This window comes from Mesoplodon bidens (genome assembly GCF_964165515.1).
Source record: "Mesoplodon bidens genome assembly, chromosome: 19".
NCBI classification, from domain to species: Eukaryota; Metazoa; Chordata; class Mammalia; order Artiodactyla; family Ziphiidae; genus Mesoplodon; species Mesoplodon bidens.
Window position 1 is genome coordinate 43,910,111 of NC_138179.1, and position 132,298 is coordinate 44,042,408.

At 57.8% G+C, this 132,298-nt stretch overlaps 14 protein-coding genes and 1 long non-coding RNA gene across 39 annotated transcripts; 4 read left to right on the top strand and 11 right to left on the bottom strand.

Moving 5' to 3' along the window:
* Positions 1-335: 335 nt before the first annotated feature.
* Positions 336-9,466, top strand: GCGR (glucagon receptor). Of its 4 annotated transcripts, none has more exons than XM_081219904.1 (14): positions 336-547; positions 5,050-5,219; positions 5,315-5,417; positions 6,165-6,272; positions 6,354-6,475; positions 6,561-6,667; positions 6,741-6,897; positions 6,985-7,144; positions 7,217-7,277; positions 7,496-7,631; positions 7,957-8,045; positions 8,195-8,333; positions 8,412-8,453; positions 8,816-9,466. In XM_081219904.1, exons 2-14 carry the CDS (start codon positions 5,160-5,162, stop codon positions 9,035-9,037), a joined length of 1,506 nt encoding a protein of 501 aa, XP_081076030.1. In that variant the 5' UTR covers positions 336-547; positions 5,050-5,159; the 3' UTR covers positions 9,038-9,466. The 4 variants fall into 4 exon arrangements, with proteins under 4 accessions (XP_081076030.1, XP_081076031.1, XP_081076028.1 ...); XM_081219902.1 differs by lacking the exon at positions 336-547 and adding an exon at positions 573-943; XM_081219903.1 differs by lacking the exon at positions 336-547 and adding an exon at positions 575-943 and having other exon boundaries at positions 7,562-7,631.
* A 5,022-nt stretch (positions 9,467-14,488) lies between these two features.
* Positions 14,489-22,569, bottom strand: MCRIP1 (MAPK regulated corepressor interacting protein 1). 5 transcript variants are annotated; one of them, XM_081219954.1, is made up of 5 exons: positions 22,517-22,569; positions 16,516-16,571; positions 16,318-16,436; positions 15,568-15,669; positions 14,489-15,371 (listed from the first exon to the last, which is right to left on the bottom strand). In XM_081219954.1, exons 2-5 carry the CDS (start codon positions 16,521-16,523, stop codon positions 15,307-15,309), a joined length of 294 nt encoding a protein of 97 aa, XP_081076080.1. In that variant the 5' UTR covers positions 16,524-16,571; positions 22,517-22,569; the 3' UTR covers positions 14,489-15,306. The 5 variants fall into 5 exon arrangements, with proteins under 5 accessions (XP_081076080.1, XP_081076083.1, XP_081076081.1 ...); XM_081219957.1 differs by lacking the exon at positions 22,517-22,569 and adding an exon at positions 22,205-22,349; XM_081219955.1 differs by lacking the exon at positions 22,517-22,569 and adding an exon at positions 22,119-22,349.
* Positions 22,570-22,983: 414 nt separating this feature from the next.
* PPP1R27 (protein phosphatase 1 regulatory subunit 27) lies at positions 22,984-24,019 on the bottom strand (the record flags this gene model as incomplete). The annotated part of the gene is made up of 3 exons (XM_081219951.1): positions 22,984-23,314; positions 23,600-23,750; positions 23,830-24,019. 3 exons carry the CDS (start codon positions 24,017-24,019, stop codon positions 23,191-23,193), a joined length of 465 nt encoding a protein of 154 aa, XP_081076077.1. The 3' UTR covers positions 22,984-23,190.
* Positions 24,020-29,062: 5,043 nt separating this feature from the next.
* Positions 29,063-39,627, bottom strand: P4HB (prolyl 4-hydroxylase subunit beta). Its single transcript, XM_081219895.1, has 11 exons — positions 39,415-39,627; positions 38,133-38,339; positions 36,113-36,246; positions 35,841-35,978; positions 32,149-32,253; positions 31,827-31,952; positions 31,446-31,646; positions 31,156-31,276; positions 30,890-31,071; positions 30,705-30,791; positions 29,063-29,956 (listed from the first exon to the last, which is right to left on the bottom strand). The coding sequence occupies exons 1-11, from the start codon at positions 39,563-39,565 to the stop codon at positions 29,876-29,878; spliced, it is 1,533 nt and encodes a 510-aa protein (XP_081076021.1). The 5' UTR covers positions 39,566-39,627; the 3' UTR covers positions 29,063-29,875.
* Positions 39,628-46,144: 6,517 nt separating this feature from the next.
* Positions 46,145-49,079, bottom strand: ARHGDIA (Rho GDP dissociation inhibitor alpha). Of its 2 annotated transcripts, none has more exons than XM_081219944.1 (6): positions 48,974-49,079; positions 47,227-47,443; positions 47,039-47,122; positions 46,698-46,774; positions 46,548-46,611; positions 46,145-46,420 (listed from the first exon to the last, which is right to left on the bottom strand). In XM_081219944.1, exons 2-6 carry the CDS (start codon positions 47,414-47,416, stop codon positions 46,221-46,223), a joined length of 615 nt encoding a protein of 204 aa, XP_081076070.1. In that variant the 5' UTR covers positions 47,417-47,443; positions 48,974-49,079; the 3' UTR covers positions 46,145-46,220. The 2 variants fall into 2 exon arrangements, with proteins under 2 accessions (XP_081076070.1, XP_081076071.1); XM_081219945.1 differs by lacking the exon at positions 48,974-49,079 and adding an exon at positions 48,293-48,651.
* A 16,006-nt stretch (positions 49,080-65,085) lies between these two features.
* Positions 65,086-69,035, bottom strand: ALYREF (Aly/REF export factor). Its single transcript, XM_081219952.1, has 6 exons — positions 68,647-69,035; positions 68,057-68,188; positions 66,421-66,568; positions 65,788-65,851; positions 65,514-65,691; positions 65,086-65,420 (listed from the first exon to the last, which is right to left on the bottom strand). Exons 1-6 carry the CDS (start codon positions 68,881-68,883, stop codon positions 65,406-65,408), a joined length of 774 nt encoding a protein of 257 aa, XP_081076078.1. The 5' UTR covers positions 68,884-69,035; the 3' UTR covers positions 65,086-65,405.
* On the top strand, positions 69,023-74,117 carry ANAPC11 (anaphase promoting complex subunit 11). Of its 3 annotated transcripts, none has more exons than XM_081219961.1 (3): positions 69,023-69,140; positions 69,662-69,782; positions 73,770-74,117. In XM_081219961.1, exons 2-3 carry the CDS (start codon positions 69,674-69,676, stop codon positions 73,913-73,915), a joined length of 255 nt encoding a protein of 84 aa, XP_081076087.1. In that variant the 5' UTR covers positions 69,023-69,140; positions 69,662-69,673; the 3' UTR covers positions 73,916-74,117. The 3 variants fall into 3 exon arrangements, with proteins under 3 accessions (XP_081076087.1, XP_081076085.1, XP_081076086.1); XM_081219959.1 differs by having other exon boundaries at positions 69,024-69,164; XM_081219960.1 differs by having other exon boundaries at positions 69,038-69,174.
* Positions 74,118-76,374: 2,257 nt separating this feature from the next.
* Positions 76,375-76,927, top strand: NPB (neuropeptide B). The gene is made up of 2 exons (XM_081219953.1): positions 76,375-76,624; positions 76,706-76,927. The coding sequence occupies exons 1-2, from the start codon at positions 76,382-76,384 to the stop codon at positions 76,832-76,834; spliced, it is 372 nt and encodes a 123-aa protein (XP_081076079.1). The 5' UTR covers positions 76,375-76,381; the 3' UTR covers positions 76,835-76,927.
* A 2,214-nt stretch (positions 76,928-79,141) lies between these two features.
* PCYT2 (phosphate cytidylyltransferase 2, ethanolamine) lies at positions 79,142-86,492 on the bottom strand. Of its 6 annotated transcripts, none has more exons than XM_081219916.1 (14): positions 86,340-86,492; positions 84,401-84,489; positions 83,657-83,818; positions 83,333-83,399; positions 82,580-82,664; positions 82,366-82,410; positions 82,076-82,129; positions 81,504-81,642; positions 81,221-81,249; positions 80,840-80,917; positions 80,597-80,662; positions 80,366-80,431; positions 80,002-80,090; positions 79,142-79,916 (listed from the first exon to the last, which is right to left on the bottom strand). In XM_081219916.1, the coding sequence occupies exons 1-14, from the start codon at positions 86,426-86,428 to the stop codon at positions 79,805-79,807; spliced, it is 1,170 nt and encodes a 389-aa protein (XP_081076042.1). In that variant the 5' UTR covers positions 86,429-86,492; the 3' UTR covers positions 79,142-79,804. The 6 variants fall into 6 exon arrangements, with proteins under 6 accessions (XP_081076042.1, XP_081076040.1, XP_081076043.1 ...); XM_081219914.1 differs by having other exon boundaries at positions 81,167-81,249; XM_081219917.1 differs by lacking the exon at positions 83,657-83,818 and having other exon boundaries at positions 81,167-81,249.
* A 297-nt stretch (positions 86,493-86,789) lies between these two features.
* On the bottom strand, positions 86,790-93,327 carry SIRT7 (sirtuin 7). Of its 2 annotated transcripts, none has more exons than XM_081219920.1 (10): positions 93,201-93,327; positions 92,993-93,130; positions 92,807-92,911; positions 91,054-91,124; positions 90,892-90,964; positions 89,410-89,508; positions 89,099-89,335; positions 88,877-88,957; positions 88,593-88,699; positions 86,790-87,476 (listed from the first exon to the last, which is right to left on the bottom strand). In XM_081219920.1, the coding sequence occupies exons 1-10, from the start codon at positions 93,291-93,293 to the stop codon at positions 87,278-87,280; spliced, it is 1,203 nt and encodes a 400-aa protein (XP_081076046.1). In that variant the 5' UTR covers positions 93,294-93,327; the 3' UTR covers positions 86,790-87,277. The 2 variants fall into 2 exon arrangements, with proteins under 2 accessions (XP_081076046.1, XP_081076047.1); XM_081219921.1 differs by lacking the exon at positions 86,790-87,476 and adding an exon at positions 87,494-88,145.
* Positions 93,328-93,417: 90 nt separating this feature from the next.
* On the bottom strand, positions 93,418-102,675 carry MAFG (MAF bZIP transcription factor G). Of its 4 annotated transcripts, none has more exons than XM_081219938.1 (3): positions 102,422-102,675; positions 98,354-98,416; positions 93,418-98,256 (listed from the first exon to the last, which is right to left on the bottom strand). In XM_081219938.1, exons 1-3 carry the CDS (start codon positions 102,665-102,667, stop codon positions 97,804-97,806), a joined length of 762 nt encoding a protein of 253 aa, XP_081076064.1. In that variant the 5' UTR covers positions 102,668-102,675; the 3' UTR covers positions 93,418-97,803. The 4 variants fall into 4 exon arrangements, with proteins under 4 accessions (XP_081076064.1, XP_081076065.1, XP_081076066.1 ...); XM_081219939.1 differs by having other exon boundaries at positions 102,418-102,539; XM_081219940.1 differs by lacking the exon at positions 102,422-102,675 and adding an exon at positions 99,188-99,356.
* On the top strand, positions 101,772-105,710 carry LOC308607744. 2 transcript variants are annotated; one of them, XR_014014037.1, is made up of 3 exons: positions 101,772-102,214; positions 103,050-103,518; positions 104,962-105,710. It is a non-coding gene; the product is annotated as an uncharacterized lncRNA (long non-coding RNA). The 2 variants fall into 2 exon arrangements; XR_014014038.1 differs by lacking the exon at positions 101,772-102,214 and having other exon boundaries at positions 102,702-103,241; positions 103,316-103,518.
* Positions 105,711-106,181: 471 nt separating this feature from the next.
* On the bottom strand, positions 106,182-110,685 carry PYCR1 (pyrroline-5-carboxylate reductase 1). 5 transcript variants are annotated; one of them, XM_081219924.1, is made up of 8 exons: positions 110,367-110,469; positions 110,111-110,235; positions 109,773-109,843; positions 108,867-109,046; positions 108,408-108,626; positions 108,138-108,230; positions 107,820-107,983; positions 106,182-106,994 (listed from the first exon to the last, which is right to left on the bottom strand). In XM_081219924.1, the coding sequence occupies exons 1-8, from the start codon at positions 110,450-110,452 to the stop codon at positions 106,829-106,831; spliced, it is 1,104 nt and encodes a 367-aa protein (XP_081076050.1). In that variant the 5' UTR covers positions 110,453-110,469; the 3' UTR covers positions 106,182-106,828. The 5 variants fall into 5 exon arrangements, with proteins under 5 accessions (XP_081076050.1, XP_081076051.1, XP_081076052.1 ...); XM_081219925.1 differs by lacking the exon at positions 110,367-110,469 and adding an exon at positions 110,622-110,685 and having other exon boundaries at positions 106,183-106,994; positions 108,408-108,629; XM_081219926.1 differs by lacking the exon at positions 110,367-110,469 and adding an exon at positions 110,551-110,619 and having other exon boundaries at positions 106,183-106,994; positions 108,408-108,629.
* A 3,233-nt stretch (positions 110,686-113,918) lies between these two features.
* MYADML2 (myeloid associated differentiation marker like 2) lies at positions 113,919-114,842 on the bottom strand (the record flags this gene model as incomplete). Its single annotated transcript, XM_081219937.1, has 1 exon — positions 113,919-114,842. The coding sequence occupies one exon, from the start codon at positions 114,840-114,842 to the stop codon at positions 113,919-113,921; it is 924 nt and encodes a 307-aa protein (XP_081076063.1).
* Positions 114,843-122,578: 7,736 nt separating this feature from the next.
* On the bottom strand, positions 122,579-129,471 carry NOTUM (notum, palmitoleoyl-protein carboxylesterase). Its single transcript, XM_081219928.1, has 11 exons — positions 128,935-129,471; positions 127,757-127,809; positions 127,580-127,675; positions 126,992-127,052; positions 126,684-126,742; positions 126,184-126,286; positions 125,312-125,503; positions 125,097-125,197; positions 124,407-124,554; positions 123,393-123,440; positions 122,579-123,162 (listed from the first exon to the last, which is right to left on the bottom strand). The coding sequence occupies exons 1-11, from the start codon at positions 129,264-129,266 to the stop codon at positions 122,856-122,858; spliced, it is 1,500 nt and encodes a 499-aa protein (XP_081076054.1). The 5' UTR covers positions 129,267-129,471; the 3' UTR covers positions 122,579-122,855.
* Between the last annotated feature and the right edge of the window lie 2,827 nt (positions 129,472-132,298).

The window sequence follows — 132,298 nt, forward strand, 5'->3', positions numbered from 1 at the left end:
AGCCATGGGAGAACTTTCCAGAAGGAGGGCATGACCATCAATGTCCCCAGATACTGAAAGGCCAGGAAAGATGAGGCCCCAAAGTGTGCATGGGGTTTGGTGACCCTGCGGTCACTGGGGGCTGACTGCTGGGGTGTGTGGGGCGGGGGGGCGCCCGGAGGGAGGGGTTGTGCTGTTGGATGAACGGTGCTGGAGGGTGCTTAAGGGAGATGGCACGGGACCCTTGGGCTTAAAGAGGCACCCCAGGGGCCGCCCTTCCCCGCCTTGGCCCCCCACTCCAGTCCAGCCTGCTCTGGGCGCGGTGGGAGAGTCGCCTAGGAGCCACGGTGCGGGGTAAGTGGGGGGTCAGTCCTTCCGACAATCAGTACCCGGGAAAGAAGCTGTGAGGGCCCGGGAACGCGGAGGAGACGAGAGGAAGGGGCGTGGAGTCACAGCTCCCACCCCTGGCCGCGCGCCCGCCACACACCGCACCTGTCCATCCACCGCTGCTGTCCCCGCGGGGAGCTGCCGTCTGCCGGCCCGGGTCGCCCGGGCGGGGGTCTGCCGAGTGAGCTCTGGGTTGGGAGTTCTCCGGGGCGGGGTCCGCGGGGAGGGCCCCGTGGGGTAGGAGTCCGCAAGGCAGGAGTCGGGCACGGGTGCGCGGGGAGGGGTCTGCGGGCAGGGGCTCCCGGGTCCGCAGTCGTTCCCCGAGGCGCGGCAGGAGGGCGGAGGCGCGGGCGGGGACCCTCGGGCCGCTCCCGCCCCCGCCCCCGCCCCCTCCTCCACTCTCTCCGCCGCCGCGGAGCGTAGCCGCCGGAAAGTTTGCTAGCGGCTGGCGCGGGGCGCGGGCGCGGTGCCGGCGCCGACCCTGATCTGGCAGCGCCGTGGAGACGAGCGGCGGCCGGCCCCTGACCCGTGCGCGCGGAGGACTGCGGGGATCGCGAAGCGGCCGGAGCGGCGCGCGGTGAGCACCTGGGCCAGGCTCGAGGACACGTTCCCGGCCGGGGGCCGAAGGCGGGAGCGCGGGACTGGCCGGCGTGGACCCCTATCTTAGGTGGGCGGTCTCGGACCCCGGGTGTCGCCGTCCTCATCCCCGTCGGACACCCCGTTCCCAACCCCAGGATGCGCCCTTCCAGCTCGGACGGTCAACCTGGTTCCGCACTATCGAGAAGGTTGGGGGTCTCAGCGCTTCCCCCGTCCTCTCCTCCCTGGGGAGCGCGTCTCGGGGAAAAGGGTGGGGTGTCTGTGAGCGCCAGGCGCGCTGTCCTGCTGCCCCTCTCCGCTCCCGACTCCTCCCTCCAGCACCCCCGCTTCCCCGCCCCCCCCCGCCCCGCGCATACACAGAACCTCGGAGACACCCCCAGAGGCGCGGGGGGCAACCCTGCTTCCCTCCAGCGGGCCCCTGCTTCCCAAAGCTCCCCAGCTGTATCTTGGTTACCCGGGTTTCCCCGGAGGGGCCGAGGGGCGTCATCCGCGGAGCCTACACTTGTCACTTTGATCCGCAGGGAGGGCAGGTCACTGCCCTGCCTGCTCCTTCCTCTCCGGCGGCCCCCACTCACACTTCTGGGCCGCAGGATTTCTGCCCCCACCAGAAACGGACTGACTCCTGAGGTCTGGGCGCCCGCATCCTCCGAGGACCTGTCCGGGCTGTTTTCGGCCCTTCTGTGCTGGGGGATGAGGGTTGGTGGGGGAGTAGCACCCTGGCCCACATCCAGGCCCGCCCTGCCCCCACAGAGTGGGAGGAGGATGCAGGAATGAGGCTTTGTCAACAACCTGTGGCCCCTGATCCCGCCCTGGGGCCATGACCTTCCGCTACTTGCTCTGGTTTCACAAACACCCCCACCCCCATACCCATCAGAGGCTGGCAGGCCTCAACCACACCTATTCAGATCCTGGGAGGAGATGGGGTGACCAGCGTCCCACTCTCCTCCATGGAGATCCACCCATCCTGGGGGCCCCTCCCCCAGCTGCAGGTCTGGGAGTCCTGGGGCATCCCCAGGGGAAACTGGGGAAACAGCTGAGCTCTGAGCACCCAGGAGTGGTGCGTTCTGCCAGGCGGGGAGACAGAACACCAGCCAGCCAGCCCGTGGTGGAGAGAGGGGGTTGGGAAAGAGAGGAGGGGGTGAGCTGGAGCCGGGGGAAAGCTGGCCCTCCTTCCCACTCCGCCAGAGTCTCTGACCCTGAGCTATCTGTGCTGGGCAGGTGCAGTCCAGGGCCAGAGAGGGAGCGAAGCCTCCAGGTCCACGAAGGGAGAAGGCTTGGTCCCTGGCTGGTAGTCCCCCGCCTCCACCAGCTCCTGTGCCGTGCCAGGAGGGTAATAAGGTGGAAAACAGCAGCCCTGATGCCAAGGCCAATGGGAGGCTTGGAGCGGCACCTCCGCGTCCCAGTCTCAGTCCTCATTCATTCAACAAATATTTATCCCTGGCGCTGGCAGGCTGCCTCTGGGGTTGCAGTGTCCCCCATGGAAGGGAGGGGGCCTGCACGTTATAATCTGTCCTTCCCTTCAAGTGGCAAATCTCATTGTCCTCCACGGCGTTGAGGAGGCAGGGACTTTTCAAGTAGGGAAACCGAGGCTCTGAGAAGTTGAATTATTTACCCTTGTTCCCAGGACCAGAACTGGGCCTTGCAATGTCACCCTCTCCTGTGGCGGCAGCCTCACACCTGGGTGCTCAGGGCAGGGACCTCAGAATCTCAGCCTTGCACAGCTGAAAGTCGCTACACAGCCCCACACTCTGCCCAGTCCTCATTCAGAGAAGTGTCTAGATATCTTGCCCGTACTCCCCTGACAGGCATGGGAGCCTCATCCACTTTTGCCCCTTCTTGTGTTTCTATCAGAGACTTAGTGAGAGGTATCATCCTCTGCCTCTTGTATTGGTTGGGGGGGGTGCTGAGGCCCTGATCCCTAGGGACGTGGGACCACCGGTGCTCTGAGCTGGGGTACCAGCTTGTGATCTGTAGGCGCTGAACTGTGTGGGGTAAATCTTCAAGGATTCCCAACCCCACAGACCAGACCAGGGATGGGAGGAGGGGTTATGGAAAGGCCTCCCCACTCCTCTGCTCTGGCTGCCATTGGAGGGGCAGTGAAGGAGGGACCCCAGGGTAGCCCATCCCTCTCTCCCCTCTACCCCGGGGGCTCAGCTTCTCTCTGTGGTTCCCAGACTAACTGACCCCTAGCTGGAAGGCAGGCTGCTTGGGTGTGGCCCCGCCTACCTTGGGTTCTCCTAACAGCCCTAGGAGGTCAGCAAGGTGAACTCCCACTTTTCAGATGGGAAAGTTGAGGCACAGCCTGGCCACCACACCCCAGCTGGACTCTGAGGGGCTGACATTTTGCCTTGGAGCTCCTCACTGGACTGTCCCCGCAGCTTCATCCTCCCTTCACCACCAGCTGCAGGGCCTCTGGGCAGGGGGCAGTATCCTTCCTCCCCGTGTTCCCCGCCTGCATCTCCACTGTCTACTCCACCCCAGCCATCCCTTGTCACTCTCCCCTTGCCCTGCCCCCAGAGCCTCTAGCCATTCAGGCTGCCCCTGTCTCCCTGAGCCTTCCCAGCCACCTCCCGTCCTCCAGCAGCTGGTCACAGTGCTCCTCAGCCACCTGGCTCCATGGCTTCGGTGGGCAAGGGCAGGGCAGAAGACCGGGCTGTTTGATAAGAATCAGGAGATAAGGCCCCTCGGGCTGGGGACACCTGACCTGCCCCTTGTCCTCCACCCACCTGGGGGCTACTCCCCTGAGAAGGCCCGCCGCTCTGGCTCCCCCACCTGGACCAGGGCCTGGGGACCAGCGACTACTGGGCCCTGCCTCACCAGGCCTGACCTGCACTGTGGCCCAAGGGCCAGGGTGAGGAGCCCCACAGCAGGCTATGGTCCAGGTGCCCACCCCACGTGGTGGCATCTCAGGGTCCCGTTAGGGGTGAGGGGTGAATCACAGAGGAGCCCACGGGAGTTGGCCCCATGAGGGCCCATCTGGACTCTGATGGGAGGAGGCTGAGATCCAGGGCTGTCCAGGAGGCCTCCACCTTCAGTCACAGCCTGCATCCCTCCTCCCACCTTCTCCCTGGCTTCTCCCAGGCACTGCCTTCCAGCCAGCCAGTTTCGTCCATCTGTCCATCCATCGGTCCATCACATGCTCACTCTGTGGCAGAATGCCATCCACAGCCCTAAGGGGGCTGCATGAGTCGTTCCTAGGGGCCCCACCCCTAGGCCCCAAGGGAAGCCCCTCCCTACTGCCCTTGTGGAATTCAGTGGATCAGAAGCCGGACTCTGGAAGCAGTGACACGATGACTTACGGGGCTGCTGATGCCCCAAACGCAGGCTCCGGACAGGACCAGGTTCCCCCTGCAGGCACCACGAGGGCAGGGGTCCTGTGTCTGAGCCCCCGGCAGCTGGCAGTGCTAATCTCAAAGGAATGCGCTGCAGCTGCCTGCATGCTATGGCCCATGGGACCCAGGAAGCCCGGCTGGAGTCTTGGGCGGGGCCCAAGGGAGCACCTAAACACCCCAGTCCTGGGCAAGGGGGCATGGATGTGACAGGAACCACCCTAAGCATATGCTTGGCACTCCTGACCCCTGCCAAGTCTGGGAGCTGGCCCAGGGCCACCTTGATAACCATGCCCCTGGGGACCAAGTGATGGATGGTCCTGGTACCCTGCCCCAGCCTGCCATGCTACTTTCCCAGGAGCTAAGAATAGGTGGGAAAAATAGCGAGAGCCGAAGGGAGGAGTTGGGCAGCTAGGGAGGCTGCCCCCTCCTCTGACATCTTTGGTACCAGGCAGGACTGGGGCCGCTTAACCAACATGTAGGAGAGGGGCTCTGGGACTGTTAGAGCCGCCACACAGACAGCCACGGGCTGTGAGATGGAGCAGCTCCCAGGACCCTGGGCAGAACCCCCAGGCGCAGGGCCAGACCCCCAACCTGCCACTGGCAGAGTGACCATTTCTGGCATTCCCTCCCTCCCAGCTCCCACTTCATCAGTAGGATCCGGAGACTCAAAGGGATGGTTTTAGGGGAGCAGGACACCCTGCTGATCACAACGGAGACCAGCGGGGCCTCTTCACTCCTGGGTGTCCCTGCACAGACCCTGCTGCTCTGATACTCAGCAGCCCCCAGAGGAGTGTGCACCTACGAGGACCTCTTTGCCCCAGCTGTGCAACCCCAGCCAGATGTGGGGGGCAGCTGCCCAGAGGCATGCCCCCCATCCTGCCACGCTGCCCCCACCTCCTCCTGCTTCTACTGCTGGCCTGCCAGGTGAGCGCTGCTGCCAGTCCCCCCGTCCCACCAGCCTGCCTGCCCCTCACGCCGACGCCAGTCTGTCCCCTCTGTCCGTCCATCTGTACCCCCAGCCGCAGGCCCCCTCCGCTCAGGTGATGGACTTCCTGTTTGAGAAGTGGAAGCTCTATGGCGACCAGTGTCTCCACAACCTGAGCCTGCTGCCCCCCCCAACTGGTGAGCCCCGCCTTCGGCCCGAGTCCAGTCCCCCCAACCCCCACCCACCATTTACAGGTGAGGAAATTGAGCCATAGAGAAGCTGGTGACTAGCCCAGGGCCACAGACCAGGACATATAAGAAATGGTAGAACTGCCCAGAACTGGGGTGTTTCGTGACCCTCCCCTGCTGCTGGGCACCCCTCAGGCCCAGGGCCTGGACACCGTCTTTCCTCCCATGGAGCAAAGCCTCGTGGCCCAGGAGGCAGACAGTGTGTAGGGGAGGTGGACCGAGAGGGGCAGGCAGAGGGCACCAGGGCTGGTGAGGGGGAAGGAGATGGGCCATTATTTGGAGTGCTCAGGCAGACTGGGGTACAGCTTTCTGGACAAGTTCTGAAGATTACTCAGGTGCAAAGAGAGATTGGGGCGGGAGGAGCTGCCTGGGAGGCCGAGCCATTGTTTGGGGGAGGGAGGGGGCCGGTGCTGGGCCCAGAAGGATGCCAACAGAATTGGGGTTCAGCCTCCAGAGATGGAAGTGCTACTAGAAGGGCACTAGGAAGAGGGAAGACCCTGGGTGGAGATGCGGAGTATCTGAGGGGAGGTGGCTGGGCAGAGCTGGAGCTCAGGACCAGGCTGGACAGAGGCGTCCAGGGCAGGCAGGATGGTCAGGGAGACCTGGGAGGCTGCCTCCTGGGACACAGAGAGCGTGCAACAGGGGGCTGTGCGGGCCGGGCCCTGCTGAGGAGCAACCCTGTCCCCGCCTCTGCAGAGCTGGTCTGTAATAGAACCTTTGACAAATATTCCTGCTGGCCGGACACCCCTCCCAACACTACAGCCAACATCTCCTGCCCCTGGTACCTGCCCTGGCACCACAAAGGTAACCACAGCAGGGATGTGGGGGGTTGGCAGAGGGGGCTCAGCCCAGGGGCGGGGCGCTGACCAGAGCCTGCCCCCGCAGTGCAGCACCGCCTCGTCTTCAAGAGGTGTGGGCCTGATGGGCAGTGGGTACGTGGGCCACGGGGGCAGCCATGGCGAAATGCATCCCAGTGCCAGATGGACGACAAGGAGCTTGAGGTCCAGGTCAGCCCATGGCAGGTGCAGTGGGGGCTTGTGGGGAGGGGCAAGATGGCCCTCTCCAGCCCTGACTGGCCACTGCGATTTGCAGAAGGAGGTGGCCAAGATGTACAGCAGCTTCCAGGTGATGTACACCGTGGGCTACTCCCTGTCCCTGGGGGCCCTGCTCCTGGCCCTGGCCATCCTGCTGGGCCTCAGGTATGCCCACCACCCTGCTCATGGGGGGCCCCAGCGGGCAGGGTGGGCGGAGACTGACTCGCTGTGCCCACAGCAAGCTGCACTGCACCCGAAACTACATCCACGTGAACCTGTTCGCGTCCTTCGTGCTCAAGGCCAGCTCTGTGCTGGTCATCGACACGCTGCTCAAGACCCGCTACAGCCAGAGGATTGGGGACGACTTCAGCGTGAGCGTCTGGCTGAGTGACGGGGTGAGCTCCCAGATCCGGCCTCTTGGCCTCCGGGCCCTGGGCGGCAGGCAGCTGGGAGGCCCGCACTCATGCTGCCCCCGCGGCCAGGCAGTGGCCGGCTGCCGTGTGGCCGCGGTGTTCATGCAGTACGGCGTCGTGGCCAACTACTGCTGGCTGCTGGTGGAGGGCGTGTACTTGCACAGCCTGCTGGGCTTCGCCACCATCCCTGAAAGGAGCTGCTTCCCCCTCTACCTGGGCATCGGCTGGGGTGAGTGGGCCGGTGCGCGGGGGGCCGGCGGGCTGGCCGGGGCCACGGGACCACAGCTGTTCTCCCCCACAGGTGCCCCCATGCTGTTCGTCACCCCCTGGGTGGTGGTCAAGTGTCTGTTTGAGAACATCCAGTGAGTATCTGACTGGCGGGTGGGCCAGCAGGGGGGTTCGCCTCTCCTGGCTGGGAGGTGCTGGGCTGGCCCCGTGGGGAATGGCCATGTGGCTCAGAGTGAGGGAGTGCCTCACGGGTCTCTGGCCAGAGGCAGTGGGGGGCACTAAGCAAACCTGGTTCCCCGGGGGTGGAGGTCATTGGTAATTATCTCCCTTCTTTTCCTGAGGCACTAATTAGATCCCAAGGAATCAGGGGGCGGGGGGCTGCGAGGCTGCCAGGACACGAGCAGGCCCCACCCTGCAGGTGCTGGACCAGCAATGACAACATGGGCTTCTGGTGGATCCTGCGCTTCCCTGTCTTCCTGGCCATCCTGGTGAGGAAATGAGGCACCTGCCGGCACCGCAGGGAGGGCCGGGAGGCTGCTGAACTTGGCGCCCCAGCCCCTTCCTTCCTCATCGGCCTGCAGCAGCCCGAGGAGACAGACAGCATCCTGCCTGGGTGGACAGGGAGGGAGGCCTGGCACACTCACCCAGGACACTGGCTGGCGCCCTGGGCCTTGGGCCAGGCTGTCCATCCTTGACTGGGTGCCCACAGCCCCAGGGCCCCAGGAGCCAGGGTCTGTCTGGCTGCCAGGCCCACCTCCAGGAGGGACAGGTGGGGGCCAAGAGCTGCCCTGAGCTGTGTCCCCCCCCCCACAGATCAACTTCTTCATCTTCATCCGCATCCTTCACCTCCTGGTGGCCAAGCTGCGAGCCCACCAGATGCGCTATACTGACTACAAATTCCGGTGGGTGTGGGCATTGGGAGTGGGAGGGCACCAGGCGGCTTGAGGACCTGCACACCCCCGGGGGGGCCAGAGGGAGTGTAGGTGGGGTTGGAGGCACCAGAGCCCCGGGGTGGGGGGCTGGGCTGGTGGCTCAGTCTCTGCCCCCGCAGGCTGGCCAAGTCCACGCTGACCCTCATCCCCCTGTTGGGGGTCCATGAGGTGGTGTTTGCCTTTGTGACCGACGAGCATGCCCAGGGCACCCTGCGCTCCGCCAAGCTCTTCTTCGACCTCTTCCTCAGCTCCTTCCAGGTGCCTGCCCGCCCCTTAACCAACCACCCAACCCCCAGGCCAGCCTGGGTGCAGCCCTGACCTCCCCCATGTCTCCAGGGCCTGCTGGTGGCTGTTCTCTACTGCTTCCTCAACAAGGAGGTAGGTGGGAGGGTGGGTCTGGAACCAGCGCTGGGGTTGGGGTCAGGGGGAGTATAGACACCCTGGCCCCACCCCTCAGGGGTGTGAGCCCTTCGTGTCCACCTGCACTTACTGGGCTCAGTTTCCAGGACACTGGGTATCAGGCCTGCTGAGATGGGTCAGCCTCATCCCGTCCTCAGGGAGTGCACCTGAGGGTGAGGGGGTCCCCAGGTGTTCCCAGACCCCAGCGTTCTGTGGTGACAGAGCCTGCCTGGCTCCACACCCAGGGCGCCACGTAGCCCTTCAAGGCCAGGGGGTTGGGGATCCTGAAAGGGTGGCACGGGCAGGCCCTGGGACTGGCCCGACCCACCTGCCCACCCCAGGTGCAGTCGGAGTTGCTGCGGCGCTGGCACCGCTGGCGCGAGGGCAAAGCACTACAGGAGGAGCGCCATGTCGGCAGCCACACGGCCAGGCCCACTGGTGGCCCCCCCAGTGAGAAGCTGCTGCTGTCAAGGGGCAGCGGCAGCAACAGGACTAGCCAGGACCCCTCTGCGGAGACCCACTTGGCTGGCGGCCTCCCTGGATTGGCTGAGAACCCCTTTTGAAGCCCCCTGCAACTCCAGCTGTGGCCGGACTCAGGTGCCCGGAGAAGGCATCACTGGACAATCCATAACTGATGCCCAACAGAGGCAAGAGCGTGGGAGCCAGACAGCGCCTCGCTGTCCACATGTCCCCCAGTGTGGTGATCTGAGGGGCACCTGCTCTGTGCCAAGGGGTGGGGGAGGGGGTGTGGCGGGGAAGCTGTTCTGTGAATGCATGCCCATGTGTCCCCCTGTGTGTTAGTGTGTCTGAGTTAGAGAAAACGTGTCCTCCGACAATAAAGAGCTCTGTGCTCACCCTGGGTGGAGAGCTGGGCTGGAGGAGAGGGGCCGGCTGGGCCCAGGGCCTCCCCGTGAGAAAGGAGCAGCCGTGGACGGCCCGTGCTGGCTTGCTCCTTCTAGACTTCTTGTTGCCCCATCATACAGGTGAATTGGAGCTGGAACCCCTGAGGGTATGTGTGAGTCATGGCTGGTGGTGGCCGTCCCCAGCCCTTGCACCGGAGTGGGGGGGTGGCTCACCCCCACCCCGGGCCAGAGTGGACGGGCTCCACTCAGTCTCAGCCCCTCAACCCCCGGAGTGACACCATTCGCCCGCAGAGGGCTATGAAAGGCGTCAATGGTCGAGGGAAGCCACCGACATCACAGTCCTTCTACCAACCCCACATGAACACCCCTGGCTCCCTGCTAGAGCTGAAGCTGGGGCTGGACTCAGGCCCAGCAAGGGCATCACTGGATAATCCAGAACTGGATGTCCTCTACTGGCCTCTGCTTCATCCCAACTCTAGCCACCCCAGCAATCCGCAGCCCAGGTAGCCGACTGGAGCGGGGAGAGATGGACCCCCAAGATGGAGACAGTCAAAGCGCAGGCGCAGTTTTCCAAAGACTGCGGCACAGCCCAACACAGCCACTTCACAGAGAATCACTGCAGTCCTTGCTGCTCCAAGCGCATGCGGAAGGGCAGCTGTGTGCGAGGGTGCTGCCCATTGCCTGGTGGGTGGGCACCCTGCTTGGCAGTCAGCGAGGGCTGGCACTCACGCAGGAAGAGCCAGGTGGTGCGCCCTGAGTCCAAGCTGCCCCCCGGGGCGCGGTGCATCTGATGCACAGGGTGGAGGCAAGTGCAGGAGCAGTGCGAGGACTGTAGTCACCCCTCAAGAGCGCCCCTTGTGTCCGGCGCCATGATGCCTGGTGGGGGCCGTGCGTGGAGCGAGGGAGGAGCAGGGGCACTGTCAAAAGAGGAAGGGGCCACAGAAGCCAAGAGCACAAGCCAAATGGGCCAGCCAGGCGGCTCTGCCCCTAGGAGCTGGTGGGGGGTGACTGCCGGGACCTGGGGGAGGGGGTATCCACAGCCCCTGCCCGGCCACGTGGGCTGGAGCTGCTTAGGCAGAGCTGAGCTAATTGCAGCAAATGAAAGGACAGGAGGCCTCTCAGGAAAGGTAAATAGAATTACTCACCTGCCAGGCACTGGGGCCCTCCTGAGGGGGCCCTCACCTCGTGCCACCGGATATGGCAGGGAGGGAGGGGCAGGAGGTGAGTTAAGGTAGATCGGGCTCTCCTGCGGCCCAGGTTGGGTGCGATGTCACTATGATCGGTGGGGGCTGCAGGGCAGGGAGGCAGTGTGACTGGCTGCACCTTTGAGGACCTGAGACCCCTGCCCTTGAGGCTTCAGGTCACTTCTCATCCCGGGCCCCCCAGGCTCCCTAGGCCCTAATGCTCCTTTGAGCCCCTGCCCACAGGGGCAGCCCTGCCAGCCCTCCATGCCCAGAAGCCTAGCACAGGGAGGGCACAAGTTCTCCTTCACGCCAGCTGAGCTCAGGGTTGGTGACTGCCCTGCGGGCGTGCCGCTCACCTAGGGGCCTCCTGCCAGCCCTCCCCGCCCTGACTCCCCCTGCCCTTGTCCTCCTTCACCCTGTCCCTGTCCCCAAGGGAACTGGAGCAGGCTGGTGGAGTCAGGAGTGGAGGTGGAGGCCTGGAAGGGGCTGGGCTCATCCAGCCAATAAACAGTGGCTCTGAGCAGGCCGTCCTGCAGGTGGGATGGTGGGGGAACCTGACTCTAACGCAGGGCCCAGCACCCACACAGCACCACCCTCCGTTCGGGAAGACGGACACTCCAGGCTCTCTGCCCCTTCCCCGTCTCTACTCCCCTTCCCACCTCCACCCCAGTCCAAATCTCAGGCACTTCCCCTAAAAGAATGCATGGGAACCACCCAGCACGTACGTGTGTGTGTGTGTGTGTGTGTGTCTCCCCACATGCATGCTACTAAAATGAGTGTGGAGACCAAGAAAGAGGAAAACGTGGACTACAATAAACACTGATCAAACCCAGGAGAGTTGAGGGGCATCCCCAGGATGGCAGCTGTGTGCCAGGCAGAGTGGGTCACTAGGGGGAGGGAGCCTCAAGCAGGGCAAAAGTACAGGAGAGACACCCTCAAGTGGATCAAAGTGACTGAACACACTGAGAGGAGATTTAGATGACCTGGTGGAGAGTTCAGGACTTAGTGTTAGTACATAGACAACTGAGCAAATGAAAAAAGAAGGCAATTAATAACTTCAAGGAAAACAAAAAGTTGGGCAGAAAATCACAATTTACCACAAGGCTCATCTCTAAATACATAGACATCATAATGTAAATACTCAACACTGATGTAACCAAAGTTATGAGAGAAAGATCTAGGGAGGATAGTGGATGGTGAGAGCACGTGTGTAGTGGGAGTGGGGGACAGAATGAAATGGGAAAACCAGGAAGTAACAGTCCATGTATGCTATTTAGAAAGAGAAATACAAACCAAAGAATCAGCAGAAAAGTTGAAAATGGTTGCCTCTAGGTGAGAGGGTGGGCGGAGAAGTCTGAGGGCTGCAACTAGCCGAACTCTGCCTGTCTCGGCCTCCTCCTGGACACTGCGGCAGCCTTCGGCCCCAGGTCCTCCCCCACCTGCCCTTTCTCTGACCTTGCTCTCTACTGCTCAGTCCCTGGTCCTGCTTCCTCCTCCTCTCCCTGAGTGCAGTGCCCAGGGATCAGGTCCCACCCTCCTCCCTTCTTTATCAACCTTAAAAAAAACACCAATATTCAAATTACTCCCAAACTGTATCTCCAACCTCTGAGGCCCTCCCAAATCCACTCTAGACTCAGCTTCCCTCTTGGCACCTCCACTCAGACATCCAATGGCAACTTAAATTCCACAGTCCATAGCGAACTCCTTACCTGCCCCCTCACCCAGCTTCTTCCTCCCACGATTCACTTGAGGTAGCCCTCCTGACAGGTCTCCCCGCTTCTACCCTGAACCCTGCAGCCTGTTCTCAACACAGCAACCAGAGCGATACCTTTATGCCCAAAGTTTCCTCCAGTGAATCCCACCAAGCATCCATATCCCACCTCAGTTTACAGAAATGCAGGGGACAAAGGAGTCTGTTAACACTACAAAGATGCAACCAGTGAAAACCAGAGTTTGGGAAACTCCAACATCAAGTATCCAGCAGGTCTTCAATCATAAATGGAGGGGAAATGTGGGAGGAGGTACTGTGACTAAGAAAGACTTAAGGGATGCATCAAGCAGATTCAGCCGACGCACTTGGCCTTTCTATTCTGAGTCTATAACCCATGTGGAATATATTATTTTACACACTAGGGGACTATGGACTGGGTGTTATTCATGCTCAATATACATGAACGTGCTCAGGGTACATGTTCAGGAAGTACTTACTAAATTCAGATTTTGATAACAGTAAAAGCTTAAAAATCAGATTAAGGCCAGTCTCCTACAAGAGGTCACCATTTCCTCATATGTAAGATCAGGGTAATAAACTCTACCCCCCGCCCCCCGAGTTGTCAGCACTGAATGAAAGCAGACAGTGATACGAGCGCCACCAAGGGTAGAACATGAGGGAGGACTGGGCACTCCTGTTCCACCAGGATGCTCCCCTCGTCTCCTCTACCCTCACTGTCTGAGGGGGACAGAGGTGTCTCCAGCCACTCATGGTCAGCCAGGCAGCCCACTGTGCTGGCAAGGGTTCCATCTCCAGTGCCCCCATCCGAGTTCCTCACCCCCCACCTCAGCACAGCCTGTTAGCCACATTCCCACCTCCAAGGTGTTCTCGGCAAAGACTCCAGGTCCAGGGCCTCCATTTCAGAAAATCTAAGTTGGCGGGGAAAGTGGGAATGAAAAGGCCTTGCGGGGTGTCCCATGGGCCCACCCACACAGGGGCAAGGTACCACTGCTAGCGGGAGGGTGGCTGTGGGCAGGGGAGACCCAGATGCTGGGGCCCAGTGTGGCCCCAATCCCACCTTCCAGCCCCACAGGAGGGAGGAATGACCTAGAGAGGGCTGGGAGCAAAGTTAAGTCAATTTTTAACCAACGCAGCAAGATATTAGACATTCCCCGGTGTGCTGCCAGGGGGCTCCAGCACCCCTTCGGAGAGAGGCCTTTGAACCACCACAGCCCATACCCTCACTCCACATGGGGAAACTGAGGTGGGACAGGAGAGTGACATGCCCCAGGGCTCACAGCAAGGCCATGACTGCGGTCGCCAGAATGCAGAAGTCCAGGCCCCGCTGAAGTCTTGTGGCTGAGTGCCCTGTCAAGTGCATCCACAAGGTGACTAATAGTGGCAGCAAGCACTAGCACTGGGCAGCCACCCAGGAGGCAGGTGCTGACCTACCTCCACCTGAGGAAACTGATGCTTGCAGACTCAGCAACTTGCTCAATGCCACAAGTGCAGCAGTGGCCTGGCTGGACATCACCCCATCCTTAGTGGTCTAGGACACACTGGGTGGAGGGCATGTGTGCCTGTGTGCCCACTCAGCCTCTGGCCACAGGTCCCTGCACCCCAGGCAGGCCACGCCCACCCCCTTCCAGCCACAGACGGGGGGCTGCTTGGATGACCCAGCCCAGCAGGCACGCAAACCCTTGGCAGGATACCCCACAGGTCCCTGGGGAGCAAACAGGCCTGTGTGGTTACAGGAACTTGGCTCAGGGCCTGGCACCAGCCAGCACCCACTGGCAGCGAGCCGTGGCTGCTGCTTATTCATGAACCATCCTTCCTGCACCCCCATCCCTGGGGAATTCCCCCCAGGAAAAGACACCTCCCAGAGCCACCTGTGGGGCTGCTGGAGCCCCAGAATACTCTAACAGGAAAGGGTGTTCCCGAAATAAATTCCGGTTTGGCTTGTCTGCCAGGGCTATGTCCAGGTTTGAAGGTTGAGTGCACTTGGGGCGCTCTGAGCCCAGCAGCCACTCCTCCATCCGGACAGCAGAGGAGCCGCTCCCCAAGGACCCAGTGCCGCAGAGGGATGTGGGACGTGTTACCTTCCAGGGCCCCCATCTCTACCTCCCACTGCCCCCCAGGAGGCCCAAGCCCCCTGGTGGAGCCCAGGGATTAGACGGAACTTCTGGGCCTGGACCATGACCTTGGGTTTCCAGCCCTGTGTGGGCAGCCGAGACAGGGGCCTCACAGACCAAGTGACCAAGCCAATGCCACCCCGCCTTTATTCACTCGTCCTCAGGTTCCAGTCAGACACTTGGATTTGGAGGGCACAGGAAGAAAAAATTGCCCTGAAGACCCTCCCAACTCACTGCACAGGGCAGGACCCACTGGGCAGCCTCACCAGCTCAGGCCAGCCCCATGCCCCTTCCCAAGGGGGGGGCCAGGCCTGGCTGCCCAAGACCCTTGGAGGGGGCACCCAGCAGTGTCCCAGGCCCAGGCAGCTGGTGCCATCCTGAAGCTGACACAGGGAAGGAAGGGGCCAGGTTGGAGAGTGGGTGAGGGGTCAGACACTCCCTGTGTCCAGGCCAGAGACGCAGCAGGGGTTGGTGGGATCACCCTTGTCCCGCCTCCTGGCCACCTCAGGAGCTAACCCAGCCCAATCCCACCAGCACAAGAGACAACAAAGGCCCCCTCGTCTCCCTCCTGATCCTGGAAGTGGCCAGGAGTAGGGGGGTGGGGGCAGGGGAAGGTGAAGGGAGTCAGGGTCAAGGCCCTGGGGGGCAGGCAGGGCCAGGCAGCTCGAAAGAGCCACCTAGGCCCACAGGAGGGCAGGGGCTGGCAGGGCCCAAGCCCTCCTAGTGTCGGGGGTAGCTTGAGATCCCCCAAGAGGAAAGGAGGGGGCTCAGGGAGGAGGGGGCAGGCCTCGGCCATCAGTCATGTCCTGGTCCTGGGGTTTTCAGCCCACTGGGAGCAAGGCCCCCTCCCCCTCCCAGGAGGTGGGCCCACAGGAGAGGAGGAGGCCAGCAGTAGGCTGCACCCAGATCTCCCAGAGGCCAGGGGAGGGGCACCGGCGCGCCTTAGGACTTCTTGGCGTCCTGCGTGTTCCGGCGTTTCAGGTCGCTCAGGTCGATGGGCTTGAAGGCTGCCACGGGACAGAGCAGTCAGCGGTGGGCGCAGGTGGAGAGGCAGGGTCTGTCCCTCGTCCTGCCCGTGTCTCTGAAAGCCCTGGGACCCAGCCCACCCTGCCAAGCTGTCTTGGAAGCAGGAAGCAGGTGGGCCTTCCTGCCCCCAGCTCAACCCCCTGGCCGGCCCCTCCCTCCCAGGCCAGCCCCACTCACTCTTCAGGCTGGGGTTAGGGACCTTCTCCACATACTCCTCCACCAGGCCCCGCTCGCTGCCCGACATCTGGCTGCGCAGGTCCCGCTCCACGCCCTGCCAGGCTGCAGGAAGCAGGGGTGGTCAGGGGCTCTAGACCCCCAGGCCTGCAGCATCAGGCAGTCCGGCCCAGTCAGTGTCCAAGCTGGAGGACACCCTCTCCTGACCTTTCTCCCCCAATCAGAGTGGCCCCACAGGCCCCCTGCCCCCAACTCCCGCTTCACAGCCTTTGGCCCTCTGGCCTAGCCTGCTCTTGACTTGAAGTCCCCAACACATCCCCATTCCCTCGGGGAGCCCTGCCCAGACCATGCCCCTTTCAGCCTCATGGTACCATGACCAGAGCTGCAGTCACAGTGGCATATGAGACCCATTGGGGTACAGCACTTCCTCCAGGCAGGCCCCCCATCTTTCCCGCCTCCTCCATCCCCCACCTCCTGGCACAGATGTTGTGCACACATGCTCACACACCCCAGCCACACCACTTCCAGGATGCCCCAGGTTTCCCAGGGTGCACTGTCTTCCACGGCCCCCATCTCCCCGAGCAAACACCACTGGCTCCAAATACTGCCTCTTCTGGGGTGCTCCCTGTCAGGAACACCATAGTGCTGACCGCCTCCCGTGACCAGAGCTGGGTCCCCCCACCTGCCTGGGGCGGAGTGAGGGTACAGGGGCAGGAGGGGCTCAGGGGGCCTGGCTGGGGGCACCCCGTGTACCTTCGTAAATGAAGCGCACATTCTCCTCGTGGGCCGGGGTGAAGATCTCGCTGCTGTTGGGGGGAGAGCGGGGGCTGCTGTTCCTCTTGCCGTTGTAGACGACTCTGGAGACAGGGGAACTGGGGGAGCCCGGCCGGTGAGGAGGGGCTGGGGGCAGGCCCCTCCCACCTGGAGGCCACTCCACTGCCCAAGACCCACCTGGTCATCGCTGGGGCGTCTGGTCCTCACACTCCGCTGCCGGATCCCCTCGGCCTCTGGAAGGGAAGCCCACGACACAGGAATGGGACGGAGACCACCCGCTCCAGAAGGGCTCCAGAGATGGGAAGGCGGTGGGCTGCAACTGCCTCTTCCCTTTAGCCGTGGCCCCCCTGCCTTCAAGGAGACAGGGTCTAGCCACAATCCAGCTGCCTAAGGGTGCGGCAGGGTCAGCCAGATGGGGCTGGGCCAGCGACATGCACGAGTCAGAGCAGCATGAGCTCCGAGTGGCCCCGGCACTTGGACCACTGCTGCCTGGGAGCACCTTCCCCAGAGTCAGGCAGCTCTGTTGACATTCCCAGTTCAAGTCTCAGAACACCACTGCCGGCAGAGCGTGGGTCTATGGGGAAGGCCTGCGGTCGTCCCAGTGCCCTCACTGTCTGCAGGGCCTAGTGTGTCATTTCTGCTGAGCCTCAGTTTCCCATCTGTAAAATGGGGATGTGCTTCCCAATGGTGAGAAGCCCAGCAGAGCCTGTCCAGCTTCCTGGTCCCCGGGGTGTGACGGAAGGGCTGGGGGAGGGCTGTGAGCCTGGAGGAAGTCGCCAGGCCCAACCTAGTGACCGAGACTCTGGGGTGTGTGCTGTTTACAGCCTCTCTCTCAGCCCAGGGGACTGTACAGCCCTGGATGGGGGTCTATTTTTAGGCTCACTCTCAAACTGGCCAGTTGGACAATGTGCTCTCTCTGGCTGAGGACACACACCACAGGGTGAGGAGGCTGGCTGCACAGGGCCAGTCCCAGGCCTGGCCTTGCCCCAGAGCAGGGCAACCCCAGGTGCTGGGGGTGTGGGGGGAAGCCTGGGAAGGGCCTTTGAGCACAAGTGCCTCCCCCACCCACCCCTGGAGCCGAGGGGCCCCAGAATGGTTAGAGCATGTAGCCATAGCCCCTCCTGAAGGGCCAGGAGGATGAGACACGGTGGGTACTTCTTCTCGGGCTCCCCTGGCCTTTAAACACCCGCACAGGGGGACTTCCCTAGCAGTCCAGCGGTTAAGACACCGTGCTTCCATTGCAGGGGCCTCGGGTTCAATTCCTGGTCGGGGAACTAAGATCACACATGCCGCACAGCGCGGCCGGGGAAAAAAAAAAAAAAAAAAAACACTTGCACAGGTAAACACAGCCCACAGGTTAGGCAACAACAACAACAAAAAAGCATAAAGCCAGTTTCCTGGGGGGGGCACGTGGAACCCTGTGCCCTCCCAGGGGAGAGGCCCAGCTCCTCACAAAGTGACTTCTTTCCTGGACTCGGGGGATCTCGCTGCCCATGGTTCTCCTGCCCAGGCACCAGCCCCACGAACACCAGAGCACAGAGGGAAAGCCCTCTCTGGCCTGAGGGTGCCGTGGGGACACTCAAAGGGCTCAAGAACGCTCAAGTCCCAAGGGGCTGTGGGCAGCAGGATGGGGAGGAAGGTGCCTGGAGGACCAGCCAGCCCCTGACCACTCTAGGCTGGCCCCTCCTGCCCAGGCCCCCTCAGCCCTCCTGCAGTCTGTCCTCTCGGACCTGAGTGGCCACTTCTTCAGGGTACCTGCCTTCCCAGCCTTGCCCATCCCTGGGGCCTCTCCTTCTAGGGCAGCCTCGGCCTCTTCTGGTCACTGCCTCTGGGGGCTGCCTGGCCTTTATGGGCACATGCCTAGGGCCCCCTGCTCAGTCTCAGGCCTAACTCAGGTGCCAGACCCTCACGGCTCCCATCGCCCTGCCTGCACACATGCACGTGCACACATGGCTCTCGGGTTCTCTGGGCACCTACCTGCTCCCCTTGGTCACTGAAGTCCTGAGGCCTGTGCCCCGGACCCCTGGAGCATTCAGTCTCCACAGTGGACACCCACCCCTCGCTGCCCCCACTGGCTGGGCTTCCCGACCAGAGGCTAGTGTCCCCCATAAACCACAGAGCTGTGCACCTGTCACTGGGTGCCTGCCCATACAGATGTGCTACTTGAGTTACAAGGTTTCTGGTGCCCTGGACAGAGTGGCCGGGAAGCACCTCGGCCAGGTGCTGGACACCCTCTCACGTCCTTGGGACTTGAAGGACGAGTAAAATGACTCTTTAAAAAGGAGTCACCGTCTGCCTCCTCTCGATGGGGGAGGTCACACCTAACCAGGTCCATCTTTAATGGCCTGTGTCCTACCAACTGGCCTTCCTAGATGTGAGGAACCCCCGAGTCCTCCGTCTTCTCCCAGCAGCTCAGCCTCCTTCCAGGGGCCTTTCTCCTCAGAACCTTGTGCTGGCCCTGCCCTGCCCCCACTGAGATCCTGCCACCTGGCGGGACGCAGGGACACCAAGGCTTCTCCTGAGTGTACCAGCAGCTTCCCAAGAGGCCAGGTCCCTGCTGCTCCCCTGAAGACAGAGGGACAGTGAGCTGCGCTCGCTCACCTTCATCACCTCCTGGGGCTCCTCCAGGGAGCTGGGCCCCCATGCTGATCCCAAAGGAAATTTCCATGAAAAACCTAACAAATATGCACGCCCCATGACAGCTATTCTAGTCCTAGGTGTGTATCCAAGGGAAAGGGCCACGTGGCCACTGAGAGGTGCACCGGAGTGACCAGAGAAGCAGTACTTGTCAGCGCCCAGAGGGAAGAGCCACTGAAAGGGACCAATATACACGGGGCCTGTTTCCACTACAGAAGGTGACAGCCTCGAGCACGAGCCACAGCAACAGTGGGCCAATCATACCACTGATGTTAAAAGACAGAAGCCTGGGGACACACGGCTGCTCCAGCAGAGAGGGCCGAGCCGCAAAGGCATGGATGGGGGAGGGAGAACAAGGTCAGGGAAGAGATGACCAAGGGGGCAGCTGGACTCAGGAAGACCTGGACGAAGAGGTGACCGCTGGACCAGCATGACAAAATCTCCATCGACCTAGCACAAAGGGTCTCAGTGGAGCGAGGGGAGGAAGTGGGACCATCAGCCAAGACTGCCTGTCCCTGGCTGCGAAGGGAGGTGCGAGGCCTGGGCTGACAGTGGCGTGTGGGGTGAAGTGGAGGGAAACCCGAGCACGTTTACTGCCCAGGGAAAGTGCTGAGCAGGGCCACTACAGAGGCCGGTGTGGAGGGGCCAGGTGACCAGCAGGCTGGGGAGAATGGCATGCCTGGAAAAGTGCCAGGGACACCTAAAAAGGCCGAGCAGGTCACAAGAGTCCCACTGAGGTTGGAGCCTCAAGTCCATCTGGCCAGCAGGGAGGGAGCATCCACTTCCGCAAACATCTCCCTCCTTTTGTTTTCTTTCCGACTTTTGCTCACAGTGATTATCAGGCACAATTATTTCCTCAAGACTGGAACTCAAAACCTCATCACATTTCCTATATCCCATCAACTCTGAGAAACTTTTTTCCTATTTTAATAGCTTTGAAATTGGGCTGCATCTGGCAATCGCCAGCACAAAGGTTAGCAGCATTTTTCCATTCTCAGCGGACCACGGAGGCCCAGCTCACACCACTGAGGTCCTAGATCTGATGATGCAACGAGTCTCCCCTCGGCCCACAGATCTCAAGCCTCCACCCATGTGCTCTTCAGTTACTTCTTCCCATTCCCACCCACCCCTGGTCCAACATCCACTGCTCACCCTCCAACCTCTGTGTCGGGACAGTATCTTGCACTATTCTCCATCCCCAGTACATGTCATGCCAGCACGATTTTCCCAAGACCCACCCTGCCAAGTCACTCCCCACCCGGACACTACCAGGGTCTTCTACTGCCATCAAGCCCTCAGTCTGGCCACAATCTATCTCATCAGATGTCACCAGCTACTGGGCCGCCCCCTCAAACGGCCTGTGCCTCAGAGCCACCTCTGCTGCTGCCGGCGCCACGGAGAACCATACACTGCCCCCGAGTGGGCTCTGCAGGTCTTGACTGTTGTCCACGGCTGACTAGCCCATAGCGGCCAGCGGGCCGCATGCTCGGCACCTGGCAGGGTCCAGAAACACCCTGTGAGTGGCGGTTGTCCATCCCTGCTCTGTTGCCCCTGGGCAAGTCTCTTCCCTCTATGGGCCTCAGAATCCCCATCTGAGCCAAAACATTCCCCAAGAATGTTCACCAGGCCTTCCTGCTCAACAGGGACCCAAGTATAGCCACATGAAGCCACCATCTCAAACGAGGTCTCCGTGGCTGCTTATCCAATACGATGGTGGACAGGGCAATCAGAAGGAATGTATTGTCCAGCTGGGCACTTCTGAGAGTAAAAGGGCTGCTGTTGATTACGAAGCGTGAGCCAGGATAGCCCTGGGCAAACTGAATGCAGAGACAGCCCACTCAGGCATGGCGGAGACCCACAAGCATACAGCACACTGTGACGGCAGCAGCACCGCCGGCCACGGCAAACATTTGGCAAAAGGGCCAATTGTAGGGTGGCCGCTGCACTGAGCCAGGTAGAACCCCGATAACCCCCATTCTGGAGGCCTGACAGGTGAAGCAACCTTCCACCCAGCAGAATGGGGTCTGGACCCCAAGGGCCTCCCAACCTCTGGGCCTCCAGGGCCACAGCAGTCAGGGCTAGGTCAAGATGGCTCAGCTGGCTTGAGCACCCGAGAGCCTGCCCCCATCCCTGCCTGTACTCCTGGCAGGTCCCTGACCCCTGGCACCGATGTGGTTCTGCTCAGAGACAGGGAGGGAGTCCTCCTGGATGGATCTATGTAGCACCTTGCTCTTCCATGGGAACAAAGGGCTTCAGAGACCTCCTGGGAGGAGGCATGGGGGGAGGGGGTGCCAAAGCCCAGTCTCCAGGCCCCCAGTCTTGAACTCTTTCCCCACACACAGCCATCTGCCTAAGGACTGGGCGAGATGACACTCTGTGGTCTGGGAAAGTGACAGTGGATATTCTGGAGTTAGAATCAATGATGCAATTGCAGCCACTCTGTGTTCCTTTAGAATTTTTGATAGGTACTCAAATTTTCTTAGACTCCACTTCTCCTTTATATTCGGTGTCTTTGGGGCTCTCAACAGCCCAGTTTCTACCAATGAGACTTCTAGAAAACAATCTACCGCCCAAGCAAGTGCCAGCAAAACACTGTCGTATTAGATGCTAAATGGGCCTGGCAGTCTCTTGAAGTCCCCCAGGCAAAGCCTCTAAGCACTGCACCACCCCTCCCCCACCTTCCTGGGTGTCAACAGCAGCTCCCCTCCCGAGCAACAAACCCCAGTGTGTGAACCCCCCTCCCTCCTCACGTGGAAATATCGCTAGCCCTTCCACTCACCCCAAATCAAGCCTCCTCCTTCAGGACTCAGCTCCTGCCCCCTTCCCTCCCCACCTGCACTCCTCTCTAAAAGCTCTGGACACTCCCCACTGACATCTCAGGGCCTTTGCTCAAAATGTCCTGTCTACCCAAAACTATCGCGCTGGTCCCTGGGGGCCCGGCTAACGACCACCTTCTCTGGGAAGTCTCCCTGGGACAGGTCGGGGACATGACTTGTGCGCCTCCACGTTACCTGAAGTTTCTCACAACCTGGGCTGCTTCTGTAATTGGAAATCTGATGTCTGCGGCCTCCCCGCTGCGGCTCCCGCCCACCCCGACAGCCCCCGGGGCCCGGTGAGCTCCCCGACGGCGGGCAGCCTCTTACCCCCTTCCCACCCCGCACCCGGCACCGCCCCGCCTGGCTCAGAGGCCAGGAGCTTGGGACAGGCTGGACGGCGGCGGAAGGCGAACCGCGGGAGGCCGGCCGGCCGCGCTCAGGGGTCAGGAAGCATCATCAGGGCTGCTCCCCGGATGACGGGGCGGCTGCAGCTTCAGGGACGGAAAAGGGCGGCCCGCTGCCCCCTCTGAGCACCGTGCCCGGCGGGCCCTCCCCGCCCCGCCCCGCCGCGCCCCTGCCTATCCTCCGCCGCGGCGGGCCGGGCGCCCCACGACCCCGCCCGGGGCCCTCCCCTCGCGGCCGCCGCGTCAGGGCGGGTCCCGGCCGCGCCCGCCCCGCCCCCGCCCCCGCCGCCCTCGCCCCCGCCCCCGCCGCCACCGCCTCACCTCGCCCTCTCGGCCGCCGCTACAGCTGCCAGGGGCCCGGCCGGAAGTGACGCGCGCGCCGCGCACGCGCACGCGCACGCGCGAGGGCGCCGGCCACGTGACCGCCGGCGCGCAGGGTAGGGGCGGAGACTGAGGGCTGAGGGGCTTCTGTCCGTGGGATTTGTGGAGTTGGCGGGGGCCGGGGGGTGGAGGTGACGGGCTCTCGAGGCAGCGGGGTTCTGGGGGGTCCGGGCCGGCGGGGTCGGGGTCCTGGGACAGACAGGGCCGGGGAGCAGCGGGGTCGACGAACTGCAGGGACTGGCGGTCGGGAGCCGCGGGGCTCTGGCTGCTTGCTCCGGCACTGCCGGACCCCTAGACCAGAGTGGAGGGCGGGGTCCGCTGACCACCGGAGCAGCCGGAGCCGAAGGACTGGGACGGGCCGGTCCCCAGTAATCAGGCCATCACCACGGGCTTGGGAATCAGGTTTATTGAAAAAGTAGAAAGTGTCGCAATAAAAAATTCACCTGGAGGAAAAGCCAGGCCGGGGTCGGGGGGCGAGGGTTGTGCCCAAGTATGGGGTCCTGGCCAGCCTGGGCGGCCCCCAGCCCGGCTGGTGGGGCACTCCTGGCACTTGGGGGAGGTGGGCACCTGACGTCTCCAGGGAAGGCTAGAGCCCTAGGAGGGCGGGGCTGGGCTCAGTCCATCTTAGTCCCTTTGAATAACTCCACCAGGTCCTTGAAGTCAGGGTCAATGAGGTCCGAGGGCAGATCACCATCGTCGTTGGCTGCTTCTCTGTCTGCCCCCAGGGAAATGAGGTACCTGGGGTGCAAAGGGCATCCCTGGTTAAGGAAGGGAGGTGGCCTGCAGGATGCTCACCCCTGCCCCAGGGTAGCAGGCTGGGGTTCTGAGGTCCACCTGTTTTTTATTTTTCCAGGTGAGGTGAGGAGGAAGAAACCAGACCCTTTGGAAACTATGGCTGACTTTTGCAGTTTTCTCTTGGGAGGGCAACAGGGCAGAAAGGAGATTGCAGAAGCCCTTAGGGTTCTTAGCTACACCAGCAGGGCCACCTTTTGGGGGACCACATCCTGGAGGCCACCCTCTCACCTGGCTATGTCAGGGTACCCATCGCTGCAAGCGATGTGCAGGGGTGTCCAGCCTGTCTCATCTCGCTGATGAATGTCCGCCCCGTATTTGACTAGCAGCTTCACGCACTCCAGGTTTCCAGAAAGCACTGCTTCGTGGAGGGCAGCCAGACCTGAACAGGACAGGAGGGGTCAAGGCTCAGGCTTTCCCCTGCCGCCCCACAGACCCTCACTGGCCCCACAGGCACTCACCTGAGGGGTAGATGGTGTCCAGGGAGACTTTCCGAGCCCGGATGAAGCGCCCCACCTGCTCCAGGTCGCCCTGGCGGATGTGGTCCAAGAACAGGACATCGTTAGGGAAGTGCACACTGCGATCAGCCAGTAGCCTCCGGCGCCGCTGCCTCGGGCTGTAGCGGGCATAGCGGGCTGTTCTGCTGGGCATCCTGGCAGCTATGGTGTGGGCCACCCCTGTGGGGACCCTACTGCTTGGGGGAGGAAGGTGCCCAGACCAGAGTGGCGTGCAGGCTCTTCTGGCTGATGATAACCTCCAGCACAGCCACCTCAGTGCTCTCCGTGCTCCCGCTGGTCAGGGCACCTCCTGCTTATATAGGGCCCGCAGAGCTATATAAAGCTGCGCAGTCATGCTTACACCCGAGGGGCTGAAACTGAGCCGCTCCAGCCGTGCCCTCGGGATCATGTTTAGTGGTTCATCTTTCAGCCCACCTGTCACTGTTCCTGGCCAAAGGGGTCAGATCCTTCCTGGCCACTGCTCCCTGTCCCTCAGCTGGACCTCGAAGGTGCCTGACAGAGGGCAGGAGAGGCGCTAGAAGGGCAGGGCCCATAAGGAAGGCAAACAGGTACCAAGGTCAGGGTCTCCTACAGTCCCGGGAACTTGGGGAGAAGGGCATGATGCGCGGTGAGCACAGCTGCCTCTGCCTCCTGGGAAGGCAAGGGGGCCACCCACACCTGAGGCAGCACAGGACAGGGTCCTGCTGTGGAGAAGGCCCATCCCTACCCATCTCCCTGTCACTTGTCACCTTCCATCATGGCTCGTATCACTCTCAGGGCAGTTTTCCCAAACGTGGGCTTCAGTGGCACTGCCCTTCTGCTTGGAAACCTCCCAGATTAGAATCTAAATGCCTCAGCTCCCACTCAACCCATCCGACCTTACTTTGCGACCCCCCCCAGCCCCCTCCACCCCCAGGTCCTCATTCCCCTCCTTCCCATTCCCCTCCATTCCTCCTGGTTCCAGGCTCCTGCTGCTTCCTGCCAAGAACACAGGTGCTCACACTTAACATGGTATCTAGTCTGCTACCCAAGGACCGTGACGCCATAGCTGTCACGTCCTGGGCGGTGTGTGCCCTCTGCACCTGACCTAGAGCATACTTACCTGTAGGAGTACAACCAGTGGAATTGTGAGATATCCCAGCAGGCTGGGCCAGCACTGGCTGCCTTCAGTGCGGTGGCCAAGGTCTGAGGTGGAGCTTAGGCTTCAGTGCGAGACAGGAGCCAATGGACGGACGCGCACAGGGGACACGCCCTGGGAGCACAGCTGGGCCTGTGGGGTCCACACAGTCCCTGCAGCATCTGAAGCTGGCTGTATTGCTCTTCCAGGGCTGCTGTAACGAAATACCAGACTGTGGATCTCAAACAACAGTTCTGGAGATCAAGATCAAGGTGCTGGCAGGGCTGTTTCCTTCCCAGGGAGAATTTGCTCCAGGCCAATCTCCTGGCTTCTGGTGGCAAGTCCTTGATGTTCACTGGCCTGTAGCCGTATCACCCATCTCCACCTTCGTGTTCACACGGTGCTGTCCCTGAGTAGGTGTCTGTGTCCAAATTTCCCCTTTTAATAAGGAGATCAGCCATTGGATTAGGGCCCACGCTACTCTAGTATGACCTCATCTTAAGCAGTTATATCTGCAACAACTCCACTTCCAAATAAGGTCACACGCTGGGGTATTGGGAGTTAACACTTCAAAACACGAATATTGAGGGGTGCGGTTCGGCCCCTAACATTGGCAAGATCCTCCGGGCAGTCACTGAAGGCCTGGATGCTGACAGATCCACGGTTAGTCAGCGCTCTGCACGGGGCGGGGGGCGGGGGGGGGCAGGGACTTGGGCACCGGAAGTCCTTGTATCACCAGGCTGATCTTGATCCAACAAAATCAAATCAACAAATGCATCAGCACCCTAGGTGCAAAGCCTTGGGCCAAATGCTACAGAGGATAGGCCACTGCCCACAGTGGGCTCCCTGCCCTGACAGGGTTTCTGTGCCTGCCTTGTTGCCACTAATGTTCCATGGGAAACTCCACCCGACTCAGGCCCTGCAGGGGCCCCGAGGGAGGGGTGGTTCCCAGTGCTCCTGCATTTCGGGCTCAGAGTATGGTGCTAGGTGGTCCTAACTCTTGGTCACTTAGGAGGAACTGGGTACAGTTTCTTCCGGCTTGTTTACACGAAGCCCAGAGACAAAGTCCTATGCTGTACACAGAGACAGAACTTTCCTTTGATGTGAAGATTGCCTTTTCTGATGTTGTGGAAAGTTCTGTCTGCCTGCCCCGCTCAGAGGATCAAATGAAAGAACTCCGATGAAGCTGCCACCAACAGCATGGTTTTTCCCACCAGTGACAGGCCTTAGGCCAGGCGGGGCAAACCATCAGGGTGGGTCTGTTGGCGACCCCAAGAGCGACCCTCCCGCTCTATCCTGCTAGAGGCAAGCTGAGAGAGCTCAGGATCTCGGCTTTGGGGTTTCTGTTTGGATATTTGGATCAAAGAAGGGAGAGATGCCTGAAAGTCATTCTGTTCAGGACCTGGGCAGCACGTCCTCAAAGCCATGGACACGGCCTACAGCAACTCACTTAGAAGCCTTTTGGCAGAAGCCAGCCGTGAGCAGTCTAACCTGCTCTTCACACAACCTCACCAGCACCAAACCTGTATTTACACAGCTTTGCCCCTGAGCCTCTGCCCGTGTGAACTTCTCAAGTGACCTGGTCTGCACAACTTTAAGGTTCTGCCTTCTGGAGAACTAAAGCAAGTGAAACATTGAGGGCAAAACTCTTACTTTGAGGGCTTCCCTGGTGGCGCAGTGGTTGAGAATCTGCCTGCCAATGCAGGGGACACGGGTTTGAACCCTGGCCGGGGAAAATCCCACATGGCGCAGAGCAACTAAGCCCGTGTACCACAGCTACTGAGCCTGCGCGTCTGGAGCCTGTGCTCCGCAACAAGAGAAGGCCGCTGCGACGGTGAGAGGCCCGCGCACCGCGATGAAGAGTGGCCCCCGCTCACCGCAACTAGAGAAAGCCCTCGCACAGAAACGAACACCCAACACAGCCAAAAATAAATAAATAAATTCATTTAAAAAAAAAAAAAAACAATATCTTTAAAAAAAAAAACACCTCTTACTTTGAAAAGTCCGAGGAAACTCAACTAGCAAAGCTTTGCATTTAGCAGAAAACAAGCCAGGGTCCCGGAGAGGAGTCTGTGCAGGGCCCACTCAGCTGCCTCCTGGCAGGTGCAGAAGCCAGACCTCGAGGGTCCAGTACACAGGCCCAGCAGTTGCTTTTTAGTTCCAGGCCAACAGCTTCCTACCAGCTGGACAGAGGAAGAGAGAGATTGGGACACCCCAGGCTGTTAAGCCTTGACTGCCTACCCCATAGCCTGCAAAGTTACTTCGCTAATCCACCAGCGCTGCCGGGTTTGGGACTCCAACCACCACGTCCCAGCAAACCCAGACCCAGGAATGTGCTAATCAGCTGCCTGGGCAAAAGGGGAAAGGTATCGGTGACTCACTCCCCCTCCCAGGAGCACATGACGGCCCTGTTCTGGGCAGCGACACCTGGTCCCAAGCTTTCTATGCAGAGGGCCAGGCTCCACATAGCTGGTCTGCAGGGTCACCCACGCCTGTCACAGGGCATAGCCCACCCCTCGCAGCTGTGACTCCTGACAGCCCTGCTCTCAGCCCACCCTGGGTTCCCTCCTCTGGAAACCACACGCATAGCCCTGGGGAACCCGCTCACGTTTAGGAAGGCAGAGCTAACATCTCCCCAGCGATCTCCCACAGAAGCTCCAAGTGCCCGAGCTCACTCTTTCACGGATACACGTCTCATTGTGTCAGCACAGCCGAGGCACAACACACACAGACCCTGGAGCAGCCCTGGCACAGACCACCTGAGAACCAGGGAAGGGAGTCCAGCTATGGGCTGAGCTGGGGAGCTGTACCTGGATGCCAGAGTATGTGTTCTCCCTGGACACCAGCTGTATACCACATGCCCAGGTGAGAGGCAGGAGCAGTCCTGGGGTTTGTGAGGGCAAGAGCAGACACCTGGGCCTCTGGCTGGAGCGTGGCTGTGGTCATGGGGGAAATGACACACCCACCTCCTCATGGGCTGAGACCACCAAGGGAACCGTATTCACAGCAAGTCTCATGGTCACGTCTGCTGGACCTGCCCCTGCCACCTCCAAGGTCCCAGGAGCATCAGAGCTGGGGGCTGGGAATCAGGTAATGCATGCACACTTCCTATTCCAGGCAGCCAAGTTGGAAGGACTGCTGGAGCACGTGGAGTGACAGGCCGGGCTCCTCGGAGACCTAGCCACATTTGGTCTGTCCTTGACCTCCCAAAGTGGACTGGATCTCCACCTGTTTCCTCCGATAACGTCATCAACAGCCCTGCTGTCCTACCTGTGGCTACAGATGTGTGCACAGAGCAACAGACGGGAAGCCCCGGGCTGGGCAGGGCTGTCCTGGCTGGGGATGGCCACCCACCTGAGCCCGGCTGGCCCCCTGTGGGTCTCCCACTCGGAGCTCTCCCCAAGGCCCAAGAGGTGTCACCAATCCAGGCTCAGGTGCCATCAGCCCAGCACTGCAGCCAGGCTGGCAGCTTTTGAGTTTGTGGGGAAAAAAAATCAATCGAAATACTCTTCCCTATGTAAACTATGAGTAAGCAGAGGTTCTAGAAGTCAAATTACATTTTAAAAACTAGAGATTTGCTACGTTAACTCCAGATTCTTTTTTACATGACGGTTTGGTGATGAGCACAGCATTCTTGAAGTCTGAACGCCCCTGATTTCTCATCAGAAGCTGCAGTGGTTCCAGGCAGTGGTGGGGAGGGGCCGCTCCCCACCCTATAGGGTTAAGGTTAGAGCCACGCATCCCTGCCCACATGTCCTGACATGACACATGGGCAGAATCCATGTTGTGACCACTGGATGCCCAGAGCGGGTAAAGCTGCCCAACTACATCACAGGTAAGCCAGCCTGACGGCACAGGAACAGGGCCAAGAGGCACCCCTCACCCCCAGTCATGACGCTGACAGCTCCGCACACTGTGCCCACAGGATTTGTGCACGCTTCTGCGTCTCTGCTGCGTTCCAAGAAAGAGATGTCTCAACAAGAGCGGCCCCCACCAAGCCTACCTCCTCTCCCGAGAAACTTGGAATTCCAGCCCCACTCCCCGTGCCTGGAGGTTGTAAGGCAGAGGCAACAACAGGCAGAAAATTTCAATTTTATTTGGCCAATGTGTCCAATTCCAATATTGTGGTAGAAATGCCTGAAGAACTGTCAACATGTGATTCGGTTCAAGCAAGCATCCTTGGCCGTCTCCCAGCCTGGAAACGTAGGGTCCTGGTTCTGCCTGGTGCAGGCCTCAGGCCACCCTGGATGTCACAGAGCAACGAGGACCCTGGCTTGGGGAAGGAGGGGGCTGCAGCTGCACCCTCCAGTCATGGGGGGCCCCTGTGACAGAAACCTGAAGTCACCACTTAACCAAACGATGCAGGAGCCACGCTCCACCATGGCAACACCGCATGAGGTGAGGGACCTGTCCAGACCGGCCTGGTCCCGCCCCACACAGGGGACAGGAGTCCCAGGGAGGCCTGGCCAAGGTGGAACAGACACCCTGACTTCCAAAAACATCTAAAAATCCCACAGATGGAATTTTTTTTTTAAGTGATAGTATAAACCTAACAGGAATGAGACATTGCCAGCGTGAGATTCCAAAACATTTTAGCGGGCACTCTGGACAGAACCATGTACAAAAAAGTACATCACAATTAAAAAAAAAAGGCCCACCAAGATGGGCTGGCCTGGCCTGGAAATAAACCCCTTTCCAAAAGTTGAAAAGCAAAGGAAGACGGGTTTAGATTTACAAGTGTGTTAGAGTGAAGTGTGGCTTCAAAAAAGTTCCCTGCATTTCCGATCGACGCTCCCTCTCCGGGAGGGTCTGCGGGCGTCCGGAGGCTGTGCTGCTGGGTGTGCAGCCCACTGGGAGGTGCCAGGTTTGGGTGCCCAGGTCTGGTTTTCTGTGTTACAGTTCATCTTTCACAGCTTTTTGATCATCGTCTTCCTCCAGATCAGGCTCTTCTGCTTCTTCGAGGTCTTCTAGGTCCTGCGACGGAGGATGAAAAGGAAGGGAAATGAGAGGTCCAGGCCAAGCTGGCATGCTGAGGCCCCCACACGCATGCCAAGTACGCCAGGGACCAGCTGGCCGCTCGGACACGAGCAGCCAACTTTGGTCTCTGTGAGCAGATGTGCGTGTATGTGGGGTGGGTTTCCCGAGGAGAGCGAGGCATGGGGACTTCTGCCCACAAGACAGGGTGGAAGCAGAGCTGGTGCTGTGGGAGCCCAGCCCACGCCGTCCAGCAGGTGAGCACAGGGGCCGCCCCAGCGTGAAGACCAAGCAGGGAACTGCTGGTGTGTAACATCCACCCCTGTAACCCTGGAGCTTGAGAGGCCAGTGACAGCCCATCAACCACAGCAGCACAAACGGCCCTGGCACTCCTCACCTGCCCACCCCCCAGCAGGTCTGCCCCCTTGTCCCACGTCCCTGCGCTTCCGGGCGGGCCCTGCGGCCTCAGCTGACCATTCCCTCCACCACGCCCACCCTGCCACACCCTCTTGGCCTGGCACTTCTGACGTCCCCTCCACTACCCCCAGCTGACCCTAGCTGATGTGGACAGGCCTGAGCTCACACCCAGCAGAGCACCTCAGCTCAACAGGGAACGTGCCAGACGAGCCTGAGAAGATTCCTGAGCAAACACCGGCACCTAAAAACCCTTCCAACACCCCCGTGTAGCGCTGCCCGGCAGCACTGAGAAAGCATGTCCCATGGGCCGCGGGGTCCGGTGACCACCTACATCGTCATCCCCGGCTCCGTCCTGGCCGCCGCTCTCCAGGAATTTCTTAAAACCGTCCAGTGTCCGCTCCCCATTGTAGTCGATGACCTGTGGGGAGGGGAATGAGATGCGGGAAGCGGTCCCACCTGACAGCCCCCCGCTGCCCCTGCACACCCTTCCCACCCAGCCCTCGATGGCGGGCGCACCGTCCTGTCGGCGCTGGCGGGGAAGAACTTGAGCGTGGGGAAGCTGTGCACTTTCACCGCCTCCACCTCGTTGGCTGTGGAGTCCATCTTGGCAATGACGACGTTCTCGTGGTCCTTATACGTCTCTCCCAGCTTATCCCAGATGGGGGCCAGCTGCTTGCAGTGACCGCACCACGGGGCATCTGAAAGAGAGCCGTTCTGAGTCTCGCTCGGCCGGAAAGTGCCCTGCCCCACCGAGCCCTGAGGAGCTGGAGGGCCTCACTTACAGAACTCCACAAAGACGTTCTTTTTCTCATCAAAAGCGACCTCTTCGAAGTTCTTCCCGACGAGCACTTTGACAGGCTGCTTGTCCCAGTCATCAGGCAGCTCCTGGCTCATCAGGTGGGGCTAGAGGGCAGGTAGAGCAGGGTCAGGCATGCGCGGTCACCAGGGACCCCTCCGCTGCCGAGCTGCTTCCAGAGCCTCAGGAGGGGGTGAGCCTGTGAGGCTGGGCTGCTCCATGCGCCACCAGGATCCTCAGCAGTACCCCCCGCCCACCCCCAGACACGGCCTATACCTTGATCTTGCCCTCCAAGAAGCGGTGGCAGAACTCGGTGATCTTCTCTGCCGTCAGCTCGTCCGACTCTGGCCTGTACTTGGTCATCTCCTCCTCCAGCGTGATGAGGCGCACGGCCGGGCACTCCTCCTTCTTCAGGCCGAAGAACTCCAGGATGCGCTGGTTGTCGGCGTGGTCGCTGTCGATGAAGATAAACAGGATCTTGGGGGAGAAAAGGCACGTTGACGGCACTGCAGGACAAGCGCTCCCTCTGCCCCTCTGCTGCCCACTCCCAACAGCTGGGACCCCGAGACTAAACAGGCTGTCCTGAGGCAGGAAGAACACTCTGGACCAGCCTTCAACCTGGGGCCGAGCCACCCGCAGGCCACCGGGAGCGCTCACCTTGCCCTTGAAGCTCTCGGCAGCTTTTTTGAAGTTGCTCAGCTTGCCCTCGTAGTCAGACACGCTCTTCGGCAGGAAGAGCAGGATGTGAGTCTTGATTTCCCCTCCGAAGATCTTCGGGGCTGTCTGTGTCAGAAACGCAAGTTACTTGGTCTGAGTCACAAACCAAACTGTTGACACAGGCTATTCTCTCAATGGCCCCAACGCCGCCACAAGCCTGGACAATAGCAGGGGCTCTGCAAGTGGGGGTCCCCACGACCGAACACCATGACCCCCCGAACCTCCCCCCACCAGGGGCAGGACCAGCAGCACAGAGCCACACCTGCTCAGTGAACTCGATGACCAGGGGTAACTGGTTGTGCTTGACGAAGTCCAGAAGTTTCTCCTTGGTGACCTCCCCCTCAAAGTTGTTCCGGCCTTCGTCAAACTGTGGAGAGAGAAAGGTGTGGATGCCGAGGCTCCCCACAAAGCCCCCTGTGGCCCCGGCTGGCCGGACTTGGCTAGGAACGCAGTCTGCAGCATTTTCCTGTCTGGGTTTTGAGCGCAGTCGGGGGCAGGACCCACGTGCCTCCGTCCAAAGCAAAACCAGGTGACGGCTGCAGGGACATATCCTCTGGGCACCAGGCAACAGTGAGGTCACTAGGAGCGCACGCAGCCTCCCACGTGCCAGGATGGCAGCAGCTGACCCAGACCCTGCCCCAACATGTTCCTGACAAGCCACGAGAACCCCACGTCCTGGGTGCCAGGGGCTTCCTCATTGCCAAGTCCCTAAAACTGCAGCTCTCCAAGTGCGGGCCTCACCCCTGTGGGTCCAAGGCCCTCCCTGGGTGGATGCAAGGTCAGAGTGATTTTCACAATCATGCTCAGACGGCAGGTGCCTTGTCACCCTTTCCCCCCGGGAGTGTGCAGTACGGCATGACATTACGTCAGACTAAAGGCAAACAGGAGAACCCAGCTGTCTTCTGTTTGGGCAGACATTAGAGAGCAGCAGAAATCTAAAATACCACTCTTACCCCTAAAATGTTGTTGTCTGGGAAAAATTAATTTTCACAAAAATATCTTTTTTTTTTTTTTTTTTGGCCGCATCATCTAGCTTGTGGGATCTTAGTTCCCCAACCAGAGATTGAACCCAGGCCCTCTGCAGTGAAAGTGTGGATTCCTAACCACTAGACCGCCAGGGAATTCCCCCAAAATGTCAGTTTTGATAACATGTAACATTTATTATTGTTACTTCAGAATGAACAAGTTATTTGGTTTTTTTTAATTTCTCGGCTCTAACTTCTAACACTTCTAACACAATAAAAATGGATAGGTGTAATCCACACAAACAAAAGATCTTTGGGAACTCCAGTGACCCGTTAAGAGCTTCAAAGCCCTAGGGCTGCCGCCGCAGAGCCGCGAGGTGCGGCCCTGCTCTGGATGGGGATGGCAGACACAGCTCCTCGTGAGGAAGGCTAAGCTGTGCCTTGGCCTGTCCAGCAGGTCAGTGAGCCTCCCATCACCCCTGTGAACTCAAATGGGACTTGGAGAAAAAAAACCACTCACCTTCCCTTCCTGGTCATTTCCCTCTGCGTTTTCCTAAAGTAACTTCCAGAAAAGCAGGTGGCCACTTCCCACTCCTACTGCACTTACGTAGGGCCTGACACATGGCTTGATCACAACACGTGCTGCTAAGTAGGACCACACAGAGGGCCAGGCCCAGGGAGCTGAAGCCTGCTCTGCCTTCCCCACACCCGAAAAGGGAAGGTGCAGAGAAACAGGAAGGAAATGGAGGCGAGAGGCTGGCCTGGCCATGGCTGGGCACCATCCGGCATAAAGTGGAGCCCCCATTATAGGCAAACAGGCCGCCATCCCCCCTCCTCCAAAACTGCCGTGCCTCTGCTGGGACCTAGTCTTCGAGGTAATATTGCCATGTTACACTATGTTCGATGTCTGCTTTGGTAAAAACCAAACAGCCAGCCCTCGTTTATGTGGGGACAGCTACAGGAGGCCTGGGGTCCTGGGCAAAGGCCACCCCTCCAGACCACAATGAGAATGTCACAAAAAGGCCCCGCACCCACTCTTAAGCCCCCAGCTTCAAAAATGAAAAAGAAAAACAAAGTAAACACCAAACAAAGACACAGGATGATCAGCTCTCAAACCAGTGGTCCAAGTTCCAACGACCTGGAACCCAGCTGACCTGGGACCCAAGCTGGGAATCTCGGGCTCAAGTTCTGCTGGAGCCCCACCCTCACCATCCTCCCTCTCAAGTGGCAGCTGGCAGTTCCTGGGAGCCCCGTCCCACTCTCGAGGCTGCCCACTGGAAGACCCAGCGAACTCTGAGGAGCTAGGCGAACAGCCTGTAGGAAGGGGAACAAGTAAAGGCGGAGAAGGGGGACCACAGGCCGGGCAGGAATCTGCATCTTCTTCCTCTCATCCGGGGAGCTGTCTGACTGCAGTTGTGACCCCTACTGATCCCCCAACACAAAACCTGTGGGCTCTGCCAGGCTCTTGCTCACAGCTGCCCAAGGAAGCCATGCCGTTCCAGCACAATCACTGGAAGCAAACGAGTGGAAGAGGGGATGCCCCGCCTACTGGCACCAGACCTGAGGGGGTCGGCTGTGCCCAGCCTGCATGAACACCAAAGACTTGAGGCCAAGAACAGATGAGCTACCGTGACTACAGTCTTTGCAGAACAAAGAACAATCGTGCTAACCTTCAAGGACACATGATCACTGAAACCATCGATCCAGTTTGACAAATGCCACTCCAGACCTCAAGGATAATGGAAAAGAAATGTGTGGACCAAGCTGATGAAAGGGGATTTGCAAGCTCTGCAGGCCTGAGTCTCCCAGTCCCTCACCCAGAACTGCAGGGTGAGCCCAGGACCTTCGTTCCACTCAATTCCATCCAACTCGGCAGGGTTTTTTCCTAATCAGCTGTTAATTACAGCTTCCTGGGCACTTTTGGGAAGACAATTGACTAATTTAGCAATTCTATTCCCTTTAGGGGACATCATGAGAATGTCTACTAAAAAAAGGGAGCATATATAATGCCTTGAGTTCTTTCGAAGAAGGGGCTTCAGAAAGAGCTGAAAACAAGCTGCCCCCAAACCCTGTGCAGCTGGGAGGCCTGCGCCGCCCCATGCTCCCCACCCCCAGGTGCTGGAGGCTCAGCAGTGCCCCAGCGGGAGTGCACACACAGTGGGGGCCCCCCAAACGCTGCGATTTACAACTTTGCTGTAACGCTACTTCTAACTACCTTCTAACCCTGGGGACAAAACAGGACAGGAGTCGAAGGTCCAGCCCCACCCCCTGAAGACATGCCTCCAGTCCCAGCCCCTCCCCCACAGCCTTCCCTCCTCCTCCACTCAGCACCCAATCCAGGGACAGCTGTGTCCCAAGAGCATGGGTGCTCAGCAGGCCCCAGGCCCACTGTCTGCTGGCTAAGATAAAAGAGAGACCCCCATCGCCCACTCGGGTAATGCCATGCACACACCAATCTCAGCTGTGTCCTAGCAAGAGCGCAGAGTGGTTAAAAGACACACGGAAGGAATAACAGACACGGGGCTGGGGGAGCCTGGAGGAGCCCGAGGGAGCCCTGGGGCCAGGCTCTACCAACAGGGTGGGAACACATGCCACTAATACTCCAGAGTGGAAACAAACAGGAGCGACAGCTGCACAACAGCGCAAATGTAATTAACGCCGCTGAATCCTATACTTAACAGTGGTTAAAATGCCAAACTTTGGTACACGTCTCACCACAGCTTTCCTTTCACAAGCTAACACTCCGAAGCCACCTGGCTTCCACAGAACACTGCACTGGGGCCACCAAAGAAGCTGGAACAAAGGGCCCACGGCTGAAGGGGCTGAAGGCCACTGTCTAAGAGGCTCCTACAACCTGACGTTGCAAAATGGGCCTTGATAACAGGTGGGCCTCAGTCCAGCAGCCAGCACCGCCCGGGCAAGGTCCTCGAAGGCAACACCAGCCCTGCGGCACAGCACCGCCCCCACCCGCCCCCCGAGGGCCACTCACCTTCTTCAAGAGGACAACCCCGTCCTTGTCCAGCTGGTATTTGGAGAACATGTCACTGTTGGATGTGATCCCGAAGGGGATGTCATCAGTGGCCTCTGCTGCCAGTAAGAACTGCTTGGCAGATTCCGACTCCACGTCCTGGAGAGGAGAACCAGAGGTGGCCGCCACCACAACACTGAGAACCCCTGCCCTGGTCAGCAACAGGGCAGACTGCGGTGCGCAGGCCACGGCAGGAGGAAGGAAGACCCGGGATGAAGTTCCAAAGCCTCTACCTTAAAGAAGCCGATGACTGCCACCTCGCTGGACTCCACCAAGGTCTCCGCGGCAGTCCCGTCAGACAGCATGCTGGCGGCAGGACCTGTGCGCTTCTTCAGCCAGTTCACGATATCGTCGGCTTCTCTGCCAGCTGCACCCAAACACATGCAGGGTCCACTTGAAACCAGGGATGCGCCCACCCTCCCCGCCCATCCTTATCCGACCTCTCTGCCAAAACCAGAGCAAAACATCCTCTTGCCACAGAAAAGGCATCCTGTCTACATACCTGCCCAAATTCCAGGGCTAAAAAGGAGTTTCTGGGTATATGGGAGACTGTGATTGTGTTTAAAGGAGAAAAAGGCAGTGGTTACCTCTGGGTAACAGATTACAAGTCATTTTTTTCCACTAATACCTTTGTAAATTTTCCTTGACATTTAAATTCATTAAACACACGCGCACTTTCCCCGCAGTGGTCTCACACTAGGCTTCGTCTTAATCAGAGATGTGGCAGGATTGGAAGAAAGGGCTGGTTAGCAAGTCAGCCTCAAGGCCAGCTTTCCCCTGCGAAAGCGGGCTGGGCCCTACCACCTCGTGCGCCAAGGCTGGTCAGGTGTCCTCGCCCCACATGCCTCCGGGACCGACAGGAGGAGGAGATCAGCCCATGCACGCCACCCAAGCAAATAAAACGAAAAGGAAGAAAACTGCTTCTCCTGCGACTACCTAGTCCAACCTGGAAAGGGTTGCCAAATCTCATGTTTAAAAGAACTCTGCCTTAGGGACTTCCCTGGTGGTCCAATGGGTAAGACTCCACGCTCCCAACGCAGGGGGCCCGAGTTCGATCCTGGGTCAGGGAACTGGCTCCCCCGTGCCAGAACGGAGATCCCGCGTGCCGCAACTAAGACCCGGCACAGCCAAAATAGATAAATAAAATATTTAAAAAAAAATAGCTTTAGAACTTCCCTGGTGGCGCAGTGGTTAAGAATCTGCCTGCCGATGCAGGGGACACGGGTTTGATCCCTGGTCCGGGAAGATCCCACATGCCGTGGAGCCACTATGCCCACAAGCCACAACGACTAAAGCTCGCACGCCTAGAGCCCGTGCTCCGCAACAAGAGAAGCCACCACAATGAGGAGCCTGCGTACCGCAACGAAGAGTAGCCCCCGCTCGCTGCAACTAGAGAAAGCCCGCGTGCAGCAACGAAGACCCAACGCAGCCACAAATAAATAAATAAATAAATAATTTTTTTTTTTTTAAAAAGAAACAAAACACTTAAGATAAATCTTTAAACAATAGCTTAAAGAAAAGCATTCTGCAGAGAATAAGTGAAAGCTGTGCTATCAGTTACAGGTGGAGTCAGGAAGAGTTGTCTCATATACAAAGCCTTAGTGTTAGTGACGGGATCATGGTAACTCTGCATAAGGCACTTCCATTCCAAAAGTGAACATAAGTAAAAGTGGGAGCAATAAAACAGCAGCCTACTGAGAAGACCAAAGCTGCTGACATCAGAACTAACAAGATGAGCTGCTCTACAGGATTCTAGCAGAGAAGCCACAGAACCTGTTTTACAGACAATGATTCTCCGCTGTCACTGGTACCGACCAGGCTACACAGGGGAGGCGGCCGAGCAGTGACAGGGCCTGTGCCGCAGACGAAGCCGGGCATGGATTCAAGCTCTGCCATGACCGGCACGAGCCCCAGACCAGTACCCACGGATCTCCGCTTGCCCCTCCTCTGTGAAAGGCCCTTGCTCCCGCCTTGGTGGCAGGCACACCAGAGAGCCAGCAAAGGCTGACGTGTTGCTCCATTTGCTCAGCCTCCCCCCGCCTTACTGGTCAACCTTAGGACAAGCCTCAGCCTACCAGCCACCCCCCTGGGATGACCCTCTCCACTTGAGAGATTCAGGAATGAGAGAATGTTCCTCACACAACTCTCAGAGTCTGAACTAGACCTAGAACCCAGTCTAAGAATGGGTTCTCCTCCACGCCTCTGCTATCTTCAAGAACTGCAGGCAATAAAAGGACAGTGCCGTGGTCACACCTGTGTACTCTTTGGGGGACGCCGTGTCTCCGTTCTTGAAGAACTTGATGGTAGGGTAGCCACGGACGCCATACTGCTGGGCCAAATCAGACTCTTCAGTGGCATCCACCTTGGCCAGTCTGATCTCGGAACCTTCTGCCTTCAGCTTCCCAGCTGCTTTGGCATACTCCGGGGCCAGAGCCTTGCAGTGGCCACACCATGGGGCATCTGGGAGAGAAAGCAAGACCTAGAAGGCAGCACCGACCCACTCCACTGCCTCCCTTCCCTTCTCCTTTGGTACTTCCCTCCATAAAATCCTTATCTTTGCACCAAGATAACCGCTCTGAACGCACAGTTTGAGCTGATAGCTTGGTTCTCTTGGGCAATATCGGAGAGAGGCCATGAATGACAAACCACCAGCCCCACTCTGCTGTGTCTTCATGATTAGTAACTTCCTACTACCTGCAGGCGATCAGGGCGGTTGAGTCCCTGGAATTTCCCTTTAGGAACCAAAGAAGTTAGGCAGCTAAAGCTACAGCAGCCGTATACTCAGTGAGACTAATCATGAGTACAAGACTCACATCTAACTCGAGTTCTTTAGACTCTCTCTGAACTCAGGTTAGCAGCTGTGTTGGGCCTAAGATTTCCCCCTGAGATAGTCAGGGCTCAAACACTTATGGACACAAACAAAGGTTCTGGATTCTGGTTGGCAACACTGTTAATCAGAAGACAGCTGTTCCTGGTGGAAGGTGGTGTGGGCAGGGGCAGTGTTCTCTGGGAACTGGTCCAGGCGAGCAATTAGGGGACTGGACCCTGCGTGGTCCTTCGTAGTTGTAGCAGCTTACACAGTCGACCCTGTTTTACTTAGGCTAACAGAGACATCCTGCCATGTGGACCTCAGGCATAAAAGCACATCCAAGCTGTCTGCCCTTGGTCACCCTCAGGGTCCAGCTGGGCAGGAGGGATGCCCCCAGGACACGGGCGGCGCACGGACGCTGACAGCAGGTCTGTGGGCTGTTTCCGCTTAAGGATGCGCCTCCCCAGGGGCTAGGAGTCAGCGCATCCATGGGGTGGCCGGAGAGCTGACAGCCCTTTAGACCCCCAAACCCACCTCTGGCGGGGCCGGGGGAGGGAGGGTGGGGAGGGGCGCCCAGGACCCCCGCGCCCCCCCACCCTCCAGCCCCCCTCCGTCCCTCTGTCCCCCCAGTGCTCCTGCACCCCGGCCCCTCCTCTGTCCCCACTCCGTCCCCACGCCGCGGTGACGGCGAGGCCCGGCCCGGACGGACGAGCGGGCGGCACTCACAGAACTCCACCAGCAGGTACTTGTGGGCCGCCAGCGCCTCGTCGAAGTTGCCCTTATGGAGCACCAAGACGTGGTCCTCCTCGTCGGGGGCGCCGGCGCCCGGGCGAACTAGCGCGGCCAGGGCCAGGCAGAGCAGAGCACGGCGTAGCATGTCGGAACGGGATCGGCACTCCTGTTGGCGCCGCCAGGACAGCAGGCCACGAGAGCGCGCACTGCCCGCCCCGCCCTTATAACTCAGGCCGCCGAGCGCGCGCCCGCCCGCGCCCACCTCCGATTGGCCGGTGGGCTCCGGGGCCCGCCTCCACCGCTCTCGCATTGGGCGTCCACACTGGCCACGGCCCCGGATTCGGAATCGCTACGGGCACCTCCCTCGCCCTCGCCCAGGATTGGCCAAGGAGCTCGCGCTCGCACTCTTTCCCGGCCTCTCATTGGCTCCTGGCGGAGAACTTTCTCTCCCTGGCCTTGTGACTGGTGGCTTTCTCCTACACCTTCAGCGGGTCTGGAATGGCTGCTACCTTCGGGGGCCTGGGCTCTGCGACTCCTGATTGGCCGAGACATGCGCGCGATCCTTCGTCGAACGTGGCAGTGGGGCGGAGTCCCCAGCCGAGGGGCGGAGCCGCGCTTGCGCCTCCGAAACCCCTCGTGTTGCTTTCTGACTGGACCGCGTATCCCCAATTGACACCGCCCCCCAGCTCTTCAGGCTGGAAACTGAGCTGACGCGCTTCCGGCGCGCGTGAGGCCCGTGCGGCCCCTGCAGTGGCGGCGGGGCTCCGGCACGGGCGTCGCCCCGGGCGCCTCGGCGGGCGGCTAGGGCGCTCCCGGTGGCGGCGTAGCGAGGCGCAGGGGCAGCGCGCGGGGGGCGCGGGGAGGACCGAGGCAGGACGCGATGGGGCCGGCAAGACTCGGCTGGGCCCGGAATGGGGCCGCCCGCCTGCTGAGAGGGTCAGGGCCGGCACCGTCTCCTGCGGCACCTTCCCTCCCTCCCACCGGCTGCCAGTCCCACGAAGCAGCCTCTGGGTCGCTTTCAGGCGCCCGGGTAGACCCGCGCCGTCCGCCAGGGGGGTCGCTAGCGGCCACCGAGCTCTAAAATGCGGCCGGGCAGCGTGATTGGGAGTGAGCGTAACACGCACCGGACGTCAAGACTGAGGATGCCCTTGATGCCTTTTTATATTGACATGTTGGGATATTTTGTATACGATGACTTAAGTAAAAGTATTAAAGCTTTTTTTCCCAATTTTTTTCTTTAACGTGGCTTTCGAACATTTAAAATAACATACTTGGCCCAAATGTTGCTCCTGTCGGGCGGCGTGGCTCTGGACTGAGCAGCTCCTTTTCCTTCACAGTTCAAAGCCTAACTCTAACCCCACCACACCCCCGTCTACACTCTATTCTTCATTTGTGTTCACTTCCTCGGTTGTGAAATGCCAACCCCACTGATTTTCACTCATCATAGATTTAATAACTTGACAGGAAAAAGGACACTCCCACATTAAATGTACACGTTGGCTATATAATAACATCCTGATTTCAGAAATGGTAAAACATAGAAAAAAAAGATGTTTTTGTACTTCTGAGAGTTTGTATTTATTGACACGTAGCTCCTGAGGGCCTGTCTTCTCATCTCTTGTGGTACTTCCTCACCTAGAATATGAATTCCTGAAGGTCAAAACCAGGTTCTCTGTGCCCCTCCCCCAGGGTCAGTAGAACAAGAGTCAGGCAGAGGTGGTTGTATGCCTGTCTACCTCACAGCACGCACTGTACAGGAGCTGGGCCTCAGGCAACGAAAGGCTATGAACATGTGTCTCTGCAGCTGCGGCCTCCACCCCAGTTCGGTGGGGTCCTGGCCCGGGTGCTGGCCCGCTGAGCGGCAGGGCTTCAAAATAAGCCATCACAGGCACCCTCTGCTCTCTGGGAAAGGGTGGATGGGAATTACCTCATATCTCCTGCCCTATCTCCCAACATTTTTGTGACTGCCATGACCCCGATTTACAGACCACAATTTGGGTCTGAGGCAAGGGACATTTGTACCACGTCTGGATTTCAGAGGCACTCATGAAATCAGAGTTTAGATGCCTAAACTTTGGGGCTTTAGTTTTTTCATCTGATAGGGACAGAGTGAAGAGATACCAAGATGTTGATTAGTTTGTGATGGTTTGGAGGCAGCTTAGCCTCACAGCATACGGTAAAGTAGTTACAAAAGATGAGAACACTGGGACCAAGGGGAGAACAGACTAGACGCAGAACAACAAGGATCTGAGTTGCTGGCTGTGGTTGACTCTCACTCTGGTTCAGTCTGGGCCTCCGTGGCCAAAGCCAAGGGCAATTGGGACACACCTTGATGCAGGTGATGACAGCCCACTGTTCTGCAACCCAGGTGGACCCAGCCAAGTCATCGTTCTGTGAAAACCAGGGCTCTGGCCTGGGCAGGGCACAGTATTTTCATGCCTTGCCTGCATTGATGCACCTTCTCAAAGCACGTCCGCAGGGAAGTGGGGTTCCCAGAAAGCTGGAGGGAGGCCAGGTTTGGGGATGCCCCAGGTCTCCAGTCTCTGGGGTTGGTCAGTAGTTGGGTGAGGTGCAGGGGTGCATCCTTCCCCCCAGGACACAGGCCAGGTTCACTGTACACCTCTGCAGGCCTTGGCCCTGAGGGGAGGGCCAGCATCTGTCTTTTTCCTAAGGCCACTCACATGCCTTTCATGGGCAACTCTAGGAAGAGGCGATGGAGCCGTGTTCACTCTCATACCAGTGCCCTGAACTGGAGTGCACCTTTGGAGGGCAGAGCCCCAGTGGCTGTGGCTCTGGCATCTCTCTGAACCCAGCACAACTGCTTCAGGATGTCCTCCAGGGATCTCTCACACCCAGAGAAGGTGCTCATTAAACACTGGTTGAACAACTGAGTGATAAAACATTTTGATAAAGACTACTCTCAAAAATAGAGTTCTTGGGGACTTCCCTGGTGGTGCAGTGGTTAAGAATCCCCCTGCCAATGCAGGGGACACGGGTTCGAGCCCTGGTCCAGGAAGACCCCACATGCCGCGGAGCAACTAAGCCCGTGCACAACTACTGAGCCTGAGCTCTACAGCCCGCGAGCCACAACTACTGAGCCCGTGCGCCTAAAGCCCATGCTCTACAAAAAGAGGAGCCACCCAATGAGATGCCCGCACACCTCAACGAAGAGTAGCTGCCGCTCGCCGCAACTCAAGAAAGCCTGCGCCGCAGCAATGAAGATCCAATGCAGCCAAAAACATAAAAAAAAAAAAAAAAAAAAGATTCCACGCTTCCACGGCAGGGGGCACGGGTTTGATCCCTGGTCAGGGAACTAAGATCCTGCATCCCACCTGGTGTCGCCAAAAATTAAAAAAAAAAAGTTCTCAGAATAAAACAACTCCCTTTCAACCCAATTGGAGGCATTGAGGGAGTTAACAGCAGGCTCGTGGACACCCAGGAAGTCCTCCTGACTGCAGGTTTCCACTGTGGAGCAGCAGCAGGGGAGCGAGGGCTGTGCCATGGGCCACACAGCCCTGCACATGGGTGAGCTGGGACATAGGAAGAAGGTGCAGTGGTGAGCATGGCCCTGGTGGACTGAAGTGGACCCTGATTGTACAGTATGACAGTGCTGGGCATGGAGAAGATTCTAGCAAACTACAATAACTGGTGAGTAGTCACAATAAAGGTGCTGACCTGGTGTCCACTGCCATTCTCCTCAGTGGAAGAAGGGTCCATCTAGGGGATGGCTGAGGAGGCAGAAGCTTGGGGATGACTAGGGCCATGGACAGAGGGAGGGAGTGGAGAGGAAGGGTCACACCACTGGCTCACTAGGGCAGGGAGCCCAGGCCCAGCAGCACTGAGCTGTACAGACAGGTTTGGGTTTGGGGTGGAACCAGAAGGATCAGGTTAGACTTGGGACCTGAGAGACACGTCATGCAGGTCCTGCAGGTGCCACCTCATGTAATCCTTCACCAGAGGAGGAACCAGAACAAAGTCCTGGCTGTTGGCAGCGTGTCCGTACTACTTGGCACTTGGGGTCTGAGTTCACATATCAAACCAGAGCTTGGAAAATCCAAGAGCAAAACTAGTAGGCCTTCTGGCTTGCCTTGGAAGGCCCTTGCCCAATAAACCAAACTACTGCCAGCACAGGCTGACCCTAGGTTTGAAGATTTTCACTGGACCTCTTAGGAGGTGGACAGGGAGAGCTAGAGCGGCTGTGGCTGGCCCCAGGGCTCCTGCAGACTGAAACCTGTAGCCACCGCCTAGCAGCCTTTCCCCTCCAAAGGTAGAGCTGTTTCAGAAATAGCTGTGTCTGAGTTTAGTGGGAAAGGCCTTGGGCCTTGGAACCCAGAGCTGTGCAGTCTGTCTCCCCCTGCCTCCGGCAGGCAGTCCTGGGAGAAGCTGGTTAGGGTCCTTGACCCCTGTGGATTCCAGAGCTGGGGGCTATGGCTCTTGGATTTACGTCTGGGCCAGCTGATGCACCAAGTGGCACTTTATCCCATTACCCAGCCCAGCGCCCAGACTCCAGAATCCCACCAGGGCCCTGGTAAGGAAGGCCAGGAGATAACCAGCCCTGTGGGTGCCATCCTGGCATGACATGTGGTCACTGACCTGCGGGTGGGGGTGAAAGGGTACTTCCGAGTCCACCCCAGCTGGTGATAAGGTCCTGGGAGGGCTCACCCTACTGATAAGCACTGGGAAGAGTGGCAAGCTGTGGGAGGTGCAGCCAAGGCGGGCTCAGGGAAGCGGCTGCCCAGGTGTGACACACAGCACTCTTCTCACGGGCTCGGAGCACAAAGGGAGACTTTGCAACCAGCATTGAGCCATAAAAGGGAGTTTCTGGAACCAACACTCTGGAGCTGGGGATTCCTAACTGCCCTTTCCTGTCTCAGGGCTGGGAAAGGGCGTGTTAGGTACTAGGTGCCCTTGGGGGTGATGCTCTGAGGCAGCACAGTCCCTGCTACCCCAAGGTCCTGAAGAGACCCTGACGGTCAGCGGGACTGGCTGTGGAGCATGCGTGGCCCTCGGCAGTCCTTCAGGGCTCCCTAGGTGCTCTTTTGTACCTCCATGCAGCGAGGGTCCCCATCTCCTCCCATTCATCCCACCTCACCAATCCCACCTTTGGACCTCTGGCCCTACAGGGCACAGGGGCTCGGCTGGCCTTCCATGTCACCCTCCATTGGCCCTGCTGCCCATGGTGCCAACTTCTCCACTCTCCTACCTAGCTTGGAGTCCTCATCCCAGGTCCTACCTAGCTTGGAGTCCTTATCCCAGGTCCCTTGCGACCCAGTCATCCCATGTGTTCCCAAGTCTGCAGCAAGATTCCTCTTCTCTGAGGCTGAAAGCGCTCCCTCCCAGAGGCTCAGACAGGGCCCATGAGTAGGGTGCGGGAGTCACTCTGGACACCCCACCAGGCCCAGGGCCTGACTGTGCCCCGCCCTTTCCCTGCAGGACCCACAAGAACCGAAAGGGTAGCACTGGCGTCGCGGGCTGACATGACTAAGAAAGGGCTTTAAACCCATTCTCCTTCAACAGCCACAGGAGCAGTGGCGACTGCACCTGGCCCCTGGCCGGCCACTGGGTGCCCCGGGGTAGCAGAGGAATGGGGCCCCACTTCCCCTTTCCCACCAGGAGACGACCAGCAGACACCCTGGCTCCTTAGGGGGAGTTTATTTCCCGGTCAGAAAAGGAGAAGCAGGACAGGCTCTTGTGCGTTCTAGGCCCGGGCCTGACCGGGGAGGGGTAGGGTTGGGTGGGGGGCACAGGGGACGGCTCCAGCTGTGCAAGCTTGGTCCCACAGTTGTCCTGGCTGGGTCCTGGTTGGCCTGCTGGGGATGGTGGCACCGAGCCTGGGGGCAGAGGCAGGCCAGTGGGCCCAGAGGACGGCACATATGGAGGCAATAAATACCGACAGGCCAGGCACATGACTGCAGGCCGGCAGGCCCAGGCGGGACAGGTAAGGCTTGGCCACTGGTTTTGTCTGCTGAGGGCTCTCTCTCTTGGGGCCGTGGGCTCTAGGCACTGCCCACCGGGACAGAGAAGGCAGAGGTGTGAGGACACCCAGCCTCCCAGATGGGACTGGAGGCCTCTCAAGGTTTGGCATTTGGCTTTCCCAAGCCCCTGGAGCCGTCCCCGCAGCCCTGGCCAGGGGGAGGGGGACTGGCCAGGCCCACGCAGACCGGGGAGCAGCAGCAGCACATCCCACACACCTTCTCGGGCCACGGGGATCACAGACGGGGCAGGGACTGGGGGAGACCACATGCTCATGCAGACACGGGGTTAGGAGATTAGTGACGCCCCCTCAGCACACGTTCCACATGTTAAGGCATCATGGTTAGACGGTTACTGACAGCAATGGATGGACTGACCGGGGAGAAGTGAAAGCTGGAGGACGACCGGCCCAACGAGGCCCCACGTGGTACACCCCACCCCCACCAGGAGGGCGTGCCAGAACACGAGGTGGGGCAACAGAGAAGGCCCAGGGGACCTGAGCCCCTCTGCAGTGCCTGGCTCCCTTGCCAGGACCTCAGGTCGGGTTAGGACGGTGGGGGAACCTCAAGGGATACAGAAGGGGAGGTGTAGACCTCCCTCCCCACAGCACAGGCGGAAGCAGCAACAACACTAGACCACCGAGGAGGCTGGGGCCAGCAGGCTGGAAGGGTGGAGGAGGGACAGACAGGCCGGCCAGGAGGCAGACCAGGGGGTAGTGGCGGCAGCGTGGGCGGGCCCTGTCAGCACTTTGGTCTGGGGTCGGGAGGGGTGGGGAGGGGCATGTCCGTCCTTCTGTCCGCCCGCCCTGCCCACCTCCCAGCCTCGGCTCAGTCCTTCCACTCCTTCTTGATGGTGAGGTTCCACTCCCAGGACAGGTGGTCAGTCCTGTCGTCGTCTGTGAAGCGGGACTTGATGTTGTAGCTGCCTCGAGCCAGCATGCCCTTGGGGGCCTCCTCCATGGGGGTCAGGAACTCGTATTCCTCCGCTCGAGGCCCATAGCTCCCCACCATGTAGTCGGTCTTGTCAACTGCGATGCAGAAAAGGCGTCGCTCAGGGAGCAGAGCTGGGCGTCTCCTCTCTCCCTCCCGATCCCTGAGCCCCTGGGTGGCCACCTCCCTCCTGGGGGCTCAGGCCTGGCGCCCCCCCTCACTCACTCTTAACGCCTTTCCTGTACGTGTGCTGGATGTACTTCATGCCGGACACGATCTCTCGGTTCACCTGCAAGGAGGCACCCCAAGCAGGGCTCAGCCAGGATCCCCAGCCCCAGCCCCAGCCCCTGGCACCTCCCTGAGCCTCCTCCTTACCCGGAAGGAGATTTTTATCCTGTATTCCACACCCTCCTTCAGCACAAAGGACTGCTTCTTAAAGCTCTCCAGATCACCTGCATTTGAGAGGAACGCCACACTAGGAGGTTCAGCCAGGGGAAGCCTCTGGCCCTGGTGGGGTGCCCCTTCCACCCGGCCCCCCCCCCATAACCCTCGGCAACCCAGACCTAGACCACACCAAAACCAGAGCCTTTTAAGACCACTTGGCTACACTTCTTGTGCTCCCCACAAGAGGGCGCCAGCACCCCAACAAACTATTTTTAGGGGAAGCAGCAGGGCGCCTGGCAGCCCCAGCCAGGAACCTCAGAGATGCCACTCACCTGTCAGGTCCAGCTCCAAGGGGCCCGGGGCCGTGCTACAAACCAGGATCAGTCGGGTCACCACAACATTGGGGACGTTGGGGTCTGCAAAGTGACAGCAAGTTAGAGTTTCACCAGTGGGGGAAATAGTAGCAAACACCCAGAAAAGCGACAGGTGTCCACACACACACACACCAGGGCCCACTCACCAGCGGACACGGCCACACGGCCCAGCAGGGCCTCCTTGTACTTGCGCAGACTCTCGTCGTCCTTGTCCAGCTCCTGGATCTCCTGGATGCTCTTCTGGGCCGGGGGCTTGTAGTTGACCGAGTGCTCATCCTCCTCGTTCTCAGCCGCAATCTGCGCCAGCTGCTCGGCTGTGGGCTCCTGCTCAGCCATACTCACCTCTAGCTAGGTCTGGGACACCTGTGGGCAGGGTAGCATGGGCTGTGGCATCTCGGAGGGACCCACAGTGCTCCTCCTCCTGCCCCTCTGCAGGCCCCCCAGGTGATCTGCATCAGATCTCTGCAGGTGGTCAAGCCCCCACCTGGGCCCAAGGAGAGGTGCACCTTCTGTAACAGGAAAGCAACGACAGCCAGAACTTTGAAAAGGCCCCAGACACTGGCTCCTGAGGCCCAGAGGGGCCACACTTACCTCCTTGCCCTGCCTACCTCAGGGGTCCCGACCACAGGTCCAGCACCCAGAGCTAAATGGAACCTGCAGCCTGCTCCTAGGGGAGACCAGGCACAGCTCCCCTGATGCCCAGGAAGCAGCAGCAACCTGGTCCCACCAGGCAACATCAGGACCAAGTCCTGCTGCTTATTCTGAACTGCCCAGGCCCTTGCCTCAAGGGACCCCTCCTGCTGGGTCCTCTCTAACCAGAGAGTTCCTTCGGACACGTCCTAGCTGCAAACCAAGACTTTGTGCAAGATACGGGTCAGTTCTGTCTCACCCTTCAAACACAGGACTCTCCTAAGGCTCAGATGACAGGGCCAACCTCAGTCTCACAGGTAAGTCCTAAAATGGCATGAGAGACCCTAAGTGTCTGCCAACCATATCTCCAATTGTGAGGGTCTGCGACCTAGAATTTGCGAACCGCTGCAAACATGTGGTAGTCTCAGGACCCTCATTCCGGACCCTGCCCCAGAAGAGCCCGCAGCAGTGCTGACAAAGCGAGGAGCAGCGACGGGGCAGCCACTGGGCTTCCTTCGCTAAGGATGACCGTCGCACCCCCTAGAATCCCTGAGGAGTATCTGAAACCCGCTCAGATCTGACCTGGAGGTGCAGGAGGTAGGTCAGGGCCACCAGTTGCCAGTGAAGATAGCCAAGGCCAAGGCCGGGACCCGAGCGAGGATCAGATCTTACAAAGGGCCGCTAGGGACCCGGAACCGCCCGGCCGCCGCAGGCGGGGTGGGGCCGGCCCGCTTTTCCAGACCTCCCTGCTGCTTCCTCTGGAATTCCTCTACAAGGCTCACGCCCTAACGCCACTCAATCGCGGCCGCAGGCGACAGGATCCTTTAAGTGCGATGGCGCGGCCCGCACTTCCGCAGGGCCTGCAATCTGGGCCGGGCGCGGCCCGGCGCGTGGGGTGGGGCGCGGGGACCTCACCGCCCAAGGGAAGGGGCGTCCGGCCTGGCCCGGGCCCGCGCGCACCAGCGGGGAGGGGGCCCTGGGCACGAGCGGCGACCACAAAAGAGGCCTGCACAGCCCCCGGATCCCGCCCCCAGCACCCTAGCCCCCGCCTCCGGATCCCAGCGCCCCCGACCCGCACGTGGGCCCGCCCTACGCCCGGGCCACCGCCCGCTGTCAATGCCGCCCCCGCCCGGCGCAGACCCCTCGGCGGGGCTGGCGGGCGGGGCGGGCGGCGAGAACAAAGGCGCGGCCCCGGCCTCCTCCCCCGCGGCCGCCCCGCCTGCCGCGCCCACCGCGATCGCCAGCCCCGCCGCCCGCGCTCACCGGAGGATCGTCCTCGCCGCTCTCGCGCTCCCTCCCGCACAGAATGACGAACCTTGCCGCCCCGCCCGCGCGCGCCCGGCCGGCCACTTCCGGGGTCACGCGACTTCCGCTCGCGACGGGCGGGCTGCGGAGAGCGCATGCGCGCGGGGCCTGGCGTCAGCGTGCCGCCGCCATCTTGCGGGCACGGCCTCGTGGGCGCGTTCCGCGTGGGCGGTGCGACGGTGGGGATGTTTGCGGAGGCCTATCCCGTTGGGGGTTTTACGCCCTTTGCCCCAGGCATTTTTTGGACCCGGGCATCCCCAGGGGTCAGCCCGCAAGCTGAAGGGGCGGGGCAGTGTCACAGTCTCGCTGAGCCCCACGCGGAACGCGGGCGCGGCGTGGCATTTCCGCGAGGTGCTGGAACGCGCGTCTGTCAACTGGTGCGTCTCCCTCCACGGCCACGCCTCCTTCTTACCGCCGGACGTTCATCCGCGGGTGTCGGCCTAGCGCTCCATTCCGGGAGAGGGTGTCGGTGCGCCTGCCGAGCCTTTCGCTCCTTCCAGACCAAGTCAGCATGTGGTCGCCCTGCCAGGAGCTCCTGGCCCAGACGCCACGGCCGACCCGGGTTTTCCAGCCTTGTGGCGAGTATCGGACACTTGCCCATGCGCTCAACCCGGGAGCATTTTGCAGCTCCAGGCGGGGCCCATGATTTGTCACCAATGTGTCGGGCCTGGCGGAGCCCGCGCCGCCAATGCCCGCCGAGCACCCCGCTCCCTCCTCCTCCTCGCGGGGTCTGAGCCCCCAAATGTTCAACACCAGAATCACCTGAAACACACACCCCTAGATTGCGCGTAGGAGGGCCTTTTAGGCCATAGAACTTAATGCGAAGTACTGACCTTGGTATCTTTTCGAAATGTCTTAACTTTTGATGAGTATCTGCGAGTTTTCTGTATCTAAGAGTCTCGCTGTCCCCTTTACGTGTAGGAAGTTGAGTTGACCAAAGACAGAGCATTCCAGTATGGTATTTATTCGGTGTGTGCTTCTGAGGCTTCCTGCCACTGAAAACCGCAATGCTAGAGCCAGCTGTCCTGCTGCACTGCTGAATCGCTGGTTGAGCAAAAGTTTGCTTTCCCATAACCCAAGTGCTTTTTGAAAAATACCAAACTTGTTATGTTAGTCACCTATTGCTGGGTAAAAACGTACCCTGGAATTTAGCAGCTTAAAACGACCAACATTTACTATCTTGAACGAGGATTAGGGAGCTGCTCTGTGGGGTGATTCCGGCTCCAGTCTTGTGAGGTTGTGGTTAGCTGTGAGCCTGGGACCTGGTCTCAAGGATCTGCAGCGGGCTGTTGGCTGGAGGGTTTAGTTCCCCGCTGCCTACAGCTTCTGGCCTCTCTATAAGGCAGTTGGCGTCCCCCAAGTGAGGCCTCAGAAACAGAAACAGAGGGTCTTCCCTGGTGGTCCAGTGGGCGAGATTGCACTCCCAATGCAGGGGGCCAGGGTTCAATCCCTGGTGGGGGAACTAGGTCCTGCATGCACAACTAAGAGTCCTCATGCAGCAACGAAGATCCTGCGTGCAGCAAGAGAACACAAGCCAGGGAAACAGCAAGTGCCAAAAACAAAGCTGCAGTGTCCCTCACAACCTAGTGTCAGAAGTGCCATCGCTTCTGCTGTCTTCTGCTGGTCAAACGGACCTTCCCCAGTACAGCGCCGGAGGAGAGCACAGGAGCATGAGGACAAGGAGGCGGCCCACCACATGGACCAAGGTAGAAAGAATGGGATTATGAAGCCCAGGGGACCTATCACCAGCTACAACAGGTACCCACCAGCTCGTGTCCAATCCTGTGTCATGTGTGCCCTAATTCCCTTAACACGTGCAGCAAGTTTGAAGCAAACGTCAAATGTCATAAATATTTCAGCGTGTATTTATTTCTAAAGAAAAGGATCCAGACTTCCCTGGTGGCGCAGTGGTTAAGAATCTGCCTGCCAATGCAGGGGACCCGGGTTCAATCCCTGATCTGGGAAGATCCCACATGCTGCGGAGCAACTAAGCCCGTGCGCCACAACTACTGAGCCTGCGCTCCTAGAACCCATGCTCTGCAACAAGAGAAGCCTACGACGTGGTGAGAAGCCTGCACACCGTGACGAAGAGTAGCCCCTGCTCGCGGCAACTAGAGAAAGCTCATGCGCAGCAACGAAGACCCAACGCAGCCAAAATAAATAAATTAATTAATGAATTAATTAATTAAAAAAAAGAAAATTAAAAAAAGAAAAGGTTCCTTTGGGAGTAAATAATAGCAGTACAGTCTCCCACAAACCACTCCAGGACTTCCCTGGAGGTCCAGTGGTTAAGACTTCGCGCTTCCACTGCATGGGACATGGGTTCGATCCCTGGTCGGGGAACTAAGATCCCATGTTCCCACATGCCACGTGGTGCAGCCTAAAAACAAACCACTCCAGACGCAGTGGCCTGGAGCAGCAGTTTATGGTTCTCTCCTGTTCTGTGGGCTGAGGGCTGGGCTTTCTTTCGTGCAGTTGTAATCAGCTCGGTCGTGCTGCAGCCACAAAGACTGGCTATGAAGACTGGCCATCAAGATGGCCCCATTTCAATCAACAGCCTGGGCCGTTGGCCCGAGGACCGCCCACACAACTCCCATGGGATTTTGGCCGCTGGACTCCAAGAGCAAATGTTCCAAGAGGCCTGTCTACTGTGAAGGAAGGGCAGGTAGAATCAGGAATGGAGATGTAGGGAACAGTAGCCAACATTCAATTCACGAATCACTCAGGTTATTACACATGGTTACAAAGTAGGGAAAAGGGGGTAATGAACCATTCAAGTCACTGGGCTTAGTGGTCTCTTCTTAAGGAACAACAGTTACCCCCTGGGGGCGGGGTCTTCACTCTATCAGTTGTTCCTTCTCTTCCAGTGACATACATCATCCATCAAACTTCTTTTTTTTTTTTTTTTTGCCGCCGTGTAGCTCGCGGTTAAAAGGGCCGCCGCCGCGGCGGGAAGACGGCCCCAGTTATGCGTAAGCGCCTGCTGCTCTGGCGCTGCAGCCTGATCCCCGGCGCCACGCGCAGGCGCGCCATCAAACTTCTTATCTTTTTTTTTTTTTTTTTTTCGGTACGCGGGCCTCTCACTGCTGTGGCCTCTCCCGCTGCGGAACACAGGCTCCGGACGTGCAGGCTCAGCGGCCATGGCTCACGGGCCTAGCCGCTCCGCGGCATGTGGGATCTTCCCGGACCGGGGCAAGAACCCATGTCCCCTGCATCGGCAGGTGGACTCTCAACCACTGCGCCATCAGGGAAGCCCCAAACTTCTTATCTAAAGTAACACTCTTAGTTTATCACTTAAGATACTCACGGTGCTACAACAGACATTTCAAAACAATTAACATGGACGTTCATGTTGGCCAGTGTGACTCCATTTTGAACTACATAACATGTCTTAACATAGCTTAAATCCTACAAGTTTCACACAAGATGAGTAGGAATCATAACAGAAATCACATCATAACAGAGTTAGATTCCACCTCTCAACGGGAATAGAAGCAAAGGATGTGTGACCCTCTCATGTAAAGCACACTCTCTGCCTCCCAGGACTCCCAGAAGTCTCATTCCATCATGGCTTCTGGTCAAGACTCTGGTGAGGGTGAGGCTGGGGGGTGTGGCTTCTCTTAATCTGAAAATTGGGGCTGAAGACCCAGAAGACCTGCTTTGTGGCACCAGACGAAACAATTGTCTCACTCCCTGACCTTCAGAATCTGTGCCCATAGTAAAATGTGTTTGTTTCACACCACATTTTGGAGTAATTTAAAGAGCAGTAGGTACCTGGAATACCAACCAAGAAAATATGACAAATTCTTAAATATCATTAAAGATCTAACCAATATTTTCCTTGATTGTACTGAGTTCTTTTACTTTTTGTTAGAGCTTCATACATTGCATTAGTTGTGTTAGGGTCTTCTTTAATAGGATCATCTTCTCTGCTCTGTGCAGTGTCCTGTTGAAGGACCAGAATCACTGGTCCTTAGAGTCTCCCACAACTGGGACTGGCTGGCAACACCATACCCAGTGCTGACATTGTGTCCCTGCCCTTCATCCTTTCCGTAGGTGCAGGTTGGACCTGCAGGAACTGGACCCCTTGGAATGTGACATGTTTCTGCACCATCACAAGGGAGGAATGACGCTGTTTTGAACCTTTTATCAAATTAGCAAAGAACCTAAGAGATGTGACATGCATGGCCATGCCTGGAACGCCCAGCGGGGCTGGGGAGGGCTATGAAAGTACACTTTGAACCTTAACAGAATTCTGAGGAAAGAACCATGGCTGTGTGCAAAGGTTTAGTTGCAAGGACATTTATTTTGGCACTTTTACAATATCAAACGTTTTCATAACAGGGATCTGAAAAGCAGAGCAGATCACTGAGCAGCCCCAGAACATCTACACTGTAGTAAATATTAATATATATTAATTTAAAAACCCTGTGATTCAATTACTGAGCCTGCGTGTCTGGAGCCTGTGCTCCGCAACAAGAGAGGATTCGATAGTGAGAGGCCCGCGCGCCGCGATGAGGAGTGGCCCCCGCTTGCCTCAACTAGAGAAAGCCCTCGCACAGAAATGAAGACCCAACACAGCCATAAATAAATAAATAAAAATTAAAAAAAAAACCTGTGATTAATTAAAACTTCTTACATTATTCAAATAAAAATATTTAATGACATAGAAAGGCAGCTTTACTGAGGTATAATTTACAAAATCCACCCAGTGAAAGTTTACAATTCAAGAATTTTTTAGTAAATTTGTAGAGGTGCATAATCCTCATGCCAAGAAAGTTTCCCTTGAGCTATTTGTAGTTGATGCCCACTCTAGCCCCCCTTCCCCCCCAGACCTTGGCAACCACTGTCCTGCTTTGTGCATCTGTAAATTTGTCTTTCCTGGACATTTCTTGTAAGTGGACTCACACAATATATAGTCTTCTGGTGTCTTTTGATTTCACCTAATGTTTTGCAGTCCATCTACAGCATAGAATGCACATTTTGTCCTGTTTATTGTATAAGTATAGCATATTCTGTTCGTATTCACTTGTCGGTTGATGCACTTTCGGTTTCCTTTTTGTCTGTTGTGAACATTTGCTGTCTTTGTATGAACGTTTGTTCATTTGTCTTGGGTAGATTGCCAACTGTGAAATTCCCCATGTTTTCCAAGGTGGGGATGCACCTTTTCACATTTCAGCAATGTGAAAATGTTCCAGTTGGGCACACCCTGCCAATATTTGGCATTGTCTGTCTTTTTTTTTTTTTTTTTTTGGCTACATTGGGTCTTCATCGCTGCACGCGGGCTTTCTCTATTTGCGGCGAGCGGCAGCTACTCATCGTTGCGGCAGGTGGGCTTTTCATTGCGGTGGCTTCTCTTGTTGCGGAGCATAGGCTGTAGGCGTGCAGGCTTCAGTAGTTGTGGCACGTGCGCTCAGTAGTTGTGGCTCACGGGCTCTAGAGCATAGGCTCAGTAGTTGTGGCGCATGGGCTTAGTTGCTTCGCGGCATGTGGGATCTTCCCGGAACAGGGCTCGAACCTGTGTCTTCTGCATTGGCAGGCGGATTCTTAGCCACTGCACCACCAGGGAAGTCCCTGTCTGTCTTTTTGATTAAAGCTGTCCTAGTGGATGTGACATGGTGTCTCTTTGTGGCTTTGATTTGCATTTCCCTGTTGAAGAGTCTTCTTTGGTAAAATATCAAGTTTTTTGTCCATTTTTAAGTTTGGTTGTTCTATTCAGTTGTGAGACTATTGATAGGTCCTGGATGGGAGTCCTTTGTCAGATATATTTTCTGCGACTTTGTTTTTCTTAATGATGTCTTTTGAAGGGCAAAACCTTTTAAGTGAATTCTAACATCAATTTTTTTTCATGGCTCATGCTTTTGATGTTGTGTCTAAGAACTCTTTGCCTAAGCCAAAGTTGTAAAGATTTTCTTCTGTAATGTGTATAATTTCAGCTTCCATTTAGGTCTGTACTCCATTCTGAGTTAATTTTTGTGTATAACACGAGTCAAGAGTTGAAAAGACTCATAATTTTCCCCACTGAACTGTCTTTGCACGTTTGTTGAAATTTTATTCACCATAAACTTAAGGGTTTATTTATAGACTCAATTCTGTTCCTTAATCTATATGCCACAACCTCTTGATTGCTGTAGCTTTGTAGTAAGTTTTGAAATTTGGTAGTGTAGGTTCTCCAACTTTATTATTCTTTTCAGAATTGTTTTGGCTATTCTAGGTCCTTTGAATTTCCATATAAATCTTAAAAATCTGTTCTCAATTTCTACAAAAGCACCTATTGATAGGGATTACACTGACTCTATAGAGCAATCTGGGGAGAATTGCCATTTTAACAATATTGAATGTTCCAACCCAAAGCATGAGATTTCTATGCATTTATCTATTTATTTAAAAAAAATTTTTGACCATGCCTTGCGGCATGCGGGATCTTAGTTCTCTGACCAGGGATTGAACCCGCCCCTTGCAGTGGAAGCAGGGAGTCTTAACCATTGGACCACCAGGGAAGTCCTTTAATTTTTTTATTGAAGTATAGTTGATTTACAATGTGTTTATTTCTGCTGTACAACACAGTGACTCAGTTATACACATATATACATTCTTTTTCATGTACTTTTCTATTATGGTTTATCCCAGGATATTGAATATACTTCCCTGTGCTATGCAGTAGGACCTTGTTTATCCATTCTGTAACAGTTAACCCCAAACTCCCAGTCTGTCCCTCCCCCACCCCCACACATCTATTTAATCTTTAGTTTCTCTCAGCAGTATTTCATAGTTTTCAGTGTGCAGATCTGGCACTTCTATTGTTAAATTTGTTCCTTTTTTTTTTTTTATTTTGGCTACATGGAGTGGCATGTGGGATCTTAGTTCCCTGACCAGGGATCGAACCCATGTCTCCTGCATTGGCAGTGCAGAGTCTTAACCACTGGACCACCAGGGAAGTCCCAATTTTATTCTTTTTTTATTTACATAAATAGAATTTTAATTTCATTTTTGAATTGTTGGTTGACTTCTGTATATTGATGTTATATCCTTATATTCTGCAACCTTACTAAGCTCATTTACTAGTTTTTTTTAAAAATTAATTAATTAATTAATTAATTAATGGCTGTGTTGGGTCTTCGTTGCTGTGCGCAGGCTTCTCATTGCGGTGGCTTCTTGTGTTGCAGAGCACGGGCTTCAGTAGCTGTGGCTTGAAGGCTCTAGAGCTCAGGCTCAGTAGTTGTGGCGCACGGGCTTAGTTGCTCCGCGGCATGTGGGATCTTCCCAGACCAGGGCTCGAACCCGTATCCCTTGCATTGGCAGGCGGATTCTTAACCACTGCGCCACCAGGGAAGCCCTCGTGTACCACTTCTTAAAGTTTGTGTAATTCCTTAAGATTCTGTACCTGTAGGATCATGTCATCCCTATGAAAATCCCTGGGTTTACCCTTTCCAAGAAAAGCTTGTGTTAATCTTTTAAAAGAACATATCTTTGCCAATTTAATGTCCTAAAATGATGGCATCATATAGTTTTTTTGGCTGCCTTTGGGTCATCATTGCTGTGTGCAGGCTTTCTCTAGTTGCTGCGAGTGGGGGCTACTCTTAGTTGCAGTGCACGGGGCTTATTGCGGTGGCTTCTCTTATTGCGGAGCACGGGCTCTAGGCGAGCGGGCTTCAGTCGTTGCAGCACGCAGGCTCAGTAGTTTGTGGCTCCCAGGTTCTAGAGTGCATGCTCAGTAGTTGTGACGCACAGGCTTAGTTGCTCCATGGCACGTGGGATCTTTCTGGACCAGGGCTCAAACCATGTCCCCTGCATTGGCAGGCGGATTCTTATTAAATAATTGAATGTTGGTGATTAACTCAAATCTCCAGCCCCTCTCCCCTCCCCAGAGGTCAGGGGATAGTGAGTGGGTGGGGCTGAGAGTTCCAACCCAATAATCAAGTCTTGGTCTTTCTGGTGACCAGCATCCAGCCTGAAACTATCCAGGGGCCACCAAGAGTCATTCATTAACATAAATTGAAAGGGCCTTGTTATGAATAACAAAAGACGATCCTATCAGGAAATTCCAAGGGATTTAGGAGCTCTGTCCCAGGAAACAGGGACAAAGATCAATTTACTACGTTTTTATTATGCCACAGTCACTTTTGACTCCTTTTCTATGCTTGTGGCACTTAGGTGGGGAGGAAGCCAGGACACCTGTGGTGAGAACTTCCTGTGGGCACTTGTGGATTTGCTAGGTGAATCCTCTAGGTGTGGTGTAGTGTGGTGTGGTCTTCTATTCCCCTTACATCTCAGGGGGGATGAGCCCCAGGTCAATTTTGGGAGGTGCTGTGGGCTTCCCAATGCTTCATCTCAGGGCACACTCTGCTGGTCCCACCTGCAGTGAGGTGCAGTAGGCTCCAGGAGCTGCCTGGCCCACCATCATCCATCACCACATCAGCTGCTGAGGACTCTTCCCGACATGCATCATTTTATTAGGCATCACAAAATGGTGATTTTTCTAACATTTCTGCATTTCTTAGCTGGAATTCTTTTAAAAGAACTTCCAGTCATCAGCTATTTAATCCCTTCAAATTACAGTTTGTATAGAAAAAAATGGATTAAATATTTGTTCCTTTGCTTTTATTTGCCAATTTTTAGAATGAATTAGTGCCCAAGTAATCTCCAAAGGTGAACATTAGATTTTTTTAAGTATCATCATCAACTCCTGGATGTTTATATATTTGACAAGGACCAAAAAAAAATTAAAAAAAGAAAAAAGAAAACAACCCAGGAAGAAATATTAACTCTATGAAATCATTAATGGTAACTTGAATGGCTTGTTTATGATGGCTTTGTACACTTAAAAAAACTGGAATGCAAAAAAAAAAAAAAAAAAAAAAACTGGAATGCTCACATGGATTTTTATATACAGATATTAATTTACAATTAATTAACGTGCTAAAACATTTTATAATTTGTTTGTACAACCCACACAGATAACATAAAAATTAACTCTGGCCTAGCTTACACAAGCTGATGTATTTAAAACTAATGAGAATTGGGCTTCCCTGGTGGTGCAGTGGTTAAGAATCCACCTGCCAATGCAGGGGACATGGATTCGAGTCCTGGTCCCAGAAGATCCCACATGCCGGGAGCAACTAAGCCCGTGCGCCACAACTGCTGAGCCTGTGCTCTAGAGCCCGAGAGCCACAACTACTGAGTCTGTGTGCCACAACTACTGAAGCCTGCACGCCTAGAGCCCATGCTCCACAACAAGAGAAGCCACCGCAAAGAGAAGCCCGTGCACTGCAACAAAGAGTAGCCCCCGCTCGCCACAACTAGAGAAAGCCTGTGCGCAGCAACAAAGACCCAATGCAGCCAAACATAAATAAAATAAATAATTTTTTTTTTTTTTTTTTTTTTTTTTTTGCGGTACGCGGGCCTCTCACTGCTGTGGCCTCTCCCGTTGCGGAGCACAGGCTCCAGACGCGCAGGCTCAGCGGCCATGGCTCACGGGCCCAGCCGCTCCGCGGCATGTGGGATCTTCCCGGACCGGGGCATGAACCCGTGTCCCCTGCATCAGCAGGTGGACTCTCAACCACTGTGCCACCAAGGAAGCCCTAAAATAAATAAATTTAAAAATAATAATAAATTAAAAAAATAAAACTAATGAGGTTACCTCCTGGTACTTTGATGGTTTATTTTCATATTAAAACCTTTAATGATGTATATTATTTATTGCTATTTTCCCCTAAATGGTCAGTTGATCCCAGGGTAACTCATTAATAATAACAGCTAATTAATGTAAGCCATATAAACATTTATGAAAATTATACAATCATATGTAATTCCATGACAAGTAATATATGTAAATTACCAAAAAAAAAAATCAACCAGGGTATGTGAGGAAGCCACAATGGAATGCAAAGTGTAACAAAAGAAACTAACTATAGTACAAATTACACAAATTACACTGAAGGGGGTGGAAGAGAAGGACTTGCATAAGCAACTTTGGAAACCAGTACTTTCACTGGATACTCTTCTATGCGTTGAGCTCAACTCACAGAAGAACCCAATTCTGTACCCTAGTTAGTAAATGCTTCTCATGGGGCTATATGTTAGAGTTCTAAAATCAGGTTAGGTGGACACTTAAAGGATTTACATCATATAAGCAAATATCATGTTGATAATGAGAGCCAGGTTTCTCACTGTCAGGGAGAGAATTTACAAATAAGGGGAGATGAGAAGGAATCCTATGGAATTGGGTTGGAATCAGAGATATCAGTATGAACTCATGGTTTTTAAAAATGCATATATACAGCTAAATAGATACAGAAATGAATATAGATGTGTATGCATGAATTAGCATATATAGTTCCTAGCTCTGTCATGAGAGGGCTCAGAACCAACAACAGCTCAGTAGCAATGAGCACACCCAATATCCAGATCTTGGTTGCTAAATACCAGTCTCCATAAAAGGAGCCAGGGACTAGAAGGTGAGCCTGGAGCCTCTCCTGGGGCCAGAAAGTCAGGAAGTGCTTTAAAAAGGACATGGCGGTCTTGCCTGGCAGTGCAGCGGTTAAGACTCTGCACTTCCACTGCAAGGGGGTACGGGTTCGATCCCTGGTTGGGGAACTAAGATCCCACATGCTGCGTATAACGCAGCCAAAAAAAAAAGGACACGGCATGTCAAAAGGGCACAGGAGGAATCCTAACAGTCTGAGCAAGAGTTAACAGTTACCAGATTATGACTCATAGAATCAAATAAATACCCACAAGTCCATACTGATGTACATAAGCAAATAAATGGTGAAGGGACTGCTCTTTCTTAGAAAAGAATTCCAATTAATGTTGAAAGAATGGGGGAAATGTAAAAAACTCACCATTAAACACCATAATTAATAATTATTGCATCATAGGATGCTAAAATCAGCAGGCAAAATGAGGTGAGAAACAAGTATTCATTTAGTCTCAAAGTTCTCCTCCAATAAATTTCCAGATTATAAAGGGGAGAAGGATAGCACTACAGTCCAGAAGCCTGGCAGCTCCTACTGAACCACACAAGCAAGGTCACAGCATGGGTAATGAGACAGATAGACCACCATGCTGTACCCCATGGGCAACACTTTCAGTGGTATTCTTGCCTGGAATACATAACCCTGGACTAATCATAACGAGGCAAAACAATCCCCAATGAGACTGATCTTCAAACAGTGTCAAGGTCATGAAAGACACGAAAAGGCTAAGTACTACCAGTTACAGACGACTACAGACATCTTTAGCTCAAGGTAGTGGCCCAGGCATTCCTCTTCCATGTGAACCAGGGAAAGCATTTACAACACAGGCTATTAGGTCAGCTGGCTAAACTTGAATAAGGTCTGTGGTTCAGATAACGGTATTGTTATCAAGTGTTAAGGTCTGATGTAAGATGATGTCCTTATTTTTAAAGACATACACGTGGAGGGATTTAGGGGTATAGTGGCATTCTGCTGCAACTTACTCTCCATCAGTTCAGAAAAAACAGAGAATGAAGAGGAATGGGGTTCCATCTGGGGGTCTGGGTGAGGATCCAGGAATTCTTTGTATGATTCTCACTTCTTTTCTATAAATCTGAATATCAAAATTACAAAATGACACTTAAGAACATGCACAGTTAAATGGAGAAATAGGCTGACTTTAATAGAAATGATTAGGGAAGATGCTAGCTATGTCAATTTCAAGGAGATCACATCATTTCTGATTGAGCATTTCTACAAAATCTAAAGAATACAGGTAATATAAAGAGATCTCTGTATTCATCTTTGTAAAACTGGAGTACAGGCACTCATCATGTTCAACTAAATCAACCTTTTACAATTTTATTTTGTTGAATGTGATGAATGTTGGTGATTATAACAGGACATTCAATTCCATTTAGGCTATGAGTGTTTGCAAGGAAAGGCCTCCAAATTGTCCAGGGAGGAACGTGTTATCCATGATAACTATTATGCAATCCAGACATTTAAAAAAGAAAGATTATAAAGAAAAGGAACTGCAAAGCAAAACCACAATGAGATCCCACTTCACACCCTATCGATGGCTAAAATAGAAAAAATAGACGGCAACTACTGGCAAGGAAGTGGGGAAATTGGAAATTATCACTGCTGTTTGGAATGGAAGGTGGTGCAGCTGCTGTGGAAAGATCCACGACTCCTCAAAAAGTTAAACTTAGTTGCTTTATGACCCAGCAATTCCACTCCACAGGAACTGAAAAGTACCTCCACATAAAAATGTGTACATAGATGCTCACAGCAGCATTATTTCAATAGCCAAAAAGTAGATACAACCCAAATATCTATCAACTGATGAACGGATAAAACAAAATGTGAAATAACCACCACAGGGTATTCGGCAAGAAAAAGGACTGGATACTAACACAGGCTATAACAAGGATGAACCTCAAAGACATTATGCTGAGTAAAGAAGCCAGACACTGAGGTCACATATTGTATAAATCCATTTCTATGAAATGTCCGGAACAGGCAAATCCACAGAGACGGAAAGTGGACAAGTGGAGGCTGAGAGAGGGGAACTGAGGCATGACAGCTAATGGGTTTCTTTTTGGGGTAATGAGAATATTCTGGAATTTGAATGTGGTGGTGGATTTGTGACTCTGTGAATGTAGTAGAATTACTGTAAATGGGTTAACTATGGTATGTCAATTACATGTTAATAAAGCTCTCATTAAAAAAAAAAAATCCTGCAGTAACAAGGGTCTCGTCTGGACAATGCTGGGAAGGCAACTGTTTACATCATTACCCTTTTGTACTGACTGAATGTGTTTTTTTTTCAGTTAAAAAACTAGTGCTCTTAAGAGTACTTCACATTCCATACACATTGAAACAAAAACACAAAAGCCCACTCCATCATCTCTGCTTTTCCATTGTCTATGGATGTCACCCACGTCAGTCTCCAAATGCTAGCCCTGGCGGCCCCTCCCCAGGCCAGGCTGCACCTCTGGTAGATGCCCCCACAGGGCTACTTCCTTCAAAGCCCAGCACAGAAGCCAGTAGTGAGGCCCCACGACCTCTGCCCCCTCCACCCAGCCACGCTTAGGCTCTGGCTTGTCCTGGCGTTCTCACCCCAGGACCTTTGCACTTGCTTTTCTCTCTGCCAGCAAGGCTCCCCTCCAAATATCCAGATGCTCACACCTCCACCTCATCAGCAAAGGCCTCTCCCTACTCCTTACCACCCTCTGCTCTGTTTTCCTACACAGCCTTGTCACCACCTGACATCCTGTATTTCACTTTTCCCACCTTTCCCCCATTGGAATCTACGTTCCAGCAGAACAGAAATGCTCTATGTTCTGCTTCACTTATTTCTATTGTAGTTGTTAGACTGTACTATAATTTCTCATTTTTGTTTCCTGTATTAGAGCCTCAGCTCCCTGCATGCAAGAACAAAACCCTTGCTTAGAGAACTGCTGCTGAGCACAGACATAGCAACGTTCCTCTTCCGGTATTTCAAACCACGTCTGAGTGTGACAACTATTCAACGACTCTGGCACCTTGGCTCCTGCTGGGTTTCACATCACCTGCCAAGGGACAGGGCTGTTCCTCATTATCCACGTTGCTCTGTAAACCACGTGTATCTTTGCTCAATCAAGCAAACGTCAGGAACACACCCAGGAGCTGAGTGGCTCCTCTCCACTTGAGCGTCCCATCAGAGCCCAGAAGCCCCAGTCCCTGTGGGTGTGCCACCCTACCTGGCGCTGGCTTTCTTCTCAACACCTTTGAAACTCCTGAAGACTAACTGACCAGCCAGGCGAGGCGTGTTGCCACTCCTGGACCAATCACTGAGCTTTCCACTCAGACCACATGGTGGGAGGTGGGCTGGGGCGCATCCCAGTGGGGGCCTGACCCAGCAACAGGGAGAGCCCCATCCACCCGGTCTGTGAGACTGCAATCCAGCGTCTGAGCAAAGAACGTGAAGGAGAAAACGTGCAAGAGCACCAAGTCTATTTCATCCTTTCACTCATTCGACCAGTATTGTGGGGGATGAAGTGCTATCACGGGGACACCCAGCGCTGCCCTCAAGTGACCAGGAGCCCGATTTGCCTTGGAGCACAGAAGCTGCCCCTGCACACTCACCAGTCCCTTCTTTCCAAGAGTATCCCTACGTGAACAGCAAAGCACATGGTCCTCCAGCCCTTGAAGTAATGTGAGGTTTCCCATTCCACAAATAAGGAGACTGAGGATTAAAGTGATGGGGAGGCTTCTCTCAGCTCCCTGCCCAAACACAGGCTTTTTGACTCAGTCGCCTCCCCACCACAGGCCTCCAGCAACCATGACGTCACCCCCTCCCTAGGCCTGTCGCCTCCAGCTAGTGTCCCCAAGCCAATTTCCAGGTCAGACACATCCAGCTCAAAGCAACTCTCGTTTGGGTCCACATCTGGACGCCTACCCACATCCGGTGTTTCTGCCCACTTGGACCCACCACTGAGCACGGCCCCTGTCCTTGGCCTGCTTTCTTCCTGAAACTTTCTCTTCACTAACGACATCTTCCTCCCATGCAGCACCCCTTGGCCACCTCTCACGATGCCCCACAAGCCCCCAAATCCTGGCCATCACTAGCTCTAAACACCTGAGCCAACAGCCCACGGCTCCCCATCCCAGGGGCCACTAGTCCCCCCATTTAAAGCCTCTGGCCTGGGCCCAGCGCACCTCTCAGTCAGGTGCTCTTCAGCTTCCAGGCGGAGCGGAGAAAGATGTCCTACCGCCTCTCCCAACATCCAGAAAGCAGTCTCCTTGCCTGGAACGTGCCTGCTTAGCCCAAGGCCACCTCCTCAGGGATGCTGCCCAGCTCTGCCCAGATGGTCCGACCTCTACCACACCCACCCCTCATGACCACGGCACCTAAAGCCAGGCCCTGGACGATCCCTTTCCCGTTAGACTGGGCTCCTCTGAGGGCAGGGATGAGTCACCTCACCCATCTTTCCATTAAGTGCCTGACATGGCTCAGGCAGCTCAAGTGGCAGCCGCTGGCTCTGCAGTGATAGCTCGGTAACTGAGTTAAAAGGGCCACCCCTTAATCACACCCCTTCCTCGTGATTCACTCCAGCTCCATCCCAAACATGGAAGCCTGGAAGCCTCCCGAGTTGCGGGCCATGGCAGCTGCCTCCGGAAGAACCGATGGCTGCCATAAGGCTGGGGTGACTCTGAGCTCCATTCTGCAGGCCCCCACCCACCCCTTCCCACAGTCTATTCTCAAAAAGCTGTCACCATGTTCTAACCAGCCCAGCATCAGGTGATAAAGGTTCCCCCTCCCACCCCACCCTGGAATGTACCTGTGAGCCACAGAACCACGACCCTGTGAGTAGCTCACAGGCATGCCCTCAGGAGAGGGGGCACAAAGGGGTGTCCGTGGCCTGCATCCCACAGGGATCTCGGCCCCTCCTGAACCACAGAAACTGCATGGCAAGTCACTGGCGTTCGAGCATGTGACGTCACTGTCCAGCTCTATCCTGTCCCAGGAGTGGTCCAGATGGGCACCCGTGTCTGCCAGCCCCTCCAGTTCTCTGCAGATCAAGTTATATTCTTCCGCAGCTCCCACTAGCTACATCACCAACTACGTAACTAAGAAAACACCCTAACACAGTGCTCCTTCCTTGATGACACAAAAGACGAGAAACACGAGGGGATTATGTTGCAAAGTCAGAACTGCTAAATCACATTTCTGAGAACCAGAGCATCAGAAGGAAAGGAACAGTTTAACCCAGAAGCCATCTGAAATCTGGCAGAAACACAGGGCACCCCGCCCTTCCCCACCCTGCCCCTCACCTGGCAGTGCAGGCAGTGCACAGGCAGCTGCAGGCGGAGGACCACTGCTCCACATCCTCCCACCTACCGAGGTTGGGGGTGGAGAGAAAGGAGTTCGGATCTGCGGGAACAGAGGTGGGAGAGCGGCAGCCACCATCCTCCTGCAGGACTAACTCCAACCTGCAGGCCAAGTGCCATGTGCCTGGCAGGCCTGCCCCATTTCCTCCTCAGATCCTGTGTCCCTCCTGCCCGCCAGACCATACCAGAGTCCTGGCCCAGGTGAGGACTCCAAGAGTGAAATGAATTGAACAGTTCCAGTTCTACACACATTTCTATTTTATTATGGCAAAGGTGAAAACACCACCTTCTCCACAACAGCAACCAGTAAAATTTATCCCAAAAATAACTCAGTACAAAACAGGTCTGTTTCAGAATTTAAAAAGGAAAAAAAAAAAAAAAAAAAAAGGAAAAAAAAAAAAAAAGAAACCTTTACATGAATTTTAAATCCTATATTTAAACATAAAAGAAACAAATCCATCATTGGCCACACAGCCCTAGTCTGTCACCCCTCCCACCAGGGAGCACGGACGAGACTTCCGGGTCCTGGTCCATGCACGGATTTGCCGGTCTGTTTAACTGGTGTCCATCTGAAACAGAGGAAGAGAGGTTCTCGCTCAAAATGAGGTCCTCGTCCAGTTGGTCTTTGACCGGCCCCCACCCAGTCTTCCTCTGGGACTTACTCTTGCATTATAAGCATCCAGCTGGGCGTCCAATTCCTCTGCAGAAAGCTGCTGCTTTGAACTCCTGCCGGTTCCTCTGCCTCTGCCCCGGCTGCCTCCACGGGTGCCTCTCCGGGTGCCACCGCCACCACCAAAACCTCCCGAACCACGGTTTCTAGTCATCCCGCCTCTGTTTACACTAGCAAAAAAAAGGGAACTTGCTCACGAGCCTGGAGAGGCCTGCGGGGTAAGTGGACACCCACGGGCCAGCCCTGCCCAGAGGCCCCAAACTCACCTCTGTGCAGGTCTCCGCTGTGTGTCAATCTGTGAGGTGACGAGCTGAATGTTCATGGGGCGGCCTGTGGCAGAGAACACAAGAGGGCCAGCTCCTGTTAGAGGGCTCTGAGGCCTGCTGGTGGCACACACCCTGGCCTCCATGCAAGCACTAGAAAGGGGCGCTGTGCATCTCAATGCTCCCAACAAGAGCAACAGCCTGGAGATGTTGGTGGGAGAACGAAATGTTGCCAACAACAGCCCCACCAGCGCCTCCTTGCTCCTTCTCACCCAGCGTAGGTGGGTGTGTCAGGTGTCGGGGTGCTCACAAGCGGAAAAGTACCTTTGTCTCTACGACTACAGCCCCGTACTCAGAGGTGTACTATGGTGGTTCTGAGAAGGCTTCACAGAAGTGAATCTTCCGGAAGGAGCTGAAGGAGGGGAGGGACGTAGCTTGCTGGATGGGGGTTCACAAGAGGTTGGTCCAGATGTACGGGGTAGCATGAGAAGTGGCAGAATGGAAGAGAGAGACAAAGGGGCGAATGCAAAGTGTCCTCAGGTACAGGGTGTCCTACTCCTGCAGGGCTGGGGCCAGCCCCAGGCTCCACAAACTGGCTACAGTGTTGTAGCCTTTCTGGGCCGATCCCAAACGCACCATCCAAAGGGACACCGTTGTACTGTTTCATAGCTTTTAGTGCATCTGCCTTCCGCTCAAAGTGCACATCAGCTGTTCCTAAACTGCGGCCGGATCGGTCGTAGTGCACAGCAGCCTTCTTCAGAGTTCCAAATTCAGCAAAGAGTTCCTGAGAGTCAGAAAGAGCAGTTGTCAGCAAAGCAGTTTTTCTTCTGGCGCCCCAGGGACACTCCTTGGAAGTGTGAACTGCTTTGGGGTATTTCCCTGGGAGGCAGACATACATGTTGGGGGCAGGGCAGTGGTAGTGGGATCTGGGGTATGGGATGGGACAGGTGGGACAACGATTTCCAAGAGCAGTTGGGCCCGAGGGCTCCTGCCCACTTGGGGACCTGACATCTGCACCACGATGCAGGTAAAGGATCACAAAGCCCACCAGTGAAGGGCACAAGATTAAGTCGCTATCTTCTTCAAAAAGGAAAGTTTACAACACACCCAAGGACTGTGCCAAGAAGCAGCAAAGGTCAAGATCACAGAGCAAGGGGCTCTATCCACTTGTGGACCAGCTCCAAGGGCCCGCTGACTGGGAGCCCTGACCCAGCCCCTCCCCCAGGGCAGATTCTGGCTCACCTTTCCCTCTCCTCCTACTCAAGCCTGCCGCAAAGCCTGAAGTCAAGCGCTGCCATGGAAACTGCCCTGACCTCAGGCAGGCTGGGAGTTGGAGAGGGAACCCAGAGTGTGGGGCTACTCCGGCCGCAGGCACACAGCGGGAAGTGGAGTTCACCAAAAGCGGTTTCCAGTGGATGCCAGAAACCACCTTAAAAAAAGTGTTGAGACACTGTGAGTGCTCACCGGCCTTGCTCTGTCCTCCCACGGTAAAGTAAAGTGGCTGGGCTCCGGGAAATTGAACCCAGGAAGGCCCAGTACCCTGACCCAGCCATCTCCTGGACTGACCCCCAAGATACCACTATAGAAAGCAAATTTAAATGCCTTTGGGCTTCAATCAAAGGGGAAAAAAAGAAAGAAAGAAAGAAAAAAAAAGGAAAAGAAAAAGAAAAGAAAGAAGAAAACGAAGTTTCAACCAAAGATGAGTTCGAGAATCATGCCACTAACAAAACCCAGGGAATGAAAATAAGTGAGAATAAGACAGGGAACAAAATTCCATATAAGACATAGGCCTTAAGGCAAATGGAGCCAGAGTGACGCTGGCACCATCCTGCTTCTGTGCTTTGTCAGTTCTACCAAAGAAAGGCTTTCTCCTCCCAACAAACCGTTAAAACAGGCACAAAGTAAACAAGGCAAATAGCCTAATTCTTTCAATAACACAGGAACGACACACATTCAACCAAGCTTCTGTTAGAAAAGCTCAGGCAAAGGGCCTTCATCCACAGAACACGTCTTAGTAACGAAGAGCAGCGGCTCCTCAGACTAACCTGGGGGCCTGTCTTCCAGCACAAACTGACCCACTGGTCAGACTTTCAACTCTAGCTTGACCTCTGCTTTGCATTCCTGGAGCCCCTTACAGGGAACAGTGGCTAGCCCTTGGGTGCCTGGGAGGGCTCACTGTCCTAAGGTGGGTGGGGATTCAGGGCTACGTCCCAAACACCACAATCAATTCCGTGCGGGGTGACCTGCCCACCGAGAAGCTCCAGTCCCTTACCTGAATATCAGCGTCAGACACTCCAAAATCCAGATTTGACACCAGCAATTTCCCACCGGTCTCCACGCCGGCACCACCCCCAAAACCGCTATCGAAAAGGTCATGTTGCCATTTGTCAGGAAGTTGTTTCGGCTAAAGAAAAAGGAAAGAGAAGAACAGAAAGAGACCCGTGAGTCTCACTCCAGGGCTGGCCCTCGACCTCACGGTCATAGCAAGACCCTCCCCCATCACGGCAGGAAGGAAGGCGCGTAGAAGACCCGCAGCCCCCGCTTCCCGCCCACGCCAGGCCGCAGCCGACCGTCGGGGCCACACGTCCCGCAACTTTTCACTTCCCTCCACCTAACTTCCCGTCTCCCGGGCGGTCGCGCCAACGGCCCTTCGGCCCCCGGCGCCACGAGGCCGGGCGACCAGCCAAGACAAAGGCCGCCGGGGTCTCCTCCTTGGAGCCCGGACGGCGCGCGACCTCCCCGTCCGCTCGGCCGGCCGGCGCCCGCGCCCCTCAGCCCGGTTGGCCGGCTGGTCGCCCGCCCCTGCGCCGCGCCGCCGGCCCGTTCCCCTGCCGCGGCCCGCCGCCCGGCCTCCGCACTCACCCTGCTGTAGGGCGCCGGCCGGTTTCTGCCGCCGCCGCCCGCCGCGCCGCGGGCGATGGCCGGCCGGTTCCGAATGGGTCCGCCGCCTCGGTTCACTCGCGCAGCGGCCTGCGCCCCGCCTCCGCGGCCGCCCTGGGAGCCGGCCCGGCCGCGGCCCCTGCCCCCGCCGCGGCCGCCTCGCTGGCTCCGGTTCAGTTTAATGATGTCGTCCAGAGACATATCCATTTTGTCGGCCATGGCGGGCGCGGAATCGGCCTCGGCTGGAGCCCGCGCGTCAGCACGTCGGGGCGTCACTTCCTGCGCCGCGCGGGGTTTTCCGGTGCCGCGTCCTCGGAGCGGCCGTGGATTGGCTGTGGGTCGGTGGTGTCGGCGAGGAGCGAGGCGGCGCGTGCGCGCTGGGCCAAGGGGCTCGGCGGGCGCCGCTGAGAATTGCCGGGCCGCGGCCGCAGCCGTTTACCTACGTTCCCGCGCGGCGCCGGCGCTGCCAACTGAAGGCGGGTTGGGCAGCGCGCGATTAGGTCTGCGGGGGTGAGGCCGTTGGGGCGGGGCCGGGCGTGCCGACCCTCCCTTGCTCCTCCCTTGCCCCTCCCCCACCGCACTCAGACCCCACACCCCAGTCCCGCGGCGGGGAGGGGGTGCGGCTTGCGCGACCTGGCCCGGGGTTGTTACGGCGTGACCTCATAGAGAGCGGGCATGGGTCTCCATCTCTCACCCCATCAGTCATGTCCCTTTCGGAAGTTGCGCAGAGCACGTTTTTGCAATTGTTAACGGAATCCGACGCGCTTTTCTCTGGACGCCCGCGCAGAAGTGAGGTGTTGCCAGACGCCTTGAGCGTCCCGGTCTCCCGAGGAGTCGGTCCCAGCCCCAGCCCCCTTGTAGACAGCTTGTGCTGCCCTTCGGCGGCGACTCCTGCCTGCGCTGACCCTCTGGCTCGGGGCGGCACTCCTTCTTTGGCTCCCAAGTGCTGTAGCTCTGAAGACTCAACGGAGGCTGGTGGTCTCTTTCCTCCCCTCAGGCTTCCCGCGCCATGAAGGTGAAGATCAAGTGCTGGAACGGCGTGGCCACTTGGCTCTGGGTGGCCAACGACGAGAACTGCGGCATCTGCCGGATGGCCTTCAATGGTTGTTGCCCTGACTGTGAGTGCCCCCTGCCCGCTCTCTCTCGAGCTTTGCCTACCCTCCGGCTTTGGCGTGTCCCTAGAAATACCTGCACAGCGTCCCTGGGGTTTGGTTTCCTTTCCCCAGGAAAAGTTAATAGAGAAAAGCCAGGCTATTTGGGCCCATATTTGTACAAAGACCCTGTCAAAAGTTTTGTAAGAAAAAGAGCACAGCTTCCTATCCTGATGGAAGTCGTTATGAGACACGTAGAACAAAAAAGTTGTGTTAAAACCTTTTATTTGAAAATTCTCAAGCGAACACAAAAACGTAACGTTATAAGGTCATCCCCCATGCAGCACATAGAGCAATGAGTAACATGTGTCCGTATTTGTTTATTTTTGCCCAGATTTTTTTTTTTTTTTTTTTTTTTTTCGGTACGCGGGCCTCTCACTGCTGTGGCCTCTCCCGTTGCGGAGCACAGGCTCCGGACGCGCAGGCTCAGCGGCCATGGCTCACGGGCCCAGTCGCTCCGCGGCATGTCGGATCCTCCTGGACTGGGGCACGAACCCGTGTCCCCTGCATCGGCAGGCGGACTCTCAACCACTGAGCCACCAGGGAAGCCCTGCCCAGATGTTTTAAAGTTAATGCTAAATGTGAAGCCTCACCCCGCTCACTTCAGCTGCGTCTCTAAATGTAGTGCTGACTTTTACCCACAACTGTTTGTCACATCAGATAACATGACGATAGTTCTTAACTGTTGCCCCTCATTCCTAGTCCTTGTTCAGATTTCTTTAGTTGTTTCCAAATGTGTTTTTATTATTGGGTGGTGTGAGCCAGGACCCAAGGTGTGATCACTTTGTCCCTTTGCTACGTAATCTAGAACAGTTCTGTTTCGAGTTCTCTCTCCCTTTTTATTTTTATTTTTTATTTATTTATTTATTTAGTGTTATGCGGGCTTCTCACTGTTGTGGCCTCTCCCGTTGCGGAGCACAGGCTCCGGACGCTCAGGCTCAGCGGCCATGGCTCACGGGCCCATCGGCAGGCGGACTCTCAACCATTGCGCCACCAGGGAGGCCCTCTCTCTCCCTTTTTAAAAAAGAGATCTAATTCTTTCAGAAAGTGTTGTCTTGCAGAATGCCTGCGTTCGGGTTTTATCAGACTTCTTCTTGGTGGTGTCTTTTGCATTATTCCTTTGTCCCCACTGTATTCTGTGAAGTGAAAGTGTTTGGTTATATATTTGGGTCAGAATTTTTGCACCAGATTTTTGCACCAGTGAATTTAGTTTTTAGTCAGACCCAAGTGAAAGGATCTGAGGCTTTGCCTAGGGGACAAGGGTGGTCCCAAGAGAGAAGTGGGACTTGGGGACTGCTGAGAAGTCAGGGACCAGGCCTGTCACTGTGGGGCTGTGAGCATTGGAATAATCATAGGTTTTTGTTTCTTACCATGAAATTGAAATCATTGAATCTTAGTGCAAATATCATTTTATCTTAGTCTTAATCTTTACATCTCCTGAGAGGAAATCTCATCACCCAGGGGCTAGTCTATCCTGATTTAATCAAACAGGTGGGATATAATCTTAGGAAATCAGTGATTGGCTCTACTTGATGAGGTTTTACATAACAGGGAAGGAAAGTAGAAGCACAAGGTCTGGCTTGGTTTAATCCATTTAAAACCACCCTTCCTAAGGGTACAGCACAGGCTGTGGGTAGGTACTTGCAACTTCCTCAGCAGCAGATTGTGACCTCAGAACAGAAAAGTCCTCGGAAGCATTTATGTGGCCATGCCCTTGGCCTAATGTGGGCCAGTGAGCCTTTGTGTCAGAGATGGGACCAGGGGCCGCATCCCAGTGTGCGGTGCTTGCTCACGTGTGCTGGCTGCTAGGAAGAGGGGGTTTAGAGTCTGAACTTTGGACCTGCTGGTTACGAGGTTAGAGTGAGCCAGTTGTAATGAGCAAAGTGTTGGGCTAGCCCAGGGCGCTTTCTATACAGATCAAGTGACACTGGGTTTCTCTGCTGAAATGGAACTCTTGTGGAGAATCCAGAGTGACTCAGGCTGTCATAAATCTGCTCCTCGGCCCCGGGCTTTGGGAGTGAAAGTCTTGTTAAGAAGATTCCACCGGCACTGGCATGAGTCACTGTTGGCTTGCACTTGTGCTCTCAGATGCCCCGGCGGGCTGCCCCCAGGAGCCCTGCCTCAGACGGAGAGGATGGCTGGGTCCCCCCCCCAAAGGGCTGGCTGGCCCCTGCTCAGCCTCTTCCAGACTGTTTGTAAGGACTCTAATGTGTTAGGGGTGATTCCAAGCATAGTTCTGCTGAGGTTGGAGAGACCCTGGGTGGGTGGGAACCAATATAAATCAGGTGTCACACCCTGTGGGCTCCTGGCACAGAGTCCTACTCACCCCACCGCCCTGGCCTGGGAAGCAGAGTGAGTTAGATCGTTTTGTATTTGCCAAGTAAATTATTTTCTGGTTGTTTTGTCATAAAAGTTTCAGAAAGGGCGTGGCATTTCGATATTGAAAGGATTTTTTTTAAAGATTGAGGAACACTGCTCCAAACCAAAGAGTAGAAAGATGGAAGTGCCCATCCCTTCTGACTCCATGGGGTGTAGGTATCACTGTGGGGCAGGGGCTGCTTGGGAATTGGGAAGGAGCTGCATGTTTTCAGCAGACGTTGAAGGATATATAAGACCTGGCACCCATACCAGCCTCCTGGTCGGCCTGCTCCCTTCAGGCAGTGGCATCTGCCTTCATGAGTCGTGTGGCCCTGGCTTCCTGTCTGTCAGATTGGGTGACGGAGGCTGCGGGAGCACCGTGAGGTTGGACGAGAGCACAGGCCAGGTTCCCAGCCGCTTGTGCAGCTCGGAGCAGGTGCTACATTAGGTTTTGAGAGCATTGTCATGAGGCTCAGCCATTGTGTTACCTCTTTAACGCATCGTACAGTCAGCTGTCCCTGTGTTTGGTGCCAAGAGTGAGGACCAGGACCACAGGTGACCAGACCAGCCCTGTGGTCACAGGGGTTCAGACCTGCACTTAGGAACCACTTCGTGGACAAGATGTACCCTGTTCACCCTGGCTTTTCCAGCTGGTCCACTGTGTTTATGCACTAGTGACATCTGGATACAGCTCGTGCTTGATAGGCGTGAAGGGCCCCCAGGGCAATGATTTGGGGGAATGACACCCCTAAGAGAGGGTGGAGGAAGCAAGCTGCAGCTCCTCAATGCTCTTGGGGACCTGACTCAAGGCTGGGGGAGGTCATTGTGCTCTGCTGGCACCAGCTGCGTGATGGGGTTTTCTAGATTCTTGAAAATCAGAGAGAGGCTAGTTTCTCTTGATGACAGGCAGTGTAGCCTGTCCTCTCTGTGCCAGGCCCTCTCCACGGAGGTAGAATTTCCAGGTGTGTGGGGTGGAGTGCCAGCAGCAGGTACCCTGGGCCTTGGAGATAGGACCCTTTTAGGCTAGAAACGGAAAGGAAATGGAAGGTAGTGCTGTGTCACTCCCAGCTGCCACCAGCCTGGGCCATAAGCACCTCAGTGTCCCCAGCCCACTCCCTGGTACTGCTCTGGGTCCCTGCTGCCTAGGGAAGGAGCCGTCTAGGTCCCAAGACCCCAGCCCACTTCACCTTGATCAAGAGGAATGGTTCACCGCTCAGAGGCGGGTCACCTCTGCGGGCTCCTTGACACACTGATGTAACCTTCTTGGCATCACAGGTGCCAGGTGATAGTGGCAGAGCTGTGGTGTGTCTGCAGATGGGCCCAGCCCCTGGGAGGCCAGCGGGCGGGGATGTGGGCCAGGCCAGAGCTGTTCCTGCCGCTGAGCTCCCTGAGCTGCGCCCCCTTGGGAGGGGAGAGTGGAAGCAGGAGCAGCCTGGGTGGGCTTTGCAGATGTTTACCTGGGGCAGCTGCGTGGCAGAATCCGTGGTTTCACTCCTGAAACCTGTCCTCTCAGACACGAGGCCACCCTGGGTGCACATCCCCCACCTGGCTTGTCCCGAGCTCTGTGACTCACTGGTCCTCTCATCCCTCCCGCAGGCAAGGTGCCAGGTGACGACTGCCCGCTGGTGTGGGGCCAGTGCTCGCACTGCTTCCACATGCACTGCATCCTCAAGTGGCTCAACGCGCAGCAGGTGCAGCAGCACTGCCCCATGTGCCGCCAGGAGTGGAAGTTCAAGGAGTGAGGCTGCACTGCCCTACTCCCCCCTCGCCCTGAGACGGCCCCACCCCCACAGTGGCTCTGGGTGGCCATGGTCTTCACTGGGACAGTCCCCTTTGGGCTGTGACAGGGTTGAAATGAGGACTGGAGCTGCGTTTGTTTTTTTCCATCACAACATTGACACTTTTATCCAATAAGTAAAACTCATTAAATCACATGAGCCTGGCCGGAGGCCTCCCGTTGCTTGTTTTCTTGGTGCTGAGGCTGCCTTGGTGTGCGCTGAAATGAAAAGTCTCATGAATAAACATCTCGATGTGTTTCCGCGAGGCCCTGAGTCACATCCCCTGGAGGAGAAGGAGCTTGGGATCAGCCAGAGGAGCTGGGGCAGGAGGGACGGGCTCAGCGGCTTGAAGAGCCTAGCCATGCGGAGGCCTGGGGACCACTCTTAAGGCTGGTTGTTAGGACCCTGGCTGGACACAGCTGGTGGCCACTGCTGTGGTTCCTCCCGCCGGTGGGCCTTCCCTGAGCAGGTGCTGGTGGTGCTGAAACGGCTCTGCCAAGACAGCAGCTGTGATGGGTTTTCTTGATCCCTTTCTCCCCTGCTCCAACTGAAAGCCAGCTCCTTGTCAGGGCTGATGTCCTTGACATTAGGATATGTGTCTGCAGGTGTCTGAAGGTCTCCCTTCCTAGGGAAGGACAGCCCTTGGGACATCTTTGAGCACTTCTGTTCCACCACAGCTCCCATGGGGTGGTGGCCGCTGGGGGGCAGCGGTCCCAGACCTAATGGTCTTGTGCAGCTTCTGGATGGAGACTGCTGCAGGCTGCATGTCTTGTGAGCACTGGCTCCTTCCAGTCTATTCTCGATGACCTCCCCCCTCGGGGCCACTGTCCTGTAGCTGGTTGCTGAGCACGTTTATACTACTCCACCTGTCCCCAGTCCCCAGGCGAGAAGACTGGGCAGTGCATGGTCACCCATGTGGTACCATGCTTCCCATCTGAACATTGTGCCCAGAGGAAAGGAAGCCCTCACAGAACCTGGAGGTCATGTGCTCATTGCCCAGAAACCCAACTGCCAGGGCCCTTGTGCTGGTGTCTGTCCTGGGAAGGCACGTGGCCAGGATGTTTGGAAAGTGTCAGCAGGAGGACGGGCGGCTGAGTAAGCCTAATGGCTGACGTCACCTGCTATGTGCTCTCCATCTTGGACCCTTGGGTTCAGCCTCCTGGGTGCTCCTATTTAGCTGCCAGGTTCTAGGCAGCACCTCTACTCTAGGGGCCTGTCTACACTGTGTCTGGATCCAGGGTCACCAAGGAGTTCACAAACCAGTAGGAAGACCAGCCCTCACTGGGAAGTGGGCTATGGCAACTGTAGAGGATCCTACTGGGGGGCCTGGCCTCCATCTGGCCTACCCCCAGTCCGCCTCCCCTCCCTGGAGTTCTTCCTTCCCTGGGGAATGCTCTCCTGTGACAGGAAGTACCCACATGCCTGGGGTGCCAGACCCTGAGCCCAGCCTCCAGGCTTTTAGCCTTCGTGCACTGGGACAGGTGCACTCACCCCAGAGGGGTCCACAGCTTGCCACAGGTCACATGGTCCTCCTGGCAGGCCACTGCCACTTCCCTGCCAGGTGGGCTCCTCTCCACTCTTTCCTGGGTTCCAGCCCAGTCCTCCCAGGGCCTGCTTGGTCCCCTTGAGCTGGACACACAGCTGCCTGCCAGGCCCTGCACACACCCAGAGTCCAGCCATCTGCCCCCTCCCGGGAAGCTCAGGGGCCACACCAGGTCCTCTCAGGATCCCATAACCTCAGCTCTCTCTCCGCCATGGTGGCACAGGATCACAGCACCTGCCTTTGCAAATGCTCTCCCCTGGCTTCCCTTCATCTCTCCTGTGAGCCATTCTGCCTGTCCTGCCATCAGCTCTGAGGACCAGACCAGTTGTTGAAACTGACTTCTGCCCCCAGGCCCTCCCAGACTTCCGTGCCTCCTCAAGAAGCCCTTGTTCTCTGGTCAGTTCCCCTTTAGGGTGGGAACTGCTCGTTTGTCCCCTGGGCACAGTGCAGTCAGTGGCTCCCTCTCCAGCCTCATGAGTGCTGGGGACCTGCGGGGGTGACTCGGGGCTGGGGCGCCATCGGACTGGTTGAGGGTTCAGTGCAGCACTGCTGCCCCTGCTCCCACTGAGGCCAGACCCAAGAGGGACCAAGGTTGGTGGGAGAGGCCTGGGGGCCGCCGCCCAGTAAGAGCAGGCAGGGTCAGAAACGGGGAGGTGGGCCGGGGTGGGGGAGAAGGGGGCGTCTCATCACCACCAAGCTCTCAACCATCTGTTCCTCCAGCGCGCCCCTGTGCCCAATAGGCGCAGACCCCATGGGGCTTCTCCCTCTGGGATGGGGAAGCCCCTGCGTCCCAGCGTCCGCCCTCGCGCCTCGCCCCGCCCAGCCGCAGATATAAGGCGCCGGTGCTGCTGTTTCGCGCCCCGCCGCCCGCCGCCACCCGCGTCCCCATGGCCGGGCTCGCAATGCTGGTGGCCGCCGCCTTGGCGCTGTGCCTGCTGCTGGCGCCCCCCGGCCTCGCGTGGTACAAGCAGGCGGCGGGGCCGGGCTACTACTCCGTGGGCCGCGCGGCGGGGCTGTTGTCCGGCTTCCGCAGGTCGCCGCACGCGCGGCGCTCCGAGCCCCCCGTGGGCACGGGACCCCCGGGACGGGCTGGCGCCTTCCCGGAGCTGCGCCCCAGCCTGCGGAGCCTCGTGAGTACTGGGCGCTGGAGGGTGCGGGGCGCGGGGCGCTGGAGGGGTGCGGGCGCCCCCTCATCCTCCCCCCGCCCCCAGGCCGTGTGCGTCGAGGACGTTACCCCGAACCTGCAGAGCTGCGAGCGGCTCCCCGACGGCCGAGCCATCTTCCAGTGCAAGGCCGACGTCTTCCTGTCATTCCGCGCCGCGGACTGTCGCAGCACGTGAACCCCGACCCCGGAACGTGGACCTCACTTGGCTCCCGCGGGCACACCCTGGGGCCCGCCCTTGCCCGAGATGGTACCCAGTACCGCCCACCCATCCCCATAGTAAATGGCTTAATGAATGAGACTCGCAGCCTCTGTGGGGGGGTGGGCAGCAGACGGAGTGGGCAAGTACCTGTGAATCTCCAAACCGGACTCTGGCCATCTAGGAGCACAGACAGCAACTAGAGCCCTCAGGCCAACAGGCTTCACTGAAACACCTGCACAGGAGCTCCCAAACCCCACTGCTGGCAAAATGCTGCTGGGCCTCCAGCTGTATCGGCCCCAGACATCTTCTGGAGCCCCACATCTGGCTCTGCAAGGCTGCTCTCCATGTCCCCCACCTCCAGCCCTTGCCCGACACCTCCCTGCCTTTGTCCACGCAGCTCCTGGATCCTCCTAGGAGGTGGTGCCTGGGTTGCCCACTAGCCATCAAGTCTGTTAGGTCAGCTCAAATGTCCTGCCTTATAAAAGCTTCCCCTGAACACTCCACACCGGGAGGCCCTCCTGCCTCAAATCCTAGGTTTCTTGAGACCAAAGATCACCCTTACCAGAGGGGCAGCTCTGGGGTCACTCTTCTTGGAGCCCCCCAAAATTCTTCAAAGTACACAGCACAGGACAATACTTGTGCCAAGTGAATTAATGAATAGGCTGGGCCCAGCAGGAGTGGGAGAGCAGCCAGATGTGCAGCTCCAGGACCAGGAGGGGCTGCACCAGGTGGATGACAAAGCTGGGTGCCACCACAGCTGAGTCCTGAATCTGACGTCAGGCAGCTGGCTCCTCCCAGGCCTGGGAGCACTTTGTTTAGCCCTCCCTAGACCCACAGGGAAGCAGATATCCCCAAAGCAATGGGTGCTGCCCCACCTTGAGGAGGGAGGAGCTGTGTAGGGCCAAAGTTCCTGAGCACAGCTGCCTTGTGCCAGCCTCCCCCCACCTCACACTCAGGCTAATTCCCTAATTCACTTGTGGGGATCTTAGCAGGTTGATTTGCCCTCCCCACCCCCAATGAAGTTGACTTGAGTCCTTGGCCTGAGCCCTGGTCCCAGAGGTCTGCAGCCTGTCTCAGTGCTGTCCCCCACCCCAATGGGGCCTTGCCAGCTGGGCCTCAGGGGGCCCAAGGGAGCTGGACCCACCGGCCCTCCACTTAGGCGGGGGGTGGGACCCGCAATCCTGCTGCACCTGGGTGGACCAGTCTCTGGAGGCACCCACCTCCTGGACCCACAGGCCCCGAGTCTCCTCCGTGGCTCGCCTGGGGCTTCCTGACTGCTGCTGCGGACTGTCCCCCAGTCCTCACCTTGCGGTGCCACCCAGCAGGGGGTTCTCAGCAGGCCTAGGGCTGACTCCAGTCTCAAGAGGAACCCTCCGGCCACTCCTGTGTCCCACCCTCACATCAGAGTCTACATGGGACTGGCTGACCCCTGCCGCCCAGGGATCCGAGCGTGGGAAAGTCTGGCATCACTGGGCTCCTGAAATTGGGGGCCCAGGTGGGGCGGGGGTGCAGGGAGGGCCCTGTGCCTCTCATAGCTTAGTGAGCTCCCCCGACTCGAGGAGGGAACAAAGGAAGCAGGGCAGCAGCTGCCTGGCCAGGGTGCGTGCACCGCAGTCCCCCACTGCAGCTTCCTGCACGGGTTCTAGGCTGGCCCTTGAGGACCAAAAGAAAGGACAGGCCCACCTTACAGAAGGAGTGAACACTGGCCAGGGGCTCCCATGGGGCCAGGCCACAGGGTACTCCAGCCCCATCTGGCTCAGCAGCTGCAGGGCAGAGGCCATTTTGGAGGAAACTGGCAGAGGACTGAAAAAACATCACAGTCCTCACTCTTGACCACCACAGAGCCATAAACCACTGCCACTGTTCCCCCCCCACCCCATCAAGAGGTGACCGGGGTCAGCACCCTGCAGCCACTGCACTACTACAAGTGTACTCTGACTTGGGTGCAGAAGACCCTGAGATTATGTGGGTCGGGCCAGGGAGCAGCCCCTAATTCCTTCCTGGATCAGGTAGCTCTATGTGGGCCGCGGGGTGTCGGCCTCTCATTTTCCCCATGACAGACCCTGGGGCCAAAGGTACTCTGTTGGTCCTTGCCTCCCTCTTTTTTTGTCACCTGCCACGTGGGAGGCAGCTGGAGGTGTCTGGGGGCCCAGATCTGGGGGGATTCCTCACTGCCGTCAAGCTGCCTGCTGGCCCCCTCCTTGCTGGGTGGGCAGTGGGGAGCAGGGCCAAGGTGGTGGGTTTCCTGGTCCTGCCCTGCAGGATGGAGAGCCTGAAGCAGAGTACCTCCCAGCAGGTTTATTCGGTTGCACACCAGCTGGTCAGGTACAAAACCGAGAACAGTCTGTGGGGAGGCTGGCCCGGGAAGCAGGGGGCACAGCATCCGGGCGTCAGGCCCCGGGGCACCAGGGACACACTGCAGGGCAGAGGCCGCTCACGTGGGAGGCGGCATGGTCTGCACTCTGAGGAGGAAAGGGGGCGGGCCCCCGGGTCACTGCTCCCTGAAGCTGGCTCCCACGGAGGCCGGGTGGGCAGGAAGGCCACCGCCTCGAGCTGGGCGGTGGGGGGCATCCAGGGTCTGCAGGAGCTTCCTGGGGGCAGAATGGGGAGCAGCAGCAGAGCCGGAAGGATGGAAACTGGGCCTTCCCTGGCACGCAGGGTGGCACCCCTCCGTTGAAGGTGCCCCCTGCTCATCCTGCCTGTTGGGCTGCTCCACTGTGCTGGATCCCCTCACTGTGCAGCTCAGCAGGAAGGGCAGGAGGGCCTGCTGCGAGACGGACACCTCACGGGCAGGGTGAAAGGCAGTGTCCTCCACACCGGCCCTTCCACGGCCGGGTGGTTGGAAAGGAGGGCACCGCAGCTTTGTTAAAAACCGAGCCAAGCTCTCGAGGCAGGGCTGGGCCAGGGCCAGCACTCGGGGGGCCCTTGGCGACCTCTCCCCTCTGGTCAGAAGTCACAGTCGCTCTCCCTCTCGGGCCGCGCCTCCTGCTGCCTCATGGCCTCCAGGAAGGCCAGCTCCTTGGCCTCCTTCTTCTGGTTCCGGGCCTCGTACTCCAGCCTGGGGGCCAGGTGGGGATGAGTGGTGCACCCACACCCAGGCCTCAGCGGCTCCCCGTGCCCCTAGCAGCCTGGCGGAGACTCACCTGTTCTTGATGATGCGCTGGACAATGAGATCCGTGGTGAGATCATTCCCACTGTCGATCTGACAGAAAATACCCCTTCTTTTGGGCTCCTGGAGGCCAGGAGGAGGAGGAGGTGAGAGCCCTCCTTTGGACCCCAAGAAGACTGCCCTGCTGCACTGGCTCAGAGAGTTCCCACCCCACTGTGGTGGGGGCAGTTATTCCCACCCGTTAGCAACCTGCCTCCTTAAGCCGTGAGGCCATCAGCGTGGCAGCTGTCACCCCGCCCATTTCCCAGACAGGCATGATGAGGTGTGGGGGCGTTAGGTGGCTGGGAAGCATCAGACAGTGGCCACCTCATGTCTGTCGAGGGCCCAGCATGACCCACCTCATATGGGTCGGAGCCATCCTTGTCAGGCACGATTTCTGTCTTCCCGTGACACACCAGGTCCACCTGGGGAGGAGGCGGGGGTCAGGGCGCCCTCCCAGCATCTCCCCCCATGGTCCCCTGCCCCCAGAAGGCCCTCTCCAGGGAAGCAGCCTGGGCTCAAAGAGCTGGCCTGGCGCCACTCAGTCAAGAGCCTCCCTGGAAGCTGCCTGCCAGGAGCCCCGTCCTCACCTTGAAGTGATCCAGGAGCTCTGCTGTGACCGAGTACGGGGCCCCAATCACCACTTCGGACACGTACTGGGCGGAAAGGGAGCACAGCTGGTTAGATGGACCTCACCAGGCTGCAGGTAGGGGCTGAGAGGCAGCATGGTGAAGCCCCAGACTCCTGTACCCTGGGGAGGGTTCTGGGGAGGAGCAGCTCCAGCCTGGGAAGGAGGCGCCGCTGGGCCCGCCCGCCTGCCCGCCTGCTCTCACCCGGCAGGCCAGCACGCTCAGGGTCCGCTCGTGCAGGTTCATGATGGGGTAATTCTTCCCTTTGTAGTGGTTGACCTCCTAGAGCCACAGCAAGGTTGGGTCAGGCGGTGACCTCGGGGGTGGGCTGGGGTGGGAGTGAGGCCGTGCTCCCTCCCAGCAATCTCTCGTGGGGCATCTGCCAGTGTGGGGAAGCCCTGGATGGGAGGCTCTCCCTGGGCTTCTCCCTGGGAAGAGGCCCAAGCTTGCCATCTATGCCTCACCTGTGCCCAACCCCAACCCTAGGAGCTCCTCCAAAGCCCCCACGCTACCGGCTGCCCGGGGTGAGACCTGGTCAAAGTGCAAGCCGGCGATGACGTAAGGCCTCTCTGCCAGGCCATGTACCTTCTCCAGGAAGTCCACGTGCCCGATGTCTGCACCCAGGTTAAGGACCGAGGAACTAACGAGGAGCGGCCACCCACAGAAGCAGGGGCTCGGACAGGTACCTTCCCACCCACCTGCTCATGCCTCTCCATGCTGATAGCGGTGCCCCTGCACCCCACCCCAATCCTGGGCCTTCGAGAGTCAGGGAGGCCCCTCTAGCCCCCACAGCCCACTGGGGCAGATGTGGAAACGCACAGAAAAGGCCTGGGGCAGGGACAGCCTCCCACCCAGTCCCAGAGGATACGGAACAGATCAAAAGCACCAGCCACGTAAATGACCGTCTCCCCTGGCTGGGGCTCCTTCCCCGAAGCAAACTGGATGATCTTCTGGGATGTCTGTAAAAACTGGGACACCCCCGTCCAAGGGTTCCGCCCCCCAGGACACTGTAAGCCAAGAACAACCTGGTCAGCAACAGAGGCCTCGCAGGCACGTCCCTTGCCCATCCTTGGGCCTGCCCGCATCCGCCTGTCAGTCTGCTCTGGGTGGCACAGGTGTGAGATGGCGGGGGCGGGCATGGGGGCTATAGGCCGGGACTCCAAACCCCTAGCCACAACCTGCCACTCGCTTGTTGCTCTGCTGTTGTTTCCAGGCAGACATCTCAGGCAGGGATGCCGAGGGCTGGCTGGCAGGTGCCTGGTTCACACCACCACCAGGCTGGGCGGGGCCGCTATGGCCGGTGGTACTGGGGTTCTGCCCCATGGCCACAGCAGGCGCTGCAGCCAACACCACCTTGGCCTGGCAACGAACCCGCTAAGAAGAGGCCAGCGGACACGGCCCTCGTGGGGACCTGGCACCCTGAGGCCACCGTCTGGTCACCTGGGAGGAGCCTCCTGAGGAAAGTGTCTCCCTGGAGGGTGTCGGGTGAGAGAGCTACAGAGGGAGAGAGGACCAGGCCACCTGGTTAGAGACCCCTCGTTCGCGGGCAGTCCTCACTCCTCCTCCACGCAGTGGCCGCTGGGACCGGCCAGCCAGCAAGACCAGCGGTCAGTACCCGGTCAGTGTCCAGAAAGCGGGGAGCAGGGTAGAGGGCAAGGCTCCAGGCCAACCTTTCCCCAGGGGTGGCCTGGGGGTTGGGCAGCGGCCCGGACAGCACAGGCGACACTCACCTTGCCAAAGCTGTCTGCGTACTCCCGGTACTCGGAGGACATCTCCTGCACGGAACGGCAGGGGGTTGAGGGGCCTTGCCCTCCAGACGCAACCAACCCCAGGACACCGAAGCTTGCTGTCCTAGTGCCCACTGAGGGGCAAGGGTGGGGTAGGCGATCCCTCCCTCCCAGCCCTGGGACCTCGGGGATTCCACTCTGGCCCCCAAAGACTCACCTGGCTGCTGTGATGGGCCTTGGTCACGAGCAGCATGCGGCCAACGAGGTCTGTGGTGGACACCCCCTGGGTGCGCTTGCATTCTCTGGGAAAAGAGCTGGGGTTGGGGCTCTCATCCTGGGACACACCTGCAAGGCTACACCTCCTACGGGCACCTAAGTTACCCCACCTAAGGGCAACTCTGCTTGTGGCTGATTCTACCGTGGCCCAGCCCCCAGCCATGCTGTGCACAGGCCCGGGCGTCTCCTCGCCACTCTCAGCCACAACAAAAAACCAAGACCAGGAGAGTGGAGGGACCACTGAAATTTTATCAACCAACGGAAATGACCGGACAGAAGAACGCTGTCACCAAGCCCCAAGTTCACAGTGTTGGGGTGAGCAGGCCATACAGAGGTGGCTCTGGTCCTGTTCTGTCCACTGACGCCCAGGTCCTGCCTCACCACACACTCCCTGCCAAGGGAACCCCAGGCTTCACTGCCCCACTCGAGCCGCTGGCCACACTGGCCTTTTCAATTAAAGTGACTCAAATAAAAGCCAGCTCCCCAGTCATACCCCATGTTACCCCTGCTTAGCAGCTGCCCGTGGCCAGTAGCTACCGTACTGGGCGGTGCAGATGTATGGCACCCCCAGCTCCAGTCCAGGCCACGAGAAACAGACCGTGGCCCGGACGCTGCCCTCACAGGCAGAAGGAGCTCGATGGGAGCTGGGAGCCCCGCTCCTCGAAAAGCGGGGCACTCAGCAAGTAGAGCTTACCTGTACCTCCCAGCCTGCTTCACTTCCTCGTAGGTGTCCCGGCCATCTACAGTCAGCGTGATATCATCTAAGGGGTGACACGCACACGAGAACAAGAATCTTAACCCAAAGCCATGAAGACCTCCAGGCCCACACCCCGGCTCCAGGCCTGCCCTGGTGTGCGTGCGCTCCTTTCTGGGGAAGGACCCAGAGCTTCCTCAGACCCTCAAAGGGCTCTGTGCTCCCCAAAGTGTGAGGAGGCCGGCACCTCCAGATGCCCCTCTGATGGTCAGGTCTGGAGCTGCCCAAGTGCCCTGCCCCGGGGGCTGTGCCCTGCCGACTCACTGCCGTGGACGCAGAAGTCGCAGCTGTACTTGTCCAGCGTCTCCAGCGTGGTGACATAGGGGGCTGCTGGCACCACCTCGTCCACCCACTTGATGGCCTGCACCATCTTGTACCTTTCCTCCTGAGTGAACACCGGGGGCCCCTTGTGCTTGGCGATCTCCTCTAGGGAGAGAGAAGAGGGCAAGGGACGAGGTGGGTGACCCCTGGAAGGCTGGCCACAGGCTCACTGGCTCCTCCTCAGAAGTCCCCTCCCAGAAGCAAGCAGGGTCTGCGGCCACAGGAGGGCTCACGGTGGGAGGCTGCCTCTCATCGGGGCCTCAGCCCACGAGGCAGGACCACAAGGAGCAGCTCCGCTCTGTCCTCTGCGAGCCGGTACAGGCGCTGCGGACGCACTTGCTGGGTGACTGCACGCCCCTCACCCGCAGCCAACCAGAGCTCCAGGTTCGGTCCGGGGCTCCCTGTGATGGCTGGGTGCTCTGTCCTCTAAGGCCCCGAGAGCCAGGAAGCGGGTAGGAAGTGGACGGCATACCTGGACTGATCCACTGGACCACCCCTGCCCTCCAAGCTCATGACAGGATGCAAGACGGGAAAGCTCTGGATGGCGTGGCCTGCGCCGGGGTTGGGGCGAGCCTGTGGAGCTGCACTTCTGGGGAGGACGGCTGGGCCTGGTCCTACCCACCACGGGGACCTGTGCCGTCTGTCACGGGCGTGGGGGAGGAGGGTGGGCCTGGCAGCCCGGCTTACCGTCAGTGTGTACACCCACGATGAGGTGGTCACCCATGGCCCGGGCCTGGCGCAGCTGGTTGGAGTGGCCGTAATGTACCATGTCATAGCTGTGGAGAGGGCAGGGCCATCATCCCAGTGTTGGGGGTGCAGTCTTGCTCCTCTGCAGTGTCCTTAGGAAGCCCTCTGAGAAGCCACCAGTGAGGAACTGCTCCCAGGGTTTGGTTGGGCCTGGGCTTTCAGAGGGGTGGGGTGCTCAGCTCTCCCCATTACTGGTCCCTGGGCTCAAGGTCAAACTGAGCGAGCATGGCTGTGGCCGGGGACAAGGCCTGGTGAGTGCACAGAACAGCCCCTGCTCCCCACACCTGGGACAGCACTCTGCCCTCAGCCCCTCCCCTTCCCAAATACAAACTGTCACAGGCAGTCCCTTTGAGAGGTAATAGAAACCAATGTTAGCTCAGGGGTGGACTGGGCTCTGTACTACCGTGAAACAGCCAGACAGTCCCGGGGGCCAACACGAAACAAAGTCCAGCCAATGAACAAGGGCAGTCACTGGCTTTAGAAACCCTGCCTGCTCCCCAAGGCCTCTGGAAACTCAGTGAGGCTTTGCTCTCTGGGGCCAACAACCACCTCCCTATCGCCTGGTTCTAGAGCTTTCATCCTCAAATCCAGGCCTGGTTAAGAGTGAACTCTCAGCTGAAGGCCACACACAGCACCGCAGCTCCACTCGGGTTGCCATGTGTGGCGGAGAGGACCTCCACTTCTCTGTGGGCCCTGAGGTGGGCCCTCATGCTCACTCTGCTTCTTCCCAGCCTTGTATTGCCCTCTGAGTAGGTGGAGCTGTCCCTGCTTCTCCAGGTGACCCAGGTGTACAAAAACCATTCTACTCAGCACCACCTGCTAGCCCCACCCCAGCACATCAGGCCCCAGCAGACAAGCCTGTGGGGCACAGGGCTCTGGTCCTGGGCTAAGGGAAGAGCGAAGTCCAAATTCAGGAGCCTGGCAGGCCCTTGTGCCCACTGGACAGGCTGGGCAGAAGGAGGGTGCACGGCACAGAATGCAGGGTGGACCTGGGTCCAGGCTGTATCCCAGTCACTGTGGCCTGTGGCTGTGGCCTGCTGGGGCAGGGGCCAGGCCTGGTCAGGGCCAAGGTCAGAGTCAACGGACAGGAAGCCACGCCCCCTCCACAAGGTGACTCAGGTGCAGGCCCAGGAGTACGGCAGCCCCACTCACTTGCTGGCCGCTGAAGCCCTGGGCTAGCCAGATGTTTTTCTTTCTCTGCTTCCATCAAGTAAGGTCTGAGGAAGCATCCAAGACGTCAAGTTATCACTAGAGGTTCACTTTCCTCCTGTCTGCTGACAGCCTCAAACCTATCTCAACACCACTCCAGCTGTCTGGCTTGACAGAAAAGAGGACAGTTGGGCACTGTAGCCCTCCTCAGATGGACCCAGGAGCCTGGGGGCTTCACTAGGGTCTTACTCAGACCGGGCAATGCCTGCGCTGACGCTTGCCCAGATACCTAGGAGAACCTTCCTGGTTTTGTGCCGGCAAGCCGGGAGCCGGACAGGGAGAACTCTGGGAAGACATTTTGGGTGCACGGCTCCTTCGGAGAAAGAGAGCTCCTAGGGCACTAAAATGATTAAAGTCATCAAGGTTAGACACGCAACTTTGGCCACTATCGTGCACGAGTTAGGCAGGTGGGACCGCCTGGCTGGGTCTCCGGCTTAAAGGCAAACGTGAGAGAAGGAGCGTCCGGGGAAGGCGCTCATGTAGGGATCCGCAGAAAGACTCCAGCAACCCTCAGCCGCGCTGCCCGCGGCGACGCGGTGGCCCGGGTTCCAGGCGTCCTACGCGGCCGAGGCGCCGTCCGCCCCGCGCTAGCCGGCCGCCCGACCCCGGCGAAGGCGACCACAGCTGTCACCGTGGCCCCGCCCGCCCCCCCGCCCCCCACCGCACTCACCAGCCGTCGCACCACACCCGCACGGCGCGCCTGCCCCCTGGGCCCGGCCGCTCTGCGCCGCCTGCCTCCCCGTGTCCGTTCCGGATCATGGCCCCGAACCGGCAGCACAGCACGGCCGGTTCCCCACTCCCATCCGCCGCAGCTCGCGCACGCACGCGCCGTCACGCGGGCCTCACCCGCCTCTCACAGCCAATGCCGAGCGCCGCCCCGCCCCGCGCGCGGAGCCCCGCCCCCTCACCTCCCTCGCGCGTCCAATGGCGAGCCCCGCCCGGGCCGGGCCCCGCCCCTCCGCTCCCGGCCAATGGCCTGCACCCACCAACCCTCAACTCCCACCTGGAGCGGCGGTTGGGGGCAGGACCACGTGGGGCGCATCCGCCCCTCCAGGAGTCTCGCCAGGCGCCCGCTCCCACCCACCGCTTCAGAAAGGCAGTCACTCGGTGACACGAGGAAGACAGTGCAGAGATGTTTAATAACAATAAAAAGGCCTGCTGAGAGCCAAGGCTCAAAAACCACTCCTTTGCAGCATACCCAATACAGAAAAAGGCTTCTATAAATTTAACATTTTTAGTAAGAAGTGGTAGAAATAGAGTTGAGGCCCCTGAGACTAGCCTAGTGAATGAGGTAAGGCAGCCGTGTGCTTCCTCTTTGCTGGCCAGGTGTGAAATAACCCGAGTCCTGTTTTCACAGAGGGTGTGGCTGCCACCTCTTTAGAAGAGGCTGCTTGGGCGAGGTGTCTTCCATCATTAGGCCCATGCGGGGGGCAACCACAGCAGTGCAAGGGAGCTTTCCACAATGACAAATGGCTAAACATGTCAGGGTGAGAATGTCACCCCCAGAGAATTCCAGGGACAGTGCTGGCCTTAACAGTGCCACTTGCCCCTGAAGAAGAGTGCCGGCCATTTGCAAAGTGCCATCATTGTTCTCGGTCAAGCAACAGGTTACGTTACTTTCTTCCTTTTTGTGCGCTTGGTGCAGCCCCTGCCAAACCAGCCGCCCAGGACAGGGGCTGAGCTAAGTGGTGCACCCCGGTCCCCAGGCCCAGGTTCTTCTCGACTTCTGCACAGCGACTTGCGACTGTGGCTGCCTTCTTCACCCGCACGCAGGGGAGTGGCCAGTGTGAAGATGGGGTCCTGCCACCTACGCAAAGGGAAAGCTGGGTCAGGCGTGCCTGGGAGCCCCTCACAATCACAACCCGCCCCAGGACAGGAAAGCTGACTGAGGTCACCCTGCGTCCCTCCCACGTCTTAACCATGGCTGGGCTTTGCTCAGTGGTAGCTCCAGAACATCTGCGAGAGGGGTAAGCTCCGCGAGTAACTCAAAGGCCAGCACCCAGACTAGCCCAGCCTCTGCAGAACTCAGTCCTCGTCGGTGATTGAGGGGGCTGTGCACACACGGGGTAGGGCGGCAGTAGCCCCAGGAGGGGTGAGTCACTAGCCACCTCTGGGTCCCCCCTGTCACTTGTACGGCCAGGGACAGGCAGACCAGACCCTCTTCCCCTTCCCAGACTGCAGGACTCGACGGGAGGGAAGCTGACTAGGGAGGCGCAGCCTAAACACTACACCATGAAGAGATCATGTGTCTGAGATGTAGAACCACATATCATAAACTTAATATACAGATAAGCACTGATAAAGAAAATGAGCTAAGTTAATGTGGAAAAAAAAAAAAAAGTACAGTACACAACAGGCCCACATTACAGAACACCACAAACATAACATACAAGAATTGCCAGGCCCAGAAGGTGAAGGGATCCTTAATTCTCCAACCCTTTGATTAAAAGAAGTTATTGATTTCCCCTATAAGACCCTGAAAATTCACAGAGAAAGAAAGTGTAAACTTTTCACTCAATACACACACCACATCTAAATTATCACAAATTCTGTATTAAGGCACAATTTGTTTAAGCTTCCCCAAAGTATTCCAGCTCCCCAAGCCAAGTGCACCCAGATTCTGATGAGCAGAGTTGCTGAGAGCACATCCCTTCAAGGCACCTTCCCGTCCAGGCTGCCTGAGGTGAAGGGGGACATCCAGGCGTGCCCTGGCAGATTCCCTCTCCCCGCAGGAATCACGCCAGCCAGGACACCTCAGCCAATGCTGGGGCTGGTCCCTGCAGAGGCCACCACACTGCAGTCACGCCTCAGATGCCATCTGCCACAGCTCAGAGCTTTCTCTACACTCAGCTCACAAAAGACAACAGACACAACCCATCCACACAGCGGCAGGGAAGTGGGGGATGTGTCTGTGCCCCCTCACCTGCTGTAGCGGGGGATCTCCAGGCCCAGATCATCCATGAGGAGCCGCATGACGTCATCACACTTTCCGTGCAGCTTCAGGGCAGCCCAGTCATCCTTCGGGGTCCACTGGGGACAGGAGAAGGTAAGTGAGGACAGCACCTCACTCCTTCCCAATGGCCTGCTGGCCTTGGCCCCTACTCAGCCAGACCTCGTGGTGCATTAGCGTGGGACATAAATGTCCCAGGGATTGCTGGCTCTCCTAAGGCCCAGGTCTAAGGAGGCACCTCTGAGCACCTGAGTTACCTGCAAGTTCACAATGTAGAGCTTGGGCCGCCGGCTGGGGGGCTTGGTCATGCACCAGAGGTGTGGATACTTCTTTAGAACCTGCGGGAACGGATGGATGGACAGACAGACCACACACACACACACCAGGGAAGGAGGCTACAGGAAGCTGGGGTCTAAGGCTGAGCTGGACAGCTGCAGGCAGGCTCACCCCTGTTCCCATCCACAGTGCCATTCGCATACCTTTAAGCTGGAGCCTAAGCACAGGATTGTGTCTGCTCTGTTGGCAGCCTGGGTGGCCGCCTCCCAGTTCAGAGGCTGTCCCAATGTCCCCCTCTCCCCAAAGTGCACGATGGTGTCCCGGAGCTGGGCCCCGCACTTGTGGCAGGTGCGGCCGGTCTGGTGTCGGTGCAGGGCGGTGCGCTCCGTCACATCAAACACCCGCACATACTCCCTGTTGGGAGTGCAGGCTGTGCAGACCTGAGGAGAGTAGGGCCCTGTGAGCAGGAGCCACTGGCCTGCCCAGGCCCCCGAGTCCCAGAGGGACCGCTCACTTCGATATACATGTTCCCGTGGAGCTCCGACATGGCTGTGCGAGGCAGCCCGCTCCGCAGGTGGAGCCCGTCACAGTTCTGAGACACCACGTGCTGCACCTGGAAGGGCGACAGTGGCAGTCAGCAGGAGGAAGGGGGGAAGCAGCACTCAGGAGTGAAACCATACCGAGCCCTGCCCACCCCAGAGCCCCCAAACCAGCGGCAACTCCGACCCTGCACAAAGCATCGAAGGCAAACCCAGGGCAGCAGGCTGGTCCCAGCAGGACTCAGGAGGCTCCGGTGGGGAGGGCACTGGGCCCGCCCCCAACGACTCAGAAGCCCTAGGAGCCCCCAGGAGGGCAAATGTTTGCACCGCCCCCTCTTGGCTGGAAAGGAGCTTGGGGCCCAAACTGATGCTCTCTTGGGTCATCACGCTTCAGGTCCTTGAAGGCCCAGGAGGCTCGACCCCTTCCCCACTCGGTTGCAGGTGCTTAGCAGAGGATCTCCAGAGGTTTCCTACTAGCCTCCCCTGTATCTAGGTGGCTCCTGAGGTCTGTGGGAAAAATGCAAGAGAAACACAAGGGGAAGGGGCTACCCTCACGAGCTCTGGGCCTGTGTGGACCCTCTATGTGATGATTCAGCGGAGAGGCTGCCCTCTACTCTTGGAGAGGAAACACAGGAGGAGTAGAGGTAGGCTCAAACCAGGAATCTAAACTGCTTGGTGGGCACTCATCTCAGGGTCCACTAGCTGATGGAAGTAGGATGCAGTTGTCACCTGGGCACCAAGGCGGCCCTCCCGGTCCTCGCCGTGGACCCAGTGAGTACAATCAGCCCTCCGTATCTGACGGTTCTACATCCACAGATTCAACCAACCAAAGATCAAAAATATTCGGGGAAAAAAAATCCAGAAAGTTCCAAAAAGCAAAACTTGAACTTGCCACACGCTGGCAAGTATCTGTGTAGCATTTACATTGTATTTATAACTGTTTAAGTGGCACTGACATTTTATTAGGTATTACAACTCATTCAGAGATGATTTAAAGTATGGGGGTGGGGAGCACTTCCCTGGTGGCGAGTGGTTAAGAATCCGCCTGCCAATGCAGGGGACGTGGGTTCGAGCCCTGGTCCAGGAAGATCCCACATGCCACGGAGCCACTAAGCCCATGCACCACAACTTCTGAGCCTGCGCGCCTAGAGCCTGAACTCCGCAACAAGAGAAGCCACCGCAGCGAGAAGCCTGCGCACCGCAACGAGGAGTAGCCCCCCTGGTCGTCGCAACTAGAGAAGAGCCCGCTCGCAGCAACGAAGACCCAACGCAGCCAAAAATAAAATAAATTTATTTTAAAAATAAATAAATAAGTAAATAATAAAGTATGGGGAGAGGTGTGCAGGTTATATACAAACACTACGCCATTTTATACAAGGGACTTGAGCACCCTCAGCTTTTGGTATCCAAGGGGGATACCGAAGGATGGCTGTACACCAGCCACCCTGGGCTCTTACCAGCTTCTGCTCGTGTAAGCAGGCGATGCTCATGTGGGTGAGGGTCGGCTCGGCCTCACTCAGGTCAGCAGCACTGCCAGGTAGAAGGGAAATGAAGGTTTGGAGAGCTTCAAGGTCAGGTCCCTGCTCAACTAGGTGGGAAGGCTGTGGTAGGCTGCTTACCTAATGCTTCTTCCTTTCTGAAGCAGCGTCCACACTCCATTAGGACCCCGGTAATCTGGGATAGAAGCTGCCTGCAGGTTCAGAAAAGAGATAAGCCCAGTGAAAAGACATCACTGTAGGCACTGGCAGAATTCCCAATAATTTCTCCCAGCACTTTGAGAAGTGCTGGCCCACAGACTGGCCTCAATTCCTTCCTCAGGCTGAGCATTTCCTAGTCTAACCTGTCCTCCCAGATGGAGGGCACCCCCTGTGGCTCCTTCCCTCTGCCAGGACCCCTGCACCCAAACCTGGTCCAGCTCATCCTTCTAGGCTCCAAGGAGCCCTGCCCGCCCTGGGAGACTCTCTAGCATGTAGTACAGCCCGGGCTCTGTGGCCACGTCTGTCCTCATACTGAGAGGGAGGACTGGTTAGGCTCACTGCACACCTCCCTCCACGTTCTCACATCCTGATGCTGTAAGTGTTTCCTGGCCTACCTTCACACGGACTAACCTCTTCAATGAGATAAACATTACTGAATTTCCCAAGTTCCCAATCCAGTGAAACAGAGCCACCCCGAGAGAAGAAAACAGAGAGTGTGCCAGGATCAAGGTGCCCTGTGCTTCCTGAGGTGTGAGTGACCTCCCTTGTAGGGAGCCCTGTCTCTTCCCTGTTGCTAAAGCTCAGAAAAATGCCCACGTGACCAGTGGGTCTGACTCACATGGAAAAAGGGAACCTCAAACAGTAACACTCAGAGCAAATTAGTGAACAGTATGTGGCTTTAGTAGCTGCTTACAGTTCTTTAAAAGGTGGTATTCCTGCTTTTACATAATCTAATGACAAGAGTTCACATGTGCCAGGGCTACAGGTGTTGATAAGTTAAAGCAGTTAACACACCTCACACATTCTCGCTACTGGGCTTCTTCAATCATCCCTGTATGGAGTGTCTTACTTCGTAAGTGTCTGTAAAATCTCACCCACCCTTCAAGGCCCAGGCTCAATGCCACCTCTCACAAAAAAACCACCAGATGGGTTCCCAGCTCTCAGAGACCACAGAGGGCGTATCTGGATTTCTATTCTAGCAGCCTAGCACAGCCAGCTTCACATTACAGTCATTCGTTTATAGGGTTTATTATCATCACCTACGGACCTCTCCACAGAAATCCTTGCTATTCACCTCTGCTGGGCCTACATGTAGGTCACACTCAACTTGCACCCAGCAATTAAACAACGTGCTATCCACACTGTCAAAGCTAGTCACATTCTACCACCCAGGTAGCTTCCTGATAAAACGTATCGAAAGCCAAAGCATTTCTCTTCCTTACCTGGTGCACTCTAATGCATACTGCCTTGTATTTCACTTACCTTACTTCAACATTCAGGACACACAACGAATGGGGAATCAGAAGGTAGTTTGGGGTTTAGCTCTGCCAATATAACCTTGGGACAAGCACCAAACTATTACATCCCGTTTTTATCCCTCTTCCTTTCCTGTTTCTAACTGGGTACAATACAATATTCAAGCATTTAAGAATGTTTATCTACTTAGCGAAGTTCCAAAGAGTCATTCTGAGTTTCTCTAAGAAAAGAAAGACCCTCAAGAGGTGCTTTTAAGGCGAGCTTTTGCGAATCGGTACTGTTGCTTCACAGAATACGGTGCTCGGTGCTGGGGTCCGACACCCAGAAGGGGGCGCCCCACGCCCGCCCCCGGCGGTCCGTGTTTCGCACAACCTGGGAGCCGAGCCGGGGCGCGGCCGTCCCCGCCTCGTCTCCTTACCGTGCTGATCCCCGCGCCCGTGTAGACGACCAGGTGCTTGGCGTTGCGGACGGCGCTAGCCAGCTCCCGGACTTTCCTCCGCAGCTCCTCCGGGTCGTCGCACACCTGCCGAGACGCCGAAGCCGGTCGTGAGCCGGCCCCGACCCGCCCGCGCCCGCGCCCGGCCCGCCCGCACCCCGGACTCGCCTCCTCCTGCCGCCGCTTCAGGCCCTCGCGCCGCCTGCTCCGACCCTGCAGCTCGGTCACCAGGTCCTCGCTCTCGGCCAGGAGCCGGCCCTCCTCCGCGCTGCGCTCGGCCGCCGCCTTCCTCAGGATGCGCGACACCTGCGGGCGCGGGGCAGGCGGTGAGGGCGGCGCGGACTGGGGGCGCGGCGCGGGGCGGGCAACGCCGTACCTGGCGGAGGCGCTCCCGCTGCTGCTCCTCCCGCAGCCTCCGGACCCGCTCCGCCGCCTTGCGCTCCGACCGGCTCAGACCCCCGGCGGCCATCTCTCCCGGGGAGACTCGCGCTTCCGCTTCCGCCTCCCGGCAGGCCGCGCGCCGACACATGCGCGCGAGGCCCGCCCCGCCCTTCCGCCCCGCCCTTGCGTCGCCCCAAGGAAGCACCTGCCAGTCTCTTTAAAAGGTGTTTATTGATCATATACAAAATAAAGAAAACCTTATATATCACAAACATACACTATGTACAGCAATAAATACCCGGGGCCCGGCCCAGTGCCGCCCCTCCTGGACAATAATTTAGCAATAAATACTGCACAGGGCAGGGAGGGCGCGAGGCCGCCGCCACCCAGGTCAGCCAGAGTGCTCCAGTGGGGCCCCTCCCCACCTGGATCTTCAACAACCCCCGCCCACCCCGGCAGATCCCAGCGTACCCACCCCACCTCCTGTCTTCAGCCCTAGGGAGGGCAGGCAGGGTCTGATCAACTCTGCTCCGCCCACCTCTCAGCGCCAGGAGAGCAGCAGAGCTGGACACACTGGACAGCCCTTGTCCTGCTGCCCTAAGATGCCAGGAGAAGGCTTTCTGTACCCACTCCCGTTTGGTTAAAGGCTTCAGATTGAGGGGATGTGGGGAAGGGTGGGGCTGGGACATGAGGCTGTTAGAGGGGTCCCCCTTCACAGGTCATCGGGGACGAGCTCTCCCACACTCTAGCTCAGACTGAAGGGACACCCACGTACCAAGGCTGCTGCTGCAGAGTGGGGTGGAAATGTGTGCGACTGGTCCAACAGGTACAGCACATGCTCAGGACACACGGGCCAGAGCAGGACAAGCCATCAGTCTCGAGGGCACACCCCTGCCTCTTCCCATCTGCTTCAAAACCAGACAGCCAAAAGGACGGCGAAAAACGGCCAGCAAGAATTATTCAGTGGCTTCTGGGGGAAAAAATCGTTAATGTGTTGGTTCCTTTCGCCAAACCACAGCCTAAAAAAGTAACTTAAAAGATCCTAGAGCGGAAACAGTGTTGCAGGCTGTGGCTTCCCAGCTGTGGACGGAAGCTTTGGCCAACCGGCCACCCCAGAGAGGGAAGTCGCAGGGACAAGATGGGGCTCGACCACCCATCCCAAAGCAGGCTGCAGCTGATCAGAGCCATGGGCCCAGGCACGGACCATCAAGGCTGCTGCTGCTGATCAGGGTTATGCCCAGACCTGAAGCCTGGACCAAGAGTAGAAAAGCCTCCAGGGAGGCCTGGCACCCGGCAGAAACCAGCACAACACACAGCAGCCACAACCTCTCACCTGCACAAACGCAGTGCCACCTGGAGCAGCAGCCAAGAGCCATGGGGAGGGCTCCCTGGGGCCATACTCTGGGCAGGAGCTGACCTGTTCTCAAAGGGTTCTCCTCTGAAATCTGAGTGTCCATGTTGGGATAGGGAGGAGGTGGGCAAGGGCAAGGTGTGAAGGAAGGTGCACATTATGGTTTACTTAGCGGACAAGTTTGGGAGACTTGGTCTCGGCCAAAGCCCTCAATTCGCTGTGTCAAAAAGTTGAGGAGAGAGAACACAACACGCTCACAGTAGGAAAAACGAATTAACGAGAATCAGAAAGACGCCAAACAGTCACATGTGGAAACAGGATCTACTGTCAATAACCAAAGTGAAGGGGAGAAGGGGCAGAGCAGCCCCAGAGAGACTGGCTTGACGGGAGCAGGATGCTCCCCAGGCCCGAGGAACAGTTGCTCCAAATCCAAAAACCTCGAGAGGAAGTATAGCTTCACTAACTCCAGAAGCGTCTGTAAACCAAACCAAGGACCTGCAATTTCTGTTCAGCACATGCCCACCCTCAAACCCTCCTCTCTCTAGGTCTACAGCATGGCAGGGGTGCACAGAGATGGAGGACCACCTCCCAGCCAGGATAAAAGCGGGAACCATACTTGGACACAGGGAGCCTGTCCCCTCCCCTGTCCAGGACACGGCATGATCTCTCTTTAGGGATTCTTATGATGTGATTCCAACTTGCTGCTACAAGAAACATCAACTACTCTCGTCTGGACCTTAGGTAGACAAAGCCAGACTGCAGGGAGGCAAAGGAAGCCACTAAGTGATTCAGAGTCAATGGTCAAAATCTCCAATGCAGGCCAACCTGGGTACTGCCAGGAATGTCTCTGAATATCTACGGCCAAGATCAGCCCATCAAGACAACAGAAGTTGACAGTACATCCTCCCTCCTATCCCACAGGCACACCGTAAACTCTGGGATGAAGATTCTGCTGTCCACAAGGTTAAACCCTGCCTGGCCGCATTGTTTTTCTTTTCACTAGCCCACTTGTCTGCGCTTCTTCAGGGGTTCAGGGCCCCCAGAGAAGCCAACCAGCAACCCCAAGGAGTAGCCAAGCCCCACACGGCCAGAGCCAGGGCAGTAGCCTCTTGGGGGGCAGGCACCACAGGCAGCCCCATCACACGCCTACGAGCAGCTGCCTGAGCCAAGTCTGGGAGACTTGGCTGCCTCACCGAGTGGCCAGGACGGGGAGGTGGGCTCAGCCCCGGGGAAGCACCTCCACAAGCCAAGCAGTGGATCCCTGGAAGACACAGACCCCAAAGGGAGTTGAAAAGGCCCATAGCCAAGAGCTGCCAGCATGTTCAGGGGGAGAGAGGGGGCGGGACCTGGCCCTGGAGACCGTAGCCCTTGTCTGGCACTGGTGGAGACCCCCAGGCCCTCAGGCAAGGAGAAGGGGCTGCCCCAGGTGGGCCCCGAAACCACCTGGTTCTGCCTGGGAAGCACCGTCCCGCAACATGGAAACAGTTCTGGGATGAGTGGGCCGCGGGCCCCTGGGGTTCCCCTGCTGAGGCCCACACAAAACCCACCGGAACAAACCCCAGATTGGTGGCTGGAGCCCAAACACATTGACTGGAGGCCAGAAGGAAGACAGGCGGGGGCAGCTTGGCCCTGGCCTGGCAGGCACCCACAGTGACTCCTTGGTCCCTGCAAGCCCCCACCCAGGGCCAGAGACGGTGGGCAAGGAAGTAGTGAGGGGGCGGGAGGGGGGCCCAGGATGACCCCCAGTTTCACCTACCCTGCCACTGGATCAGCCCAAGCCTGAGACACACATGCGAAACCAAGGGTCAGCAGAGGGGTGTGGCAGAGCCCTGCACCTGACCCCCCAGGGGTACTTGGGGTGGGCGCCAAAGCAGAAGAGGCTGGGCTGGAGGCACAGACATCCCAAGCTCCACTGGAGCAGGCGCAGCCTGGCACTACAGCCCAGGCCTGACAAGCCAGCAGAAGCAAAACCACAACCAAATCCAAAAAACAAACACGGGAGAACAGACACAAGAAGTGACACCCACAGGTCAAAGGTCACCAGAAGCACCAGCACGTGACGCTGCACAAGACCTCACCAGGCACAGACAACACCACGGCACCGGCAAGAGACGGAAGCAGGAAGGGCAAAGGAGTAAGTCACTTTCGGTACAATTGCAAAAGAGATAGCAAAGAGGACGTCAGGACGCGCCTTCTGGTCGCTCACGGCTTGGCTTTTTTTTTTGTCTTTTTTTAACTAAGTTTTATAAATAACGTCTGATAACTCTGTGTATATAAAAACTAAACTTCAACAGCCACAAAGACTTGTCTGTAAGTTTACAAGAAAGGATTTTTTTTTCTTTTTTTAAACTAGCAAAGTTCTATTATACTTTCTTCCCTTTTCTGTTTATACGGTCAAATGTTCTCGCTTTTTTTTTTTTTTTTTAAAAAGACAGTTTTATAAATACTCTGCAGCTTTTTTTTTCTTTAGCTTTTAAACATATAATTTAATAACTTCGTAAAAGGAACTTCTCTCTTTTAAATAAAGGGCTATGTAACCACACAAATAGGTCATGTAAACAGTGACACGGGACCCATCGCAGGACACTGGACACACCCTTCACGTACGCTCACAACCAGTGATTTGGTCTTGTTCAGTGCAACACGTCAGGTGTGAGTGCCAAGGCCCCCGGCCCACAGCCACACGACACCCCATCCCCGCCAGCGCCAGACCCGTGGCCCGCCTGTCCAGGGCCCTCAGGGACAGCCTACTCTGCAGAGCAGTGCCCGTCTATGCCTGCAGGCCGAGCTGAGAGTGAACTGCCCGGCCCCCCGCTAGCCTGGCGGCTGTCAGAGCCTGTGGGCCATTCTGCAGCGAGAACAGCCTCTCTCCTGCCCTGCAGCCCTCCCTGCTCAGGGACACATGTGCCCCAGAGCACCCGGTCAATCTTTCTCTCTGTCCACTCCCACAGGCCGACTCTGGACTCCAAGCCCACCTGCCCATGGTACAAAGGGGGCGGGGGCGACCCCACGTCACCACCAAACTGACCAATCCCAACGTACAAAACACACGATGACAACGACGAGATCAAAGGGGCTCAGCCCGGCGCCCCTGGGGTGCAGGTTGTGCTTTGCAGGGAAGGGAGGAGGTAGGAGAGGAGGAAAAGAAGAGAAGAGGAAGAAGAGGAGGGAGGGAGAAGGGGACAGGGCTGCTGAATTTGCCATGCGCCTACTGGCCCCTTGCAGACCCGCCTGGGCAAGCGCGTCCCTACGACCGGGCGTCCGTCTTGGACTTTACTATCGTGATGACGCTGGTGGCGGCCACCTTGCCGGGGACGAGGGGCCCCAAGCCAGCAGCAAGGGGACCCCGAGCTGGCGCCACAGGGCTTCGGGCCACGGTCCTGGCGAAGTTCTGCAGGGCCTCGTACTTGGAGCGCAGGGCATCGAGCTCCAGCTTCATGCTGGCGTTCTCCGAGGCCAGCTTCTCCACCTCCTGCTGCAGCTCTGCCTTCTGCTTCTCCAGCTCCTCCTTCTGGGTCACCCGCTTCACGCGGCAGCTGGCGGCATAGCCGCGGTTCTTGAGCGTGCGCCGGCGCTGCTTCAGCTGGATGATCTCCTCCTTGGACAGGCCCCGCAGGTGCTGGTTCAGCTCCCGCACTGACATGGTCACCAGCTCCTCATCTGTCAGGCTGGTGCCATTCTCTCCCGGCTCCCGCTTCACCTGGGGAGGGCATAGCGCACGAGGTCACAGGCCAAGTGGGGGCAGTCTGCCCCTGTGCCACCCCAGCCCTGAGACACTGCCCACCCTATCTGCTCACCTTCAAGGCCTTGTTTCCTTTATTGGGGGTCGTCATAACCCGAGGGCACAGCAAGCAGGCACTCTGTGAGACAGGGAGCGCAGGTCAGGACCCTGGAGACCCTTCCCCTCCCCAGTCCACACAGAGCCCTGAGCCCCCTTACAGCCTCTGCCCACTCAGGAGAAGGCACCCAGTCCCCAGCCTCACCCCTTGCCTGCCCATTCCCCTGATACCTGGCCTCAAGGACCACCCTTCAGCCTCGCCTCTCCCAAGCTGGGCTGCTCCCTGTCCACCCTGCCCCTAGGGAACCAGGTGGGAGACCAGGAGGGTCTGATGGGGGAAGGGGAACTGAAGGGCTATTAGGGAGGCAGAGGCAAGAAAAGGGGCCAGGGGAGAGATTAGAAGGATGAGGGAGGGGCCAGCCTAGAAGGAAGCCGGGAGCTTTAAAAATAACCCCAGTGCGCCCCAGAGCACGGCTGTTCCTGGCGAGTCATGCTGACTCAGCACATCGCTCCCGCTCTCTCACCAGCCTGGCACTCCCCAAGGCCGCCAGCCAACACAGCTCCAGGGGACTGGCAGCAGCAAGCTGCTGGGGCAACGAAGGCCAGCCTGGCCAACAGCAGGTGAGGGCCGGGGCCAGCGCCCCTGTGAGTGTGTACTCCAGGGCTCTACCTCCCCTAAGCTGGTCTGGGGCAAAGCCCTGCTCCCATGAAGGCTCACTGGGCATCCCCACTGGGGACTCGGGCAGAGGGGAGGATGCAGGAGAGCGCCAATTCTCCCAGACTGCTCACTTTGAAGAGCAGCAAACCAGCTCAGACTCTGTCTGTAACACTGGTGGGAGTTCCCCAAACCTACTGGTGGCAGACACTGCAGCCGGAGAAGTCGGGCCCCAGGCCCCTTGGCCCTCTCTGTCCACCTCTGCTGCTGATGGAGTAACCATCCTGTGGCTTTGGGTTGCAGCCTTTTGTACTCTGCCCCACCCGATCCAGGGTATTTCACAAGAGTGCCCACAATCGACCCCCCAGCGGCCTGCTCAGCCCTCTCTGGCCACTGACTACTCTCTGGCTCCCTGCTCAGGGTCCGCACCCACAGGGCAAGGAACAAAAACCAGAGGCCCCCCCTCCCACCCACTTGGTCATCTTTTCCGCAGCCCTGCCAAGGACATTTTTACCCACCTAGTCCTGGGATTCCTGGCTCAGCTGGACCCCCTCTGCCCCCCCCACTCCCTCCATGACCTTCCAGGTAGATGCAGGGAGGTAAACGGAGGCCTAACAAGCACTGTGCTGCCCTCCTGGAGAAGCTACAAGCACTCAGGCAATTTGGGGCTGCGGGGTCTTCTCAGCCCTCTCAGGTCACTTGAAGTATGGCTGGGGAGGTGGAGGCAAACACTCACTCAGGATAGAGACCCCTCCTCACCCAGCCCTGCACCAGGATGCGAGGCTGCAGGCAAGGGGGCCAGAGACGCCTCCCCACAGCCATGCCCCGAGGCTCCGGCCCCACGCCTACCCCGGGAGTCAAGTCCTCAAGGCAGAGCTGGAGGAGCTCCCCCAACCTCAGGTCCAGGTACAGTGTCACTGCACTGGTCCTGCCACTGTCAGTCCAAAGGAAAAGCCCTGGCACCAGCTTTTCCCACCCGCTATCCTCCCTCCACCCCACGAATGCTGAGCACACGGTGACTTCCTGAAGAGATCACACAGAAAAGTGCCGAGCGTGGCGGCTGGGAGCTGAAAAGTGCCTCCTCGGCAGATTTCACCCTCCACAGAAGCCCTGAACTCAGCACAAGTGAAGCCAATCGCCTCCTAATCAAAGGTGTGCTTGTGCTCGGGTGGGGGAGGGGTGGGTCTCAGCAAACCCCATGCTTCCAGCCTCCTGGCCTTGTCTCCACTACCTGGGGACACACACTGATGGGACAGAGACAGCCTTTGGGCATGGGCTGGGATTGATGGCTCAGGGCACCTCTAGAAACCAGAGGGAGGGGATCCCAGAGACCGGATCGAGGAGAACCCTCAGCCCTCCTCCCGCCTCTGCTCCCCCTGAGGCTGAGCACATTTTGCGGAGAAGGCATGGGTGGTCCCAAGGGCACTGATCCACCAAGGTACCCAGGGCCACCCACTCAAGGTGAGAGCCAGCCAGAAAGGGGAAAGAACTCCCTCCCCTTCCCCTGGGCCCAAACTCCAAGGCATGGACAGTAGGACAAGAGGCCAGCCCACCCCTGCTCCTTCTCCTGTCTTGCAAACCCCAGTGGCCAAACCTCCCAAGCCAAGGCAGGTGTGGCCTTGGTCACTCTGGAGCCCCGACCTAGCCCGCTACACTCCCACCCTGCCCTTTAGACCCACCTCCTCCAGAAGCCCTCTGAAAAAAGTCTAAAACTTAATTTCCACCAAAGCATAAGTAGCTGAGAAGATTTGAAGAAACATCCCTCCAGGAATCTGCATTTTCCTGGGGCATAAAATTCCAGCCAAAAGATCAGCTGAAGTGTTAAAACATCTGGCATGTATAAGCTCAGGGATGGGGGAGAGGGCAGTGGCAGGGAATGCCTGAGGACAAACTACAAGGTCAGCCTTACCTAGCCATGAACGCATGGGCAAGAATGGTCAGCTCTGGTCTAGACGAAACACTTCCCCACCCCTGAAGACCAGGAACCATTCATACACCCAGGAAAAATGGCTCAAGCCACACCACCCTGAGGCTGTCACTCCCCAGGAGTCCCTACCACCTGGCCTGACACCCATCAGGGCCACGTTCTTTGCTAACCTGCACAATACTGTGCCCCAACCTCAAGTGGAACAACTTTTGGGTGATTGGGATTCTTCAACCCATGCCATCCACACCAGTCCACCTGCTGGGCGCCCTCAAAGTTACCACCACCCGCAGCCTCAACCCGCACCCCAAGGCCAGGCTGCGAAGAGAGCCACAGCCTGCTCACCAGACACCTCGCTCCCCTGATCAGAGTCTAAGTCCTGCTGCCTCCTCTCATTTGCAATTTCCTGGTAGAGCTGCGCCTACTCGCCCTCTGCCCTGTCCACTGTCACCCAGGACTCTAGTACAGGCACCCCTCCTTCTCCCACTGCCTCGGCCTCTTCCCACCCGGAGACTTCCCAGCCTGGCCAACCAGACCAGTCATAGGGAAAGCCTACTTCCCAGCCCGCAAGCACGGCCCCCCTAAGCTCCTCCCCTCTTCTCACTCAGAACTATTTCCCAGTTTGGGGAGCTGTCCCAGAGGCGGGTCAGGGACCAGCAGCCTGAGAAGAGCCTGCCTGGGAGGGGATGAACAGGCCAGGGGCTTCACCCTCTACCCCGGGATAACCTGCATCGTGACCTCTCCATTTACTCCTCATCCACCCTACCCTAAACTCCTACATCAGCCCAAACTTAAGCAGGCGCCCCAGCCCGGGGCCTGGCCCCTTCTCACTCCCCACGGTTTCCCTCTTACCCCTGTTTCCCGGCCTCTCAGGCCCCTAGCTCTAATCCCCCCAGGCATCAGGACGAGCATCGAGTGACCTCATGCTGATGACTCAGCAAGTCTCCTTCTGGGCTCTGGCAAGCGTGTGACGGAGCGAAGCCGGAGCGGGCAGGGTCTTCCCAGCACCCCCCCCCCACGTGCCGCTTCCTCCCCCTAGCCAGCCGAGGACCCTGAGCCTGGGAGGCGTTGACACAGACACCTGATGAATCAGCAGCTCAGGCTGGGGCCGCCGAGCTCTTCCACGGAGCCCTGGGCGCCCCGCTCGACCCCACCCTTTCCTCCCGCCACCCCGGCCGTCCCTCCCTCCAGGACTCCCCGGCTTCACCGAGCAAGACCAGCGCACGCCCCACCCCGCCCCTGCGGGCCCGCGCGCCCACCCCAGCACCCCCGGCGGAGGGACCAGGAGCCGCTCCGGACCGGTAGAGAAATCGAGGCATGGGCCGCCAGCAGGGCACAGGGCAGACCCAAAGCCCGGAGCACCCGGACCACGCGGCCACAGGCCGCCGGAAGGAGCAGCGGCCCCGCGAGCACCCGCCCCCAGATCGGAGCACCCGCCCGCCACCCGCTCGGCCCCGGTCCCCGGCCCCGGCCCCGGCCCCGGCCCGGCCGCCGCCGCACTCACCCACCACACTGCGGGCCCGGCGGGCCGAGGCCGGGGCGGGGCGGGGCGGGCGCTCCGAGGCCGCGCGGGGCTGGCCGCGCGGGGGCTCCGGGCCCAGAGTGGGGGCTCGCCGCCTGCGCGGGCCGGGCCGAGCGCGCTGGGAAGGCCGGGCCGGACCAGGCTTGGGGCTCCGGATCCTCCGCCGCCGCCGCCGCCGCCGCCGCCGCTCCACAGACGTCACATGATGTTTGGTCACGTGGGCTCCATTCATGAAGCGGCGACGCGACCGGCTGGGGCTTAAAGGGGAAGGCGCGGCGGCGGCGGCGGGGGCGGGGCACGCCCGCACTGCGCCTGCGCGCCCGGGCGCCGTCGCCTGGGCAACGCAAGCCGCGCCCGGTAGGTGAGGTCTCGCGGGACTGGCCCGGGCGCGCGCTCCCGACCGGCCACGCCCCCTTCGAGGCGGGGCCTGGTGATCCTGCCCAAATGCTCTCCTGAGCCTTCTGTATAGACATCTCGAAGGACACGTGTCCAGGGTGCAGGTGCGGACCCGAGGTCCCCACGCATTATGGAGAAGATTCTCATGGTGTTTCTGATGCCGCCTGTCAGACTGCATGCACTGCCTACGTAACTGGAGCGGGTCTCATCCCTGCCAGGAACAGTGGCCTGGCACACAGGAGACCCATACGCTCCCAGAGGTGAAGGGCTTGTCCAGGATTCAAAACTTAGGTCTGCTCAAGGCCGCCTCCAAGATCCTCTGTGTAGTGTGGTCTGTCTTCACGCAACATCCCAAGAGCTCACATGAGTGACAAGGACTCGGGCAGTTCCTGGAACGAGTCCGGCTCAGGGTGAGTGTGGGGTAAACATCTGTTGAATTAATAGTTGATATAGGAATTGCACCTTTCCTTTCCTGTTTCATCAGCATGTGCCTGGAACTCAAGTCACTGGTCCATGTCTGCTCCTGCACTTTCTATAAGGAGTTCTCACTGCTGTTCAAAATTCCCAGAGGAAGAGGTGACGAAAAGAAGGGAAATTGAAGGGATCCAATTTCTACTTTGACTTACCTTCTCAAGTGTAAAGCCAGGAAGGGTGATCTACCCTGCCAAGCAGGTCAGTAGAAATCAGGTGAGCTGAAAGAGGGATGAGTGAGGGACAGGCTGCTGGGTCCTCAAGGGGATTCAGTGCTACTGAATGAGCTGGGTCCTCAAGGGGATTCAATGCTACTGAATGAATGATGGAGGCCAACCCAGGAGGCCCCCAGAGCCAGGGGACATCAAGGTGTCAGCAGCTCTCCCTGCCAGACTCCAGTAGCTTCCCTCTGAACCCCACAGCACCTTGTCATCGTCTGCTTTGCAGGGTTGCATGTGGTTGTCTTATCATCCTGTGCTCTTTAAGGGCAGGGCATGTCCCGCTGCACTGGGTGAAGCCCGAGTCTCACAGACTATAGGGCCTTAATATGCCCAGGGCAAGACTTCTAAAGCCCTTAACTTTTTGTTGTTGTTGTTGCGGTACACGGGCCTCTCACTGTTGTGGCCTCTCCCGTTGCGGAGCACAGGCTCCGGACGCACAGGCTCAGCGGCCACGGCTCACGGGCCTAGCCGTTCCGCGGCATGTGGGATCTTCCCAGACTGGGGCACGAACCCGTGTCCCCTGCATCAGCAGGCGGACTCTCAACCACTGCGCCACTAGGGAAGCCCAAGCCCTCAACTTTTATTGTACTAAATCACAAAGACTTGCCCCTGAGGCCAAGAAAGAGGTCCTTTTGGATCTCTAGCATCCTCACCACCAGCTGCCGGCTCCTTCTGGCCTGCTCTGCTCAGGTCTGTGCTCACACTTGCAGGGGTTTCCCCAGGTGTCAGTCCCTGCAGAACACCAGAGACCTCATAGCTTTCTCCCCGCATCACACCCCTTCTCAGGCCCGTGTGGCTCTGCCCCACTTCCCCACATCTGGCCTTTGGTGGTTGGGACCAAGGCTCACATTCCTGCCTGCTGAAACCCAGTGTGTTTTTCACGGGATGGCTCAAAGCCCGCCGCAAAGCTCGTCTGGACTCCTGTGCCTCCTCCCAGGCTGTGACGTGTGATTCTTCACTTTAGAGCCACCTCCTGGCTTCCTCCAGATCCCAGACCCAGGGCACATGTGGGAGCAGCATGCCCCCCTTGTCTTATTGGTCAGCACCTGCCACACACAGCAGGCACTCAAACAGTGAGACTGGCCTTGACTTAAGGGAACAGTCAGGGGGAAGCTTTGGTCCTGGGCAGATGTGTGGCCTTTGGGACAATCTCTTCTGGGACATCTTTTCCCCAGAGGGAGGGTGCCAGGGTCTCCCTGCACTGCCAAGTAGTTTGCCAGGGGAGGCCCACAGCCCACCTCATGCCAGCTTCTATCCACCAGCATGGTGGCCTGTGCCAGGGGCTTATGCCTTAGGAGGGCCCTGTAGGGACTCTAGGCCCCGTGAGGGCCTTGGGCAGTCGGTACATGGGGTGTGACCTGGACTCTGGAGGCCACCCTGGCAGGGGCAAGGGTATGTGGTCTTGCCCCTCACTTGCTCTGTTTTTCGTCTCCTGTAGATTTGGAAGGTCGGGTCCTTGTCTGCAGAGTGCTCCCTCCACCTACCCCACTTGCATCAGGCCTTGGTTCTAAGTGGACCCAGGGGAAGGAAATGAACTGGACTTGAGACCTTGCAATGTAGTTCCTGGAAAACCTCTGCCCAGGGGCTCTCCTGGTCCCCTCCCCTGCCCCTCCTGGGACCCATCGCTTCACCTGGGTGCCCCCTGCCAACACCCTACAGACACCCAGCCCCGCTCCTCTGATATACTCACCCGGGTGTGTGTGTGTGTGTGTGTGTCTTACTGTTTCTATGCTCAGTAACTGTTGATCAAACAAATGTCAGCCCTCCTGGCCCCATAAAGGGTTCTGAGCTGGCAGCTCCTTTGATCTTGTGGGCCTCCTGTGATGGTTAATTTTACATCAACCTGTGGGCCAGGGGGTGACCAGATATTATTCTGTTTCTGTGAGGGTGTTTTTGCATGAAATTAACATGTAAATCGGTAGACTTCAACATTAGACCAAATTAACATTTTAACCAATAAAGCAGGTTGCCCTCCATATGTGGGTGGGCATCACTCAAGCAGTTGAAGGCCTGAATAGAAGACCAACCCTCTGCAGAGTAAGACAGAATTCTCCATCAGTCTGCCTTCAGACATCACCTGCAACATCAGCTCTCCCTGCCTGATGGCCTTTGAATCGAAATATTGGCTCTCTCCAGGTCTCCAGCCTGCCTGCTAGCCTCCATAACTGTGTGAGCCAACTCCTTATAATAAATCTCTTCTGTTTCTATATTCCCTGTTTTATATATATAAGCCATCTCCTACTGGTTGTTTCTCTGGAGAACCCTAATACACCTTCCTAGGAAGCTTCTTCCTCACCTGCCCTTAGCCTCACCTGGGTGAGTTGGGGAGACATCTGCCCCCACCAAACCAGGAGGCACAGAGGGTGCTGAGGCTGATGCCCCTCCCACAGCAGGGCCTGCCAAGCCCAGCCTACAGTGCCAGTTTCCAGTCATGCCTCTAGTGGCTGAGGCCCCAGAAGCCCCCTCCTCCTCTGCTCATTGGAGACTCAGCCCCACCAGCCAGACTGGCTGCCTTGGAATGCAGGGCTCTGGGCCTGTGGGCTGCTGGCTCAGCCTTCAACGTTACATCGGACAGCAACGACCCCTGGCACAGGTCTGGGCTTCCCTCCACAGGTGGTGACAAAGTTATAAGTCAGGACACTGGGGCTGGAAACCGATTTATTTAACCTAAGAAGTCAGAGACAGAAATGACAGCGTCTGTTGGTCGGGCCAGGAATGGGAGATGATGGCCTGAGTGTATTGGGGCCTTGGGAGTTCAACCATCTGAGGAGCCCTTTCCTCAAACGTCACACTGGCCAAGAACCATGGGCCCTTCTGCTGGGTTCCAGGGACCCTCTGGCCCTTCCCACACTGAGGAAGGAGTGGAGTGGAGAAAGGGCAGAAGTGGGATAAGGCTCTCTCCTTGGCTGGGCCTTCATGGTTGGGGCGGGGGGGGGGCGGGGGGGACCTTGCCCTTGGTACTCAAGCCCAAGCCAGCTGACACTGGGTGCTGAAGCCCCCCAAGCCTCCTGAGCTCTGGAGGAAGGTGGTCCTGACCTGGTTTGGGGACAGAGGAAGGGGGAGGCTGAGACCAGAGAATCCTTCCTTGTTCTGGACCAGGACACACTTGGGGACCATGGAGGTTCCCACTGGGAAGTGCTGTGCCCCCTCCCTGGCTACAACTCCACTGACCCAAGTGGACCAGAGCCACGGGCAGTGGGCCAATGTGAGGACATCCTGTGAGGCCTGGGGCTAGACACTCCCAGCACAGAGCTCCGAGCCCATGAGGAAAAGGCAGAGAGTGGCCTGCGGGCAGGTGGGACACCTCAGTCCTTCTTGCCTGCCGGGGCGATGCTGCGGGGCAGCAGCTTGGAGTGGCCAGAAGGGGCCAGTGAGGTGCCGGGAGGGGAGTCCAGCTTCACCTTGTCCAGGATGGTCTTCTTGATGGCAGCTGGTGAGACCTTCTCCCGGTCGGCCATGGACTGCAGCTCTCTGGGGAGACAGCGAGGAGGGCTGTGTCCAGGGCTCCGCCTGCTTCCGAGCCCAGGGGTCCAAGTGGGAAGTGGGAAGAAGCCCACAGCTCCCAGCACCTGCCAGCCTAGGGTGCTGCTGTGCCGTCACTCCCACCTCAGGGCCTTTGCCCCTGCAGTTCCCACTGCCAGCTACCTCTCCCCTAGATTGCCATTCAGCTGCCTCTCACCTGATTCAAGCCAGCTCAGGGTCACTGAGTCTACCAGCAGCCTCCCAGACACTGAGCCCTCTTTGCCCTGAGCACGGGACACATGCCTCATCTGTCTCCCCTGCAGGTTGGTGCCAGGAGAGCAGCACTGTGTTCTAGCCTCACTGTCAGGCAGTGGCAGAGAGGCCTGTGGGCTTGCACTGGAGGGCAGGTAGGGTGGTGAGAGAGAGCCCTGTCCATCCTGGAGGCCTGTCCGTCCCCTGCTCTTTGGACTTCTTTCAGCTCTCACGTGCTGTCGTTGTGCCAGTGCATCCTGTGCTTCTAACTCTCTCAGTCTCCCCGGCAAGGCCAAGAGGAAGGTGTTATCATCAGCCCCACAGAGGTTCCCCCTGGTCTGCCTCCCTGGCTTGGATGACCACCCCAGTCTGAAGGCCACCAAGTGGTGAAGTCACGTGCGGAGCCCAGCGTGGGCCCAGAGGGCAGCCCCTCTTCACAGGATGATGGAGTGGTGAGGGATGCTGCACACCGCCACCCCAGGGAACCTCAGGGCTCCCTGCACCCTACCCGCTGCTAGGCCAGAGCTTGATAAACATCTGGTGAGTGAATGACTGAGTGGGTGGGCAGCAGCGGGGGCCCACCGTGTGCGGATGCAAGAGGCCTCCACGGCATTGATGAGCAGGGAGCGAAAGCCCCCGCTCTCCAGCACGTGCAAGGCATGGATGGTGGCCCCGCCGGGAGAGCAGACGTTGTCCTTGAGCTGGCCTGGGTGCTGTTCGGAGTCCAGTAGCATCTTGGCGGCCCCCTGAAGCCAGAGAGGGGGGCTGAAGGTTGTGAGGGTACTGCTCCCAGCCCCAACCAACACAGCACCCACTGACTCTCCACCCATCCACCCCAGAGCACCAGTCTTGGTCCTGGTAAGGAGTGGCCCCCACCAGAGGGTCAGGAAGAACACTAACCAGCAAAGCCTGGGCCCCGAGGCGGACTGCCAGGCGCCTTGGAAGCCCCATCTTCACACCCCCATCAGCCAGTGCGTCCAGGGCTGTGAATGCCTGCAGAGAGAAAGCACCTAAGCTGCTGTCCCAGGCCTTTTCTCCATTTCCTCTACGTAATGGTCAGTCTAGCAGCTCTGCCCGCGGGGGCCCAGAGCAAGGAGGAGGGGAAGATGGGCAGACGTGCCCTGAGGTCCCGGGGACTGCCTACTGCCCCCGCCCCTCCCCAGTCCTCACATAAGCTGGGCCGCTGCCGCTGAGTCCCGTGACAGCATCGATCAGGTCCTCCTCCACCTCCGTGCAGAAGCCCACACTGCCCATGAGCTGCTCCAGGAGCCTGCCATCCTCCACCTGGGCGTGGGTGCCCGTGGCATACACGGTGGCTCCTTCCCGCACCACGACCGGCGTGTTGGTCATGCAGCGGATGACTTTGGGGGCCGGCTGGAACGCTGTCAGCTTCTGGGGGAGAAACTGGCTGTGTGTCCATCTCAGCCCCTTGCCCAGCATGCTGTGCTGGGTGAGGGCGTGAACACACTCACCCAACTGAACGCTTCCTGAGTTCTGTGAGCTATGCAAACACACCCATTCCACAGATGGAGAACCAGGTGTGGAGCACGCCAGGGCTCCTGAGCCCTCTGCAGTGCACACTTCCACCCCATCTCCAGACCCCGCCGGACCCTGACCCACAGTGCCCACCTTCTCGATGGAGCTGATGGTAACGCCAGCTGCACAGGACACCACGATGTGCCGATCCTCAATGTCGGCGGCAATCTCATCCAGGATGAAGGGGATAATGTGTGGTTTCACCGCCAGGAAGAGCACGTCACTGTGCTGCACGGTCTCCTTGTTGTGGGGCGTCAGGTTCACCCCCATCTTCTGCAGGGAGCGCCAAGGCGAGCTCAGCCTGCTGTATGTGGCTGGCTGGCCCCCTTAGTATCCCCGCAGGCCGAGAGCCCCTCGTGTAGAACAGCACAGAGGATGATGGGAATGTGGGCATGGCAGGGCTGGGGGCTCAAGGCACGGGGCTCTGACACCCTCTAACTGCCCTTCCCACCCAAAAGTGGAGGAAGCATCCTGATCTGGAAGGTATTTTTTTTTGTGGGCGGACAAGGGAAACTGCATCCGAACCACAGTCCCAGCCCACCCCACCTAGGGCTGCAGCTCCCAAACCCCTGACCACCTCGTCAAGTGCGAGTGGTGGTGTGGATAGTGGTCTCAAGCTGGTAGCCTGCCCCCACCCTTGGACATGGAGCCCTCCACTCAGCTATGGCAAACTGAAACTGTATTCAGCCCCCAGGTGGTCTCTCCTGGCCCCCATACTGTGATCCCCTGTGGTGGCTCCACTTGGGGAACCCCATTCCTGACCACCAGCGGCACATGTGCCGGTCACCAAGTTCCCAGGAGCATAGGGAGGGGACCCATCTGCAGGCCAGGAGGCAGGGTCTTTTAGATACTCCAGCCCAGGGACCCTCTTCTCATTGGCGTGGGGGGCTGTGGCATGGTGCCTCCCTCTGGGACCCCTACTCCTGGCCTTCCAGGGTCAAGGCTATCACACACTGGCCTCTAGAAACACTGACCGGTCACCCTTCACCCTGCACCTACCCTGAGGGCAGAAACAGTGGCCAGGTCCATGTCTGGGGAGCTGGCCATTATCTTGTGGGCAGCCAGGACGCCTGTGAGAGACAGAGTTCCTCCCTCAAGGCCAGTCTTGGCGTCCCTCCACCACATCCTCAGGAAGAACAGAAATCGCACCACCCAGGGTAAGACAGCAACCCTTGCCTTACCCCAAACCTTCCAAGGCTACCGTTTCCCACAGTGCTCAAATGAGGCACGTTAATGCAGACTCCACCCTCACCTCCCAGCCTGGGGAAGGGTAACTGGCCCACCCTCTCACGCTTGGCCCCTTCCTGGCCTGGCCTCTTCCTGGCCGCAGCGCCTACCTGCTGCTGTGAAGCCCTTGGCCAGGGCAAAGGCCAGCTGGCCAGCCCCGATGAAGCCCACGCTCATGGTGTCTGGAGGCCTGCGCCCACTGCCCTCACAGCTGGCACCGTCTCCGCAGGAGCAGCTGCGGGAAGATGGGGCAGCATTCAGAACAAAAAGTTAGGCGGGCAGTGCCAGGCTTGGCCACTCCACCGCCGACCGGTGACCCCCATCCCAGCGGGTCTAACGCTCCCCCACTCCGGTGCCCCCGCCCACCGCGGCGTCCCGATTTGCTCCTGAGGGTCCCAGACAGGCGGCAAGGAGAGGCGAGCCAGCCTCCGGAGAGGGTCGGGAAGAGGCATGGGGTAGGGGCACGCCCTCACGCCCGAGTCCCCTCCCCACGCCCACGCTCCCCCAGGTCCGAGCCCCCACGACGCCGGAGGCGAGGGCGCGGACTTGCATTTCCCTCTGCTCGGCGGCACTGCCGCCCGCCCGAGCCGAACCCCGACCCCCAGCTTGGCTCCCAATTACCCAGTTACTCGGCGCGAGTTGCCCCCTCTCTGCAGCTGCGCGCCCGCCACGCGGCACCCAGGGCCGGGGGCCCCGCCCCAGCCAATCCGCGGCGCGGCCGCCCTGGAACCGGCCAATCCGGGGGCGCGGGAGGCGCTAAGGGCCAGTTGCATCATCCGCTCACCCCCGCCCCCTCCCACTGGGCCCAGTCGCCCCCGCGCTCCCGAACCTGCGCCTTCAGTCCCGGCCCCAGCGCCCTGAAACCCTCGCGTCCCCGCAACCCCCACCCCGTGACCGCGCCTGAGGACTGAGGGCGCCGGGGGAGGGGCGGCAGGAACCGGGCCCTCAAAGAGTGGTCCTGGGCTAGGGCTCCTCTCTCCGGGCCCTGTCGTTGGACACGGACACGGACACGTCAGGCTGGCGTCCGTGACGGCGTGGCCCTCACTCGGGTTTGGAAACTGGAGAGATAGCCCGGACCTTCTCAGAATCTCAAAACGGGGAGGCACCTGGGAGGTCTAGGTCGGTCCCCCTGAGATCTGGACCCCCTCCTTCCCACCTGGGGTTTCTGCTCTCCAAGTGTCTTCTAAGGCTCAGGCGCCCTTTGAAAACTGCATGACACTGGGGGCCACTGGCCTGTTACCACGTGAACCTCCTCAAACAGGCTCTCAGGGTGGGTGGTGGTCAACCAGTAGATAGAGGAAGATGATCCCCTAGTGCCCCCAGTTCCCACGGAGCACCCATGTCTCCTGACATCTCATCTGAAGGGTCCGTGGAATTTTTTGACCCTGGGTTTTCCGAAGAACAAAGCTCTAGTCATCTCCCCCTGAGGACGTGCTCAGGGCTCATCTGAGCTGAGTCTGCATTTGGGTTTCAGGATAGTCTGGGGTCCCAGTCAGCAGCAGGGTTAAGAGCAAAGTAAGAAGCATCATCATTGACATCCCATCCCCCCACCAGGGGAGGGGGTGAGCTGCTTTATTTTTTCCGTTCTGTATCTTAAATGACGACAAACGGTTCTGAAATGTAATTTCAGTGTTACTTGGATGATTGTGCCCCAGAAGCAGGGCTGTGAGTTTTCCTTGACATAATAATGACCAACATCAACACCACCAGACCACTGTGTAGTGAGCGTGTGTACGCGGCAGATGTCCAGGCCTCCTCGTATGTTTATTCTGGTGTTCAGTCCTCACCCTCTGAGGGAGGACCTATAGTAAGATCCAGTCCAAAGTGGACTGTTCAAGGAGTGGCCCAGACTCAAACCCATAGACGCAAACTTGGGGGTCCCACTCCGTTTTAACTGACTGTATATAATCAGAGAACAGAGTCCATCCTTTAAAAAGTATTGTTTCTCAAGTGACAACGACAAATAACTCCTTCCTCCAAAAAGCAAGAGTCCTCTGATCCAGGGAGAGAACAGCATGAAGACAATCCCCAGGGCAGCCTCCCGGGGGCCAGACGACATCTGCCATGCTTATCTTGAGCCCTGGAACCCCTTGCCTCCTCTCTCTCCCCCTCAGGATCTTTGAAACTTAGGGTGGGTGGAGCTCTGGGGGCAGAAGTCCGTAGGACAGTGAGGAAATTGGGAGTTGGTGACAGATAACTCATTTCAGAAATTTGATTAGAAAAGGAAGACTGTCTAGGCCTCCCTGTGAGCTGGGAAGGGTGTGGTCCATATGCTCCTTTGTCACCTGCTAACACACTCCCAACCCCCACCCTCCCTCAGCCAGCAGGGCCCTCAGGACACCTCAGGACACAGGGGTCCCTGCCCCCTCAGGGATCTGCTGCTCAAGATAGGCCTCTCCAGGTAAAGGACCCCTGTGCGTGTGCCCTCCCCAGCTGGCGGGCGGGCCACTTCTCTCACACTGTGCATGGCGGCAGCACAGGGAGCCCTTGGACCCCGTGCCTAACAGCTGCTTGGGCTCTGCTGCCACGGGTGTAGCAGCCCCTCTGCCCACTGCTATGCCCAGGGCCCTTGGAAACCCCGGCGGTGGTGGTGAGTGCCGAAAGCTCCCCGCCCCCATCCTCCCCTTGCTGTCACCCACCTGGGGAGAGGACACTACTTCCTCAGGAGACCACTCTTACCCCCAGAGTGCCCCAGCCCTCCCACAGCTGCCTCCTTCCTCAGCCAAGCCCAGTCTAGGCTCTTCTCTGGGAACATGCTGGTGGATGGCCCAGGAGGTAACAGCTGGCCACCACCCCCTCTGACTACCACCCCCTAAGCAGAAACTTCTCCATGCAAATCAGCGTTGGTGTTTATTTCCTGTTCAAGGCCAGGGGCCAGTCTATGGGCTGAGCGGCTGCTGTGCTTCGGCAGCTAGTGCGCTGCTCTGGGCTGGCCCAGTCTGGGTTCTTGAGTGGGAGAAGCTGCCTGGAGTGTGGAGGGCAATGGCCCCAGCAGGCCCTCGTGGTTGGCAGCCAGGCAAATGAACACTTGAACAGAGGTGGTGAGCCTGTGAGCACCAGGGTGATGCCTGGGGCCCATGGCAGGCACTGCAGAAGCTGCCGCATCGGGGCAGACAGCGGGGGCCCAGTGGTGGCTCCCTGCCTGGGTGGGAACCCAGCTTCTCCTTAGCATGCTGTGCTCTTGTCAGTGTTGCCGGCCCCATGGGTCCCTCCAAGCCTGCACTGTCTCCAGCTTGATGAGACTGCCCTGTGTGACCACACCAGAGTCCTTGCTCAGCTTCCAAAGCTGTGGCCGCTCAGAGGCGGCAAGGCGGGGTCCTGATTCCCAGCTCCTCCTCGAGTTGGCACAGATGCCCCAGCAGGGCCCTGCTTGGATAGCTGTCCTTCCAGGGTTCCAGGAACTGCACCTTCAAGGCTAGAGGAAGCGCAGGCTCACCACGCTCCTTTTCCACACTACTTAGTTTACTCAGCCCAAATGTGGTCTCCAGACGTTTATGGACGCTTGGGGCCAACTTCTTAATCCTAGCCTCAGGGTCCCCATCTGCAAAGTGGGTCACAACAGCACCTGCTTCAAAGTCTTCTTATGTGTTACAGTGGCCAGCACTGAGGCAGGGTGTGCCAGCAAATGAAGAGAGATGGAGAGAGACAGAGAGAGACAAAGACAGAGAGATAGAGAGGGAGAGAGAGGGGCTGGGAGTTGCCTGGCAGAGACTCCTTCCCGTGACCTGTTCAGGGCTCCGTGACCTGTCCCCCCTCCGCCCCTCCCTGAGCTGAGCTGCTGAGCACTGCCAGAAGCCCAGTCATGGCTCCACTGGCTGCCTCCCTCTGGCTTGTCCCTGGAAGTCTGGGTTCACCTGGGTCCCCTCATGGTGCCTGAGCCCCTGGAGAGCAGAGGTGGGTGGGCCGCTGCCTGTCGGGCTACAAGGTAGGCACGAAGCGGATCCTCTGGGAGTAAGCCAAGTCGGCGATGTAGAGGAGCAGGTTGACATAGGTGAAGGTGGCCACCACCAGCTGGCTGTCCCAGGGGCAGCTGCCCCTCAGGCAGTCGGGGGGGCGCCCAGGCTCACCGTACTTGGGGTCGAAGCAGAAGACGGGCCAGATCACTGCAGCGCTGAGGTAGAGGAGCACAGCCAGGAAGGTATACACCACCACGACACGGTCGAAGGGGCAGCCCAGGCCCCCCGTGTGGCCCATCACGCTCAGGGCCACCACGGCCACTGTGGCCAGGAAGCACAGGCTGTAGACGGCCACACACCACTGGGTGGCCACGTAGCGCCCGTAGCGGCTGTCGTGGACCAGCGCCCCAAATATGATGCAGGCCACAAAGGCCTGGACGATCTTGAGGAGTCCCGACACCGTGGCCATGTAGCTGGCCACCTGGCCTGGCCGGGCCCGGGTCAGGGCCACCTCCGTGGCATAGGCCAGGAAGAGGAGCCCGGCGAAGATGCTGGCTGCTATGCGGAAGTCCCTGGCTGTGCAGCCCGCGGGCTCGGGTGGGCACTCCAGCTGGGCGAAGTACAGTGGGTAGATGACCGCAGCTGTGGCGGACAGCAGCGTGGCCAGCATGGCAAAGGCTGCTGTGAAGTTTCCCCAGGACAGGCGCAGGCAGCTGTGCAGCCGGGTGAACTCACAAGCCACCACCAGGACCGAGAGTGCGAAGCAGAAGCCCCAGGCGGCCATGCAGAAGGTGCCCTGGACGCCATCGAAGCCGCCCCGGTGGGCCACCAGGCTGAAGGTGGTGCAGCCAAAGGCCAGCTGCAGCACGCGGGCTGTGCCCACAGGCGATGTCACAGCGCCCAGGTGCAGGTACCCACCCCCGGGGGGCTCCATGGTGCTGCCCATGTGGCCGGCCGCGTCTCTGCTTCACACAGTGCCTAGTGGCTCCGGAGCCTGCGGCAGCAGCATATGCCAGCAGCCTGCAGTGGCAGTGACGCTGGTGACATTGCAGCAGAGCAGCCTCTCCACCGCCTGTGTGGGGAGGGCCGAGGCCCCCCCAGCTCTATAAATAGGTGACCGTGATCAGAGCCCCGGAATAGCAGCTTGCGTGCCTGTGCCTGTCCCTATCCAGGAGGGACATCTGACCCTTGTGATCCACCGAGCCCCTGCCAGGACCATTAACCCCTTGGCTGCTGGCACCGCCCCCACCTCCAAAGCACCTGCTTCTGTCGGTCAGTGGGTGCCACTGCCCATGGGGGAGGGGGAGGGAGAAGAGCAGAGAGGACCAGGCAACCCAGCTCCAGCAGCTTCAAGGCTGGCCTTGCTGGGGGAGGGGCACAGGGAGGAGAGGGCGGCAGTGGGGGATCTGGGAGGCCTGCAGGGCTCGGTTCAGAGCTGAGATGGTTTCAGGACCCCGTTGGCATTGTCCCTTGGCCCACACTCAGCTCTGATTCCTGGGAGGTGGTGGGAAAGGGGAGTGGAGATCCTGTGCCCCACTCCCAAAGGTGGCCACCCTCATTCTTCTCACAGCCCCCAGCCTGACCTGGGGGAGTTAAGTTTTAGTTATTATTTGGGGGGGTCATAAAGGAGCACTTGACTTGTCCCTCCTAGACATGTAAACACCAAGGAAAAACTCAACTCTCCCATTTTTAGTCTAAAATATTAAAAATATATGAAATGTTTTTGAAAAGGAAAAGAAATTTTTCTGACTGTAAAAGTAGTACATGCTCAGGCCCAATCAGTACAGAAAAAGAGAAAGAAAGATTGCCAGTAATTAATCTGCCTGTAATTAATTTGCCTGTAATTCTATCTCCTAGATTCAACCCCTATGAACATCCCATGTATACAGTTGGCCCTCTGTAGCCACAGGTTCCCTATCCACAGATTCAACCAACAGCAGATTGAAAATATTGGGGGAAAAAAATTCCAGAAAATTCCAAAAACCAAAACTTGAATTTGGCATGAGCCAGGAACTATTTACATAGCATTGACTTTCTATTAGGTATTATAAGTCACCTAGAGATAAGTTAAAGTATATGGGAGGGGAATTCCCTGGCAGTCCAGTGGTTAGGACTTGGGACTTTCACTGCCATGTCCCTAGGTTCAATCCCTGGTCAGGTGACTAAGATCCCACAAGCCGAGCAATTGGACCAATAAATAAATAAATAAAAATAAAATAAAGTGTACGGGAGGATGTGCATAAGTTATACACAAATACTATGCCATTTTATACAAGGGACTTGGGCATGAGTGGATTTTGGTATCCTAGGGGGTCCTGGAACCAATCCCCTCTGACACTATATATACAGCCTTATGTGTATTTCCCCCAACTTTTCGTTTAGGAAAATTTCAAATTTACAGAAGAGTTTCAAAATAGCACAATGAACACTCATATATCTTTCACCCAGATTTAAGAATTATTAATATTTTGGGACTTCCCTGGTGGTTCAGTGGTTAAGACTCCGTGCTTCCACTGCAGAGGGCACAGGGTTCGATCCCTGGTCAGGGGAGTTCCGCATGCCGCGGGTTGCAGCCAAAAAAAAAAAAAGAATTATTGGGGCTTCCCTGGTGGCGCAGTGGTTGAGAGTCCGCCTGCCGATGCAGGGGACGCGGGTTCGTGCCCCCGTCCAGGAAGACCCCACATGCCACAGAGTGGCTGGGCCCGTGACCCATGGCCGCTGAGCCTGCACGTCCAGAGCCTGTGCTTCGCAACGGGAGAGGCCTGCGTACCGCAAAAAAAAAAAATAATAATAATAATTATTATTATTAATACTTTGCCCTGTTTGTGCTCTCTCTCCCCCCATTAATAATTAATAATAACATTAATTAATTCTGGAGATATGACAATTCTCCCCTAGATACTTCCACGGACACCTCCTAAAAGCAAGGCCGTTTTCCTACAGAACCTGAACACAGCGACCACACTTGGGAAATTGACGAATGATCACCTAATACACAGTCCTGCAGTTTCCCCCACCTGCCCCCAAGCTACACTTTATAGCATTTTTAATTTTTGCACCAGGATCTGATTGGAATTACACATTGCATTTGGCTGTCATGTCTCTCATTTTCCTTTATTCTGGAATAGTCTCTGCTTTTTTAATATTTCATAACACTGATTTTTTTGAAGTGTCCCAGCCAGCGGCCTCTAGAGCCCACAAGCCACAACTACTGAGCCCATGTGCCACAGCTACTGAAGCCCGCGCACCTAGAGCCTGTGCTATGCAGCAAGAGGAGCCACTGAAATGAGAAGCGCATGCAATGCAACGAAGAGGAGCCCCCGCTCTCCACAGCTAGAGAAAGCCCACGTGCAGCAACAAAGACCCAACGCAACCAAAAATAAAAAAATAAAACTGATTCTTTAAAAAAAATAATAAATAATTTAAAAATTATCAGCTTGGGGCTTCCGTGGTGGCGCGGTGGTTGAGAGTCCGCCTGCTGATGCAGGGGACACAGGTTCGTGCCCTGGTCCGGGAGGATCCCACATGCCGCGGAGCGGCTGGACCCGTGAGCCATGGCCGCTGAGCCTGCGCGTCCGGAGCCTGTGCTCCGCAACGGGAGAGGCCACAGCAGTGAGAGGACCGCATACCACAAAAATAAATAAAATAAAATAAAATAAAATAAAAAATAAAAATAAAAATAAAAATTGAAAAAAGGACTTCCCTGGCAGTCCAGTGGTTAAGACTCTGAGTTTCCACTGCAGGGGGCACAGGTTCAGTCCCTGGTTGGGGAACTAAAATCCCGCATGCTGCACAGTGCGGCCAAAAAAATTAAAAAGATTAAAAAAAAAAACTTCCTTTTACAAAATTTTTAAATAGACTTTATTTTCTAGAACAGCTGTAGATGCAAAAAGAAACTGCACTGATAGAGCTCCCGTATACCCCATATCCAGTGTGTTCTATTGGGAACACCTTTTTTTTTTTTAAATTCTCTTTATTATTTTATTTGGCTGCGCCACGCAGACTGCAGAATCTTAGCTCCCCGACCAGGGATTGAACCTGGGCCCCCTGCAGTGGAAGCGTGGAGTCTTAACCGCTGGACCGCCAGGGAATTCCCCTATTGGGAACATCTTATGGGACATTTGTTACAATTAATGAGCCAATATTGATAAATCATTATTAATAGACTATTATTAAGCAAAGTGAATAATACTTTATTCAGGTTTCCTCAGTTTTAACATCATGCCCTCCTGCTGCTCCAGGACTTGTCTTGGACCCCACGTGGGACATTCAGTCATCACGTTCTCCTCTGGCTGCTCTTGGCCGGGACGGTCTCTCAGACTTTCCTGGTTTGAACGACCCCGACGGTTTGAAGGAGGGCTCGGCAGGGATGTGCAGACTGTCCCTCTGCTAGTTTGTCTGATGTCTTTCTCAGTATTAGTCTGGGCTTGTGGATTTGGGGGAGAAAGACCACAGAGGGAAAGTGCCCTTCTCATTACATCCCTTCAGGGCCTGTGCTCTCAACATGACTCCTCACCGTGACTGTGCCCTTGGTCACCTGGCCGAGGTGTGTCTGTCAGTTGTCACCACTGGGGAGTTCCTCTTTCTCCGCCTTTCCATCCTGTTCTCTCTGGGGGTGGGATGTCACCATGCGTGGCCCACACTTTAGGGGGGTGTATGCTTCACCTCCTTGACGGGACAGTATCAACACAAATTATTTGGAACTCTGCAAAGAGATTGTTTTTTCTCCCCCACTTAATTTCTTCAATTATTTAGTTATATCAGTATGGACTTGAGGACATTTATTTTATTTTTATTAGTATTTTAAAATTTATTTAATTAATTAATTTATTTTTGGCTGCTCTGGGTCTTCGTTACTGCGCCCAGGCTTTCTCTAGTTGTGGCGAGTGGGGGCCACCCTTTGTTGCGGTGCGCAGGCTTCTCATTGCGGTAGCTTCTCTTGTTGCAGAACACGGGCTCTAGGCGCACAGGCTTCAGTAGCTGTGGGCTTAGTAGGGCTTAGTAGCACATGGGCTTAGTAGTTGTGGCTCGCGGGCTCTAGAGCACAGGCTCAGTAGTTGTGGCGCACGGGCTTAGTTGCTCCGCGGCATGTGGGATCTTCCCGGACCAGGGCTCGAACCCGTGTCCCCTGCATTGGCAGGCGGATTCTTAACCACTGCGCCACCAGGGAAGCCTGACATTTATTTTATACTTTGAGTTATAGTCCAAACTACATTTTTTTGTTCTGTTGCTCAAAGCCTTCTGTGTGTCCCCTTACATACCCCTATCAGTGGGGGTGGGGTTTGTTTCTCGGCACCTCCTCACTGCAGGCACTGCAAGATGCTCGGGGCTCATCCTGCACGTTTCCTGCTAGGTGTTTTCCAAGGAGCCCTGGTTCCTGTTATTGGAGATGGTGTAAGAGACTAAGATCTGGGTGCCAGGTACGCTCATTGCTGCTGGGGTGAACTTTCACACACTGTAACAAGTATTTGTATGTACAAATAAAACAGTGTTATTCAAAATATATTTAAAGAGTTTTCCTAAAAGGGCTTGCAAAGGTCATTAAAACTAGGTGGTACACATATATCAGGTTTTACCAAAACCTCTGGGTTTCTTCTCTTCACGTCTCCCTGTGGCTTTAAAATTTCCAGGAGTGTGTTATTACTTTTTTTTCTATTCCTTCTGATTAATGTTTTCATTCACTAAACAAGTTCTTCTGCAGTAGCTGCTGAGTGCCAGGCCTCGTTCTAGGCACTGAGAAACAGCAACGAACAAGGGAGACCAGAGTCTTTGTCCTCTTGGAGCTGCTGTTTTCATCACGTCACATTAAGGGTCCGTGCTCTCAACATGGCTCATATCAAAACCAAGCAGAAAGCACCAAGAGTCCCATAGACTCCCTGCCCGTAACCAGGCACAGCCTCCCCATTATCTACATCCCCACCAGAGTGATGTACCATTGATTTTTTACCATCGATGGACCTACACTGATCTGTCATCATCACCCAGAGTCTACAGTTTACATCAGGATTCACTCTTGGTTTTGTACCTTCTATGAGTTTGGACAAATGTGTAATGACATGTACCCACCATATTGTGGGGCCACACAGAGAGTTGTTTCTCTGCCCTAAGAGTCCTCTGTGCTCCACCTATTCATCCCCATCCTCACCCCTGGCAACGAGTGATCTTTTTACTGTCCCCATAGTTTTGCCTTTTCTAGAATGTCATAGAGTTGGAATCACACCATATGTAGCCTTTTCTGATTGGCTTCCTTCACTTAATAATATGCACTTAAGGTTCCTCCAGTCTCTTCATGGCTTGATAGCTCATTTCTTCTTAGCACTGAGTAACAGTACATTGTCTGGATGGACTGCAGTTTATTTACCCGCTCATCCACTGAATAGAAATCTTGGTTGCTTCTGTCCTGAGCATTTTTGCTGCTACAGGAAGCCTGTGATGTGGAAAATGTAAAGCAGCAACATTTCAAGAAAAGTTGGGAACTTCCTGGTGGTCCAGTGGTTAAGAATTCGAGCTTCCACTGCAGGGGGCACAAGTTCAATCCCTGGTCAGGGAATTTAGATCCCACATGCCGCGTGGCACAGACAAAAAATAGAAAAAGAAAAGTCAGGAAGTCAGTGTGTCATGTCGATGGCTCACTGAGCACTGCAGGTTTGGCATCACCCACTGTCCTTACGGGTCCTGGGCTCATTTTGCCACTAGTCCCCACGGTAAAGCAGAGGCCGGAGGTAGGCCTTTCTCCCCATGTTCCTTCTTTGTCAGGAACATGGGGAGAAGGGATTTATTCATTTGGTGAAATCCCACCGGGCCTAACCCACAAGTATAACATTCAGTGGGCCTGGCATGCCTGAGACACACAAAGCTACCCTCTGACTCTTTTCAGCCCACCTCAAACAGAGCAAGACATCTGTCTGTGCTGATGTCACTGCCTGCCACCCTTCTCCACACAAGGAACTGGTCTTGCACCAGCGCCTCCGGGGTCCCCCCCACCCAGCTCTGACCAAAGCGTGGGCCCCTCCCTCTGAACAAGTCTCCCCAGGTAGGTGAAGCCCAGGCCCCTTTCAGGTCCTCCCAGCCCCCTCTCCCGCTGGGAGCCCACTGTCGCATGGGGAGACCTGTCCATGGCCCTCCAGGGAGGCCAAGGATGGGGCTGCTCCCCCAAACCAGCAGCTACCCCTGGGTACCCCTTCTTTCATCTCCAGCCTTTTGCCACCCCCCTCCCTGACCTCACTGTTTCCCTTGGCCACTGGGACTCCGTGGCTTCCCACAAGAGTGGCCACAGAGGAAACCATGATTGGGCCACTTAGCTCCCCCTGGGGAAGCTGACATTGGTGATGAGTGGGCTGCAGGTGGGCCCAGAGCTGACAAGACCTCAGGGGACACCCCCAGTCTTGGCGCAGGTGAGACGATGGGGTCTCTGTGATTCTCCCCACTCTGGGACTGGGGCTGCAGACTCCCTGAGAGAGGCTGGGCGGTCGGAGGCCAGGCATGAGTCCTCCCTCTGTCCCTTCAACCCTTCACATAGCCTCTTTGGGCCTCAGTTTCTTTATCTGTAATTTGGGGTTTTATAATAAGACCTACTTGCCCGGTGCCATGTGCGCGGGGCACTTAATGCAGGGAGTGCTGAGGAAGCCACGTCTGTTGGAGGGTCATGACCTGGCCACCTGGTGGGGGGAGCTTATCAGTGTGTCACTGAAACCACAGGTGCTTGCTTACTGTCTCTGACCCACATGCCACTTCTGGGTGCATCCCACAGAGACGACGGCCGCGTGCAGTGATGCTGACACAGGCTAGCCACGCTGCACCCTTCGTATCTGAAGAGGGTATGAAGCACAGAGCTCATTGCTCACTGGTAATGTCCCGCCAGCATGGAGCTCTCCGCGGCCCCAAGATGCAACGGGAAGTAGAAACCAGGCGACAAGTGTATGGCATGGAGTCACATGTGGAAGGAAAAGTAGTGTGTGTGTGTGTGTGTGTGTGTGTGTGTGTGTACGTGTTTATGGGAGGCCAGGTCCTCTGGGATTAGCCACAGATGCAGAGCCAAGGGCTGGCCAGAGGGAGAATTTTCACCCTCCAAAGCTTTGCTTCTTTCAAATTCTGGAACATGTGCATGTGTGACGTAGTGAAAATAAATACAATACAAACTTCTTCGTCTAAGAAAGTGTTAGCTGGGTAGGGAGTGTTTTGTGATAAAGTTTTGAAAATGGAGGTTGCTGGTGGAGACAAACATTGTGGATGTACAAATGCTGAGTCATGCACTTAGAAATGGCGGGGTCGCGGCGTGAATGTCACCCCAAGAACAAAATAAAGAGGAAAGGGAGCTTAAAACCTTGCTGGGGGCTCACCTGAAACAAGCCCATCACTGCTGTTTGCTGAAACGATGAACAGGAGGAGCAGGGGTTGAAGGGCAAGAGGCCCCGTGGTCGCCCCCAGTCTCTCTGCCGCCCTGGGATGGGGGGAGTCGGAGTTGGGGGAGGGGTGTGAAGTGGGCAAAGTGCCCCCTCAAATAAACACATCTACAGGGTGAGGCTCTTTTGTTATCTTTTTTCTTCATTATTTAAAAAAAATATGTTACAAAACAATATCATTCACTATATATTTCTTGCTTATTTTTCTTTTTTAAAAAATTAAAGTAATAAAAAAAGTCACTTTATAAAATAATACAAAAGGGCAGGCGAGGCTGGGGGCTGGGCTGGGGGGGGCCTTCTGGGCTTGGGGCTGAGGAATCCAGTGCTTCTGACACCCCACTGTGGGCTGGAGGCGGGAGTCAGGAGGGAGGGATGGTAGGGGGCCCAGGGCCACAGCTGGGCTGACGGTGGGTCCATCTCAGGCTGGGCCTCCCAGAGGCAGTGGGAAAGAGGCAGTGAAGGCTGCCAGGGGAGGGCATCCAGACCGAGGATGGGGATGGCCGGGGCCCTGCAGCCCTAGGAGGGCAGGAGGGCCTGGAGGGGAGGTGGGCAGGGCCCTAGCTTCCGCTGCTCAGCATCCCCAGCAGTTTACTGGGCTCCAGGCCCTGCTGCTGTGCCACTGTCTGCACGTCGAAGCCCATGTGCATCAGGAACTGGGCCACGTTCATCTCCTGCCCCGTGAACTGGTCCCGGATGGTGGGGCAAGAGGGGTTGCAGTGGGGCCAGGGGCAGCTGTCCACCAGGTGGATGGGGCAGCCTTTCAGGGGCGCTTTGCTGGCCTTGTGGCTGTCGTGGAGGCTTCTGTCCCAGCAGTGCAGTGCCCGGGGCAGTGAGGTCCCCTTTACCTGGACGTCTGTCCAGTGGCTGCAGACAGAAACCCAGGTGGGGGTCACTCAGGTGTGGCCAAAGCAGAGGATGGCATTGCTACCAGTGAATTCTTGCCACACAGTGGGTTGTCTAAGTGATTTTGAAAGCCCCCAAAAGAAGCCAGAGCCGGGGAGGCCGGTGGGCAGGCCTGCTGGGGATGGGGGCACTGCAGATGCTTGGAGTGAGAGGCACAGATGCGAGCTGTCCTGGGGCTTGGCGACACTGACCTTCGGATGATGATCTCGTGGGAGAGGCAGGCAGGGGCAAAGCTGGCCCTGTTGTGGAGAAGACAACCTGTGAGCAACCATGTCCCGCCTGAGCCCTTCCCCACCCCCAAAGCCCACAGGTCACAGCAGCTCCAGCCCCCTCTACTGGGAGGCTGTCCCCTGCCTGGCTCCTACTTCCCACCTGCCGCTCTGCCAGCCAGTGGCTCCCCCAGGCCTTGTCCCCCCCAGCACACATGCTCCCTACTAGCCCGTCCCTTCCAGCCTCCAAATCCTGCTCGGAGTGGGGGCTCTCCTGGACAGGTGAATATTTTGTTTTTCTTTCTTTTTTTTCTTAATATACTTTAGCTTTTAATCAAAGTTTTAGGTTCACATCAAAATTGAATGGAAGGCATAGAGAGCTCCCATTTATCCCCTGCTCTTATACACGCACAGCCTCCCCCATCATCAACAACCCCCACCAGCTGGTACATTTGTTACAATCAATGAACCTACACAATGAACCTACATTACCACCCAGAGTCTGTACATCAGGGTTCACATCAGGGTTCACTCTTGGTGTTGTACGTTCTATGAGTTTGGACAAATGTATAATGCCATGTATCCACCATTGTGGTACCATACAGAGTAGTTCCTCAGGCCTAAAAATCCTGTTCTCCACCTATTCATACCTCTCTCCCCCAACTCCTGGCAACCACTGATCTTTTTACTGTGTCCGTAGTTTTGCCTTTCCCAGGATGACATAGAGTTGGAATCACACAGCATGTAGCCTTTTTAGATTGGCTTCTTTCACTTGGTAGCACGCCTTTAAGGTTCCTCCTGTCTTTTTGCAGCCCGATCGCTCACTTCTTTCTAGCGCTGGGTAAAATCCCCTTGTCTACATGGACCACAGTTTGTCACGTACTCAAGGACCCCTTGGCTGCTTCCTGTTTTCCACCTTTGAGGCCTCTCTTTTTAAGTCAAGTGGTTTACTGTATATTTGGGGTGGGGGCTGAGTGGGGTCCCCAACACACTCACGGCACATCCTTGAGTGTGTTCCGCAGCTCACGGCCCAGGTTTTGGATGTACAGCCACTGGCCCTCCTGCACCGGCTGCCCCGTGAGGTGCACATTGTCCACAGTCAGCTGGGCCTCGTCAAACAGCCACTGTACCACGAACACCGGGCCTGGGGGGACGGCTCAGATGGGCCTCGCCTCGGGGCTCTGCCCCCCACCCCAGGCTCAGGGGCCCGAGGCCGCAGTCAGCTCCATAGCAGGCTCACAGGCCAACTGGGCTCTCTGTGCAGGGTGCCGGCCGCCAGCATCCCCAGCACCCTTCCTTGAAGAGATGCCTTGTTCCCTCCCCGCACCTTGGCCTGGCTCCCAGGGACTCCACTTTGACCAAAACATGGTGATGATGTCCCTTCAAGTGTGGGGCTGGGGGGAACAGCCAAGGCCCCACACAGGGGCAGCACTGGGATCCAGCTCCAAAGCACATTCCTCACCGTGGACGTGGAAAGCATGACTAGCCATCCTGGTTTGCCTCGAACCAAGTGGACTTCTAGTGCTGAGACCAGGGAAGTCCCAGCCAAGCCCAGAGGACTTTGTCACCCATCCCAGGTGGGACAGTGGTCTCTGGGCCTAGCCTCTGAGGGCTGGACTCCAGGCTGGGTTTCCAGCAGGTGCAGATAGTCTAAACCGCCCCCCGCCGCCCCATATGCCCACTCACAGCGCAGGGTTGGGTAGACTTTGTAGCCAAAGAAGCAGTTCCACTCCTCGCCCTCCTTGAACTGGCGCCTACAGCGCTCCGGGACCACCCCATTCCAGTACCTAGGCCACATGCTGCAGGTTAGGCTGCCCCTGGCCCCCCATGAGCTTCTCCATCCACAGATGCCACCACACCCCAGGCCCTCTGCACAGGATGGGCCCTCCCTCCCAGGGCACCTGATGCCCCGGCGGATGGCCTCCGTGGGCGCGCAGGTGATGGTGTCAATGCAGTCTGTGCGGCGGTACTGCTTGTTGTCCAGGAACCAGCCAGAGTCAGCCAGGCCCCGCACCTGGATGGCTGGATAGCCCAGCTCCTCCAGCTGCTCGGCCACGCGGTCCACGTTCAGCAGCACTCCTGTGCCCCCCGCGCTACAGGGAAGGCGGGATGTCAGGCCAGGCAGATGAGGAGGACACTCACCCACCAGGGCCCGCCCAGCCCCAAGCCCCTCCCCAAGCCCCTCCCCAAGCCCCTCCCCGAGCGGGCAGGGATCTGAGAGCATTCTGAGGTGCCAACACGTTCCGTGTTCATGTGTAAAAGTCACCTGGGCCCTTCGGGGTCTTGGAGGCAGAGAAGGGCTGGCAGAGCTCCTGGCACTGACCCAGCGCTAAGTGTCAGGTCATCCCACTTCCTCCCACCCCTCCTTCCCTTCCTCCCTCTCGCTGTTTGCTTATCTGAAAATTAAGATGAACTAGGTGGCCCAGGCCCCTCCGTCCATTCCTTGGATGTCCCCTGGGTCCCCTACATGCCTGCTGGGATACAGTGACCAGCAGGCGTGATCCTGCCTACAGGGACCCCAGCCCTGGTGGTACATGGGTTCACAGCTAACCCCTAACCAACTGCCCAGGTCACTGCAGTCCAAGGCTTCCCTCACACCCAACAACCATGGACCCAGAAGCATCCCCTGGACAGCTTCCAGCTACATGGCACCTGGGAGCCGAACCTCTGAGATGCCCCGTGATGCTGAGCCTCCCGGTCATGCATCTGCCCTGGCTCAGCCCCATCTTCTCCCTTCCATCCACACTCCCACTCCAGCCCCTGCCCAGCCCACCTGCTCCCTGCCAGCAGCAGCACCTTGGCCCCGCTCAACCCTTTGCCCAGGAGCTCTCGCACAACCTCCTGGATGATGAGGGCGCCCATGAAGGCGTACTCGTCTGCACAGAGAAGGAGGGTGGCTTCGAGTGGGGGCCTGGACACAGAGCAAGGCCTCCCACCCCCAGCTTGGCAGAAGGAGGGGTATAGCTGGGGGTCTGGAGGGTCTTAGAGGGGATGGGAACAGGGGCTGGGTAGACTAGAGGGAGGTGGGTTAGGTGCACAAGGCTGTGCTGGGGGCCCTCCCGCAGGGAACACCCAGGAGTGAGGACCCTCCGGGGCCAGGCCAGCCGTGGACAAGCCAGGCAATGGGTGCTGAGGGCAGGCACCCTGGGACACACTATCAGAGGGTTAGAGGGAGTTACAAGGCTGAAAGTCTGTATTTCTCCAGAAGCTTCGTCCTCCCTGCCCTGCCTCTGTTGGGGGTGGGGGGGAGTTGGGGGAAGGCAGGGGACTCACTCTTCTCAGACTTGGATGAAGCCCCACTCCAGACATCGCTGGAGCAGTAGGGGATGAAGCTGTGACACAGGGATGGTGTGAGCCCGCCATGCTTCTCTGTTGCCCGAGGACCCCAGGAAGGACCACCCTCCTCAGGAAGGACTCCTGAGGACAGGAACCCCCTAGGAAGACCTCTCCCAGGACCAGACCCCCTCAAGGATGGGATCCCCAAGGATGGACTCCCCCCTAAGAACCTCTTAGGAAGGATCCTCCAGGAAGGACCCCCAAGGACAGGACCCCCAAGGAAAGACCTTCCGGCTCCCTCTTACACCATGTTGGCGTTCCACCAGTGGGGGTTCTCCTCTGGCTGGGAGGACAGGATCCCCGTGCCTGTGGCAGGGGAGAATAGAGGCAGTGGGTCTTTCTGGTGGGAGGGGGGCATGCAGGGGTGAGGACTACAGGAAGGTGTGGGGCTGTGGGAGCATCCTACTTGGCCACAGCAAGGAGGTGGGTGGTGACACCCACCTGAACCAAGGTGGCTGGGGAAGTGGGGAATGAATGGATGGGTTTAGTTACTCCACGGAGCCCCCATGGCCAGGATGACCAGCCAGGCTGTGACATCTGGACATGGCCCTGAACCTCCCCCCTTCCACCAGATACTTTGACCTAGGGACCAGCTGTGTACTGCACAGCCAGGGTGAGCCCTGGGAAGTTACCTGTGGAAGAAGAATGAAAGGTGAGAATGAATGATCCCTAACTTTGAGGGGGGGGGATGGATGGGGTGGGGCCTCTCTGGGCCTCTAGGGAGTGAAAGAGGAGGAGCTTCTTCCAGGACTTCCAATTGTGAGCCCCTTCCCGTGCCACACCCCCCACCCCCTGCCTCGTGGGGGCTCCTGGTCAGTTCCTGGCACGCTGACCTGTTCGAGTGAGCGGCCAGTCCTTGGAGCTCATGAGGCGCCGCATGGTGTCATATCGGGAGTCGCAGTTCTCCCGGTTGAAGCAGTACCAGCCTCCTGCGGGCACAGCCACCACCTCAGGGTCCAGTGCCCAGTGGACCCCACCCCCACCCCGCCACCTCCGCACCTAGGACGCACCTTCTAGAAACAGTAGCCATCGCCGGCTGCCCTTGGATTCCTTCAGGTAGTAGCTGCAAGGGAAGTGGGCGGAGCGGGCGGTCAGCTGGGGCTGCAGGGCCCAGCTTCAGGAAGGAAGGGGTCATTCCACCTGTCGCCGGGCGCGCGCGGACCGCACGGGGGCGCCAGCGGCCAGGCCCCCGCAGAGCGCGCCCGGCCCGGCCAGCCAGTCCCGGGAGGTGGCGCTCGCGGGGCGGGGAAGGGCGGCGAGGGGGTTATGTGGTCCGTGGAAAATCCCCACGGCCCGCCCCGCGAGAGACCCGCTGTAACCTCGGCGCCGGCGGCCGGGCGGGGGTGGGGGGGTCTTCGCTGGGGCTCGGGATCCTTCTGGGACGCGCAGTGGCGCTTGGAGAGTGAAAAGCACTCTCGCTGGAGGAGTGTGCGTGGGGCAGGGGCACTGGGGTAGGACAGGCGCGCGTGGAGGGGCGAGGGCGCCACCGAGGCAGGGTCGCACCCTTCCTTCCGAGGCCCGACCTAACGTCCAGTTCCTCGGGATGTGGAGTCGCTGAGGGCATGGGCGCCCCCAACCCCTCCCCAACCCTCAGCCTCGCATTCTTTTTTATCTGCTTCCGTCTGGAGAGGGGTGAATGCTGCACCCCAGGTCCTTCTGTCCCACCTGCGCCCCCTGCCTGTCCCTCTGGCTGGCTGGGCTCCCTGGCAGTCCCGGCAGCAGCAGGGAGCAGACGGGGCGAGTAGAGCTGGGGTGGGGGTGGGGGTACGGCAGGACTCTCCCCGCCCCCTGTGTCGCCTCCTCCTGCTGGAGCCAGGGCCACTCGCGGACTGCCATCTCCCCGCCCAGGGAACGAAGGACGCGAGCACAGGGGCTGGGCACCAGTGGCCGAGGGGTCAGTGCCCGGGCTGGCCCGCGACCAGCGCTGCCAGAGCTGCCCCACCCCCCGCGCGGCAAGCCTCCGAGCAGGACCCTCCCCGGGGCCAGCGCCTCCGAGACCAGACGGGAGCCCTTTCCCCTGTGGGCGAGCACCGCTGCGGCCAGCAGGGAGGGTCCGGTGCAGAGACTCCGTGCGTCTCAGCAGGGACCGGGAGGCGGGTGGTGTGAACCCGCCGGCGACGAGGCGGCCCGCGGCCCCGAGGCCAGCGGCGGGGGCGCGCCGGTCGCGGCGGGCGGGTGCGGGCCTTACCCGGCCGAGCTGCCGTCGTTGCAAGTCACCGACGTGTTGAGCAGGAGGTGCAGGCGCAGGTCCTCGTTGAGCTGCTGCGCCGAGCAGGGGTACAGGGACTGCGCCAGGCTCTTAACCTGCGCCATGAAGCTGTCCATGTTGCCTTCCACGGCCGTGAAGTCCAGCGGGAAGCTCTCCACCGGCTGCCCGGCCGCCGTCGCCGCCTCGGCCCGCGGCGGGGGCGGCGGCGGGGGTGGCTGCTGGCCGCGGCGCCGCCAGGTCTTCCTGCCCTCGCCGCCCCCGGCCCAGTGCAGCAGGCCCAGCAGCAGCAGCACGCGCACCCCTCGGCCCATGGCCGCGCTGCTCGGGCCCGCGGCCACCTGCGGAGAGCGGGCGGCCTTGAGGAGGCGCGGCGGCAAGGGCGCCGGGCCGGGGGCGCCCGGGCCGCGGGGCGCCAGCCGCCCCTTCTCGTTCGCCCCGCTCCCTGCGTTGGGCTCGGCAGAGGAGGCGAGGGCGGCTCGGCGTCGAGGCTCTCGGGCCGGGCGCCGTCGGCCTGGGCAGCTGGGGCTCCGCGCGCGGCCGGCCGAGGGCAGCGCAGGGTCTGGGTGCGCTGGCTCCGGCCCGCGCCAATGAGCGGCGGGGGCCGAGCCTGGGCGTAGTTTGCGGGGGCCGCGGCGGCCCGGGTGCCCGCGCGTTAGAAGTGCCGCCGCCGCCGCCGCCCGGGCTCGGCGGAGGGGGAGGGGGCCGCGCTCGCTCTTTTCTTGGCGGAGGCATCGCCTTTTCTTCCCAAACCGCAAGCCTGACGGAGGGGCCTGGGCTATCCCGCCGCGGCCGCCGGAGGCGCTCCCGGCCCGGCTCCGTGGGGGGCAGCGCGGCCCGGCGGCCCCGGCGGCTCATTCATCGCGGCCAGCCCGGCGCCGCCGCCCCCGCCCCCGGGCGACTGGAAGGGGCGGAGGGGGGGGGCCGGTGGGGAAGAAGCGGGGCTTTTCTGCGCGGGGGGAGCTCCGTCCGCCACGGGGCGGGTCGGCCCGACGGGCTGGGGGCACAGGGGGAGCGCTCACCTGAGCCGCCGGGGTCCCCTCGCCCCCGCCGCCCAGGCCCACAGCAACCCACGGGCGACCAGGACCCCGCTCCGCAACCCCCACCCCGAACCGGCCCGGAGCCCCGCGCTCACCGCGGCCGGCGAGGGCGGCCCCGCGGCCCCGGCTCCTCGGCGTCGCTCGCCCAGCGCCAGCCTGCTGGTACGCCCGGCTCGGCTGCCTCCCCTCTGGCGCTGGCGCGGAGCCTCCCGGGACTTTTATCCAGCGGGGCCCCCGGGATCAAAGCGACGGCGGACACAGGGCTCCGCGCCGAGGGGCCGGCACCAGAGGCGCCGGGGCCTCCCGGAGGAGCGGACAGGTGTGGTGCGAGGCCCCGGCGCCCTCGGCGACCTGCGGGAGGGACTGGGCGCCGCAGCACGGCGCCACGGGGGAGTCGCCCTGTCCCGCGCCTGGGTGGACAGATTCTGGGCGGCCCTCGGAGGGTAGAGGGGGTGCTGCCACTTATGCAGGTCGGTGGGCCTCAGGGCGGGGTCCTGGATCCTCCCCGCGTGCGCCCTCCCTTTGCGCCCCATGCCAAGGACCCCCAAGAACCTCTCCCGCAGTCCCAGCCGCCCCTGCGGTGGTCGAGGATGGAAGAACTGCCGGCTTGGTTTCTGTTCAGTGACCTCCAAGCAACGTAGTGCATCTGCCCCATCACTTCACCTTCCCAGCGCACCTCACTGGGGACAGAAGGAGATTCCTCAGAAATCAAAAGGGGGTGAGGGGGCAGCTGTTTACTTAGGAGGCTTCCTCCCGGCTAGGTGGGCAGACAAAAGAAAAAAAAGGGCATTTATTTGCCCTCCACACACACACAAAGTGCCATAGACAGCTTTGGTAGACTTCTCATTCCCCTCCCCGCCACAGCTCCGTGGATGTCATTACGCTATTGTAAAGACAGGAAACAGACCTTGGCTTTTGGGTCTAGAGCTGGGGCAGAGCTTCCTGAGCTCCCTCCTAATTCGGGGCAGTGGGGAGGCTGTGTCCCCTGGCAGGCACCTGCAGCCCCTCTGGGGCAGGAGAATAGAGGTTGCCAGAGCCTCTGGCAGCACCGGGGACCCTGCCCCTGCCTTTGCCACCTGAGCTGTCCTCCTCACCAGTCCCTGGGCTGAGTAATGGGCTGAGGGTTAAAAAGTTACAACACCCACCCCGTGCACAGACACAGCAGGTTGCTCTGGCCAGGCTCTCAGAAGACAAAGTGGGAGACCAGACAGGGTCCTTGAGAGCTGCTGTGTGAGGTTTAAGCAGTAACTTAAACCTCAAAGCCTAACATCAGGCTGAGGTGCCCCAGAGGTCGGCCTTGGCTGGGGTCACTCAGTGAAGGAGAGAACAGGCTGTGACAAAAAGAGGTCCTCCCCACAAGCTCCTGTGGTGCAGCTGGGCACCCATTTTCCTGATGAGGGGAACTGAGACTCAGACATGCCAGCAGAAGGGCTGAGAGTGAGCTCTGTTCATTTGGAAATCCACACTTGCCACCGTCTTGTCTTCAGGTCAGTATATAGGCCCTGCGTGGGACTGGCCAGAGGCAGGCATTTCAAACACAGGTCCCCCACACGAAGGTGTTCCTAGGCATGGGGGAGAACACGCCCCAGGAACCCTCTACGTCTAGGAGCCTGTTATTCCAAGTCCCAGGCAGGGAAATGCTGCTTCCAGCCGGATGGCAAGACTGCGTAGGGTTGTACTTCACATGGACCTGGCTCTGAGCCATTTCCTGGCAGGAGATCCTGGGCAAGGCCCGTGACCTCTCTGTGTGCCTCTGTTTCCTCTTCTTTAAAGCGGGGCAATGACCGTACCTCCATCAGAGGGCTGTTGTGGGATTACGGGAGCCCATGCATGAAAGTGCTCGGTGCTGTGGGAATGGCAGTTACAATTGCCAATGAAATTCCGGTGCGAGGCGGGAGCATGCATGTTGGACTCGCTAGTATTGCTGTAATGAGATTTAGCCTGCACTTTGACCGAAATGAATTCGTTTGATTTATTCAACCCTACTAGCAGAAGTGAAGAGTCTTCCCCAGAACTTCCCTGTCCTTCTGTGTCTCTGCCTTCCCCACACCCTCTCCTTTAAGCTTTAGACCCCCAACTCAGACTCTTGGTGATGACAGCCCCTGAGAGAGCCTTCCTTGGCTGTTCATACTGCATCCTTCTCTCGACTCAGACAGACTGGCTCTGTCCTTGGGCTCCCTCCCCTCAAGGGCCAGCTTTACCTTCTGCACCTCAGACTCCCCCAACTCAGAGTTTTCAGCTCCCAAAATCTAGGAGGGGGTTCCTAGGACAGCAGGTTCTGTCAGCTGCTCAGCTCTGGGCCTCTG

Bases quoted from the DNA above. Each gene is read 5' to 3' on its own strand.
- GCGR (XM_081219904.1), top strand. From the start codon at position 5,160: ATGCCCCCCATCCTGCCACGCTGCCCCCACCTCCTCCTGCTTCTACTG. The intron at 7,632-7,956 runs GTGAGGAAATGA...CCCCCCCCACAG, and splicing joins CTGTCTTCCTGGCCATCCTG to ATCAACTTCTTCATCTTCAT. The intron at 8,046-8,194 runs GTGGGTGTGGGC...CTGCCCCCGCAG, and splicing joins TATACTGACTACAAATTCCG to GCTGGCCAAGTCCACGCTGA.
- MCRIP1 (XM_081219954.1), bottom strand. The intron at 15,670-16,317 runs GTACACGGGGTG...TGCTTCCTGCAG, and splicing joins TGTGCGCTTCATTTACGAAG to CCTGGCAGGGCGTGGAGCGG. The intron at 15,372-15,567 runs GTGAGTGGGGCT...GTCCCGTGGCAG, and splicing joins CCCTAACCCCAGCCTGAAGA to CCTTCAAGCCCATCGACCTG.
- P4HB (XM_081219895.1), bottom strand. From the start codon at position 39,565: ATGCTACGCCGTGCTCTGCTCTGCCTGGCCCTGGCCGCGCTAGTTCGC. The intron at 38,340-39,414 runs GTGAGTGCCGCC...TTTCTCTCCCAG, and splicing joins GTACCTGCTGGTGGAGTTCT to ATGCCCCATGGTGTGGCCAC. The intron at 36,247-38,132 runs GTGTGACCACGG...GTTTGGGTGCAG, and splicing joins GTCCCCCAAAGAGTACACAG to CTGGCAGAGAAGCCGACGAT.
- ARHGDIA (XM_081219944.1), bottom strand. From the start codon at position 47,416: ATGGCTGAGCAGGAGCCCACAGCCGAGCAGCTGGCGCAGATTGCGGCT. The intron at 46,775-47,038 runs GTGAGTGGCATC...TCTCAAATGCAG, and splicing joins CTTGGAGCTGGACCTGACAG to GTGATCTGGAGAGCTTTAAG. The intron at 46,421-46,547 runs GTGAGTGAGGGG...TCTGCATCGCAG, and splicing joins GTACAGGAAAGGCGTTAAGA to TTGACAAGACCGACTACATG.
- ALYREF (XM_081219952.1), bottom strand. From the start codon at position 68,883: ATGGCCGACAAAATGGATATGTCTCTGGACGACATCATTAAACTGAAC. The intron at 66,569-68,056 runs GTAAGGGACTGG...TCTGACTCTCAG, and splicing joins TGTCTGACGCTGATATTCAG to GAACTCTTTGCTGAATTTGG. The intron at 65,692-65,787 runs GTGAGTTTGGGG...TTTTTTTGCTAG, and splicing joins CAGCGGAGACCTGCACAGAG to TGTAAACAGAGGCGGGATGA.
- ANAPC11 (XM_081219961.1), top strand. From the start codon at position 69,674: ATGAAGGTGAAGATCAAGTGCTGGAACGGCGTGGCCACTTGGCTCTGG. The intron at 69,783-73,769 runs GTGAGTGCCCCC...TCCCTCCCGCAG, and splicing joins CAATGGTTGTTGCCCTGACT to GCAAGGTGCCAGGTGACGAC.
- NPB (XM_081219953.1), top strand. From the start codon at position 76,382: ATGGCCGGGCTCGCAATGCTGGTGGCCGCCGCCTTGGCGCTGTGCCTG. The intron at 76,625-76,705 runs GTGAGTACTGGG...CCCCGCCCCCAG, and splicing joins GCCCCAGCCTGCGGAGCCTC to GCCGTGTGCGTCGAGGACGT.
- PCYT2 (XM_081219914.1), bottom strand. From the start codon at position 86,428: ATGATCCGGAACGGACACGGGGAGGCAGGCGGCGCAGAGCGGCCGGGC. The intron at 83,400-83,656 runs GTGAGTCGGCAG...GTCACCCCTTAG, and splicing joins CGACTTCTGCGTCCACGGCA to ATGATATCACGCTGACTGTA. The intron at 81,643-82,075 runs GTGACCAGACGG...CTTGGCTTACAG, and splicing joins CCTCAGGAGGCTCCTCCCAG to TGTCCTGGGGGGCGGAACCC.
- SIRT7 (XM_081219920.1), bottom strand. From the start codon at position 93,293: ATGGCCGCCGGGGGTCTGAGCCGGTCGGAGCGCAAGGCGGCGGAGCGG. The intron at 92,912-92,992 runs GCGAGTCCGGGG...GCGTCTCGGCAG, and splicing joins TGAAGCGGCGGCAGGAGGAG to GTGTGCGACGACCCGGAGGA. The intron at 91,125-92,806 runs GTAAGGAGACGA...CTGAACCTGCAG, and splicing joins CGGGCGCGGGGATCAGCACG to GCAGCTTCTATCCCAGATTA.
- MAFG (XM_081219938.1), bottom strand. From the start codon at position 102,667: ATGAATGGAGCCCACGTGACCAAACATCATGTGACGTCTGTGGAGCGG. The intron at 98,417-102,421 runs GTGGGTGAGTGC...CCTGTCTCACAG, and splicing joins CCCGCCGGGCCCGCAGTGTG to AGTGCCTGCTTGCTGTGCCC. The intron at 98,257-98,353 runs GTGAGCAGATAG...TGCCCTCCCCAG, and splicing joins AAGGAAACAAGGCCTTGAAG to GTGAAGCGGGAGCCGGGAGA.
- PYCR1 (XM_081219923.1), bottom strand. From the start codon at position 110,452: ATGCCTCTTCCCGACCCTCTCCGGAGGCTGGCTCGCCTCTCCTTGCCG. The intron at 110,236-110,366 runs GTGGGCGGGGGC...ATCTTCCCGCAG, and splicing joins GAGCAAATCGGGACGCCGCG to CTGCTCCTGCGGAGACGGTG. The intron at 108,231-108,407 runs GTGAGGACTGGG...TTCTCTCTGCAG, and splicing joins GCGGCAGCGGCCCAGCTTAT to GCATTCACAGCCCTGGACGC.
- NOTUM (XM_081219928.1), bottom strand. From the start codon at position 129,266: ATGGGCCGAGGGGTGCGCGTGCTGCTGCTGCTGGGCCTGCTGCACTGG. The intron at 127,676-127,756 runs GTGCGTCCTAGG...CTGTGCCCGCAG, and splicing joins ATGGCTACTGTTTCTAGAAG to GAGGCTGGTACTGCTTCAAC. The intron at 127,053-127,579 runs GTCAGCGTGCCA...CCCCTGCCACAG, and splicing joins CTGGCCGCTCACTCGAACAG to GCACGGGGATCCTGTCCTCC.